The sequence below is a fragment of the Carassius auratus genome, chromosome 3 (genome assembly GCF_003368295.1).
Source record: "Carassius auratus strain Wakin chromosome 3, ASM336829v1, whole genome shotgun sequence".
Taxonomy (NCBI): Eukaryota; Metazoa; Chordata; class Actinopteri; order Cypriniformes; family Cyprinidae; genus Carassius; species Carassius auratus.
In genome coordinates, this window is record NC_039245.1 from 6,110,988 (window position 1) to 6,255,166 (window position 144,179).

Here is a 144,179-nt window from a genome sequence, read left to right on the forward strand (position 1 = left end):
GTCTTCGTCATCGGAGTCTCGACCTGACTGCAGTTCGTCGTCGTAACCGACTTGAGTGGGCAGATGCTCACATTCAATGGTGTCTGGCACTTTGGAGAGGTGTTCTCTTAACGGATGAATCCCGTTTTTTACTGTACAGGGCAGATGGCAGACAGTGTGTATGGCATTGTATGGGTAAGCGGTCTGCTGATGTCTTCATTGTGGATTGAGTGGCTCATGGTGGTGGTGGGCTTATGGTATGGGCAGGCTGCATTAGAATGCTTTCAACGGCTCAAGCCTCCATTACCAGCTTTAAAAAACTAATGTTTTGGAACCAGCAAAAGAGGCATTGGATGAGATACTGAAGAAATAATCTCACAATAGAGATTTAAATTCAAATCCCGGATGAATGCCTTTGAATATATAATCTGATCGATGTCTTGTGGTGTGGTAACCGTAGTATAAGCATAATAATTGACTCAGGTCCATTGAATAATTGGAAAAATAACGCACATCCGAGGTGGTGATGTGCAAACGACACAAAGCTATCAATTATTGCTTTCTTATTTTATACCACACCACCACAGTACTCTACTGTAACTGTCTGAAATTTCATTTAAACTGCCCATTTAAATTTCTTTTTTTTTTTTTTTTAAATCTACTTTTACCTACAGTTTAAAACCAATCCTAGAAGCAGAAGAGATTTGGTGAGTTATAGAACCTTCTTATATTTATTATTCTTAAATATGTTCTTTGGATTACACACAAAAGGGTGATGTATATTCACACAGATAATTCTAAAAACGCAATCATGGAGAAATTACAATTTCAGAAAAATCTGTTTTTTTTTTTTTACCCAGTAAAGAGAAACTAAAAGTTTTGTCATATTTACTTGACCTCATGTTTTCAAGTTTTTCCATGTCATTAAATTTGCACCGTTGCCTTGTACAAATATAATAAAGAAAGAAAATTGTTTTTAAAACTGAAAAAGAAGCAGTATCTTGTGTGTTTCATCTCTTTTGTTTATCCTTTGTCTTTATTTGTGTTGATATTATTCAATTCATTCCAACTTGATTGGTGCTCCAAGATTGCTGATATGAAGTCCATCAGCACTGAGGGGTTTCAGTTCTCTCTGCTTGTCCGTATGTTTGTGCTTTCTAGACAGATTGTGCAGTTTAGTGTTGCGGATTTTACAGAATAATAGCAATGCATTATGACTCTTCCAATAAGCAAATTTATGTGGTTTATCTACAGTATGTGCACAAGATAGATCAAAGCCTTAAAGGGATAGTTCACATAAAAATGTTGTCATCATGACTTTTTTTTTCTGAGGAGCACATAAGTTGCTTTATTTTTTGGAGCTGATTGATTTATATTGTATGGACAAAAATTACATCAAGACATATTTTAAAATATGTTATGTTTCATAGAAAAAAAAAGTCATACAGGTTTGAACAATATGAGTTTGATTAAATGCTGGCAGAATCAAAAATTTTGTGTGAACTCTCCCTTTGAGTAGGACGGTATTAATACTGGATGTCAATGTAATCTTCTGTCCTGCAGTGAGCGCTCAGCGCTGCAGGCGGCGCTATAGAGCAGTATTGATCTGTTAGTGAACAAAGAAGAAGAGCTGCACCATACACGAGTTTCTTCTGTTAGTTGAGCTGAAGTCCACTCACTAACTAAAGTAACTAACCGTTTACAAATGTATACTCTGTCTTAAATGCATGCATCTCGCTGCTTGACAAAAGTTGAAAACATATGTTGAAAAAATTGACTTAAAATGAGAAAATTAATCTTAGGAATTGGCGGGTGAGTAAACAAAACGCGTATACAGGAAAGTTGAAATATTGTCCCATGTTCAGTCCCTGCATATGTGAATTTTACATGAATTGACTTGGCAGGATGACAAATGGAGGAAAGACGACTCTGAGTAAAAGTCTCCAGGAGCTTCTGCAAGACAGCTGTGTTATTTCTCAAGACAACTTCTTCAAGGTGCCACGCCCACTTTATTTGTTATTAGTTCATTTGTTCATTCTCTGTGTAAGTAGATCAGTCAGTCATTTAACATGTAAATGACAAATTCTTGTTAATTTGTGTGTCTATTTCTCAGGATGACTCAGTGGTCCCTGTTGATGTCAATGGCTTTAAGCAATACGACAGTAAGAACAATCCTCTTATTTAATACTTAGCTTTGCTCTTCTGTTTAATGTCTCTCAGCATGTCAGTTGTCCTGGTTTGCAAAACACTGTATTTTATATAGAGTAGAGTGGGGGAAGAGTCAAGATACATTTGTTGTAATGATAGTCTACGTTGACCAGTGTGATGTAGAGGTTTTGACCATAAAGCTTACACTGGCGATGAACCCGAGAGACACATTTAACCCGTTTCATAGAAAAAAAATGACCTCAATGTCCTTAAACCTACATTATTTTTACAAACTTCTCTGCAGCTTTGGACGCCCTGCACATGGACAGGATGATGGCAGACACGGGCTTGTGGCAGGAGGATCCTCAGAGCTTCATGACATCTCGTGGTCTCGCAGTGAAATCCACAGCATCAGAGCCATCCAATGTGTTTATTCTTATAGTGGAAGGATTCCTCATTTTTAATCACAAGTAATTTTGTCCAACTATCTGTCTTTTAAAGATGAAAGATGAAGAGGAAGTCATACAGGTGAAGGTTTTTGGACAGTTGCTGTGGTTTGAAAGGCAAGATGAGACAGAACTCACATTCTCTCCTCAACAGATGCAAAAGATCTTTATGACAAATTCGTGACATTATAGTTCACCCAAAAATGTAAATTCTGTAGTCAGTTACTCACCCTCTTTTTGTTCCAAACTTGTACGACTGACTTTCATCCTGGAAACACAAATGAAGATACTGTATTAGATTTAATAACACGTGACAGATTTCACCTAAGGTGTGTGAAACCAAAACCAAAACTTTGATGCTTCTTAAAAAGTCATTGCAAACGTAATCCATATGAATGGAGCAATAAGTCTTCTGCAGAGACACAGTCACTTTATATGATGAGCAGATTTAATTTAGACTGTAATCGACTCTAATAAACATTGATCAGTGCACATACATGAAGCACTCTGTCAAGCAGAAGCTCAACCATATTTACTTGATGCACATTTTAATGTATTTATATAATGTATGTTCATATACCTTTACAACAATTAACTATGTTTACATGGTCATTAGCTGATAGAATTACAATCCTATTTTTCATGCAAATTTAAATAGACCATTTGAGAAGAAGAATAAATATGGGAGACATTTATTGAGCAGTTTTATTTTACCTTATGTTGGCTCTTTCAAGTTGCCAAATCAAGAGGGAGTGCTTTGTTTAGATCATCACTGACCAATCTTTCATTAAAACCTGGTATGTCAAGATTTTGAGGTATTCACTGATTTTTGCAAAAAATGTAACATTTCTGTTGCATTTTTCAGAAGTGTGAATGACCTCTGGAGCACTTAAACATGCTTGAGCATGGATTGCATCGTCATGGACAGTTGAATGTGTTTCAAATGATCCATGTTGTACTTCCAGGCCACTTAATAGCTTGTTCAACAAGAGGTACTTCCTGCAGATCCCTTATGAGACATGTAGAGAGAGAAGAAGGTAGGAACGAGACTCCTGTTTGTTGAGTTTGGTTTGATGAACCATTAATGTTTTGACTGATTCGCTCACCTTTTTCTGTCTTAATAGCTCAAGAGTCTATGTGCCTCCGGATCCACCAGGCTACTTTGATGGATATGTCTGGCCCATGTACTTAAAAAACAGAAAAGCGATGGAAGAAACTGTAAATGACATAGGTACTGTAATATTTTACCACTCAATGAGTACAGTGACTTAAATCACTTTTATTGTGGTGAATTGTGTGAGTGAGGTCTTTGCACTTTATACAGTGTTTCTGGATGGCACACAGAAGAGAGAGATGTTGCTCTCAACTGTGCTTGCAGACATTCAGGAGATGCTTATGGCTATACAGAGATGAGTTGTCAGGTGAGTAGTTCAGCCGCACACTTATATGATTTAGCCGTTTACTCTCATTCATTTCTTTCTCTGACTGAATTTAATTCCCAGATTTTGAGGACCAACGTTTCCAGCTGTCGGTTTCTGCAAGTATACTATCAGAATCAGAATTATGAGGAGCTTTAATTCCAAATATGTTTACTCACTCAAGGAATTTGACTTCGCGAACAAGAGATTCCAATGCAGAAGAAAGTACACACATAGTGCAAACATAGATGTTAGTGCAGATATACATAGAATCACACAGTAAAGACAAAAAACAGCACAAAAAACTGAAAATAAGTAATGCACTATATATAGAAATATAGAGAAAAACATATTTTTAAATGAATGTACAGAAATGTTATTAACAAGTGTACCGTGTATACAATATACAGTTTCCAAATACCATGTATAAAAGTGTTTGTTATGATGGGGAGCGTGTAGTTGTGAACTTTTTGAAATGTCTTTACTATTTAAAATAACTTTTTTCCTATTTGAATATTTTAAAATGTAATTTATTCCTGTGATCAAAGCTGCATTTTCAGCATCAATACTCCAGTCTTCAGTTTCACATGATCTGGAAATCACTTTAATATGCTGATTATCAATACTTAAAACAGTTGAGTACATTTTCTTTCAGGATTCTTTGAATAGAAATATCCAAAGATCACCATTTATCTAAAATAAAAAGCTTTTGTAACATTATACACTATTCCATTCAAAAGCTTTGAGTCACTGTTATTTCTTTCTTTTTTCCTTTTTTTTTTTTTGAAAGAGATTATAGAAATGAATGCTGTCATCTAGCAAGGATGCTTTAAAATGATCAAAAGGGAGAAGTAATTTATAATGATACGAAAGATTTCTATTTATCTATGTTGAGCAGCAAAACAATATTAGAATGATTTCTGAAGGATCATGTGACTGGAATAATGCTAAAAACATAGCTTTGAAATCACAGGAATAAATTACATTTTAAATTAAAACAGTTATTTTAAATAGTAGAAATATTTAAAAAATTTTACTGTTCTTGCTGGATTTTGGATCAAATACATGCAGGCTTGGTGAGCAGAAGATAATTTTTTAAAAACATAAAAAATCTTACAGTTCAAAACCTATTGACTGGTAGCCTATAGTTTGAAGTTAAAGATATTAAAATATATAGAGACTATTATTTGACAGTGATTTCACATTTCTTATTTGTATGAAGGATAAAAATGTTCATTCATATATGTATACATATAAATAATGCACACACACAAAATAACGTTGTACTAGGATGTAAAGTGATAAATAGTAGCTATAAAGGTTATTGTGCATATTTGAATTGTGAACCAAATATCAAAACAGGCACACCACAGCTCCAGAGATTGAGAAATGTTTAATTGTGTTCTCACCACAGGTGACGTTTGGAGCTGAAACGTTCTACATCAGATGTTCAAGCTTGAAACGTCACCTGTGGTGAGGACACAAATATTTCTCAATGTCTGGAGCTGTGGTGTGCCGGTTTTCATATTTGGTTCTAAGTCTTGTGTGGTTGAACACCCACACGGAGCTTTTTTGGCCTAACTGATGTGCACTCTAGCTGTTTTTTTTTTTAACTCTTAAATGTATTGCACAATGGGAGAACATTTAACCAACAAACTGCCGTTCAGAAGTTTGGGATCTGAATGATGTACAGTACTGTTCAAAATAATAGCAGTACAATGTGACTAACCAGAATAATCAAGGTTTTTAGTATATTTTTTATTGCTACGTGGCAAACAAGTTACCAGTAGGTTCAGTAGATTGTCAGAAAACAAACAAGACCCAGCATTCATGATATGCACGCTCTTAAGGCTGTGCAATTGGGCAATTAGTTGAAAGGGGTGTGTTCAAAAAAATAGCAGTGTCTACCTTTGACTGTAAAAACTCAAAACTATTTTGTACAAACATTTTTTTTTTCTGGGATTTAGCAATCCTGTGAATCACTAAACTAATATTTAGTTGTATGACCACAGTTTTTTAAAACTGCTTGACATCTGTGTGGCATGGAGTCAACCAACTTGTGGCACCTCTCAGCTGTTATTCCACTCCATGATTCTTTAACAACATTCCACAATTCATTCACATTTCTTGGTTTTGCTTCAGAAACAGCATTTTTGATATCACCCCACAAGTTCTCAATTGGATTAAGGTCTGGAGATTGGGCTGGCCACTCCATAACATTAATTTTGTTGGTTTGGAACCAAGACTTTGCCCGTTTACTAGTGTGTTTTGGGTCATTGTCTTGTTGAAACAACCATTTCAAGGGCATGTCCTCTTCAGCATAGGGCAACATGACCTCTTCAAGTATTTTAACATATGCAAACTGATCCATGATCCCTGGTATGCGATAAATAGGCCCAACACCATAGTAGGAGAAACATGCCCATATCATGATGCTTGCACCTCCATGCTTCACTGTCTTCACTGTGTACTGTCGCTTGAATTCAGAGTTTGGGGGTCGTCTCACAAACTGCCTGTGGCCCTTGGACCCAAAAAGAACAATTTTACTCTCATCAGTCCACAAAATGTTCCTCCATTTCTCTTTAGGCCAGTTGATGTGTTCTTTGGCAAATTGTAACCTCTTCTGCACATGCCTTTTTTTTAACAGAGGGACTTTGCGGGGGATTCTTGAAAATAGATTAGCTTCACACAGACGTCTTCTAACTGTCACAGTACTTACAGGTAACTCCAGACTGTCTTTGATCATCCTGGAGGTGATCATTGGCTGAGCCTTTGCCATTCTGGTTATTCTTCTATCCATTTTGATGGTTGTCTTCCGTTTTCTTCCACGTCTCTCTGGTTTTGCTCTCCATTTTAAGGCATTGGAGATCATTTTAGCTGAACAGCCTATCATTTTTTGCACCTCTTTATAGGTTTTCCCCTCTCTAATCAACTTTTTAATCAAAGTACGCTGTTCTTCTGAACAATGTCTTGAACGACCCATTTTCCTCAGCTTTCAAATGCATGTTCAACAAGTGTTGGCTTCATCCTTAAATAGGGGCCACCTGATTCACACCTGTTTCTTCACAAAATTGATGACCTCAGTGATTGAATGCCACACTGCTATTTTTTTGAACACACCCCTTTCAACTAATTCAACTAATTGCCCAATTGCACAGCCTTAAGAGCGTGCATATCATGAATGCTGGGTCTCATTTGTTTAATGAGAATCTACTGAACCTACTGGTAACTTGTTTGCCACGTAGCAATAAAAAAATATACGAAAAACCTTGATTATTCTGGTTAGTCACATTGTACTGCTATTATTTTGAACAATACTGTATGTTTTAATGCATCAAGCCTGCATTTATTTGATCAAAAATGCTGTTATATAACTATAAACTATATATTATAGTCTATTATATAGTTCTATATATTAATATACTTGAAAATATAATTTATTCATGTGAAGCAAAGCTGAATATTTACAGCATCATTACTCCTGTCTTTGATGTCACACGATCCTTCAGAAATCATTAAAATATGCAGATTTATAATCAATATTGGAAATCGTTATGTTGCTTAATATTGCTTGGGACCTGTGATATTTTTCCTGGATTCTTTGCTGGAGAAGTTAAAAACATTAAAAAGAACAGTATTTTTTCAAAAGGATTTTTTAAATGGATAAAAGGTGATATTGTTAGAAAAGATTATTATATTTTGAACTGTTCTTTTTAACTTTTTATTTTATTGAACACAAGATACAAAAACAGTTTCAACACTGATAATAAATCAGCGTAAGAATGATTTCTAAAGGATCACGTGACACTGATGACTGGAGTAATTATGCAGAAAATTCAGTGCTGTGTCACAAAATACATTATTTTTTAAAAGTATAATAAGATAGGAAACCAATTTTAGAAATTGCAATAATATTTCACTATATTGCAGTTTTTTTCTGTATTTTGATCAAATACAGAAAAGAGGATCAATTAAAAACATATTAGAAATCTAAAAGATGTCATTGTCATCTTCAAGAAGCCAGTCTGAGATGATTTGAGCTTTGTGACATGGTGCATTACCCAGCTGGAAGTAGTCATAAGAAGATGGGCATACTGTAGTCATGAAGGGATGGACATGATCAACAACAATACTCAGGTAGGCTGTGGTGTCATGGTCAATTGTTACGAAGGGGCCCAAAGTGTGCCAAGAAAACATCCCCACACCATTACACCACCACCACCAGCAGCCTGAACCATTGAGACAAGGCAGGATGGATCCATGCTTCCATGTTCTTTACACCAAATTCTGGCCCTACCATTTGAATGTCCCAGCAGAAATCAAGACTCATCAGACCAGGGAACATTTTTGCAATCTTTTGTGGTCAAATTTTGCCTGTGTGAATTGTAGCCTCCCTTCCTGTTCTTAGCTGACAGGAGCGGCTCCTGGTGTGGTCTTCTGCTGCTGTAGCCCACCTGCTTCAGGGTTCGACGTGTTGTGTGTTCAGAGATGGTATTCTGCATACCTTGGTTGTAACGAATGGTTATTTGAGTTACTGTTGCCTTTCTATCATCTCTATCCAGTCTGCCCATTCTCCTCTGACATCAACAAGGCATTTTCGTCCACACAACTGCCTTTTTTTTCAGACCATTCCCTGTAATCCCTAGAGATGGTTGTGCATGAAAATCCCAGTAGATCAGCAGTTTGTGAAATACTCAGACCAGCCCGTCTGACACCAACAAACATTTCACGTTCAAAGTCACTTAAATCCTTTTTCTTCCCCATTCTGATGCTCAGTTTGAAGTGAACTTCAGCAAGTCGTCTTCAGCACATCTAGATGCCTAAATGCATTGAGTTGCTGCCATGTGATTGGCTGATTAGCAATTTGTGTTACGAGCAATTTAACAGGTGTATCTAATAAAGTGGCCAGCGAGTGTGTGTGCGTGTGTGTGCGTGTGTGTGTGCGTGTGTGTGTGTGCGCGTGTGTGTGTGTGTGTGTGTGTGTGTGTGTGTGTGTGTGTGTGTGTGTGTGTGTATATATATATACATATAATAAGCCTGGGTGTTTTCCTAATTCTGTCCCTTATTATTCTATGAAAAACCACATTTGTTCCTTATTTTCTAAAAGTTGGCAATAGGGGGGAGTGCTGTAGCGTAATTTCAGCTTTGTTAGGGTGGGTACACAAAATGTTACTTTCACTTCGTAATCCTCATATGCCTTCTAACAGCTTCATGTGGTCAGAGGCATAGCAATAGGGCAGGCATCGCAAGCATACTTAACCAACATATTTCAGCAGGGTTTAGTTATGATTATTTCATTTATTCAGTATGCTATTTATTATGTTTAATTTCAGTTTTAGTTTGGCTCTAGTTTTGTATTTATTCCAGTTTATATGAAAAGGTTAAGGTAGCATGGATTAGAATTAATATAGAGAGTAAAGCCTTTTCACTGAACACGTTAAAAATAAGTTTGAAAAAGTTGTGGGAAGCATGGTGATGGTGACGCAGAAGTCGAGCGACCTATATAGTTGTGGTGCTGTAGTTCGTTTGTAGCCTAAGTTTAGCTTTTAAGTTCTGGCACTTTTATTTAGGCTTCACATTTAATAAAAGTTATATAACCTTGTGAAGATTATCTTGATGGACAAAACATGTACGTTTCATGAACTGGTTGAACACAGCTTATTTTTTGCAATCATCCAAAAGCCTATGGAAATATCCTATATGTTTTTTTGTTGTTGAGGGAACCAGTGTAATGCCAACAGCCGATCCATCTACAAAGTGACGTCGTACTTCCCCCACTCTTGAGGAGTGGGATGACTTTCTTTTATAAGGTGAATTATTATTTTACAATGTTTTTGTAATGTATTAATTAGCACAGACTATAATAATAATAATAATAATAAAAAACATGTAGGCATACTGATGCTAACATTTGGTTCAAAAATATTTTATTTGCCTATATTTTCATAAGCCCACATACTTTCTCTTGTCTTCATCTCCTTTCCATTTCTCCAACCCTGTTCTGCTCACAGGTCATCAGAGATGAGTGAATACTGAGTGCCTCCTGCTTTTTTGTAGGTTGCTGATTTGTGTAAAATAACATTTTCTTACTTATTTCAAATAAAAGAGTGGTTTCAGCTTAATAAGTTGCAGGCTCATTTATTGGTAATAAATAATAAATCATATTGATGATAATCAATAATCAAATAATATTGGGCTCGTTTTTTAAGCTGTGGTTGCTCATTTGTCTTGCGAGAGTCTGCAACTGCCTTCACTTTGATTGATAAATGAAATTAATGGAACAATTTTTTATTTTCTCCTTAAAAAAAGAGTGACTATTGGAGTTTTGAAAGGTTTGACTTGTGACATTAGACATTTGAGGTTTGCTGACTAAGTTCAGTGATGTCAGGTTTGGGCTGGAGCGCACATATATACAATTGTGCAGTGCAGACAGAATTAGTTTTGTTTCCTGTGTTAGATAGAGAACACTGACTAAGAGAATGATGGCAAGAACAATGAAGTCTCTGCAGATCACCTTCTTGCTGTTGGTTGTTCTTTGTCTCAGCAACTTTATTGCAAGTGCAGGTTAGTGCTTTATACATTTTGGTAATTTCTGTGTTACAAATTGTTGCAGCAGTATTTACATTAGTTTAGATTTGACCTACTTTCGATAACACAGCTGGGGTTATATGTGGAGTAAAAAATCCTTTTGACAGTGATATATTTATATTTGTAAAAATGCCTCATGTTTAAAAACTCACCCTTGTGTCATTCCAAACCTTCTGTGGAACATAAAAATTTTTAATATTTTGAGATATGTCTCACTGTTTATTTACTATTTAGTTTTTCTCCATATTGGACAACAGAAGTGAAAATATTCTTCAATTTATCATATTTTATGTTGCACAGAAGAGAATGGTTTCTCTTCTGGTTTGGAATGGTGTGAAAATAAATGATGACAGAATGTTTTTATATTTTTGGGTGAACTACCTCTAGAAGGCATAAAAACATGTAAACTGACAAAGTCAGATGTGGTGACAACATTGCACTTACCTGATATACAAAAATAAGCTCAATTACTCATGAAGCTAAGAAAATATGTGACTTAATGCAGGAAGATTCATCAGCACTGTCCAGGTGTTGGTTTTGGTGTCTGAACTAGTGCCAGAAACACCTGATTCTTTTATGTTCTGCCTCACAACCCTTTATATCAAACTAAACACTTTAACCTCTGTTTGTTTGGATGCTGTGATCTGATCCAAGCTTTTTCTTTAATCGTTTTAGATGAGATCAAATATAAAGGTGACAATTGCACCATTAAGTGTACTGAACATCAGAAAGAAGCTTTAGGTGTGGGTCTGTTCAGGAGACGTGAGACCACACAAGAAGTCCTCTACTACTTTTTTAAAACTGGAAAAATGAGTCCCCATCCAGACTACAAGGAACGTGTTAAAGTCGAATATGACAACAAGACTCTGACTATACACATCACTAACCTACAGCTGACAGACACTGGGGCCTACTGGTGCACCTGTAATACTCTTGATTTTGTAATAATGCCAAAATCTGAAGAATGTAAAATAGGAGAACAAGGTGTTTTTCTTCTGGTACATGGTGAGTGTACATTTCGGTTTTGTTTTTTGACATGTAATTTTCAGTATTTAATTATAGACAAATTAGAATTCATTATGCCTGTAGTGATAGAAGTATGATTTAAGACATACATTATCATTCAAAAGTTTTTGGGTTAGATAGCTATTTATTTAGTTATTTATTTGTTTGTTTGTTGCTTATTTATTTAGTTGACATTGTTACAATATGTATATATATATATATATATATATATATATATATATATATATATATTTTTTATATATATATAAAAAGTTCTTTTGGACTTTCAGTTTATGAAAGAATCCTGAAAAAAAGTATCATGGTTTTCACAAAAATGTGAAGAAGCTCAACCGTTTTCAAGACTCATAATGATGAGAAATGTTAGTTGAGCAGCAAATCATGATGATTTCTGAAGGATCAGGACTGGAGTAATGACTGTTGAAAATTCAGCTTTGACACGACAGGAATACATTTTTTTTATTTTTTTTTTTTTAAATATTCAAATTTAAAACCGTATTGGCAGAAAAAAAAATCCTAAACATTTTACTCTATTTTGGTCAGATAAAATAATCATTGGTGAGCATTAGAGACTATTGAAAAAAAAAAAACATTTTGGCATAGCTCTATTGCTATGAAGCTGCTGATACTGCTTTGGCTGTCCTTTAGTTATTTGGACTTCTCTTTACAGAGCGATCGATCGAACCAGCCCCTTCTTCAAGTGATAAGCTGGGTGGCATGAATGACCTAATGATACCAGTGACGGCTCTGACAGCTGGCAGTGTGCTCTTACTGTTACTCCTTGTGTTCGGAGTGTGGTTTGTGCCCAAGGTGATTGAGATTTATCTAAAACTGGTTACATATCTGAAACTTTGTGTCTCAAACAAATACTTTTGTATTATATATCAAGAGGCATTTTTTAGCAGATGTGTCTAGAGGTTAATAATCAAGTTGAATTGTCCCTCTCTTTTGTCCCAGATAAAGAAAATGATCAGAAAAAGAGAAGAAGAAAAAGTAGAAGATGAGAAAAGGTGTAACAATGGAGTGTACGAGGTCATGACTATTCAACGAAGGACAGAGTGTATATAAAACATTCACATATACCCCTTATATCACAAAATTATTTTTTTATAATGCCAAGTTATATATTTGTATATAAAAAAGAGTAACTTGTTTTTGTACTGTTGTGCTTAATGCTGTGACTCATTCAGCTCATTTAGTTCCATGCACCTACTTAAGATCAATCTGACTGAGGTTGGGTTTCTGTATAATATGGTAACATTTGTGGTTTGGATGAATGAGTCAATCTCTTTTCAAAGTCTATATTTATTTCAACTTTGCATAAATGTTCAAAACCTTTAGCATTAAATAAGTGATTATGTTTTGGCTGTAGATACTATGCTTTGATTCTCTTTTTATTACCTATGCATTTGTTTTTTTCAGTATTCAGTGAATGAGTTTGCTGGTATGTGGGTTCTACATATTGTGTAATAAAGTGTATCGAACTGAACTGAATAATATCATTCAGTGTGGATGTTGCCCTCAATAGACACCTGATGTAAATATTTTGGTAACGTCAGTGTATAGATTCAGTAATACACATTTAAGTGCTGTTTTACAAGAACAATGGCAAATGTTCACTCTCACCAATAACAACAAAAAAAAAACTGGATTTGAAAATGTTGTCGTTTCAGTCTGTGCTTTTATTTGGCTTGTGGTCTATAGGTCTATATGGGGGCTTGCACAATATGCTCCTCTGAGACAGCTGCAGACTTCCTCCCATGGTGGAGCAAGGTAGTGTCAAGACCCCTCTAGAGGAAATCTGCCTCTTCTTCTGAGAAACTCACCTCCATTCTCACGTTAGTCCACCAGCATGTACATCTTTGTCAAATGGCTTTATTCAGATCTGAGTGGCGTTTGAAACCTCAAAGTGATGAACATTGCATCTGGGGAAAAACTGTTGTGATCATTTGACCAGAAACAAGAGGATGTGTGAGAAAATGTGTGGGTTTAAAAAAAGCAAAAAGTCAGTCCCGTCTAACTACATTAGTAAAGTTTATTTTGTACCTGGGGAAATGTCACGCAGTGCCATCAAGTCTGTTTTCAAAAAGTATTTTCTGTAGGAAAAAAAAAGTCAAACATTTGCTGTAATGTGTGTTTACACTGACTGGAAACGTGTACCCAGTGCAAGGTTTTGGTTTTAAAAGTGTGTTAAAATGTATGCGACGAGTGGGAAATATGTATATATATATATATATATATATATATATATATATATATATATATATATACTTGTGTGAAATGTCGTTATGGTTCAAGAGCTAACAGAAAAACTGCAATACACAAACTTGTTTCCACTGCTGTTAAAACAAAAACATTGCACAGGTTACAGGTTTTTTTTTCTTTCTTTTTTAACTGAGGACGACATCAACCCCCCAGAACGCGATCACAGAGGGGGCCCAGAAACCACAGTGGCGCACCTGTATAATATTGTTACAATATTTTTTAAGTAGTTAACACATATAAAAAAATTTTTTTACAGTGTAACAGATAAGTTTGGGCGGTTCGTGTCCATGACAAAACCATGACAATGTTTTTTTTTTTTTTTTTACTATAGATTACAAATAACAACATTATTTTTACAATTAACAAAGAATTTATATATATATATATATATATATATATATATATATATATATATATATATATATATACACACACACACACACACACACACACACACACATATATATATATATATATATATATACACACACACACATATTTATTTTTTAATTTTAATTTTTGTATTTTTTTGGTAGTCTCTTGCCACTTGCGCAGTGAAAAGCGGCAGTTATCTAAGGTTATTATTATTATTATTATTATTATTTTGTAAATCTATAGTAGGCTAATATATTTTTTTGCCATGGTTTATCGATACACAAAAAAAACTGTAAGTGTAGGGTTTTGGTTTTAACACCATAGGAAACAAGTTTGTGTATTGCAGTTTTTCTGTTAACTCTTGAACCATAATGGCATTTCACACAAGTTCTGATACTTTTCAAAACCTTAAACACAAATTCTGCTTTCCCCTGTGGTCATGTTGAAATCCCCTAGCCCTATGTCATCTAGAAAAACCCACAGTGGCATTACAGTTGACTGGTTAACATCCAGTTCTCACCAGGTGAAAACTCTCGTGAGCCTCTCATGGGTTATAACTCAGTAAGATTGATTGAACATATGATATTGATACTAAAATATCAGTATTATCATGTTTCTAAATCTTAAAAATGTAAATAATTTAATAACATTTGAAATATGTATTTTGATAGTTGTATATTATCTTTTTCATAACTTGTTTGTCATAACTGTTCATTATTTGTATTATTTTTTTAACAGTATAAAATTTGTGTCCATGTTTATGATATTTATCATATTTAATGTCCATGTTATCTGTTAACTACTGCAGTTGCAGCGTCAGACCTTCAGGTGTGTGTATAGTCTTATCTCTATCCATAAGGCGGAGTTATCCACAGGTGTGTGTGTGGACAGGTAAAGCTGGAGGTGTATAGGAGTTTAGTTCCAACCGATTTAGTTGTTTTATAAGGACGATTTAAAATACATATATTTTGATCGTGGTACATGTGCTTTGCGGACAGTCAGAGAAAAATTCTACGCAACGATCGATCATTTTTCAGATGTTGCAATCGCAGATACGGACCTAATAGAGTAAAGTCGAGATTACCAGCATAAAAAGGACCCCATGAACATGAAGAAAACATACTCTGGTAAGTACTGGACCACTGATGGTTTAGTGTCAACAGCTGACGTGGCATTTACACTAAAAAATAGAAATAAACGTAGATCTTATGAAAAAGTGAAAGCAAACCTAATTATTTAATCCTTTCCTCTTTTTTTTTTTTTTTTTTGCGATGTGATATAGCCACTCTTTCCCTATCATAAACATTAAATTTAAAGTTATATAATATGTATGCAAATGTATTCAGATGAACTGTTAATGACTTCCCATAGTTTCAATTAACTAATATGAGAATCTGCTATGTCTAGTATGCTCTGCATTTTCCATCAGGGTGAGTCAGATACCTTTTTTGACTTGGTTTATTATTTTGAGTATCTTTTTGTGGATAAACATGTCCAGCTTTCTTACAATGCTTTAGATTCTTGCTTGCAATTATTTTCTTAAGAATGTCATGATGTCACAATTTTAGAAAATTATAACATGACTTTTAGGGTGGTCGACTATTGTAAAAGAACGTCCACTTTTTAAACGAAGTTTTAACGCCATATGTTATGCAACCAGCGTGAAATATAATACTACCATAATTTGCATTCCGCCCCCCCCCCCCTCCCTTGTGGTGTCGTTAGAATCGTCCTAATAGACATACCCCCCCCCCGGGCCTGTTTGTCACTTGTAACTGCACTGGCGTTAGCAAAGCATCATGCGTTCTAGTGTTCTAGTGTTAGTACATGCAGTCATCCACAGACTAACCATAAGCTCTCTTCTGCACAATAGTAATGACAGAAACTTCAACTAAGAAGAAGCTCTTCTTTATTTTTAACAGCTTAATCAGTTCCTCAATGCAAGCCTCAAAATTGCTTAAGTTTCCATAAAAAAAAAAAAAAAAAACATAAAAAAAAACATGATACAACATGATTCATTTCTTTTACAGTGTACTGTTCCCTAGCTTCTATTTGGTAACAAGTTAAAATATACACTAAACTAAATATGCAACTTGCAGTCTTCCCTAATGTTATAATTTACAGAAACATTTGAAAAATCCACTGAATGAAAAAATAAAGCATAAGAACCCCCTCCCCCCCCATTCCACCCCATATTGGGGGTTTTAATCTATTTTTATAATAAGCATTGTAATTAATACTTTTCCTGACCCTGAAGGCATGTAATTAGAATGACAGTGATTTTAGTATTCTACCTTTGAGAAATCACTTTTGGTTGAGACCCTAGTAGAAAGACAAACCTTACAACCCTAAAAGAAAACCTCAAGCCTGGCCTATACATTTACAGTGATTGCAGCAACTCTTTTGTGCAACCATTTTCACAGGACATCCTATGTTTTTAGACACTATGTAGTACAGAGAACATTTATTGCTTGTTCTCACAACTTTAACCACACTGCTTCCCTTTCGTTGTGCAACGGAGCCTGCGGCACTACATAGTCCCCTTCCATTTAAAACAGCCGCATGTTTCTTCCCTATAATCTCGATGCACAAGCCGAACTCTCTGTGTACACAATGATTTTGCAGGAATGTAGTGTTTCCTCAGGCCTACCAAAGTCATTGTCACAGCACAGCCAACTTCTAGCACACACATGTTGGATCATGTAATCAGTCCTTTTTCTCTTTCCTTCTCTGGCAGCACACAGCATATGTGATCTCATTCGGAGAATATCCCTCAAGTACAACCTTGGCCTTCACTGAAAGAACAATGGTGCTTAAAGGGATAGTTCACCCAAAAATGTAAATTCTGTCATAATTTTCTCACCCTTATATTGTTCCAAACCTGTATGACTTTATTTGTCAATCTGAATAATGTTTCAACTGCTTTTGTCCATAGAAGGAAACGTACAAAAGTGCTATTCTTCCAAATATCTTCTTTTGTGTTCTGCAGAAGAAGAAAGCCAAACAGATTCGCAATGAAGTACTGTTGAAAATCATAAGCATTTCAAGTTTGTTTCATTGTTTTATGTATTTCAGAGAATCCACAACACTTTGAAATGCATGTGCACGTGTGCTTTGTCGTTTAACACGCCCTGAGCACTTGAGGTCAATCAATAACTCACAATCACACATCAGCACAATAAGACTCCGCTAGACATGTTCACGCATAGACGGCGTAAATCATACAGATCATTTATTAATCGCAACAGCTCGTTCTGCAACAGTTTAATGCTTGGATGAACTTCTGATTCCTGAACAGCTGTGAGTCATGTTTTCCTTCATTCTGTTTGTTGGACATCATTAACTGTTTAGTTTACCACCTGAAAACCCCATTTCTGCATGTTGGATCGCATGCTGTAGTGTACTGTCCATGTAAAATTCTTTAAGAATTAATGCTAAAAAATGTCTCCCATGTCTCATATGTAAGTGAATAATTTCGAGCGGATGAATGAATCTATTTCTTAAACCTTTATTTTGGATTATTGCCCAACAGAGATTACTGGCGCAATAGAGACACTTTTTTTTTAGCAGTATAGTTCTTTTTCCTTCGCTGCCTCCATCCCCTTTTCTGTCCTGCCCTGTCATCACAGTCGAACTGACAGGTCAGTCAGCGGCAACACAAATCTCCTGTGAAATTAACCCATGCCGAGAGATCTTTGAAATTCCTCTTTCCTCCAAAGGCATGTCGACTTGAAGGGTTGATCACAGTCATTTTCAGTACCATGTCACACATTTTACGTGCTAAAACATCTCCTTTGACAGTACTTGACACTGAAATTGACAGATGGTTTGGTCTTTTGGTTTTTATCTTAGTCACTCAAGACTGTTAGTTTAGTGATTACTGAATGCGGACACTGGAATGTCATGGATTGATAAAGGGCACTTTGTCTCACAAAGGGTGTGTGTGGCTAAGAATCCGGCGAGGAGTTAAAGATTATCTACCGTCACTATCACGTCTTGCAAAGCTATGCATTTCTGTTAGCATCACCACGTAGAACTGCAAAATCATGACTGTATTCAAGCAAAGTTCCCAAACACTCCCCTGTCTCTCATTGGTCAGTCAAACACATAGCCCCGCCCCAAACTCACATCATTGGTTGAGGAGGTCTTGCAGTGTCAGGCTGTTCGGGATGTTTTGATATCGCCACAGATTTAGAGTGTTTACATTTTTCAGAGGAATCAACCTAGATTTTTTATATGTAAACATTTTACCAGAGATAAACTGACACATTTAAGCTTTAAAGCTCAGATTAACTAAGATAACTGAAGTGTCTCTCTGACAAAGATACTGTTTACTCTGTGCTAAGCTTCTCACAGTTTTTCCTGTGAGAATCTTGATGTATCAGTTTCAATTAGAGACCTATAGGCTATTGAAGAAACACAAGGCATGACTTTATTTGAGATTTTTCTTCTTTTCTTCCTCGGTGCTTGAGGAGGCAAACGATGATTGGATGGTGGCAGGACAGCAACTTAACTACATCATATAATTAAAAAAGACACCTGAAAAAGAAAAAAAAAATGATTTCATTACATTCACAACATTACATTCATTTTTAACATGCAATTATTTATATTTACGATTTATAGTACTTGTACAGGCTTTACTTATTTCAGTGTTGTAATTAGCAATTCATGTATTTGTTTAATTTGTTAGAAGATCAAGTTATCTGCATCTCCTTCTCTCCATTAAGCCACTCCCATAATAGCTGCCACCAATCAAATTAATGCACGACTGTACAGCATGTGTGGAAGACTTAAATACAATTATAAAGTTATAATTTTATCACGAATATATATTTCAATGAGTACAACTGGCTGTGTCTATAGTATTATAGATTACATACCATTATAATATTATTTTCATTTATTATTTTCATTAATTTTTTTTTTTTTTTTTTTTCGGATTATTAAGGCACTCTTGTAATAGAGTAGCAGTGGCTGGGACAGATTTTAAATATTAATTCCACTTAAAATTATACAATCTAATCTTGTTTACATGAAATAAGCCTGCTCCTGAGCAGGTTTAAGCTTACAAACCTGTTATGACAGCAAGTCCAGGATAAGCTTTGAAGAACCAAATAATTCAAGATCATGCTAACTGAGCGGTCAAATCCTGCTAACTGAGTTAGCAACGTACGAAGAACAGACCACAGAATAAGATTTTTGACATAAAATACATTTGCATATTATAATCCAAAGAAGAAAATAATCTTTTTTGTGTGTGTGTAATAGTTTTTCATGAGTTAACTGTTTGTCCTGAACAGTGAAACTGCCCATTGTTCTTCAGAAAAATCCTTCGGGGTCCCACAAATTATTTGGTTTTCCAGCATCTTTTGTGTATTTGATCCCTTTCCAACAATGACTGTATGATTTCGAGATCCATCTTTTCACATTGAGGGCAACTGAAGGACACATACAATACAACTATTTTTATGATAAAGAAAATTGATTTGAAACTAACAATAATTATTATAAAATGAAAAAATTTAAACATTTATTATAAAATAATAAAAAAATAAAAAAGTGATAGGCCAAAGTGCATGTGATGCAACCTACTGTACAGCGGGGTTAATGTTTGTTTGATCCCCTGCTGATTTTGTAAGTTTGCCCCCTTACAAAGAAATGAATCATCTGTACTTTTTTATGGTAGGTTTATTATTATATATAGATACAAAATAGAATACCAACCAAAAAAAATCCAGAACAAACACATCTTGTAAAGGTTAGAAATTGATTTGCACTTCAGTGAGTGAAATAAGAATTTGAACCCCGAGCAAAACATGACTTGGTACTTGGTGCAGAAACTTTGTTGTTTTTGTTGTTCTTGTAGTTGGTCACCAGGTTTGCACACACCTTAGGAGGGATTTTGATCCACTCCTCTTTACAGATTCTCTCTAAATCCTTAAGGTTTCTTGGCTGTCATTTGGCAACTCAAAGTTTCAGCACCCTCCACAGATTTTCTATAGGACTGAGGTCTGGAGACTAGCTAGGCCAGACCTTAACGTGCTTCTTCTTGAGCCACTCATTTATTGCCTTGGTGGTATGTTTTGGGTCATTGTTATGCTGGAAGACCCATCCATGACCCATCTTCAGTGTTCTGTATGAGGGAAGGAGGTTCTTGTTCAAGATTTTACAGTCCATTTGCCCCTCCAACACAGTGAAGTCGTCCTGTACCCTTAGCAGAAAAACAGCCCCAAAGCAAAATGTTTCCACCTCTGTCATTGACTGTAGGGATGGTGTTTTTGGGGTCATAGTCAGCATTTTCCTCCTTCCAAACATGGCAAGTCGAGTTGATGCCAAAGAGCTCAATTTTGGTCTCATCTGACCACAGCACTTTCTCCCAAGCCTTCTCTGAATCATTTAGATGTTCTTTGGCAAACTTTAACCGGGCCGGTACATGTACCTTCTTTGATCAGGGAGCTTGCACGCGTTGCAGGATTTCAGCCAATTGCGGTGTAATGGTGTTATACCGATGTTTTTTTTTTTTTTTGCTTACTGTGGTCCCCACTGCCTAAAGATATTAACAAGCTTCTCCCATGTAGTTCGGGGCTGATTTCTTACCTTTCTTATGATTATCATTACCCCATGAGGCAAGATCTTGCACAGAGCTCCAGACCAAGGCCAACTAATGGTTGTTTTGTATTTCTTCCATTTCTGAATAATCACACCAACACTTGTCTCTTTCTCACCAAGCTTCTTGGTCTTGTAGCACATTCAAGCCTTGTGCAGATCTACAATCTTGTCTCTGACATCCTTTGACAGCTCTTTGGTCTTTCCCATGGTAGTGGGAGAGGTTGGAATGGAAGATATAGATTGTGTGGACAGGACAGATGTCTTATACACCTAACGAGCTGACATTAGGAGTAACTTCTCAAAGTGACAGGACTAATCTGTGTTCCACTTAGGGACATAACTAATCTGTGTGAGCAAGAACTCTTGATGGTTGGTAGGGGATCAAATACTCATTTCACTCACTGAAATGCATTTTCTAACATTTATATAATGTTTTTTTCCCCTCCTTTTTTTTCCTGGATTACTCTCTCTGAGTCTCTATCTGTTAAAATAAACCTACCATAAAAATTACAGACCCTTAATTTCTTTGTAAGTGGCCAATCTTACAAAATCAGCAGGGGATCAAATATACATTCTCCCTACTATACATTTGAGAGTAGGTATTTAGCAATGCTGTCCTGTTCTGTCATGTCCAATGTGCAGGGATCCCTCATATTTACACCGCAAACAACTCAAATGATCTCACCCTTTCTTATCTCTGTGGTGTGTCAATAAAAAAAGAGGACACTTCATTCAACTTGTCAGTCACAGTCTTGTATGAACTCACCCTGAAGGCACTTTTTAATTTAATATATGCAGCGTTACATGATACATTTTTTCTATCACTCAGCCTTTTACCATCATTGTGTGAATATTTCTTGTAATTCGGACTGTGCATGTCAACACCATTATGCTTTTATCCTTAGACTTGCTGAATTGGGTCTCTCAGGGCTAGATGGGAAACACATTTACATTTACATTTACATTTAATCATTTAGCAGACGCTTTTATCCAAAGCGACTTACAAATGAGAACAATAGAAGCAGTCAGGTCAACAAGAGAACAACAACAGTATACAAGTGCCATGACAAGTCTCAGTTAATCTAGTACAGAACGCATAGCCAGGTATTTTTTTTATTATTATCATTATTATTAAATGAAAAAGACAAGAAAAAGAAAAGTGCTGGTGTTAGTAGGTTAAGTGCAGGTGAAAAAGATGAGTCTTTAGATGTTTCTTGAAAATGAGTAAAGACTCCGCTGTACGAATTGAGATTGGGAGGTGATTCCACCAGCTGGGCACAGTCCAGGAAAAGGTCTGTGAGAGTGATTTTGAATTTCTTTGGGATGGCACCACAAGGCGTTGTTCACTTGCAGAGCGCAAACTTCTAGAGGGCACATAGGATTTAATCAGTGAGTTTAGGTAAGTTGGTGCCGTGCCAGTGGTCGTCTTGTAGGCAAGCATCAGTACCTTGAATTTGATGCGAGCGGCTACTGGTAGCCAGTGTAACCTAATGAGGAGAGGAGTAACATGAGCTTTTTTTTTTTAACACAGTTATAATGATATTTTGGTTCATGAATATAAGAAAACAACAGATAACGAACTAAATCATCATAGTACCATAGTAACAGCCTGAGTTTATAATGCAAAATTAACTCAAAGAGCAGCTGTTGGCCTTCGCTGTGGTAAACCTAAGCATTTAATAATGCTCTGGGCTTGATTGATTTAGTCTGAACTGGCAAATTGTTCTTTAAAAAGTACAAGGGCACCATTCCTCTGAATCAGTCTTATTTTTATCTGTTAGATTCATCTCTACGTTTGTATGAATAATTTTATTATACTGGTGACACATGCCCCTATCAAGTGTCTGGCTGCATTAGTCTTTAACAGACATGCCTGTTGATGTTTTACTGGTGCCCAGACATTCAGGGATTCCTCTGCAGGAACAGTGAACTGACTCAGCATCTCACCACATTGTATCAGGGAAAGAGTATGGTGAATAAGCATGCACATCTGAATGGAAACAAATTAATGCTTTGTCACTTGTAAATCGCAGTAATTGTTGCTTGTAGGGGACTAGCGCAGAGTTGGTTCATTGTTTCCTTTGTTAGCGGCACACAGGAAATTCACACATTTAATATGTGTGGGGTTTTTCTTAGCTTCATGGCATCAGCCAAATCTCTGACCTGTGAGAATGTGCATTCACACAGACAAAGATAGCAGTATCGCCTGCTTAAAAAAGAACTGAAAACGTCCTGAACATTTTAATTTGCTTATTTATTGTTTTTGTATGTCTGTTTTAAGAATAATGGTTCATTGCAGTACCATGTTTTATTTTTGTTTCAGTATCAGAATGAGTAGGCTTGACATCTTATTTCTATCTGTAAATCAAAAAACAAAGAACAAAAAAAAAAACCTTCTGAATAAAATCAGTTAAGAGTGGTACCAAAAATACAATTACAGTGATGAGAAAAAGCTTTATGCATTACAGTTTTGAGAATTAATAGATCAAATGTTCTTGAAATATGAAAATAAAGTAAAAAAATAAATACAAATTTGTGAGTTGAGCCGACTTGGAATGCAGTTTGTTGATCTTTATTCTTTAAATGATCACATTTAGCATAGCACCACATGCACCATGACCTACATTGCTGTTCAAACCTGTGCAAACAGGGGACTTTAGTTTGGCCTTTATAGTTTGACCTTTAGAGTCATCTCTGTATTTCGGTCTGTCACCTTGCAAAACTCCAAACCGAATCTCTTTTCTTGTACATTGTCTGATACTTAAACACCCTCCTGGGGATCTTAAAGATTTTAAAGGTCGCGTTTTTCATGTGTTTTGAAGCTTTGATTGTGTTTACAGTGTGCAATATAAAATGTGTTCATGTTTCGTGTGTAAAAAACACAGTATTTTTCACACAATTCACCATCTGTATACCACTGTTTTCACTGTCATAAAAACGGGCTGATGACTTCCTTGTTCTATAAAGTCCCTCCTTCAGAAATACGTGACGAGTTCTGATTGGCCCAGCGGTTCCTGTGTTGTGATTCGACACCAGCTGAATGTGTGCTTCCCACCTGGAAATGTGATTGGGCTAGTTTTGAGAAGTAAGTGGGCAGGATTTGTTTTGAAAACCTGGCAACCCTGATCTGAACGCACGTGCTGGAGATGCACTTATAATCACAGGAGCGTTTTTACTGACGAGATGCGCATGAAAATCACATTAGTTTTTTTGCACAGCCCTACCATCTAGTTAACAAAGCTAAACAGCGTTGCCCTTTGTGTAATAAGGTACAGAAACTGTTAAACGTACCAACTTAAATAATAAAATACACTTACCTTTTGTGGTCCATAAACAATGCCTTTTCCAGACAAAGAGGGAACTGCTCCATCTTTCAGGAATAATCTTTGTGCGAATCCGCCATTAAACTGATTGAGATTGAGGAAGCTGTCCTCAGCAAAATGTGCTGCACATAGTTTTACATCTGGATTATAATTTTCGGGAACTGAGTTAAACATAAATTGTAACCATTAATCTCCAAGTACAGAGTCCCTGGGAAGCCCAAACAAAGATGATTGGACTCCGAGATTAAAATAATAGCGTTTCAAACACAAATGCAGATCTTCCTTCTTCTCCGTCGGAGCGCAACAAGACCATGCCCCCTTTTTGTGAATTCTGTTAAATCAAATATCTCGCTTGGCATTGAACTTTGAGCTTTAGAATTTTACAGATATTATTTATACTCTAACAACAACATTACACACTAACTAAAGTTTAAAACATGGAATAACGAAGAACGGGACCTTTAATGGAAGCACAGATTTCAGAGCGTCAGTGTTCAGCGTCAGCTCCGTCTCTGTGTTTGTGACCCATCTGACTTGATTTTACAAACACATGTGGCACATAAATGACTGGGGCAACCCTTACAGAATGAAAATATATTTTATTATAAATGAACGCTCAATATATTAAAGAATTTTCAGTATATTGGTAATAATATATAATAATACATTATGGTAATGACAATATACTGAATAATACATCAGGAATTATTGCTTTACATATATTGGGGAATATATGTAAACATATATGGTGCTCATATACTCACATATTTATGGGAATATATGTTAGCAATATATGAACACAATTAAAGGTAAATATTTATTTTAAAATATTTTCATATATATATATGAATGCAAAATATATGTATCCAAATATGAGCAAATTTATTGTGTCCGTGAAAGTGACGTGACGTGGCCAAGTATGATGATCTATACTCGGAAATTAGTGCTCTGCATTTATCCCATCCAAAGTGCACACACACACACACACACACACACACCGTGAAGTAAGACATGTTTCTGGATCAACATTTTTTGATGATCCTGGATTAATGTCCAAAAATATAGATTTATCCCAGTCCCTATCCCTAAACCTAACCCTACCCATAATTTATTCCTAAAATTAGTTGGAAATGATTTTAACAATTGATTGATTAACAAGAGTGTAGAAGCACCTAAACCTGATTGTAAGCCTAAAACTCAATCTCAATCCTGATTGGTTGAATATAATGTTTTTCAACAGGGATGTTGATCCAGAAATATATAGGCTACTTGGCAAAATCTCCATTGTCCACCGTGGACACAGCCAATGCTCAAGCTCAGCTCAAACCCACAACCTTTGGGTGACGAGTCTGACTCTCTAACCATTAGGCCACTACTTTCCCTGTGTGTGAATTTTGTGTGTGTGTAATTTATTTTCACATGTAGCTACTATATTAGGTGTGTGCCGTACAGTCCAAGATAATGTCAGTATACATTTTTACATTATAAAAAAAGTGTCATATCGCAATATCAATGATATAATGGTGAGAGAACAAGCAAAAAGAACAAACTAATTATACCGAACAATGATGTGACGCGATCAAACACTACTGCAGCACTAATGCAGCAAACACGACGGCAGTGTGGAGGCATTTATAACTGTTGAGAAAGATGCAAAAATCATTGTAAGCACCGACAGCGAGAGAGCGTTTAGTATACTGCAGCACATGTCTTCGATCAGAAGAGGAAGGGGTGGTCGTTGCTGGTTACTGTATGATGATTAAAATAATGAAATGGACTTAAATACACTGCAGATTATTTTTTCTAATTCACACACACATTGCATTCAAACAGCGCTGCCATTACTGGTACCCCGAGAAGTTCTTATGAGTAAAATATATCTGAAATATATTCCCCTTCATATTCACAATTTTGAGTACACCAGCGTGATTATGAACATGACTTTATCCAGCCATAGCTTCCTGTTTCACAGAAATATAAATAGGTGGGAAAACAAAACAAAGGCCAAATTCCAAATTAATCACCCATCACATAGAGAAAAACCAAATAGTATATTTCTGATGTGCAAATTGAGCTTCACAAATTAAAAAATGTGCTTTATAAAAAGAGTTAGAGCCATTAAAATTCCCATTTCCACCATCAGGAAAAATAATTAAGAAGTTCTGAACAACATAAAATGTTATGAATCTGCCTGGAAGAGGACGTGTGTCTATATCGTCCTAATGCACGGTGAGGAGGAGAGTTTGAGTGGCTAAAGAAGGATCACAGCTGGAGAACTGCAGAAAAGGGTTGAGTTTCAGGGTCACAAAACCTTTTAGAAATGCACCTACATCATCAAATGTTTGGGAGGGCTTCAAAGAAAAAAAAAAACAATTCAAGAAAAGAAAAGAAAATGCTTTCACCAAAAAACAAACTCCAACATATTCTGTTGTCAGACACGACTGGGACTTCAAATGAAATCTAACAGATCTTCCAAGCAAACAATAATCCAAACACAAAACTTAAAAACAACACAAAAATGGGTCACTGGGCACAAAACCAAGCTTCTGCTATGGCCATTCAGTCCTCTGACCTGAACCCTGTAGAAAATGAGAGGAGTGAAATGAAGAGAAGAAGCACCAACATGGATCTGGGAATATAAAGGTTCTGGAGTGAATCTGGATGAAGGAATGGTCTCTGATCTATTGTCAGTTGCTCTGTAACCTCATCAGGCATTATAGGAGAAAACTCCTAAACCTTTTTGGTTTTTAATAAAAGGGTAAAAAGTTTTTAATAAAAGGGTACCATTAATTGTGTCCAATGTGTATTAGAGAAAAATATTTGTTTCATAATGATATTTCCTCCCATATTGAATTATTCTTCTTCAATGAAAGGTAAGATTTTGGTGATTTTTGAAAGTGAAAGTGAAGTGACATTCAGCCAAGTATGGTGACCCATACTCAGAATTTGTGCTCTGCATTTAACCCATCCACAGTGCACACACACACAGAGCAGTGAACACACACACACTGTGAGCACACACCCGGAGCAGTGGGCAGCCATTTATGCTGCGGCGCCCGGGGAGCAGTTTGGGGGTTCGATGCCTTGCTCAAGGGCACCTAAGTCGTGGTATTGAGGGTGGAGAGAGAACTGTACATGCACTACCCCCACACACAATTCCTGCCGGCACGAGACTCAAACTCACAACCTTTCGATTGGGAGTCCAACTCTCTAACCATTAGGCCACGACTTCCCAAAAATAATACATCAAAAGTATTAACAATGCTGATTTCTTTCCACAGCCTTCTTTGATCATATTTACCCAGGGTACCAACAATTCTGTCCATGTGTGTATATTAACATTTATATGGGAACATGTATGTTAAATATATATGTAACCAAATCTGACAAATATATTTTGTAATAGATATCCATATATGTAGGTTTATATCTTATAATGTATGACTATAAATGTGTGTGTTGTATATTAATATGTTGTAAATATAATATTGTTAATATCTATTAATGTATGTGAAAATAGATTTGTACTATATATATATACAGAATATATAAATAACCTTGCTACATGTACTGTGTTAGGCTAACCTTGACTTCACAACACTTACATATTATTGCTCTTTTGTTGGTTTGATTGCCTTTGTCCTCATTTAAGTCGCTTTAGATAAAAGTATCTGCTGAATGATGAAGGGTACACATTAATTTGCTTGAATCCGTATAGAATTGCGGACTTTTGTAGGCAGATTTAATTCTGAATATAAAGCCATGTGTTAATAAAAAGTGTGTTTCAATAAAGCTATGCAGTAGGCTACTGTTTTGTTTCTGTCTTATTGCTAAATATTTATTTTATATTTATCAATATATGGCTATACATGCTTCATGCATATATATTGAAAAATATAAAAACTAGAGACCTATATCAATATATTATTTCATATATCACATTAAATCTTCCAATATATTCACGTATGTTTTTGTTTCATAAGGGGAGCTTCACTGCACTGATGTCTGTTCCCAACACATCTATTTTCCTCTGCTCTGTTTCTTCTGGACATCTTGCTCTATATATCCTTCCTCCTATAATCAGATCATTCTTAAAAGTGTTTCTATTATGTCTTCTGTGTTGACAGGCATTGCAAGGTCCACTAGTGGCAGGCTGAGGAGGCCAGAGAGAGGAGAGGCAACAAGTCCCACTGGTACTGGTTCTGGTAAGTCTTCACATTCACACGCAGATTTGCTGTTGTTCATTGCTGCGATACACAGATCAGGGGTTCTCCAAAAATGATTTGCAGGTTTTGCTTGATATGGTATTGGACAGAAGGGAACGACAATGTTAAATGCAAATAATGAAATGCATCGAAACATATAAGCATGCAAAATTAATACATTTAAAAGAAGGAGGAACCTCTGTTGTTATTGTTGTTGTTGATGATGTCAAAAGCTGTGTGTCCAATCTAACTGTACAGTATTTTGTTAGAAGCAACCAAATTAGGTAGAATTACATTTATTTATGTTATTTTTTTTACCTAATGTAGCATGTGTTCCCTGGGAATCGAACCCACAACCTTTGGTGCTGCTCTACCACTGAGCCACAGGAACTGTGTAGATGCCATCCTTGACAAGTTATGTGACAAGAAACCATGGGGCAATCCCATCCAAAAAAAAAAAAAAAAGATCCAGACTAGATATACAGCAAGGAAAACCATGGTTTATGCTGTACACAGTTAGCTTTCTGAATTATTGACAGATTAAAATTTGTTTAATGTAAAAAAAATTAAAAATAATTGTAAAAGACATGCTGTTCATGTTATAAACTAGTCATTTATAATAGTAAATATTTAAAGTATTATTAACATTCATACTACTAAAACTATTATTATAATCAATAACAACAACAACACAACCAATAATAATACAAATACAAATTATAATAATAATAGTTTGTATTTAGTTTTATTACTATTAGGGCACATGTACTGTATGTTTTCATAAATGCCTTTGTTGCATCAGACATTATGCTCTGAATTATGATTGACATTGCTTCTTAACACAGCTGTTTATAGAGTGCATGAAAATATATGTACAGTTAATAAATGCTTTTAGTTTCACATTCATAATCCTGTTTAACCCTGTGTGGTTTAAATAAATAAATAAATATTTTAAATTTTAGTTTAGTGGTGGACACACAAAAACATTCAGACAAAACAGATCTATATCTTAATTAATCTTTGTACATATTTTATCTTAAAGATTGATAAGTAAGTTACTCCTGAAAAGCTCTGGCATCGTGTATGACGGTTCAATGTAAAATCAACAAAAATCATATTAACAACATTTTTGTTGTTTTCATACAACAGTGTGATATACGATTTTGGTATGGTGTTGGATTGCCATTTGATGTCCAGTGAAATATGTACATATGTAACCAGCAGAGAACATGTCACACTGGTTCATGATAAATGGACACAAATGTGTGTGTTTTTGTCAAATGTTTTTAAATGTGTGTGTGTGCATGTCTGCGTCTTGGGGGACAGTGGTTACAGAAGCTGTAGATTTGAGTTGTTTTCTGTGTAAGGTCAAATGCATCTAGAGAAAAATCACAAAGAGCAGCTGAGTTGTTGTGCCTCTGTTGGTGTTCTTTTTGGAAGCGTTCTCTTGCAGTGGACAAAGCATGTGATGTTTACATTTGTGGAAGTGTGCTTTTGCACTTATGTGGTTGCATTGCAGTCGCGCTGTAATATCTCACCACTGAAGCATCCTCTCGCAGAAGCAAGCAAAGTCTGCTTTTGCACTGTCAGCACATCTGCATATGGGGGCTGTTGAAGATCCAGAGATCTGCTTGACAACTTCACAAACAAAACATGTATCTAAGCACATGTTCACAAATGACGCACACAGGGGAAACAATGCTAATTAAAGCAAATGTTTGTTTGTGTGCTGTCCAGGCAGTCCTCCACTTTAACCCAGTTTTACTCTTACATAAAAGATGAAACCGATTTCCTCAAACTGTGCGTGTGTGAGTCTGCGTGGTTCCATTTAGCCTACCTACATGCATGTGCTTGCGTGTTTTTGGTATGTTCATGTATCGTTTGTATTGATTCTTGGTGACTGCTGTAGCAAATGTCAATATGTTCTGTCTTTATGTTATGCCATAAACACACATGACATGTTGCTGATTTAGAAAATATGTCCTGGCGTCTGTCAGACGACACAAAATCCAATGACTGCTTCAAACGAGATATTCAGCTAATGTGTTTGTACAAGATGCCAGAAGTCCTTGGTGCTGTATTTTAAAAAAGTATTTTATTTTATAATAATGATTGTCATTATATTATACCATAGAGGATTTGTGATAATGTTAAGGGTTTTTCAGAATTGATTTTGTACAGGTGTTTTACCTGTGTTTTAAATTATGGATCTGACATCCAGAGTTGGAAGAAATGTCTGTAAATGTAGTGATAATTTTCTGCCAATAAATGATCCCTTTTCATTCTTCTAAGGATTCTTAACATCCCTGATTATTTTTTAGCTATTACTTTCAATTATTTTCTAATCATGCATAGTAATCAGGTTTGGTATTTAGCTCTTCTGAGTGTAACAGAGTGTTTTATGCTGCTAGCGAAGCCTTTTGCTACATTAAGACTGTGACACAACCTACCTTTGAGGTCTTTGAAATGTCCCGTGTTTGGGAATTTAAGGCCGTGTGTGAGTCTGGCAGTGGGTGTAGATCTATGAACTCTCTCATAGAGGCAGTATTGTTCCTGTGTTAAAAAACCTGAGGAGAGAATGCTTTACAAATCACTACTAGCACAAGCTCAATATATTTGCATTTGGTGATCAACTTTTGAATCTGCTTTGTTTTATATACACCAATATGAATATTATTGATATGTCATTTAATTAGAGTGCAATATCTATATTTGTGCTATGCATTTCTGAGTCTGAATTGCCTGATCAGGGCCGGTGTACTTCACAAGTATTTAGGCTTGTCTCCCAGCTGTCTGCTTGCCAGACAACCCTGCAACCCCCAAGAAAGAAAAGGTCAAAGGTCAGTCCCACTTCATGAACAAAGACCATCCTGAAAGGTCTGCATTTGCTCTCATTGAGCAACACAGAATAAAACGAAGGAATCTGCGTTGTGTGTCTTGGCCGTACTTGAAATTAGGAGCGGCAGGCAGCGTTTGAAAATGTTTGTCTACAGTCTGAGGCAGTGTTCAGATGTTTGTTTTCGATCACGGGGGTGTGGTGTCTGTCACGAAAAGTCTCCTCTGCCCTTACTCTCATGACTCACCAGAGCCCTGAAGAAAATCAGAGGGCAGTCCAGGATTCCTCAAGCTGCCGAGAGGAGATATTTTGGGAAGAAACGCTCATATCACATGGCCTTGAATTTCCTTCTCACACACAATGCTGCCTCAGTGTCAGAGAACGGAGAGAGAGAGAGACTTCGAAACTGACAGACACAAAAAAAAAGAGGACAATAAAAGCGCAAAAGAGCAAAGAACGCTCCATATGATCGGCACATGGGCTTACCGTAATCCTGCATCCGCTCATTATTACAGCACATGGAAGATATTACTTCAAGAGGATTAGGGTTGCGTTAAAGAGAGAGGAGGAGGAGAGAGAGAGAGAGAGAGAGAGAGAGGGAGGGAGGGAAAAGCCAAAGGAAAGCGAGGGAAAGCAAACAAGGAGGAGAAACTGCGCTGGGAGAGAAAGAGGAAGTCCAACAAAAAAAGGTTGGAGGAAAGACAAGGCTACATGTGGCAGAAGAGGGTGTGTGCTTAGCCATGGAGGGGGACAAAATAGCAGGTAAGAGACCGGTGCTCCACCAACGGGACGATTCTCAAAGAGATTATCCCATACTAGTTTTCTGCTCTTTTCATTTGCTCTGTAAGATTTCGATGGCAGTGTTTTTTGATTTAGCTGGGATCTGTGACTTATGGAGACTTGAACGTACCTTTTTACATGTTTTGTGGTTTAAATTGAAAATTGAAAAGCTTCTTTCATGGCCTTTCCACCAGACAAAGCATTTAGACTGTACTACTTTTGTCCCTGGTGGCGCTGGTGCTGCAGAGCAGCGTGCGTTTATAAGATTTTCCATTGACAGGGCTGGTTTTTCCATAGGCTTTGACTGGAAGAGGGAACCCGCTTTTCGGGCTGTGACAACAGCTAATAAATAGAGCTGTGTGTGTGGATGAAATGCTCTGTTTCAGTGCTGTGGTGTGTCAGCACACAGGCTTTATGTAAATGTGTCAGGGACTCTGAAAATAATGGTGATGTGCTTCAGCTGTACACCAAAAAAAGAAAAGAAAAAAGTTAGGTATATTATGAGCTTTTATACTTTATCAGAGTTGACACACCTGGTGCCCAAGTTCCCAGATCACTTCTGTGTAGTTAGCCACTATCAGTCCAGGTGGGTCTATAATGGATTTTGCAGGAACCGGAAAAGAGGAAAGCAACAAATCTGCATTATCTTCTTAGTAATCGTAGGTATTTCAACATTAAATGTGGTTCTAGTCTACATATATTGTATGACTGAAGAGACATCACTGTACATCAATGTACATTAAATGTACATAAAAAATTTATGAAATGCATCAAAATTAAACTTCATTTATGCATTTCAGCAGACACTTTTATAAACAGTGACTTACTGTACAATACAGGAGCTAGGCCACCACAGAGCCAACAATATTCATAGTGCATGATGCCAGGTTTATTAAAAAGCCAGCCAAGGAAAAACACTAGAACAGAAGTGAAACGCAAAGATGATAATTTTGTGTGTGTGTTTAAGTGCCTTCGTTTAAGGTTGTGGAGTGGATAAGTGCTTGTAGAAGAGGTGTGTCTTCAGCTGCTTTTTGAAAGTTGTTCGGCAGATCATCTGAGGAACAGAGAGGGTGAAGGTTTTGGAAAGGAACTGAGTGACTTGCTGACGAGACTAAACTATAAAGCACTCAAATGAATTGTTATAACTGAATCAGAAATGATTCATTTCAGATGATCTTGTCTGGCTTTTTATTTTTGTTTGTTTGACAGTATTCAGAAACCAGATGTAAATCTATATAATATTGTGATTAAAATGATTGTGAATATACATGTTTCTGTATATTATATATACACTAGGTATAGAAAAGAATCGCCACCCTTTAAAATAAGCAAATTTTGCTACATCTGATTGAGTTTGCAAGTTATTTTTAGGAGGGGGAGTGATCCTTTTCCAAATCAGTGATTCTGAGTTTTTTTTTTTTTTGGTGTTATATCTTGTACTTGGATGTTGTAAGTTGCACTGAGTAATACAGCTGCATAAAACAAACTGTGTCCGTCTTCATTTCAGTCTGCAAAACAACAAAAATGTATTATATTAAGGGAGGGGGGGATAATATCCAATGTATATATTTTTTTTATTGTCAGCTTTAGGAGTAGGACTAAAGCATATCTATAAAATAGTAAAATATAAAAGTACATTTATATATCAGGGATTTGTGGTGTTTTTACATTTCTAAAAACAGTATATATATATATATATATATATATATATATATATATATATATATATATATATATATATATATATATATATATATATATATATATGATGTCAATAAGTCCATATTGTACATTTTAGTCTATAAGATACAAAAAGTAAGTGTAAACATTATGCATTAATATCTGCTAATGAGTTCAGGCTGGACAAAGAATAGTCTTTACAAAAAGTGGCTGCACCATTGTACAGTGATGGCAATACTACTGCACTTTTTGTTTTGCTAATGAAGAGCAGAGCTGAATGAGCAAATTCATTTAGAATAAGTGCTGAGTAGATGGATGGGGGGGGGGGTAAGAAGTAGTGAACATGAGAAATAATGTAATAATGAACCTTAGTCTGGGAAGATGCTTTTTAATTTAACAAAGTTGTTAGGGATAAAAGTGCAGTGTGTTTAATAGGTTAAACTAGTCTTATGTTGCATGAAATTTTCACAACCCATGCCCATGCCCATGTATATTTTTAATTTGTGTTGAATAAAAAAAAAAAAAAAACACTTCTACACTGATTATATTCAGGACTATTTACAGCTAACCGAATTTGCATGATGCATTAGGTAACAGCAAATGATTCCTTGAATACATGAATACACTTGAGTCACTTCCTCAAAATGCAATAGCAGTCTTTTACAACATTTTGAGTTATTGTGCATCACTGAACAGAAAACAACAGTCTGCAGTCACAGTTGATCTTTGTGGCTTCCTTTCCTTTAAAAGACATGATAGAAATAGGAGTGAGAATAAACAAAAGCATTGAACACCATAAAGAATGACAGGGTTCACAGCCATTCATATGTCAAACAATGAAATATGACGATGGGATTGATCTATTCGAGGGATGGTGTCAGGTCTAGTCTTGTCTAGAAACTGTAACTCCTGCTGCATTTTGACTCCGTGAACATGTGCCTCTTAGTTGGTCAACACTGTTTTTTTTTCTTGTGAATTCTCTCTCCCCTTTTTCAAACATTTTTCAAGTTTTTGCAGGACTACTAAAGCACTGCTCCGTGATGACTTAAATGTATCAGTGAATTATATTTTTAAATCAATTAATCAGAAAGAACCACCCTAACAAAAATCCACCTGTGCACAATAAACAGTGTAAAATATATAAAATAACACTAAAAGAAACAAAATTACATCTTTGTTCTCAAAGAGACATGATTAAAGAGACATTTTTTAAAAGTGGCATTATTTCATAGTGTTTTAACACTGGCAGCAAAGCTTGCAAAGCCAGTTTTTCCTTTTCCTTTTTTATGTTTCAGTTCTATTTTGGACATGTAAGCAAATGCAAAAACATCTCTTATTTTCAAACTAACTCTGACTTTCATCAAATTAAAAGGACCATTAAAAGATCTAAATGTCACAGTGCACAAAGAAAAAATTAACCTTAAAAAAATAAATTTCCACTTAAAGCATTACGACATCATTTCCTGTTGACCAAATTAATTTGTTTGGTTTTTTAGGGTTACCACACCTTTGTGATAAACAACTCTCTCTCTCTCTCAGTACAGACAGGTGCTGGCCCTGCATTTGAATAACATGTATAGAATATGCTCATACTCTAAAGATATATTACTACATCGATACATAATATTATTTAATCCTATTATTTATTCTCTGATGAAATTATAAATATACCAAGGGTGACCAACAATCTTGCTTTTCTGTCAACAGCCAAGAGAGCAGACACTTTCAGCAGAGCCTCGCGTGTATATATAAAATGTACTATATAAAAATCCTTCACACAAGACCAAAACAGGAAGAGAAACACAAAACTTGTAAAATGAAGTAACGAGAACCTTTTACAGGATCCCTTGTGTGCATGACTGCCTTCCTGTTTACATGCAAACAGTGTCAATAGTGCCCAAGCATTTGGAAAGCTTTGATACTGTTAAATACTTGGCCACTTTGTAGCATACAAAGCATGTGCGTGTGTGAGAGAGCTAAATATATAAATAAAAAATTATGTAAATATTACATGTAAATAACAGTGGATTTTGAATGCAACTTTATAGATTTATTAAGTTGCATTCAAAATTCACTTTGCATCCCTAAAAATCTATCCTCTTGGCACGTCTGAATGATGCTTCAGGTCAGATTTATTATGTGCCTTTCGAGAACAAAGGTTGCAGGTCCTTTCACACATTCTACTGCTCTTTGACATTTCTCACCTCCGAGGCAAAGAAACAAAATGAAAGAGTAAATCTCAGTGGACTCCTTTGGTGTTAGGGACCTTCTCCAGATGTTCTGCTGCTGGAGAGTGTAATGGGGTTCAGGGAGACACCAGAACAGATAGCCTGACTGTTGATCTGAGGCAGTGTGCAAACATGCAGAGGCTCAGGGAGGAGGAGAAGGACACTATGCTTAGCTAATAAATTCACAGTTCTACAGAGACTATTTATACTCATCTGGAGAATAAGCAACACATATGTAACATAGATCACATGCCACTTACAGGTCCCACCTAAACGGAATCTAATACTCAAATATTTTCCATGATCAGGGATCCTTCTCTCTATCTCTGCGGTATGTCAGTGTGAGATGAGCCTCTCTCAGCCTGGTACAACTCTTCATAACATAGCATGTGAGATCTCACCTTCTGAAGAAGGAATTATGCCAGTGTTAATTATTCCATATCAGTTTTTACATGCAAGGGTTGGTGTGTTACAGCGACATCTACTGGTTATGCTGCTCTTTTAAATTTTCATGAATGATCAATTTCAGAGATTTTTTTGCTTTTGAATGTTGTCCAGAATTATGTATGTCACAGATGACAGTTAAATTACATAGCCAGCGTTTTGAAAAAGTAGTTAGCTATATGCTGCACAATCTATAATAAACAATAGCTGATCTACACTATTTAAAAAATTTAGTTTTGACAAGATTTAAAAAAAAATGTTTATAGCCTACTTATCAAGACTGCATTTATTTGATCAGAAATACAGTAAAAATATTGTAAATAAGAACAGAAAGTCAAAAAGAACAGCAGTTATTTGAAAAATAAATGGTTTATGAATGTCTTTACTGCCGCTTTTGATCAATTTAATGCATCTTTGCTGAATAAAAGTATTTATTTTAGGGCTGCACGATTAATCGAATGTGATTGTCATGCACATCTACTCAGTAAAGCCGGTTCTGTGATTAGTATTGAATCACATGCTTTCAGATGGAGGAACATCTATTACACAGAGCCATAGTTCACTGACAAGCTACGCAAAATCGCATTCATAATCACAGACGATTTAATCAAGATGATGTGATTTATAACACAGAATACATATTTCATAGTATTATAAGCAGTGAAAAAGGCTATAGCATTGCATTTTTATATACTTTATTAAAATAAGACAAACTCAGATAAGCCATATATTGTCGAAGTCCTTTGTTTATTACTCATGTTGAATTAGGGGTGGGCAATAGGAGCTAAAATTCAAATTCATTTGAGTTGGCCAGTGGGTCCCAGACTTTTTCTGCCGGGCCCCCCTTTTGTATAGAAAAATATTTTCAATGCCCCCTCACCTCCTCTTCCCCCCCCCCTTTTTTTGAAAAGTCTCTTATGCTCACCAAGTCTACATTTATTAAAATATGTGAAATATTGTGAATTTAAATGATCTATTTGAAGATCTATTGTCATGGATTTCTTGCGTCGCATCCACAGAAGAACAACTCTGGGTTTATTTAGTTTAGTCACGTTGCGTCACTCCCGTCTGGTGTAAACATGTTGTTTTGGGTTTTGTGAATCTTAAGTATATTCATAATCTGCTTTACGTTTACTTGGCACTGGAAGTCCTGTCACAAACTTGTAACGTTCATGCTTAGAGCAGAACCATGCATTGTTAATTTATATTTCTACATGCTCCCAGCAATATAAGTCTGATTCTTCAGTCGTGTCATCTAGTGGTCTGATATTGATACAACCACAACTGCTAAAACATAACTGAGCTCTCAAGCGGGTAATGCGAGTTATGTTGAGGTCATTAAAAATACGTTAAATACAAATTTTGCATTTAATTATTTGGTTATCAGGCAAGTGGCCACATAAAAAGCAGGATTGTGCAGTGTAGTCTTTATCACTCTGCAGAGGTCTCTTTTGCAAAATAATCTGCTGAGTGTACACCATGTCCCTGTCCCAAATCGCACCCTAAACCCTCGCGGTCTTCCTCTGAGTCTGCAGGCAATCTTTTACTGTCTATGAGGCAGTCGGGGGGACATGGAGCCATGAAGTCAAGGGAGAAGCCCATAAAGAGTCCATAATAGCAACGGGACAAATTTGTTCAACAACGCCTGCAAGATTCAGTGGGTGATTCAGATTTCTCTTGGCATCTTTTCAATTGTCAGAAAGGTTGCTCACGTGACATCTATGTCAATCAAGCTCAGTTTGAGTCTGCACAGTACGCTCGACCCCCAGGAAGTGCATGCTTCTAATTGACGTCACTTGTCTCCATTAAATCCAGTGGGGTCCCTGTGTCCATTTATTTTACTGTCTATGGTGCAGGCTCGGCAGAAGTGTGGATCAAGAGTGCATAGCAGAAAGGGGGTGACCCTTTTCAATGCTAAAATTACTAATGGGACACACTACGGTCTATTGGACTTAACGGACACGTGCACATGGCAGCCATTGTAAGTCTGCAAGACCGAAAGTGCACTTGAAGTGTTCCATTTGGGACAGGGTCTAACCCTCAGCCTTGGGAACCACTGGAGTTGGCGAATTGTGCTCTATTAATTTGGTCGGTTGAGATACTCTATGTGTTTGATTACTAATGCCTGTGTAGTACGTCATTGCACGCAGAGGACAAAAACGTTCGGGCTTCAACTCTTTATTGTCATTTGTGTTAAAAATCTTAATCACCCACCGAATCTTCCTGAGAAGGCGAGAGTGAACAGGAGCAAATTTTGGTAAGTATTCTGATGAATTATCTCCCTTGACTCTATGCCTCTCTCACTCAGGGGTGCTTAAAGGGGGGGTGAAATGCTATTTCATGCATACTGAGTTTTTTAAACTGTTAATGAGTTGGATTCCCATGCTAAACATGGACAAAGTTTCAAAAATTAAGTTGTACGTTTGAAGGAGTATTTTTGTTCCAAAAAAACCTCTTCCGGTTTGTCACAAGTTTCGGAAAGTTTTTTTCGAGTATGGCTCTGTGTGACGTTAGATGGAGTGGAATTTCCTTATATGGGTCCTAAGGCACTTCTGCCGGAAGAGCGTGCGCTCCCGTATAGCAGAGCAGAGAGAGGCTGAGCACAGACTCACTGATCAGAGCGAGAGCGTTGCGAAAAGTCACAAAAGAGGAGTGTTTTTGGTTGCCAGGGCAAGACAACCCTGCACAGATTACCAAAAGAGAAACAGCATTAAGGGACCAGTGGATGGAGTTTATTTTTACAGAGCATCAACGGAGTTGTGCAAGCGTTTTTGTTTGTTCCCTGCATTTCGAAGATGCTTGTTTTACAAACAAGACCCAGTTTGAAGCCGGATTTGCACATCGTTTATTTCTTAAGGATAATGCAGTCCCGACGAAAAAGGGTCATGATCGTGTGTTGGAACCGCAGGCGGTGAGTAAAACTGCTTCAAATATCTCTGTGTTGTTAACTTAGCTATCCGCGTGTAAGCACATCAAGTAAACAACATGCGATGTTGTCATCAAACTGCACTTTCCACATGTACAGCTTAAAAAAAAAAAAAAAAAACGACATAAAGTGGAACTTAGTCATTTTCCAAAACCGCTAAGCAAATATATACAGTTTCAGTACATACCACATAGGATTTCCTGGGTTTCTTCTTCGGGGCATATTTGGAGTTTCAGTGCGAGAGCGCCCTCTGCCCTTTGGATGGAGATTTACTACTGATCACAGAACCGTGCTTCGATATGCATGACAATCACAGCTCCTGCCTAATCATGATTTATTGCCTTTGCGATTTAATTTCAGTTAAGTGCAGCCCAACATTGAGTAAAAAAATCTTACTGTTATATGAAACTTTTAAGAAATAAGAAATTTGAATGAATGAATGAATTATGATCCCTTCTAAATAATCTTTCTGAATAATAAGCAAATTAGTCAGGACTTCTGGGTGTGCAATACTTCCTCAAATTAATATTCATGAGTCAGTCTGACAAGGTTAATCCTATGTCACCTCTGAAACTATTAAGATCATTCCTATTCCTTCCTAACAGCCTCTCTTCATCTCCTCCCTTCCCGGATTTGTGTGGTGTGTGTGTATGTGTGTTTCCAAGTCTGTATACAGAAGGCCTTGTGTTTGCATTAGACATGCCTGAAGAGCTGTGAAATCTGCTGTATGATTAGTCACATACAGCTTGACTTTCTTGTTTTTGTAGGCTCTGGCCCATGACTCTTCAGTCCTCAGTGCAACACGTAACCCTCGTAACAGCATTTCCCATCAGTCATAGTGTACAACAAACAGAGAGAGATTTCCGTCAAAAAACCCAACAAACCAGTCATGCAGCACCATATCTACAGTTAGCAGATCAAATCTGCAAACAAAACCAGCTCTTCAACTGTAGCCAGAGTTGATAATGTCTGAATGAAATGAAAACGTGTTTAGCAGACAGTGTGGGCAGAAACACAGCTCTGATGGAGTCCGAGCTGGAGATGAGGTCAGTGATTTATGACACCCCGTGGCCTCAGCCCGTCCTCCCCTCTGCAACGAGGAGTGCTGGTGGCCCCAGGCTCGAATACAGAAAACTACTGGGGAAGCCACAAGCGCAGACGTGCTTTCCTCGGGGATTGTGATGAAATATGTACCGCCGCTGTGCTGCCCTTCACTTATGGCACGCACTGAACTTGGTCACACAATCTGAATGAGCTTAATCTAGAAATAATCATGTAATCTCTTCTTCAATTGCAAAAGAGCCTTGTTTCAGCACGTCGAGGGGTGTGTTAGAAAGTCAAATTTAAGCATTGACTCAAATAACTCTCATTAGAAGCCAAGTGACTCGGTCAGAGTGAGAGAGGGAGGAGAGAGGGAAGGAGTGAGAGAGTAAAAGAGAGCGAGTGGGGGTGGGGGGTTGTCATCAGTTTCTCATTCTGAGGTCTGCTGCATTCAGAGAGCTGGAGGAAGTGGGAAAACTCAGTTGGTCCTTTAAGAAAGTTGTGGGCTTGGATCAGGGGACCGTTCCGACCGTATTCTCTTTTTTCCTCCCCCTGTTACCTCCTAATTTGGGATTTGTTTGGGAGTTGGAGAGCACAGAGTCTGTGAGAGTTTCGCCTTGCTGGGAAGGGTTGCTTTGATCCCGCAGAGTCAGCTTCAGAATGTCTGATTCCAATGTCAATGCGCATTTGGAGGGAATTATGAAGGACTTTGAAGGTTTGTTTTCATTTCTCTTTAAATGATTCTCTCAGATTTTTTCAAAGAAAAAGTTGCATTTTAATGTACAAAACATTAATCATAACTGGTTCTATAACTTAAATGCAAAAAGTCAACATGAAGCTGAGTTATTGTCAATATCTTTGTATTTGTATGTGTGTGTGTGTGTCTTCCCTGGAGTCTGTTTCTATAGCCGAGTGTGCTGTGGTTGTGTCACACAGGTCATGTGGCTGTCTAGTGATCTGTGTGTGTATTTATCGTACACAGTACGTGCTATTCACTCTATTCTGTAGGCTGTACACACAAACAGTCATGCATGACAGGAAATGTCCTCACTGTGCTAAAACAAAGGCAACTTTAACCATCAGCACACTGACCGCAGCTATGAGGATCACACCTGGCTGCCGTCCATTCCTCCTGCTCTTTCACTTCATCATCGGTGTGCTCCTGGCATTGATTTGCTCTGTCATCCCCCCCTTCCCCCTTTCCTCTCTGTTTTCCTCACTCAACACCTCTCATCCAGCTGTGAGAGACCCTGACAAACGCACACGCCTCTCATATACAAGAGCATACCCACTTGTCTGGCTTTTTAAGAGTCATCACTTCTCGGAATGCGCTTTGTGCCAAATATCATGATGTTAGAGGACAAGGAACGGCATGTGGGTCAGGGCAGGGTGGTCTTCATATGTAAGCTGGATCACCGAGACGAGAGGTTTAGCTGTGCACCTGGCTGCAACTTCATGGATAAACGCTTTGTCTCAGACAGAAAGAGACACCTGAATGGGTGAGAGAGGGACAGGCAGAAAAAGAGGCAGACAGTTTGCATTGGCTTGGAGCTAAAACTTACAGACAAATGAAGGAGGAAATTCCACACGAAGCGCAGAATCCGGCGGGTGCCAAAAATGGCAGGTTCGCCAGACGTGGAGTTTCATCTCAATTTAAAAATGTCTTTACAGACCTGAGTGGAGCATTTTTGCAGCATATTGTAGTTAAGGACTGTTTACTTAGGCGAAAATTCTGGGCAACACTAATAAGAGAATAATTCATATTATGGGCAATAACAATAAATGGCTGATGTTAAAATTCAATATTATTTATCTATATAAACTAAAATTAGAGCAGGTGAATTTAGGCATCATAACATTATAATGTAAAGTTTTAAAATATATATATTCATTTAGAGATTTGCTACAGACTACATTCAACAACAGTGTTAAATTATTATTGTTTTAAAAAATTAAGTTCAGTAAGTGCAAAGGTCATCTAAATGTAAAAAATAATGAATAGGAGCATAAACAATTAAATACAATTTAGAACAGTAAGAGAAATGAAAGTTTGATTTTAATATAATATAATATCTATATTATATCTTTATATAATATCTATTAATATAATATAATATCTGCTTGCAGACATTTAGTGCACTTGCTACTAAGTCAGTTAATCCGGCTGAAGCTTGCCAAAGCTATTTTTTTTTTTTTGTGAGTAGTATGCAACTTAGCAGTCACAGACTGAGACTAAACCAATACAGACACATTCAGAGTCATTCGTAAGTAAACACTGGAGTGAGAGTGCTTAGATGATCAAGACTGACAGAAGCACATACAGTATGTTTATGTATTTGTTTTCAGACTAATGGGTGAGCACTCTGCTGGTGCTCTGGTCTGGATGACCTAAATTTGCACCTTTTGGTCATTTCATGAACACATGACAACTATTTCAGACTGGGACTCATTGCATCGCTAACAAATCAGACATCAGGACAGGAAAAGCACCCTCATTATACTGCGACCAAATCACTTTCAAGTTGTTGCATGTAAAGCTAAATGTTGTCCATATTGCCATCATCAAGCATGGCTATTTGCAGAACTTAAAGGCTGGACTGACCACACTATAAAGAGAAGTATGCACTTTATAGTGTGGTTCTGTGCAATGTTACCTCAGGGTTGGAAAAGCATGTCACTGCTGTATGTTCACAAAGTCCATTAGCCTTTGTTAATGACTAAATAAACAAGCAAATTCTAGGGTAACTTTCACATGAAGATATGGTAATATTTTAATGGATTAAAAAAAAAAACAGTTCAGACCAGTTTGAATTTCCTAGCAGGTCTAAAGAACTAGCATTATTTCAAACATGTTCTTTTTGATAAAGCTACTGTAACTGACTAAAAAGTAGGAAATCAGTGCACAACATATGCTACGCTGGCAATGCTAGTTTTCTTATCAGGTTAGTGTCTCTCAAAGAAAACCAATGAGATGCTGGAACTGTCCTGCTAATGACACCACATCACTTACAGCATAATGCAGATTTTACATTTTGAGAGAAGGCTTGTGGTTTGCAACGGAGCAATAAATGATTTCCCTATCAATGCTGGCCTCTGCACAATTCATTACTACACTTTTGAGGTGCGAACATTCTACTAATATGTATTTCAGGGAAATGTGTGCTATGTGCATGTGTTATGGTGAGCAGTCACATGACTGTGAAGTCTATAGCCACGTTTCCACCTCTGGAACTACCCAGGAACTAGGGATTTTGGGCTGTTACTCATTGTGTGATCTAAATAAAGTTCCGGGTAAAAAAAAATGCCATCAGAAAGTCCCTGTTGGTGAGGTATGCTGTGTTCGAAATGCCATACTATCATACTACTCTTACTATTTCTGAAGTATTCAGTATGTATGCTATGCATTGTGTGCCAATTGTCTGTATGCATCAAATGCCCGGATGACCTACTATATTTACCAGAATCTGCTAAATTTGCTCAAGTACACTGAAATCAGTACAGAAGCTGTGTTCGGAATGGCATACTACTATACAACTCCTACTATATTGCAGTATGCTGCGTGTAAACCATGAATAGTAAGAGAATGTTCTGTATGCATGGAATGCTGGATTACCTGCTACATTTGCTGAAATTTGATGTATGCATCTGAAGACACTGCATATGATACTGTTTCCCAGAACGCAACGGAATTATTCATACATGTTACTGTAAACTACAAACTATCGAAGACTATCTAAAAACAATAAGTAGGACATAAATTGTTCTTTAATCTTTACAGCACGTTTCTGATCAAGTCAAATTACGTCACCTTTATTTCTATAGTGCTTTGTACAGTACAGATTATTTCAAAGATATTGAATAATAAAAATATTGAAGTTAACTCGTATGAATCCTTAACAAGCCTTTGTAAAATGAATGGTTAGTAGATTTATTTGTGAGGTAACAACCTCAGCAGCTGTGCTGAATTAATAACACTTTAGCACACTACTCTGAAACATTTCTGAACTAACGAGGATGCAAGTCCGAAATTTGCGTACTTTGTATTGAGAAACGCTGGCCGATCTACGTCACCAGACTATTTGCCTAATCTTCCCGGTAAATTGTTCCTGGCAATGGCGGTGGAAACACACATATGGCTGTAGTTTATATGTAAAAGAAAGGATATTAAAATTTCTCATTTACAAAACGTTATGAATGTCCTAAAACTTGCTAAACTGTATTGCATGTGACTGGGTGATTGTTATGAGCATTGGCTTAACCCACTTTATCATCAATATGTATTTCACAGAACTGGTTAAGACTAGTTATGATGCACTCACTGTCTCAAAAAATTGCACAATCATTTTGAGTAGATGTGTGGGTGTGCATGGGAGGGGTGACAGTCAGTCTGATAGGGGAGTTAAAATAGAGACAGAAAGAGTTCATAAAAATAGAGATAAGGGAGGTGATTGAGAAAGAGAGGTTACTGATGACAGTTGTGTCAAATGCATTTTCATACCATTTCCCCGTCTTGTGATTACTTTTGTCCTTCTTAGAAATGGTCTCGATAAGACATCTTTAATCACACTTACCAGCACCTACTATGTTAGGGTTAAATTAACTAGTCAATTTGTAGACTAGTTGATAATCCAGTCAGAAAGTCCAGTTTTAGTTGGTAGCTGGCTTTAGCTGGTCGAAACTCGCCATTAGCTGGTGCAGCCACCATTTTATAAAAAAGCTTTGCTGTCTTTCAGGAAAAAAATCACCCAAAAAATAACATTTTGTCATAATTTACTCCCTCCCCTGTTTGAAAAGAAAGAATATGCTAGTTATGTACAGTATGTTTTGAAGCTGGGATGCTGGTTTAAACTGGTTTAAGATGATCCTTTGCTGGATTATGCTTGTGCTTTGCTGGTTTAAACTGGTCCTTTGTTGGTTTATGCTGGTCCATTGCTGGTTTAAACTGGTCCTTTGCTGGTTTAAGCTGGTCCATTGCTGGTTTAAGCTGGTCCTTTTCTGGTTTAAGATGGTCCTTTTCTGGTTTAAGCTGGTCCTTTTCTGGTTTAAGATGGTCCTTTTCTGGTTTAAGATGGTCCTTTGCTGGTTTATGCTGGTCCATTGCTGAATTAAGATGGTCCTTTGCTGGTTTAAGCTGGTCCTTTGTTGGTTTATGCTGGTCCATTGCTGGCTTAAGATGGTCCTTTGCTGGTTTAAGCTGGTCCATTGCTGGCTTAAGCTGGTCCTTTGCTGGTTTAAGCTGGTCCATTGCTGGCTTAAGCTGGTCCTTTGCTGGTTTAAGATGGTCCTTTGCTGGTTTATGCTGGTCCATTGCTGGCTTAAGATGGTCCTTTGCTGGTTTAAACTGGTCCATTGCTGGTTTAAGCTGGTCCTTTGCTGGTTTATGCTGGTCCATTGCTGGCTTAAGCTGGTCCTTTGCTGGTTTAAGCTGGTCCTTTGCTGGTTTAAGCTGGTCCATTGCTGGCTTAAGCTGGTCCTTTGCTGGTTTAAGATGGTCCTTTGCTGGTTTATGCTGGTCCTAAACTGGTCTGATCAGCTTAAGACCAGCACATGACCAGCTAAGGACCATCTTAAACCAGCAATGGACCAGCTCAAACCAACATCCCAGCTTCAAAACATACCTAACCAGCATATGCTGTTTTTTTCAAAAGGGTCATTCCAAATCTGATTTACCTTTTTTTCTGTGAAACCTAAATAACATTTTGAGAAATGGTGATAACCAAACAGTTCTGATGACCATTTACTTCCATTGTATCGACAGTAAAACAAAAACATTTATCAAACTCCTTTCTGTGTTTCACAGAAGAAAGTAAGTCAAACAGGATTAGAACAACACAAGGGTGAGAAAATAATGTCAGGATTTTCCTATTCGGGTTAAGATGGTATGACCAGCTGGTAGTTAATTTGTTGCTGCTACGGATCATCTACTGATCATACATATTCCAATATACAACTGCAAGCCTGGGGTGTGATTCACTATGGTTGCACTATGCTATGGTCTGTTGTAATCAAGGGAGTTCAATGGAACTTGTGACCATAGTTAGCTAGCAATGCTTTTGGGAAACGAACCAAGTGTAGCTGTGTAACCACAGTTTTGCACTATTACTCATAACCTGACATTACACAAAAGTGAAAATAAAGTGTACCCAGAGCATTGCATTATAAGCAAATCCCCATGAATTTTCACAGAACGCCCATAAACTAATCAGCTGTTTCCCAGAGGCAGACAGAAACCATAAGCGAGTGGGACATGACTGATTTGTGCCATGATGAATCTAGACGAATCTGATCTTTCTGACCATTTCTCACCTGCATTGCCTCTGTTACCAAAGCCTTGGATGTGTAAACCTCTACCCGTAGTTTAGTTCTGGACAACTAATTGCTGCGAAGTCATGCATATGTACAACCAAACACATGCTCTTGCTTCCACAGATGTTCATATGTTGTGTGCATGACCACAGGTTTGTGTGAGAGCAGACACATCTGTGTGAGTTTGTATGTACGTGTTTACTCAAAGCTGCAGCTGTGTGTACTGTGGGAAAGAGAGAGAGAGAGCTCTTATGTGTTTTTGTGCGGCCCATTTCCTACCACAGCCTGAGGCTGCATCACACAGCTCCCAAATTCTCGCAGATCAGCAAGGCCAAACATATCATTACAGGAGAATCACACATCATCTGTTTGTATCCTGTTGTTTTTGTCGGTACATACCTCAAACACCTCTGATTCTTCTGGCTGGGCAGATGTGTCTGTGATAATTACGACAGATTGCTCTTGTCTGAGATTACATTCAAAAAGTTATGTTCATTTTTAGACCAATATATATAAATGATATACGCATTTGATGAACACTATCCTGTAAGGCCATAGGGGAGGATTTATAAATTGCAGTCTGACGCTGTAGGTCACATGACAATATTAAGATGGGGGATGTAGTAAATTCAAATTCATTCATACTTCCCATATTCATACTAGCCTGACTTCGTAATACTCTGGCACCCAGGCTATATTCATACTATATAGAATGAACTTTTTTAAAGGAGTGGTTGACTGATTTTTTTCTTAGATATAATGTGTATATGGGATGCAGTGTAACATGTCTTCAGGCTTCATTTAAAAAAAATGTTTGTTTTTTTTATAATATATAATATTCATATATTTTACTTTATTGTAAGTCACTGTCTCCATTGTCATTTGAATGGCCAGTTGACCTCCTGTTTCTTTGATAGCACTTCCTCAGAAATACGCAATAGGCTCAGATCGGTTAGCTGATGAATTCTGCACGTTGTCCGGAAACTTAATATTGCCGTATCAATTTGAGAACTTTTAGTGACAATTTATAACAAAATTTACATTTGACAAGAATAACAGTAATGCATATGTGTGTAAATAGTAGTCCCTACGAGCAGTTTTTGTAGGCATTAAACTGCCAGCATTTAAAAAGAAGACATCTCCGTTGAACTTTCAGCTTTGTAACTTTGCAGTTATTGTTTATGCTCAAACAGCAACATTACACACTAACTAATGTTAAAAAAGTTCTCAATTGCAATCAACCAACCCTTTAACGTTAAACATCACTTAGAACACGTTAAGTTGTCTCCCAAATAATGTACTATACATAGAATATGTATTGTACCATCAAGTGTATGATTTTAAGATTATTTTGCCATCCATCATCTCATAGCAACCTTCAAGATCCCCTTCAGTGTGTGAGTGTGTTTCTTTATTAATTTTTTTGATAAATGTATCATCTGGATATTTGAAGTGCAATTATTCTAGGAATTTTCAGGGTGAAAACTATTCATACTACAAAATAACACAGAATAGTGGATAAGTACACAAATTATGATGCACCTTTGGGTGTATTGCAACTGCATTGCAAATGCTACTTATATACTAAATGCTACTTTAAAAACACGGAAACTATATAGCAATATACTAAATATTACTTAAAACACATTAGCAACTGCAAAGCAATATGCTAAGTACAACTTAGAACACTTTGAAACCACCCACCTTTGCACCATCATGGCAACAAGTTTTGCATAAGACAAGCCCAGAAAGTGCATGTGAAAATCTTCAGAAAAATGTAAAAAAAAGTGTAGTTCACTTACATAGGAATGGCCTTTTCTTAAATTTATTTGATTTCAGTATTTTGTGATCTAGATCTTTTAGATCAGAGGTAGGCAAGCTCGTGGCCTAGAGAGCCACTGTCCTCTAGAGTTTGGCTCCGGCCCTGAAAAATACCCTTAGCTGCCTATAGCCTTAGTTATCCTAATATTGTAATTATGTGTCAAGCCAGCTTACCCTGTTAGAAATGTACATGCACCATACTGAGATCATGTGCTTGTTTTGGCCCTACTGCACTGAAAGGTTTTAATTCTGTACGTTATAGAGTCCAAAAATGCAGCGCAATAGACTACACAATAAAATCTGCCTGTAATCATTCACTTCCTGTCTGTGAATGAAAAGGTTGCTTGAGGAAAAATCCTGAGAGAGATTAATTCTGTTGTATATCAAACTAATATGAGTCATTTGTATGCCTCTATATAGTATACAGTGCCAAGTATATTATTGCCATGACTAAAAGGAACAAGACAGACAATGTCTCTTCCTGCTGAACACACATTCACAATCGTTTTCCGTTGAGCCATAACCCTGCCCAAGGGACTTTGTGTTTGTGTGCATGTGTGTGGACAGCTACTAAAGTTTTGTTGATTATTTGTCAGTTATAATTACAGAATGGATAATGCACAGTTATTCATGCAGGAAACAATTTTAATCCAGCCACACTTTGAAATGACAGGAAATGGCATCATCAGGGCGAAGCTTAAAAGAAAGCCCCCTCTGAAGATGAGTCATGAGAAAAATGGTCATTCTCTCCTCTGACTCATGAGAAAAAACACAAAGCAGTTCAAAACAACTGTATGTTCTGAGCCGGGATTTACAGTATCACACATCCAATCATAACACCAGTAGTGCAAGGAAAAAAACAAACATCGCTCAACCACTCAAAAATGAAACAAATGCTTGGCAGGCCTCTTTTCCTTATCCAAATGCAAGGGAGGTACTGTAAAACAGGACCATCGGCTTCCATCCTTTCCTGATGAACGGAGGTCAGTTTTCCTGTGTGTTGGAAGAAAATGGATCCATGTGTGCTGTTATGATAAGCAAGTCACTGAACAGCATGACGTAAAACTAAGAGATATATAATGGACACCTACATTTCTTTTTTTTTTTGTTTTGTTTTAGTTGCACTGCATTTGAATTAATATCTTCTTGTCTCTAACAATTATTTTGCTGTCTGTTGCAACCATCTTGATACAAGTTTTAAAGATATTCAGCGATATGTGTCAGGGATAGACTCTTAATTTTCATATTTTATCCCACAGCTGGCTTCATATCTGATCGCAGCTTTCGTTTATTTCTCATGAATAAGGCTGCCAACAGAACTACAAACACTGTTCCTCTCCCACACTGAACTAAGATCCAGCTGTGAATTGGATGCCTTGAAGTTTGTGTGACAAAAAAGCAAGTTAAAAAAAATCCCTTTGCATCCATCCAGCATTTTCTGGTTCAACAGAAATAAAATTAGCTAAAATATGATTTCAGAGTAGTTTCATAGAGATGCCAACAAAAGGTTATTTCAGTCATGAAATAGTCACCGAGCTTCAAAACTTTGTGCCAAAATAAGCCACTAAGAAAATACTTAATTTACACACATCCAATATTTTGCCAACACCAGCTTAAAAAAAAAAAAAAAAGTTGTGATGTTGTTAACAAATAGCAGTGCTAAGGTGTCATGCCTTTCTACAAAAGTGAGAGAGTGGTCTTGGTTGTACAGAACAACTCGATGAAATAGCAACCACCTGCTCGGAACATAAAGGCACAGCGCTGCTGTTGGCCAGTAATATGACTGCTGTGTCTGTGCATGACTCAAGTGTCTAGAAATTTTCTGAGGATTAGTACGGACAAATGTCCTGAGCGACCAAGCATACCATTAGATCACAGCATGCGCGTAATTTGCAGGGGGGTTACGGGGGTCATGACCCCCCCAAAAATCAGATCCAACTAATATAACCCCCTTAATATCATAACATAATTCAGATTAAAATAATATGAAATATTCAGAATGAATACTTTTGTTCGTTTTCTTTATTAATTTCATTTGCCAGAAAGAAAGATAGTATCATATTTTAAATAATCTGTAGTGTAAATTAGCATGTTACCTTTTACACAAGAAAATTATTCATATGCCGCGAGTGTAACCCCCCCAATGGTAGACCCAAAGTTACGCCCTTGGATCACAGTGATTTTTTTTTCTATATAACAATTTGTGCATTTATCTTGAATCTGACATTAAATAAAATGCTATTTATTTACAACAAATCTGTTTCTTATGTATGTTACGCTATCTACATTAGTAATATTTCTGTTATTATAATAAAAATTCCCTTAAAGTAACTTACTTCCATCAGTCAAATCGGATCGGATCGGATCGGATCGGTTCGGTTCGGTTCAGTCGAATCTCTGTCAGTTCGATTCAACATGACATGAGCCAGTAAATTAAAAAGTGAAGTGAAGTGACATTCAGCCAAGTATGGTGACCCATACTCAGAATTTGTGCTCTGCATTTAACCCATCCGAAATGCACACACACAGAGCAGTGAACACACACACACACACTGTGAGCACACACCCGGAGCAGTGGGCAGCCATTTATGCTGCGGCGCCCGGGGAGCAGTTGGGGGTTCGATGCCTTGCTCAAGGGCACCTAAGTCGTGGTATTGAAGGTGGAGAGAGAACTGTATATGCACTACCCCCACCCACAATTCCGTCCGGCCCGAGACTAGAACCCACAACCCTTCGATTGGGAGTCCAACCCTCTAACCATTAGGCCACGACTTAATTAATCCGCCATCACTGCGAGTCAGCCAGGGTCAAACAAGACAGTTCCGGTTGACCCTGTGAGGTTTTCGCTCCCGCTCGGACCATTGCTCGGACCGATTCACTAATGAAACAATTGTTTGTGAACCAATTCAGCCGATTCATTGAAAAGATCCGACTCAAAGGAAGGAACCGGACACAACGCTAAAACCAATTGCGCTGTAGTCAGGTGATGATGTTCATTTAGGCGCGTGGATTCTCAAGCTGCAAGCAATGTTTACGAAACATTTGAAGCGCGTGAGATCAGGTATTTAAAACATATAAAACCAAAATGTGCAATTATTTCGAACAGACAACTAGCCTACTCTTCATGTTTATTTCCCCACCAGCGCAAAATAAATTGTAGTTTTAGCGTGTTTACACGTTATGGGGCGACCATGTGAACGTTAGTAACAAACCGGTAGAAAAAGTTAATGTGCTCTCAGTGAAACAAATTCCGTTTATATTTTGTTTATTCTATCAGTCTGCCCTATTTTATTTGTATAAAGGCCTATACATTTGTTTAATTAATGGCATTTAACTCCTGTTCTTGTTTAGGTGGCCTACTGTACGTTTGGAATCATTTTCTGTTCTAAAATGTATTTTGTTTTAGATTTAGTTAGCACACATTCTAACTTAACTTAATATTTTTTTTTGTTTTAGTATAAATTATTTTATGTAGTTTTTAGAAGTTAGTCTGTTTAAAGCTTTGAAAGTTCCCTGATTTTTATGCTTGTGTTTTTATTTATATTTATTTACAGCCCTTAAGAGGTCATTTGAAGTGGAGGAGGATGCATCCACAAACCCATCCCCTATTTCCAGAAGAACAACCAATCCTCTGCGCTCCTCCACCTCTTCTACAAGCAGCCGTTTCCACGACATGAGATCGCTCAACTCCGAGTCCTCTTCCAGGCACACTTCAGATTCCTCCTCCAACCAGCGCTCTCCAAAATCCAGCCTGAGGCGCGTGGAGTTATTGGGGGGCCGTGTCCCAGAGACTGTGTCACGCAGGACAGAGATCTCCATCGACATCTCCTCCAAGCAGGTGGACAGCTCTCCCAGTCCAGGTATTGCCCGCTTTGGCTTAAAGAGACCTGAGGTCTCGCTCCAGAGTAAAGCCACCGATGGGCCTGTTCACAGAAGGGCTGAGGGTAACCACAGCAGACCCCAGGAACCTCCAACACCCCCTAGGAGAGCTGACCCACCAATATCCTCGTCCCGGATCCCTGAGGTGTCCCAGAGGCGAGCAGAGCCTCCCAGCCCTCTTGAGATCTCAGCTCCATCTAGACGGGCGGAGATGCACATTAACAGACAGCTAGACACACCGTCTCCTGCAAGAGAATCGGAGAACAGCTTCATCTCAGCAGCCAGCATCACTCCTACCTTCAATGAATACAAAACCCCTCCATCAGTACATGAACCCCCCGTAAGACCTCTAGAGAGTAAGTCACATGTGCTTTTTTCATTGCTACATTTCTGTCTTGCTACAGTATAGATGCCTACATGATTTGGATCTGATATTTGCACTGTGACATGTGCTTGCAGTTTAATATTTGTTGTTTAATATTCATAAGGGTTATAAATCTGACTTTTGCATTTTTTTTGTTAAATACAGATTTTTTTCAATTACAAATTATGTTATCGGCATACAATTTGAGTTAAAAAAATTCAGCATTACTTTCTATAGATCAACAACAAATGTGTTCACATTATTTTGCTCTTTAAATTAGTGCATAATTGTAGCAGTTTGTTAGTAATTTTTCATTATAATTTCCTCTTGACAGTTTTCAAAATCATAAAACCTTCTCTTTATTTCCATTTAGTGGTATTTTCTTGGGGGGGGGGGGGGGGGGTATTTATTGGTAATGATTCATTTAGACCGCATTTTGCCAAGTGTGTTTTTGTATTGCTATCTTTTTAGGCCTGGACAGTACACCCCTATTTCCAGGTTCAAGTTAGATTTTAAATTCCATATTTTCTATTGTTAATGAAGACCTCTGAACACCACTGTATATATACATGGTCATTTCTTTTAAAATTGGGGTTTGCTGAAGCTTTGTTTTGAGAAGCAGGGACCCATGAGAACATCATCTTCCTAAGCACCCTTCAGGTTGAATAGTGATCAGATCACTCAGAATGCAGCATGTGGTAATGAGAAAAACAGAACCTCCTCACAGACCAGAACGTTGGAGCTTTATCCTTGAGTGAGGTCAGCAGATCTGATGCATTGTTTTAGCACTGGATCAACACTGAGTTACCAGGATTGCTTTTAGGCAGTAATAAAAATATGAAAATTGTCCATATAACCCCATCTGCTCTCTGTCCACTCAGGGGTGTCAGGCTGTTTATGTGATAAAAATCTGGTGTTGCTTTTTTTTAAGGTTGAATGTAACCCAAGCAATGGCTATTCTTGCCTTGTACTGAAAAGGCCTGTTTTTGTGGGACAGTATTATTTCTTACACTGGCTCCGAAACCATATTCCAAAGTCATGACTAAAAACTGTGTATTGGGCCAATCTAGGAGAAGAACAGTGAAGCTTTAGAGCACCAAATAAAGAAGTGTTTATGGAAATGTTGGATACAGTTTCTCTCTCTCTCTCTCTCTCTCTCTCATTATCATTGCACATGCATTGAGCAGATAACCTCAAACCTTAGTTCGTGCATCAATCATGCATGATTGACCTTCTGTTTTTGAAGCATTAATGTTTTCAATGCATAAACTTTCAATGAAGGAACATAAATCTCCCAGGTTTAAATAAAAATATCAAATGAACGTTAAAAGTTTGAGACGACATGTGAGTAAATTATGACAAATTGCATTTTTGGGTGAACTGTACCTTAACCCAATTCAAAGATTTGCTATATCTGGTGCTTATGTTTATTATTTATCAAGCGCTTCCATTAATAAGCATCTGTTTCTTATTGGTGTTATTGGTCCAATGTGTCCCCCATCAGATTCAACATTTGCATATGAAAGATAAATAAGTCTCTCTGGCACAATTGTGATGAGTGAGATTGTGAGAACCCAGCCTTACAGCCTAGCTAAGGGGCTTGTTGGATTGCGACACATGCGTGCAGCTGGTGGGTGTGTCTGTCCAGATCTGGAGCTCATAAAATGTGCTGCATAAAAATAGACACCGTTTAAATTTCAGCTTTTACACTGTATACAAGAGAGGGTGTGATAAACCGTGTGGAGACCACGAATGGTTGATGTCATCTGACATGAAATTCTTAATTTAGTGCATTGAAAAGCAAGTGTATACCTCTGACACAACATTTTCCTCTGTTTAGTTTTTTTGTGAGTGTTGTTGTCCTTCTTTGGCCTTAAAAGATGTATCCTTTATAGTGTATGAAATAAGACAAACTCTAAAAGAGACTGAAAACCCTTTTCAGGATGTGATCCAGGAAGCTTGCAGCACATTTGGGTTTAATTAGTGTTCCTGCACAGCTCCAGTGTGGATGCTAACACAGCCCAGATAAGGAGAAGCAGAGAGAGATAAAGCACCAAGTGCTAGACAAGAGCAGAGTCTCTGTAAAGTGTCTTAAGTGTGGGAAAAAAAGTGAAAAATGAACTGACCTCTGAGTAGGGTTTTTACAGATAATAGAAAAAATACTCCAGTGCTAATTAATTAAAGAGGTATGATAACAATATGCAATATGTTGTGTGATATTAAATGTAAAACATGGATTAATGAATTAAAAAGATTTACAGAATTTGACATTTATAACTTGTGTAACATACCTGCAGATCAAGTTTAGATTTTCTTTTCTTTTTGTTTTCTTACTTGTTTTCAGCAAAGATGCACTAAAAAATGTGAAGGGGATATTAAAACTTTTTTTTTTTTCTATTTTAAATAAGTATTTTATTTTCATAAGTTGTCTATGGCTGTACAGTATGCTGCCTTGATTTAGTAACTATATACTGTGACCAGAGATCGGTGTCATATCTCTGATATTACAACTGTTAGTCTAAGTCATACTCTTCATGAATTTGGAAAGAAAGCTTTACTGTTTCTTCTGAAATGTGACCTTTAACAGGTTATGAAGTGTGCTTACTCACTAGTTTGTGGTTTAAGTCTGTGTTACTCATGAATAATTTGAGCATTTACTGCTTTAATGGTGACTGCTGGATGACTTGGTTGTGGCCTATAGGGATGAAGGGAGTTGAGCTTTCACAATGAACCGATCTGAATGACACATTTAACAGGTGACTGTTCGTCTGTTTCTTCCATCCTGCTGTATCTGTTTGTGGGAAAATTCCTTCAGATTCCGATCACCCTAAAAGAAGTTGTGAGGAAAGAGTTTTATCACAAAAGCTTTTTGTCATTGAAAGTTTCATTAACCATTTTGATTGTATTGTGCAATGCGTGTACAATGATTTATTTTCCAAAAAATGTTTCCATCTTAAAGTGGATCATCTTTCTTAAAGGGGTCATGACTTTTTTTTTGTTTGTTTTTTACATTCCCTGAGGTTAAGTTAAAAAAAATATTTTGGATGGAAAAACATTCAAAATGTAGTGATTTATGACCTTTTTTCACGGTTTCTCATCCTCTGACTGAAACAGTGGTTTTGGGAGGTGTTTTCCCTTTAAGAAGTCAGTGTACCCACCCACTTTTATGATTGGCTAACATCCACCCTCATTACTGCTTTAAAATATTTTTTACATGAAATATGTTACTTCCAGTTGTCTGAGGATTATTACATAAATGCTTTTTTTATTAATGATGAGGACATTTTAAGTTATGAAAATATCAGGATGCATTAAGTTTTTACAAATACCTTCTATGCCAAAAGATCAAGGGATCAATGGCAAATGTCTAATAGACATTGATTTGATTTGTTGTGACTATTCTGCTGTGGGAATGGTGGACTGTGAGGTCAGTTATTCTATAACTTAAAGTGAGGTTATTGGATGAATCTTTTTTTCTATTTTTGTATGGTATGTGTGTTTTTCAGAGAGATTTCATGTATTAGTCAGAGATAGCATGCCTTTTTGACTAGTCACAGAGAATTTGGTTGGAAGACCTTCAGTGACCTGAAGTCGTTGTGTGTGTGTATGTTCTCTTCTCCCTCATCCCTAAGGCTAATGGAAAGTTAAATCCCTGCAGGGACCGACTCTTTGTCATGCCAGTTTTCTCTTAAATGAGGTGTGACTTTGATTAGACCCTAGCCAGTCAGCCAGACCTCTTGAATTAGTTCTGCTGATACAGGACCATCAGCAAGAATTTTAAAATGGGATTTGCATATTGTGAGAGATGTTGTGGCATTAAGAATTATTGTTTATGGTCTAGATTTAGGCTGTCTGGAGCATGCACTTTTATTACCAGGAGAATCACTAAGCATTTTAATGCTATTATTTTCTTATGTGTGTTTCTGTAACTATATGAATCTTTTAACATTGACTTGAAACATTTTAAACACCTTTTTCACACTCTCAGTAGTCAGTTGAACTGATGTTTCGAAGTTTTTCTAAAATGTCATTAACTTTTCCACCAAATTACGTAATGGAACTGTGTATGTGGTGGAAATTGCATTTAAGAAAGCAAAAAAAAAAAAAAAAACCATTAAATTGTTAGCTAAATAGCCTAATAAAATAAATTCAACATTAAAAAAGGCACTTTTGGGATAATGTGACAATTACAACTATATTTAAAATGAAACAAATTCAAAAATATGTGAAAAACACTAATATTAACATTTGATTCTTGTTTGAAAAAAATAAAGTTTAAGATTATACATCTATAATAGTTTGTCTCAAACATTGTCTTCTTTGACAGTGTTGGCAAACAATAAATTATTTAGTTTTAACAAATATTTTGGACATTAATTGTGGCAGTAGTTGAAGAAACAACCATGTTTCCTGGAGGAAACATTACAGAAAAGCTCTTTTGCTTTGTTGGGTTTATCAGGAAGTGATCTAAAGTAGAGTTGATATTCTTACACAAACACACTCTCATGCACACATTCACACGAGCTTCCTTCCTTGAACTATCAGCTGTGACTGGTTGACCTTGCTCTATTTCCTTTGGATTCAGCATGGTTAACAGTGCAGAACTGCTCCTGGCATTTGCAGGAGCCATTTAAGTTTGCTCACAAACTATGACGATTGGTTCCAAGGAGCTGGGAACAGGAAGAGAGAAGGTGTCACGTTTAGTTCATCACTGTCGTGCTGCGCTTTGGTGCAGAGGCTGAGATTAATTGAAAAAGCAGTTAAACTGATGCTTTCTAAGAGTTACTTTAATGATTCAGACTAGCGGGGGGCGGTATGACCAAAAAATATTATCACAGTATATTTCAAAATTATACTGGTTTCACGGTATGATGGTATTTATTTATTTATTTTTTCATGCATGACCGGGTGTAAACCACATTTTCTACTGATTGAGAGAGGAAATAGGCTACTACAGTAGATTGACTTAGAATGGCCTATTTTACTGTCATGATGAATTAATAATGTAGAAATATTCCACTTTAAATAGTGACGAAACACAAACCATTAATACGTTAACCACGAGTCACGCTTGTGTGTGTGTGAGGCATGGGAGCTGATGGCAGCCGGTGGTGCATGTGTATCACGATCTACTAGTTCTACAGCTTCAGTTTCTGAACTTTCACGACTTTATACAGCTGTGTCCTCGCCAGCCACAGTGCAACAGTGAAAAGAGACCCCTCTCAAAAGTGTTCCGAACATTTTTAAAACGACACCTGTATTGCGGTGTTTAAAACAGTCATACCATAAGAAAAATAAACAACAGTATTTGGTATGTACCGGTATACTGCCCAGCACTAATTCAGACATTTTTCAGAAACATTTACCTTCTTTTTTGTTTAGTTCTTAAATACATAAGTGACCTCCACTCTGACTTCAGGAAGTAGTCTGGGCATATCCTTGTGTTTTATAAGACCAAAGACCTTTAAATGGCATGCTAATATTGTGAAGGATTTAAAAAACAAAACAACAACTAATAAAGGAAGATTAACTAATAAGTCATAGAGAATGTGTCCCAACTCCAAAAACGTACCAGTTTCCAGCTGAAATTAACACTACAGTTTAACAGTCAGCAAAACGTTGACAACTTTTATTTATGTTCTTCCTTTTCACACTTGATTTCATGAGCAGATTTTTAATTTAGACTTATTTTGCTTGGTTCATTGCTCGGTACTGCTGTAACTAGGGCTGGGCGATATGCGCATCTAGTCAGTAAATCTGGTTCCTGTGATTACCGCTAAATCGCCATCACCTGCTTTCAAATGGAGCGGCATTTAATAGATAGAGCCGTAGATCACTGACAAGCTACGCAATATGGCGTTCATTATCCCAGATGAATCGCCTTCGATAATGAATGTGATATTGCATAGCATTGTAATTATATGACCAGCACCTGTATGTATGTGTGTATATATATATCTCTGTGGTCTACACTGTATGCGACGCGGTACAACACGACAAATCCCTGACAGAAAACTGCTGATGCATTCTATTTTTGACATTGACACAAATTTTTAATGATTTTCAATGGTCACTTTGTCGTGTCCAGTGTAGACAGAATTTAGCCGTTGCAGCACGGCGTGTGTCTGATGTGTACAAGGTGTTACTCGCATATGAAGAAGAAACAAAGCAACATATCTGTAGACTGAACGCTCTCTCCTTTGCATCATGAGTAGACACGCTCCTTTCTGCTGATTGGCTGCAAGTTTGTATTGCTATTCGGTCCGATACAGTGTTCCAAATCGTTTTGGAAAAATCGGTTACCCTGCCTTTAAGTGCACATGACGACCATGCATCTTTTCTAGAGGGGTGAAGGACAAAGAGTTCCTGAGAGGAGTGGAATGTAAGGAGCACTCTTAATTTGACTGTGTTTGGCACATATATTCTCCTCAGAGAGCCCTGCAAATGTCAGCGGGTCAAATGGGATGATCTAGAAGTTTCCAGCCTTGTGTGTGTGTGTGTGTGTGAAGTTACTGAAGAAGCAAAAGAGAGCGTGAAAGGGTGATCTGGAGTTTAGCGCTGCTCATTGATGCAGTGGTTAATGTCATGGTTTGCCAAGCATTCACAGTATCTGAACACGTGTGATTTCAGGTCTCTGTGTGTCATATTTTCAGCTGCTTCTCTTCTGCTGTTTGGCCAGAGACAAGTATATATTGAAAATTAAATGTTACCTATTATATTTTCAGATTCTTGCAACATTCGTATTGATCTCATTTCGAGGTTTCACCAGATCAGCAATCTTTTCCACTAGTGACACACACTAGGCTATATTTTGTGTATCTCTGAAAAGGTGCTGGCAATATTTTCCAGCTACATCCACATCAAATTAATTTAGACCAACTGGAGCTAAGACTGGATCCAGATATTAAAGGATAAGTGAAGGAAAGAACAACTTGCCCGTCTGAGAAAGTCATAAATCCAGGATGTGGTTTTGATGTTTTTTTTTTAGTGTGGTTACATTTCTGCTCAGAATTCATTTCAGGTTGAACTCCTATTAGAGTTGAGCTGTTATCAAAGAACCTTTTTTTTGTCTTTGTCTCTGCAGCTACATTCAGGGCCAGTAGGAGTCACTGTTCTACATGAGTCTTACCTTTTTCCATCAGGTGAAGATATAAGGCTGCATTACAGTCATGCGAGTTCAACAAACCTGTTTTTGATATCAGAGCCCTGTAATGTATGATTAACTATGGTTTATGTCCACTGAACTACTTAAATGCAAGTAGCTTTTTCATTTTACTTCTATTGCAATGTTCATTTTTTTATGATGCTGTGCAATCATTCAGCCTCATTTTTCTTAATTTAAACATGTCTGCTTATGTTGGGCCAATCAGCTGTGAGCAAAGTGACACATATATGATGCAATAAACTAAGTGGGAGGGCACGGGACAGAATCTTGCAGGAGTGGGGAAAATCCGTCCCGTGCAGGTCTTTATTTTGATGCATGCTGGATCTCTGCGTACAATATGTGTGGATGCAGCTGTATATTAACTCTTTGATTTGAAGCTTTACTTTCTTTCTTTTTTTTTTTCCTCAGAAAGGGATGATCCTGAAGTCACTTAGTCAGTGGTTTTGGCCTTGGGTTAGATTAGTGTTATTAAACTGGTTTTGTTTCTGGACCTAGATTTTGTTTTTTAAACCATTTAATTTTTATTGTATTTTTATTTCTAATTTATTTTAGACTTTTTTTATTCTAATTTATTTTATTCATTTTATTTTATTTTCATAACCCTTACAGAACCAACCTGCCATTTTTGGTCACAACATACCACTGGCCTAGGACTGGGTAATATCTGTGTATTTTTTTTTGGCCGATTTGCGATATATGATGTATATCTTGGTAAGTTGTACTTGGATTTAAACAAATCTGCATCTAATATCGATTTATTTCACTTACCGCCCAATGTTGTCCAACAAAACAATACATATTAAAGGCTATGAAAATAAATAAAGTTAATGTAACCATGTTAGCCTTTATATTATGTGCAAAAGAGGGTTCAAATCATCTTTTATTAGAGTATGATGGGCTGAGCCGCTTAAACTTCTGCAAAGCGAAATTATAAACTGTCTTACCAGCTTTTAAAGGCCTCCATATGAATCTTGCCACATTTTAAGAACTGGATTGAGCACTTTCTCTGTAGCAGCTTCCTCCACTATATTTTCAGATGCGCTCGTATTACACTACTGTATATAGATATAAACAGTATGGCCTCATTGAATCACTTATAAAGAAAATATTGATATATCGTACAGACTCAGTATAGCGCCCAGCCCTACACTGGCCTAAAATAAGATCTCTTGTCCCAGGGAGACAGTTTGAAATGAAAAGCGGTCTAGATGGAGCAGTTTTCCGACTAAATCATCTTCCAGTCCTTGTTCACACATGTCCTCCTCAGGCTCTCAGTGCTGCAGAGAACAAAAGAGCTGTTGTGAGATGCGGAAGCGAGTGGTGGTTTCTCATCTGCATGAAATATGCTGCAGTGCTGAACACATGGTGACAAACAGGCCTTTGACTGCGTCTGACTCTGTTTTCTCTAACAGCCTCCTCACCATGACTCCATATTCCCAACAGCTTTGGAAAACAGGATGCAGCAGACCACTGAGGTTTGCTGCTTAATCAGTCTTTCCCATGTAAAAGGTAAAAATAAATAAAATAAACGATTGCTCTTTTGTGCACTTTTTGTGCAGTTAAGCTTGTTGGTATGTAAATTTCACATTATTTATGTAACATTTGGCCATACAAGGGATATAAAACCTGGAGTGTGTGTTTTTAAAGTTGCAGAAACAACTGTAAGTAAGCCATGCATAGGTTGATTGTCCTGAAAAAATGTGAAGCATGACTCTGGTCAGATTGTGGTGTATTTATGCTGGATTTTAACTCTATGAGTGCTTTACATTTAGTCAAAATTATATTATGGTAAATAATGGCATCGTGTGCAATCATTCTAATCATTTTGACAACCTCATCTATATGATTCATGAGCAGTGGCAGAAGGGTAGTGTTTGAAAACAAACTCATGAGCTCAGTATGAGTCTATAGTCTCTGTCGTCTCACTGTCAGGATCTCTGTTGGCTCTGACTCTGTGGGGCCGTGGTGTCAAGGGGGCCCTCCACAACTGTGAGTGTGTGATTTGTGCAGCTCTTATGCCTTTACAAACCCAAGGCTTTCTCTTTCTCAACTTGGCCCCTTGTGGTTTTGACTGAGGATGATCATGTACAGCTGGCTCCCCCGCACTTTTGTCCGGGTCAGAGTAAGACCCTCAGTGCCAGATGAACCCCCACCCCATCCTCTCCCAGTGCGAGACGGACACGCTGGCTTGTGACAACCACTTGTGGCCATATCATGTTTCTTGGCATCCAGCAGGAATGATGATATCTGTCTGTCTGCAAACCCAATTCCAACACTGTGAGCCAAGCTGTTGATCAGACAAATTAGTACTGGATCCAAGAATGGGGATAATTGTGCGGTCAGAGTGTTTAAAAGAAAGGAGGTTGAAAATTGATAGTGATGTTGTTTGTTGTGACGCATGTTGCGTGAACAGTTATCTGATAAAGCTTTTTCGCATATGTCATGATGATGTCCATTCTCTCGGTGGCCTGCTGTGATGTCAGACTGCAGATGAATCATTTTCTTCAGTTGGAGGAATCAAAAGTTACTTTCTTGGTATGCACCTATGCCAATTTGATAACGATAATTTGAATCTTAAAACTGATAGCTTTGATAAATGTCTGATACTGAAATTCTAGGCTGGTTGTCAAAATAAATGGAAATGAACAACCATAATAACTAAACATTTTAAATGCTATAATTGCTATAATAACACGCGGCGCACAAAACTCCACATTTGAACATTCAGTAGCAAATACTTAAACTAATAACAAAACGTACTTACAGTAGCTGATTCAGAAGCGTCAGATTGTCATAGCAAATTCAGAATTATCTTAAAGATTCCTAAATGCATCTCAGAAGGCCAGATAAAGTGCTTTTGTCTTGACCTAGATACACGCAGCATCTCCCTGATGATCTACATGATGGTTGTGTCAACACTAACTTTGGTTACTGAAACCACATCTTTGGGTGGCATTATGCAAATCTTCCCACATAGTGATGTAGACATGTGGGGGCGTGTTTTAATGAGCTGTTTCAGGCAGACGTGGCAGAGTCTTAACTTTGATAAAGGATATCTATGGATCTGAGACTTTAGTCTTTGCTACTTTACAGATCTTCTTCATGAACCAAAAGTCTGTAACACTCCAAAGAGAAAGGAAAAACTGAAATCGCATCATATTACCCCTTTGAAAATATCAATAACCATTTGGTTAATTATCAAAAAATAATTACATTAATAAATAATTTGGTAAAAATGCTGTGAATTTTTCCTCATCCTGTAGCAGCCCTTTAATTTGCCTGTAGTTATGCATATAACTGTTTTCTCAGCACAGCTTCCAGCAGAACCAGTTATCAAATGCAGAATGGTTTATGGTTATCTGAGACTGTTTGACTTTGTATAAAGCAATAGCACCCACTCTGTTTACTCTTGTGGTTTAAGCAGGAAGAATCTAAATTAACCAGGAGGACCCTGATGTGAGTGAGTAGTCCGTGCCAAAACATGATCTTATAATGATCTGGTTCCAAGCTCTTGTTTATTTCATATGGACTGGGGTTTTAAGTTTCCCACTGCAACAAAGATGTAAATAAATAACAATTATTTGAGCAGATTGATGTAGTTCATTTAAGCTGGTTAATAATGTTGACTTAATATTGAAAATTGCTTCCCTGTTCTCTGTAAGGTTTTTTGGTTATAACACAATCTCAGTTGGGCTCAGGTTCTTTTACAGCCATGTAAGTTGTGCACTTGTGAACACTGTAAAAGTGAAGCCTTAAGACAAATGTTTGCATTAGTGTAGGAGAAGAATACATCTGCCCTTCTTTCTCAGCACTGAGGAACAAAGATGATGCAGCTCCATTGTTTATCTGCTGTAAGACCTCCTAGCAAGGGAACAAATGTCTCCCCTCCAGCTTCTTTCTCTCCTTCTGACATCTGCATGCAGGGCTTTCCGAAAATGTAATAGGGGACGTAGTTGGATAAAGTCAGTGTGTGCTGTTTGTCTGACAGAAACACTGGAGATGTTGAGCTTGATCATTGTGTGGTGGCTGCATGTTCACAAGATATCCTGCTTTCTTGTGTTGGAGGAGATCTTGCTAGCATCTGGGAAAACTTTGGCATCTTTAACTTGAAATCAGAGTAGGTTTCTTTTTGTTGGGAAATGTTCAAACAATTAAGCAAATGCCTATGCTGTTCAAACCACAGGTTTGCAGTATGCAGTCTCCTTTTAAACGTGGAGTTTGCTGCTTTCACAAGCACTTCAGAAGAAAAGCAGAAAGGAGGCCTCCTAGAAAAAGTGCAGAGATGCAAAGAGTGAAGGGTTTGCCCTCCAGAGAATGGGAATGCTGGCTTTTGGAATTGTTGTGAACCCTGCCAAACATTTGAAAGGTTTATTTTCGATCCGTGTTAATAAAAACTGATGTTGAAACTCTAGCCCCCCTCTGGTAGGTGAAAAGGGAAGTGGCTTTTTGTCAAAAGCCGCGTCCTGCAATTTATGACGCCCTACATCAGGAGTTGCCATGAATGCTGCCTGTTCAGTTTCATGCTACACATTTGAAATGACCACAAGACTCGATGAAGTAAACAAGGTTATTTGTTTTTCTCATTTTTCCTTGAGTATACAACTTGCAGCAGAGACTAGGCATGAAATAGAAATGCACAGTCATTTTTCATACATGTTTCACTGAAAAGCAAATATATGGGCTCATTCATTGAGTGTAATCTAAGCCTGTAGTGACGATGGATTCTGTAAAGGTTAAGGTGCTGTTTTCCATCTAAACTCTCAGTGAGGAATGAAGTGAGATCTGCTTTTGATTTAGGGACACTGATCGAAAAGCATGTGTTTTCCACCTCCCTTTGATTTGTGGGGTTGGATCAAGACTAAACAAAAATAAAAAGATTCAGTGTGGTCTGTTAGTGAAAATTGTATTTATATATTTAACAGTATGATGTAAATTATATTTATTTAAAAAAAGATCAAGAGTGATGGGGTGTTATGCAGGAAATTGGAAGAAAGACATTTGATTAGTGGCCTCAAATAATGCAGAATATTAGGATCAGTTTAATTATGAATTGTTGGAAATACTAAGTTTATGAAGTTTTAGAATTGATTTAATTTCATTTAATAAGTAAATCGTGTGTAGGTGTGTGTATAAATGTTTATATATATATATTTATATACACAGGTGGGTGGGTGTGTATAAATATAATCTTCCTCAAAATCACACACAAAATAACTGAGATCCCACAAATTCTTCCAGTTGGAAGAACAAAAGCTCAGCTCTGTTAATTCAGAGGGGCTCATAAATCATTGGGCTGGACTGTCCGAACTTGCTCTGTCTTCTCTCAATTTAGGACTGGGAAGGGATAGGCAGCCAGCCGCTAAGCTTTGTGTGTGGGTGCGTGTGTGTGGGGGGGGGGGGGTGCATGTGTGTGTGTGTGTGTGTGTGTGTGCGCACGCTTTGTCAGGCAGATAGGCTTCCTGCTTTCTTTTTCTTTTTCCTCGGGCCATCTCTGGGGTCTCTGGAGTTGGAGAGGGGTGTGGTGAGTTAGTGTCACATGACACTGTGTAGGTGGAGTCACAGAGAAGCCCAGAGACTCCAGCTGAGGCTCACACTGGAGGTTTAAGGCTGAGCAGGGACGAGCAGAGGGTAGGTCAAATCACTTTCACTCTATCGTCCTCTCTTTTTCCTTTTCTTTCACTTGATATCTCCCATTCTGTTTGTGTATAGCTGCCTATTTTTCCTTTAGAAACATTGACTAACATTGTAGAAAATTATACTTAAAAGCAAGATGGCCTTCTGTGTGTGTATATGTTGGAGTATCTTTAAGTACATGTCTGTATAAGTATGATTTTTTCCGTGTTCACGTCTGAGACTCAGCCTGTTTTCCATGTTAGAGCTTCACGGATGTTTAAGCTGGAAAATTCTGAGCAGGGAAGATTTATTAGGTCTCTTTAAGCATCTGTGAGTTTGCAGAGGGGGCGTGTGTGCCTGTCCCATGCTGCTTTTTCCTGCTTTACTCCTTGTCTGCACCTTCTGTCTTGGCCTTGTAATTAAAAGTGTGTAGGTTACAGGGCTGAACGGGACCCAGACACTCTAGCCCTGTGTAATTTCACCTCCATAGAGCCTAACTCTCCCTATAGTTTTAGTTATGTAGGTAGAAATTTTGGTGGGTTTTTTTCTCCCCAGTATAAAAATGATATTTATTTTGCTTAAAGGAAGAGAAGCCTTTTTTTTTTTTTTGTGCAATTTTTATGATCTTTTTTTACATCGTGTTTATTATTGATTGTATTTGGGTCAGCATATTTTTATTTATGCTGATTTAAAAAAAAAATCTGTAATTAAAAATATTGTGTGTGTGTAAATTATATTATTTAATCTTTTTTTTTATTATTCCAGTTAAAAGCATGACGGTTATTAGAAATTTGGTAAAAAAAATTGTTTAATTGACACACAGAAATCTGTAATATATCTAAGCAAAAAACCTAACCCTAAAAATAGGCTTAATTTTCTTCCTTCAACCCATTTTTATTTGCTATCACTGACACTTTTTCTCAGACTTGCCACCATTCTTTGAGGTATATCCATATACCCATAAAAATATGGGAAGGGCAGTTTAGAGTAACAGCAATGTCAACGTTTTATTCTATTGATAGAAGGTTTAACATAGCAATTGCTTGAAAAGAAATTATTCAATGAAGTTAAAAATAAAGTTTAGGTCTATAATCAATAACAATCACTTGTATGTCTCATTGTAGGGGACCATTTGAAGCATTTCAAACACTATTAGATGTATTGAAAGCCAGGATGTTCACTGCACAAAGTGAAACCACCGTTTCCTACAGCACATTTCCTTCCTCCTGTGGGAGAATCTCCTCATTTTGATGAGTCATTTCAAACTCCTCGCTGCCCTTTCTCTATTTATACAGACAACATACTCGTACTCTCCCAAACCCAAAGCAGCAGACCTCTGAGGGTTTCAGCCCACTTCCACTGAAAACTCCACAGGACTTTTAGAAGGATGCTTGTGGGATGGAAATGTTTTCCATAATTGCTTTGTTGAGTATATTCATGTTTTCCTGTAAGTGTCTGCTAGCACTGAACCATTTTTAGCACTAAACCCTTTGGCAGTAATTGAGTGTGGTCATCATGTACCCCTGGACACTTGTCCCTTCTGTGATGAGGGCAGCCGTGGCTGTTAAGTGTTATAGACACCTGTCCGGCACATGAGGTTAACACATCAAGGCTATGCTTTCATATATACGAGGCACTGCTAGTTGTCTCTCATCACACCTGTATAACTAGTATTGATTTGCAATGCAAAGTATTGTGGAATGTATATGCTTCACTGTATATGCCCACATTTGGTCATGAGACCCATTTCAGGGATCAACAACTCAAGTCAAGATGGTTTCTGATAGGGCTCAGCGATAAATCAATTTTATTGATTCGATTAACTCGAATGTGTAGTTTACATCACATTAGAGCTGCAACTAACGACTATTTTTTCTGTCGACTAATCTAACGATTATTTTTATTACAATAAATAATTAATCTAATGTTTTTTTTTATTAGCTTATGAATCCTTTGGATAACTTTACCCAAACAAATATAAGTACAACTTCTAATATAATATTTCAACCTTTATTCATTTTCATTTTGTGGTTGAAGTTTTTACAGTATAAAATAAATAATTTTACAATGGTAAATATGAGTTTATGATAGCATTTATAATTAAACCACAGTAGCCATAAATTTACAGTTGTCTGAGACGTCATGAAATGTTCTTTAGCATCACAAACCATAAATTATAGTCAGGGTTCTGCTATGGTTTAGCATGGTTTCCAGAGATCTCGAGCTGATTCTGGGTAGCTCGGTGGTTTGTGACTGTTGTGTCGCGGCGCGCTGTCTTTTAAGGGGCCGTTTGCATTTCACGTCTATTGCGCGCTCAAGTTCGTTATTTCCAATGTAGGCGCTCGATAAGCGCGCTCATAATGGAAGCGACGCGCACGAGGTGCGAAGCGCTCGTTTTTTCCAGGCGCGTCCGCACTGCATAGAGTTATTAAAAACATCTCAACTTTTCAGAATGCCGCAAGCGCAAGAATATCAGACCTGAACCAGGAAGTTGGTCACCAGATCACACGGTAACCAGTTAAACCGTGACACCGGAGTGCGCCAAGATGTTTTCCTCTGAGGTGCTCGCGCATCGCAATTGTGCTGCCATGGTCCACCATATCGGTTTTACAAAGGGAACAAAGGGCCATTTTATTTGTCCTGTGTTTAAAGTATTCACATACTTTTGATAACAATGGTCTCTGTTTTTGTGATAGAATGCAACTTTCTCCATTCCCAGTATGCCATTACGCGAGATGTAAACAAACAGTGTGACGCGTCGACGCATTTCAAGCACGTCGACGTATTTTTGTAGTCGACGTAATCGATGACGTCGACACGTTGTTGCAGCACTACATCACATTTTTTTTATGAAAATCGGTTTTCTTTTTAACATCCGTCGACGTTTCACTCACGGCTTCCGCAGTTCCAATTGGGCTCAACCCTCTCCCTGTGCGTTTGCCATAGAGACATGCTGCTGAGTGAGAGAGATGTTTCGCCCTACGAAATGAAGAAGACTGTGGCAGCACAAGCACAGCCGCCAAAAAGCAACCTACAGCAGTGTTACTCGTTGCGCAGCTCGCCAAGCTTAACTTTTGTGGCTCGCATGTCAGTAAATAATGCAATGATATGATAATGCAGTCAATACAGATATTTCATAAAAACATTAAAAACAAGCAGGGCTATAGCATAACCCATTAAAAAACTCAAACCATGTCTACACTGGAAATATAGGTGGAAATATAATATAGAAAGATGGAAATATAGACTAGAAAATATGTACTCTTGCTCTGTCCTACGTCCACGACACTGACTCACTGTGGAGTTGCCAGTTTTAATCTTAACATCTCTTAACGCTGAGTGAGCACTTGGATGTTTAGATGCATGATGGACTAGTGTGTGTGTGTGTGTGTGTATAAGTAAAACTTAAGGTCTTTCCAGCATTAAGGTAATATTACTTTTTTTGTTTTGTTTTTTATCATCTTGTCTCTGTGAAAAAAATTACTGGTAAATCATAAAGAATGATATAAAAATACATGTTATTTGTGACTAGATGTAACTTTTGATACTTTGCAGTTAAAGTGGCTCTCTGATTGACTTTAACCTATCAGTGCGGCTCCCATGGGGGAAAAAAATAGTGACGATCTCTGACAAACATTAACAAACTGTATTCAGTATGATAAGAATGTTATGTTACATTGTAAGTTATGTAACGTTTTCATGAGCCTGCCATCTTGTCTTTTTGGCTTGTTGTTTCTGAACGCGCTTTAACCTCAAGGGGGAAATCCAGATAAAATCCCAGAAGGTAAAATCAGGTAGACATCTGGGATTCTTTTTTTTTCTTTAGGCCATATCGCCCAGTCCTAGTTTCTGAGCATATTTGGACAATCATATGACTGAACTATGTGAATGTGTTAGTTTATCAATACAGATAGATTGCAGGAATCTCCATTTGAGCCAGTTTCTGAAGAGCTAATATTGAATGTAAAAGGCCCTTTTGAAACCGGATGTTTGCCTGAGAACTAAAGCAGGCTGAAAAAAAAAAAAAGCGCCTAAAATTGTCATCTGATCTCTATCGGGATCTTCACTCATCTTCCACACTGTAGAAGTGATGTCACCGTGCTGTATCAGCTTTGCCTTGATTCCCAGATGTTGTGTTTCAAAAATCATTTCAAAGATACACTTTAACCTCTCAAGACTACTGTTGGATCATCTGTTAAGAATGTCAGGGACAGATTGCTCCAGCTATGCTGCACAGGTGGCTCATAGCTAGTGAGCCTGAGGAATGGATTGTGGATGACTTCATTTTGATAAAAAGCTTGCTGGCTGCACATTTCCTCTTTGTGCATTTAATGTTTTGGCAGTTAGGAACGTTAATACGCAGTGCGTCCTATAACAACAGTAGGAGTTGGTGAGCTTGTTAGCCAAGTCGAGCATTTATTTTCATTTCAGTTTCTTTAAACATAAATGTTGATGAGCATGTTTCCTGCTCATTATGGCTTTTCAGACCATCCTGATCACTCACACTTCTGCTGATCTTTGCCAGTTTGGGTGTACGATATCCCTCACTTACGTGTTTTTTTTTTTTTTTCCATTGTGCCATGACACCATCTGCTTTTAGAACCCTGAGCATCAGAGGTCACTCTCTCTGGCCCAGCGCAGAACGAACGGTCATCACTTCTACACAAACACTATGGGTCTAACAACTGTGTTTGTGTAGAGTTAACAACATTGAACTGCTCTCTCCAGTAGGCCACAGTTTGCTTATTCTTTCTACTTTTGTCTCTCTCTCTTTCTCTCTTTCTCTCTTTCTCTCTCTCTTTCTTTCTTTCTCTCTCTCTCGTTCTGTAAACTTTCTTACTGGCTGGATCTTGCCTCTGTGTGCATTCAATAGTTTTTCAGAGCTTAATCATTATCTTTTCTGTAATTGCAATCTTGTTGTATATTGCATATCCTTAGGCATATTCCAGGCAGTACTTAGTTTTTTTTTTCTGGAATCATTTACTTCTGAGAAGTAAAGGTTTTAGCCAAGTAATGGCTCCCCTGAGTAATGTTTTCCCCCAACGACCTTTAAAGTGGTCATGGTGCTGTTAGACAAAAATATAGTCTAGAAGACAAGATATATGAATCTTCCCTTTTTCTTTTCTTTTTTCTGAATCATGTTGGGAAATATGTAAGCAGAAGAAAAGACATATTGAAAGAGTTTGCGACCATTTTTCCAGAGCTCACAGGAAATGTCTTATCAAGTTATATGTTTTACATGCATGCATTTGTGATGGAGTTCACATCTGTCTGGTCATCTGGGCTTCTTCTCAGGGAATGGAGCGATAATGTTTAAGCGGCTGTTTGATTCTGACAAATCATACAGGCGCTTCCATCAAGGCTACAAATACTGGAAATGCACCACGTATTTGGATAAAATTGGTTATCAACATATTTTATATTTTTAATGAATCTGTATAGCTCAATATTGGAAATACAACACTGTTCAAAAGTTGTTGTTTTTTATATACGTTTCTTATGTTTACAAAGACTGCATTTACTTAAAATATAGTAAAATTGATATATATTTAAATTATTACAATTTAAAATAACTTTTTTTTAAAATATATATATAAAAAAATGTATTTTGTAACCGTCTTTTACTGTCACTTTTGATCTATTTAATGCATTCCTGAGAACAAAAGTATTTTATTTTTAAGTATAATAAATGGTCAAATTTTTTTATATTCGCTATTATAGTTTGCTTGCTTGTGTACTTCCATTATCCCAAATGTTTCGAAGAATGTTTAAATCCTGATAAATAAGAAATTTTAACTCTTGACATGGCCCGTGTCCATAGTGTCATTGTCGCCTGCCAATGACGTCATAACCCCCTCGAAAACATATGGAAACACAGAAGACGACGCTCTGAAAGGTTGTGCGTTTTAATAGACTGGTGACGACCGCAAAGAGTAGCAATATAACAGAACTTTCAAATGTATCTAGTATGATAAAAAAGTGCTTCTTTTCCCCCCACACAGGCACGACTGGAAGAAGCAGAAGCGGTTGACTCTGGCATAATAAAAGCTCCTGCTATCCAGCCGTGTGTCACGCTTGTTCAGTGGCCTCGTTTCATTTCAACGGCTTTCAGCCTTACCCTGCTTCATTCTACTAGATTAATAAATCATTAGCTCATCCATAAAAATGATTTCTGCCCGAGTTCTGTCGGATTGTCATCAAACCAGGCTACCTGGTCTTTGTTTATTTTGAATATGTGCCCTCTAGCAGTGAAAAATTACATATTGTGCCTTTTACATGAAAATAATGATCACTATTGAACAGAATTTGAATAATGGTGCATCCCTACTAACAGACTTACTGTCTAAAACCTCTTTGACTAAATATAAACCGTTAGTCTTGCTAGTTAGAAGGACACTTCTGCTTGTAAAGATTCCTTTCTTTACAGATGGCCCAAACAGGAAGTTTCATGAAATGTGCTCTCACAGCTTGATCTGAGCACCGTGGTCTGCACTTAGTCTGGGATGAGACGGTTTCTTCCTCCGTATGCTCTTGCAAGTCCTCTGGGGCCACTTTAGAAGTGTCCCACCACGGACACAGTCCGTGATTTGCAACCTTTACCTCAGGCTGGGAGGAATAAATCAGTCGTTCAGTCTGACTTCCTATCTTCCTACTCTTTTTACTGGCATCTATTTACAAAGCTATTGAATGCTTGGAGACTTTACCGCATTGAAAGAAAGATGTTTTTTTTTGCCTGTAATTGAAAACAGAGAGCAACTAATACTCTCCAGCGCTTGAGTTTCTGATGGAAAGTTTTGTTTTTGTCCATTGAGACTGTGTATATCTTGGGGTCTTGTTAGATTGTGTTTTAACAAATTAAAAGGCTAATTCGAAAAATAACATATAATGTAAACCCTAGTTGGATTTTCACTGTTGATGATAATAGCTGCTTGTGTTGTTTGTAATGGCAGGAACCATGATTTGGTTCTCATTATGTCAAAAATGTTACATTTTGTTGTTTCTATGGATCCCACATTGGTTAAAAACAAGTCTTGGGATTCCAACGTTCTCTAATCCAGGAAACAGCTAATCATCAGCCCTTAAGCTGCCTTTCTCTGCCAGAGAAAGTGTCAGTGTTCAGTCTAACTGTGCTCAGGGTTCAGTCTCCCCAGGCATGGAGTCTGTTAGCGGTGAGGCCCAGCAGTCCCAGCAGTTCACTCACAGGAAGGAGAGAGGATTGCATGCATTTGATCTCGCATTATTAAAATGCCTTTCTTCATTTTTAATGTCTTCATCTAAAAATGAGAAACATCATAATTTATTCACCTGCCAGTTTTTTTTCTTCTTTAAAATACAAAAGAAACTGTATGTTTATAAATGTGCCATTTCTTTTTTAACATTGATTTAAATATAAATAATATATCACTCAATTCCTCAGATTAAGCTTTATATGGCTTCAGATGACTTTTATATAATACACAAGTCTTTTATGATGCTTGAACGTTCACAGTCATTTATTTGAATTGCTTATGTCATATGCAGGTCAAATTGGTTTGGATTTACATGAACGCGAGTTAATGATGACAAAATGTATATTTTTGAGTAATACGTTTCTTTAACTGGAACTCTTTGTACAGAGCCTATAAATAAAAAATAAAAAAAACAATGATAAAACTCTTAATATAATAATTAAGAATTTAGAGGACAATTAGCAACAGTTAGCAGAGAGGACTTGAGGGATTTGTTGCAACTAAGTTAGTTTGTCAAAAAAAATTTGTACTGGGACATATTCTACACAATCAGGCTCTAATATTCCATCTTCGCCTTAATTAAGTGGGATTTTTGCTCTTTGCTAATGGAATTTTTAATATCTTCCAGCTGCTTTGCTAATTTGGCAAGTTTGTAACGCTCAGGCTAATGGTACTGGAGATTTATGGGCTCACTCTGATTGTGCGCAAGCACCTGTGTTCACAGCTCCTTTTACAGGCATGGATTTCCATTCTGTATGACAGGATGTGGGGCCAGTTTACTTTTCTGAGTTGCACAGAATCTCTAGAAAAACTTGCACATGGTCCCGGATAAAGGGAAATCATAGATTTGCAGGTCAGGTTTTTTCCTCTGTTGTGACTCTCCCTGTTGTCAGGAGTTTATACACTTTCAATACGTTTCACCGTGATGGCTGATGCATTTATTCCATTAGATGCTGAAGCTGATCCAAGAACAGACAGGCACAAACATGTCACAAGCAATCATTTATACAAAATAGTTCTGAAGAAATTATAGTACTTTGCCAAGAAGTCTTTAAAAAATGGCATAAGTTATTTCTGTAGAAAAGTAAAAAAAAAAATGACAAGGAAAAACGTAGGGAAAAAAGGTTTTAAATTGACTTAGGTGTGTTGTTCAGTGAGGCAAAACTCAGTGTTTGATCAGGCTTTGTGTTTGTAGATTCCTTCGTCAGGTGGGCTTTCTAGAGACCTCCAGCTGTTGTAAAGCACTCTCCTTGATTGAGGGTATTGAGATGCCAGACATTACTGGGAGCCAAATAGGATCTCCTCCAAATCACCCTTAGGGGTGGTGAGCGAATGCTCTTTCTACTTCATTCTAGAAGATCCCATCTGCACTCTGAACCAAAGAAAATATCTCAAAATTTTTAAACATGTAACATGTAATTTGATTCAGAATCTTTGTTTTGTTGTTTAGTTTTGCTTTGTTCAGCAATGATGCGTTAAATTGATAATTTTTTTTAATATTTATTTTTCAAATAAATACTGTTCTTTTACTTTACAATCACCAAAAAATCTAAGAAAATAGTGAAAAAATAGTGAGCAGCAGCAAATCAGCACATTGAATGATTCCTGAAGAATCATGTGACACTGATGAGTGAAGACTGGAGTAATGATGCTGGAAATGTGTCTTTGCCATTACAGAACTTACAGTTTAAAATCTATTCCAATAGAATGAGTATTTAATTATATTTTAAATTATTTATTCCTTTTATTATTTTTATCCTTTTCAATTTCACACTATTACTGTCTTTGGTAAATTTTTGGTAAATAGTTTTTGTTTTTATTATTATTATTTTATCCAGCCCAACCCTAACTTTTGAATGGTAGTGTAAAACAAAATGTATAGAAGTCTGCACGAATGTGAAATTTGTAAACACGCAAATGTTATATACCATGACAAATGTAAGGACAGGGTGTGTGTTTTTGATGTTTGTGGTTCTTGGTTTGAGGTTTTAGAAGCCTCTGTGGAGCCAATTTCTCTGGCTCTGAACTTTTCTGTGGTGTAAATATGTGAGAAAGTTTCAGACTGGGCTCCGACACCCTGCCTGCATCTGCCAGAAACAGCTTTGTGTGTGTGTGTGTGTGTGTGTGTGTGTGTGTGTGTGTGTATTAGATAAATTCCTTTGTGCCAGGAGTCCTAAATACTGCTCTGGTACTGTAACTGTTTGTCTTCTGTTCCCATCGAGGGAGTTTTTTTGTATTGGACATTTATGCTTACTGACAATATAGTGGCCTTGGCCAAATTCAGCATGGGCCAATTTGACACTGCTTTTCCTTCAGTTTATCCTCTGCTGACAATATTAAATAATAGGCTAGAGGTGACCTTTTCATTTTAAAGTCCACCATCAAAGTGCTCTTTCATTCTCTGCATTGCTGCATTATTTACCCAGGAGGAGGATGTTGGGGTGGATGCCAAAAAGTGGAATGTAAAGGTGATTCCTGCCTTGACCTAGCTGAATGGAGGAGGGGATGCAAATGTTTTTAAATGAACTGAGGAAGTGGTCCGTTGGTCAGTAGAGGAGGGACTTATGATTTCCCACGATACAGTCAAAAAAATTTAATTTATTGTATAATTAAATGCCAAGGAATTTGCCAAATGTTGGATAAATCAAAAGTAGGTCAGTAAATGCGATATGGCTATTGTCTGTGAATATTAAGCTACATAAATATGATTTAAATATGAATCTTGCCTGTTCTGCATGTGTCTTTGTGAATGAATCGTGCAAACATGTTTTCGTTTTCTACACATTACTGTGTTTTCAGCCACTGCTGCCTCAGTATGAGAACATGAATAAACATAACCCTTAAAACTGCATCAGCATTTTACCGGTTCATTCAAGGAAAAACTATTGTCATTATATACAAACAAAGGGTCTTCACAGCAACCCATCAAAATAAAAGTTTGTTTTAGCCTGAAGAAACTGCATAAATATATTACATAATCTAGTTATAGTGCTACTACTACTAATAATAATAATAATTATAAAATTATTATTAAAACATTATTTTAAAATGTAAATTTTACAGTAAAGTTAAACTTTTAATAAATAGTGAAAGTTTCAGTGATTTCAATTAATTAGACATGCTTTTTGATTAATACATTTTTATTTGTCTTCAAAAATTAAAAAGGGGTAAAAAATAGAATCCTGAAAAAATAAAACGGAAAAAATGGAATTTGGAAAAAAAATCATAAAACTGAATTCAGGAAAAAATAAAAGGGATTTCATAGGGCCCTAAAGGTGTGTGTCCTCACCGGCTGCGTTATAAACAGTGTGGTAGGGAAATATGACTCTCTATTCATACAGCCTTCTGCTTGCCATCTGTTGTCAGAATACTTGATCAGAGCAGAGAGAGCTAGATCAGCTGTCTGGACACAGGAGGAGTCACTCGAAGCCCACTTGTCACAGGGTAACACTTCTGCATAATGCTCATCTATGTTCTACCTTGGTCGGCCGTGAACACTGTAGCTTGTTCGTGTGCTTAACATCATGTCAAGAAGACTCTGTAAAAGTCCATTTGTGTTATTTTCACTTCCGAAAGATAAGGCTGCAAAGAAATAGTGGTTAAAATTCACAGTAGTACAACCCCAATGGTAGCCCCATTACCATTATTTGGACCAGCTGGCTCCACAGACTGTAAGTATGATAAATGATAATAAATATTTAATATTTTCTATTGAGCGTTCAAAATACAGAATTATGGCAATGGGCTTTTAGTTGTTTGGAATGCGCTGTACCCGGTAGACCAATCACAACAGACTGGGCCATCTGACCAATCAGAGCAGAGTAGGCTCACGGAAAGGAGGGGTTTAAAGAGAATGAATCTTAGACCTGCTTCAAATGAATTGTTTGAGAATCGTTGGAAACTTTTATATTTATTTTATTAGTTTTATTTAGAAATTTGTAGAAAAAAACAGTATAACAAAATTTTGTCATTTACCATACCAAACCTAATTTTAATGTTTGTGCATCATTATCATCGAATGACACGAATACTTTCAAATAACTTGAATAGTAGGTTGTCTGTTCTCTGTGTGATAAGAGATGGATGCCCTCCTCTCTCATCACCTCATCACAGTCAAGGGGAGACATGTCTTACTACTCAGTGGTTCAGTCTTGTCATCCTGTCAGTTGTGAACTCATATTCTAAAGGTATCAGTTACTTTTCAAAACAAGTTCCTGTGCTGACGGTTGCCCTGCTGTACCTGTAATGTAATGTAACATTGGAGAGTCTCTGGGGAAGAGCGGGTCTTTTGTGAAGCTAGGAATCCAGTGGCTGGGGGTTTGTTGGCTTGACGCCCTGTCAGGGTGGAGAGAAGCCCACAGGCTTTCTGAATAGCTGTAGCCAAGACCTCAGAGCTGCCAGTGGATCACGTTACAGACTTGAAGAATTTTTAACTGCTTTGTCTGCTGAAAGGACCCACTGATCTATGGGGCCTCAGGCTTTGAGATGGGGCCCACTGCACTCTGGGCTCCACTGAATTCTATTGAAGATGGCATCTTCTGCCTTAAAAGAAAGTTGAACAAACATCTTGAGTTGTTTAGCCTGAATTGTCCCTGTTACAACAGTGTTTTGATCACTACATGAGTGTCTCATCACTGAATATATATGTATGTTTCTCATAAAAAGGAAGTGGTCCCTCCACTTTTATTATGAAGGTTGGTGGAAGTTTCTGTTTTAGATGTCAGGTATTCTCTAGTTCAGTGCTTCCCAAACCTATCCTGCACATTTCGAATGTCTTCCTAATCAGACGCACCCAATTTAGTTCTTGCAGTCTCTACTAATGAGCTGATGAGTGGAATCAGGTGTGTTAGATGAGGGAAACATACAAAAGGTGCAGGGCAGAGGTGGGGGGCTCCAGGACAGGTTTGGGAAGCACTGCTCTAGTTGATGTGAAGTCACATGTAACACAATTTTGTTGTATGGAGAAAAAAAAAATACATTTTGAATTTAAAGTAAAAAAGTAAAATGCCTATGGCTTAAAATGTATATATTATTAGCAACTGTCATGATGGCTTTTAGAGCTGGGATTGATGTGTGTCTGCAGTATGATTGCATGGAAATCTGATTCTTCTTGTTGCACTTAGGGACTGTGTTAACTGACGCATTTCTGTAATTTAAGGTACTTTAAAAACATTGAATGAATGCATTCAATATACTCATTGCCATGTCTCACATTTGCTTTCATTTCTTTCGAACAGAAAAGAAAAGAAATGAGATTCCAAGCAATTTCTCACATTTCTCAGTCTGTCAGGGTGACATGATTCATTTATCAGAGCAACCTTGTTAAATATTACTTTCGTAGCTGAATGACAACACATATGCATTTGCACCCTTATTTAAATGTGGTCAAAATCTGTTCCAGATCACCTATAAATGTGGTTTCAGTGATCCGATCATATTCCAGACACAATGTGCCTTGGCTTTTGACATAATGTAATGTATTGTGATCCCAGTCTGATCACAGAGGGGTCATAAGATGGTTGTACACTAAATAATGTCAGTAGATGATTTGGAGCGGTCCCCATTTACATGATTTATGCATTCGAAGAGAGATGAGAAAATTTTTGGTCCAATAATATGCCTCAAATAAATGGATATTTCTTTAAATCGAGAAGTAAAAATGTTCGAACTAACTCCAGGGTGGAGAAGAGTCGCCTGTTTATTATGTCTATTTTCCAGCTGTGCAGAAGCACATTCTATACAAGAGTGTCTGTATCAGCTTATAAAATACCCTGTAGTGTAAATGCTGCTGACTGCTGCCGAGTGCATATGAGCTTTAAAACAAAATGTCCCTGATATATGGCTCCTCATTATGTCTTTTCTTCATGTCTGCAGGGTCAGAGGTCATTTCCAGCTACAGCAGCAGCAGCAGCAGCATCATGGCAGAGACAGTTATACCAGGGATGCACCCAGCTATGAGCCTGGAGAAGCCCAGCGTTGATTTCAACTATGTGGGCATCGATGCCATCCTGGAGCAGATGAGGAGAAAGGCCATGAAACAGGGCTTTGAGCTCAACATCATGGTAGTGGGTGAGTCAGCATTTCAAGCATTGGTCTATGTGAAATTAATCGGCTGCATTTATATTAAATGCTTGGACTGTTGTGGAAGGAAACAGCACTACTCATTTGAACTGCCCCACACAGACCTTGTATCCACTTGGCTCAAAGTTCAAACGGCAGTGTAGCGCAAGCATACCAGAGCAGATACATTTACTCGCTGATATGTCTTACTCATGCAACCACTAAACAGTAAAGAACACAAATGACTGTGATTTAAACTAGTTTAACAGCGGATGAAACTGTGTGCAACAATGCAGTCAGAAGGCTCTTCAATCTACAAACCACTGTCATTTGCTATGGATTTACTGTAGTAACACTAACCACACCATGGTATTGTGGCAGAAAGTATTATATTATTAATGTATACATGTATTTAATATATTAACGGAGTAATGTAATATAATTTAAGTACTTTTTTTTGTGATTAAGCTATAGCGTTTGTGCATTTATACTAAATGTATTTAGGCTACTGTTTTTCATACAAATACCTGGAAACCATATTGGAAAAATGTTACCATGGTTATTGAGGTGCTATACGTATGTTTTTAACTGTGGTTGTCATTAACTAAATGTATGCTAATATGGAAGAGCAATGGTTAATTTTAAAGGGGTCATGAACTGAGAAATCAAAATTCCCTTGATCATATAAGAGGTCATTGTACTATAAAAACATTCTGAAAGTTTCAAAACTTAAAGCACATTTGTTAGTCTAAAACAGCTTATATTGAAGCCAATCTTCCAAAACCACAGGTTATGGAATGTGCCACATTATGATGTAACAGTGTGGCTAAGCACCTCCTCTGCAGACTCGACTGCTTCTACATCACTGCTTGTTTAGCCCCGCCCACCGATTTGCGCATGTAGTGTAAATAACTAGGCTATCGTAGGTCTATGCTGAAACCAAACGATAAAGTACCACATTGTTACTTTCAGTAATAGCCTTGCTATAAAAATACCCTGTAATTTAGCCATTTGGCGAAACTGTTTTTTAGTGAAAGTGAAAAAAAAGTGAAAGTGCCATAAATTAGAATTGTAGAGAACAATATAATTACTTCAACCTTAATTAAAACAATCATAGGGTAAAGCTTCAATTTTCCATAAAACTACACACCTACACAAGGCAATTGCATGACACGTAGGCTTTCATAAGCAGTACTCAATTAAATGCCACCAGTCAGGCTGTTATTCCATGTGCATATTTATGTTCGTTCTTGCATGTTAGTGTATTTTTTAGCCTATGTATACTTGTTCTTGTTTTATCTTTAGGCTCTTGAGGTCTCTGCTATTGTAGCGGATCAGCATTTTTATTTTTAGTCTGTTAGTTTCACTGTATTAATGAGTTTAATTAGACTTACAACTTCAGAGGAAGAATAAAACATGCTGTGATTAAACTGACGTTCATAAACGGACATATTCAGAGATCACATAATCGTTCTAGTGTAGTAAATGTATTTTGGTGTTGGCTTAGTCAGCAATACTTGACAGTCACAGGCCACATACTTTAGGAGACTGAAATATTTTTTAGATGAAGGTTTGATGTGGTGCACTGATTAACAGGAATATGTCTCTGTTGCTGTCATCTTTTCAAGTGCAAATCTTGCCCGCAGCCAATTTCATTGATCTACTCACAGTCACCTGTCAAGAAAAGACTTCATGAAGTTCAGTGTGACGAACAGTAATGCTGTCAACCAGGATGTGCTACAGTATGTTAGGTTTAGAGTTTAGGTTAGGGTTTAATATTTGCTGTTGTTCTGGGTGATTGTTGTGAAGTATTTTAGCACAGTTAAAACTAGTGTCTATGGCTACATTCAGACTGCAGGCAATAGTTGTCCAAATTTTATTTGGCTCATATCTGATCTTTTTAGCATTATAAACAGCACAAACCACATGGAATCTTGTTCTTCTTTTTTTTTTTTTTTTTTTTTTTGTTCGGATTTAGTTCACTTGTGTCCAATGTTTTGCAATGCAACATCAGTCTGAACAGTCATTTTAGAATATGATTTTTTTGCGTCACTCTAGATTGGCGTTATTTTTACTTATTTTTCAGTGGGTATGCGTGCCAACTTTCTTATTGTTCTTGTACATATACAAGTCAGGAACGTGATCAGTTCACAACTTCATACTCTAATTTGATTTTAACCTCATTTAAAAAAAAATGTGAACGGGCAAACATCCACTTCAATTTAAATGAATTCTGTTGTTTTGTTTTTGATAACAGAGCAAACATTTAGTTGCTGAAGTCTTACAGTTTGCTTATGAAAATGGGTTAATAACTTGAGACAAGTGGAGTTTGGAATGAGGAAATAAGAGTGTAAATAGGGCAAAGTGTTTAGGGCATCCCCTGGTGGTATATTTCAGTTTGAGAATTAGCATCCCTGAGGATGCAGTTCCTGTATTAAGAGGAAATAATTACAAGCTCTGTTAACGCAGCAAAATGAATTTGTACTTGCGCAAGGCTGCAGCTGGTTTCTTTCTCGCATGTGGCTCTCTGGGTCAGTGCGGCCAAACCTGCTGTTGACTTAACCCAGTCAGACCTGAGAGAGCCAGCCCTCTGCATCAGCATTCCCATTCCCAGCTGCAGCTCGTTTGTCCTGAATCCTGTCTCTCACATTCCCTCACATTTTCCTGACGAAAGTGTCAAAAGTTGAAAAGTACTGCATTTGTAGGTACTAGGCAGCAGTATACAGGGGAAGGAAGGCAGCAAGGCACATCTGAATCCAATGTCAGTGGTAGGATTGGATAACAGGGTGTTTAGAGAGAGAGAATTAGCAGCCCAATTTCGTGCAGAAAGAAACAGGCCCCAATCACTACAATATGATGAGCCCAAGGCTGACGGGTGTGAGCTAGCGAGGTTAAAGAAAACCACAGCTAAACACAAGCTCCCGTTAGCAAGAGCCAAAGAAATGATGGCTTCAGTCAAACCACAGGACAGCTCGAGTGGAATCATCACTCATTATCTGTGAATGAATGAGGGAATATAAACAGTGTTCAGCATCCTTGGAAGTATGTGTTTTTTTTTTCTTTTCTTACATTTGATTTAGTCTTTTTGACTGATCAAATGTATGATGTGCTGCAACTATTTATTTAAAAATAAAAGAAAAATGTCCTCTCTTTCGTGCATTTTACCTTTGCTATAGCTTGTGTACCAACATAGATTCTTAATTAAACATGGCGTTGTATTCTAGTGGTTATTATTGGCTCATTTGTAAGTTTCTTTGGATAAAAGCATCTGCTAAATGAAAAAGAAAAATGGAATATAGACATAATATAGACATCCAACTATACATTTTCAACCGGACTGATATCTAGACTAATTTGACTCATTAATGTTGTGGTTTATAAGCCACCATTATGTACTTTATCTTTGTGTTGATGTGCAAGGATCTTCTTTCATCCCCACAGAAAGATTTTGCCACCACCGCACCTCACTGTGGGGACAGTGTGTTTGTGATGATTGACAGCGTTTGGCTGGCTCCAGATGGGGTGTTTAGTCTGACAGCCAAAAAATGGCTAAATTTTGGTCTCATGAAACCATAGCATCTTCTTCCAGCTGGCTGCAGAGTCTCCCAGATGTCTCCTGGCTCTCTGTAGCCGAGATGCCATGTGACATTCTTGAACAGTGGCTTTCTCTTTGCCACTCTCCCATAAAGCTGTAAAACTGTCTCAGCCACTAAAGAGGAACTCAGAGTTTCATTTAGTCTCAGTTTTTGGGAAAGGTTTACAGCTTACTCAAAGTGATATTCAGTTAGATTTGGCAACTGTTATTATTTTTGATTATTTTAGATAATCAAACTATAATCTGACGCACCAAAATCTGCAGACTTGCTCTGACTTTCAGCAATTAGCATGGCGTCATCTAAATTGCAAATCATGGCAAAAAATCTGGGCAAAATTACTGTAATGTATTCTGTTTATTTGATTGTTGTACATGTGTACAGGTCAGAGTGGTTTGGGGAAGTCCACGCTGATGAACACGCTCTTCAAGTCTAAGGTGAGCCGGAAGTCTTTCCCAAGCGAGGCTGAGGAAAAGATTCCCAAAACTATCGAGATCAAGTCCATCAGTCATGGTAAAGCTGCACCTGGATCTATTTTTTGTCATTTTTTATTAATGTGCCATTCATGCATGGCCATTCAGCCATAATTATCTTGAGTTCAAAGAGTTTTATCTGGCATAAGAATTCAATAAAATTTTAATTTAATCTAACTTCAGTGGGCACGCTTTGAGTGTGTTAGTTGTATTATTTCATATCGTCATCCGTCTTGTACACAGATATCGAGGAGAAAGGAGTTCGAATGAAGCTGACGGTCATAGACACACCTGGGTTTGGTGACCAGATCAACAATGAGAATTGGTAAAATAGCCTCCAGTTTTATCATGTTCTAAAATGCACAGCGTTCAGTCAGGTCCTCTTCTGTGAAATATAAATGATAGTCTAAAGCAGTTCTGTTAGCGTTGGCTGTATAGTTTTGTTTTGGGCATGCTCTGCACTCGTCTGTGAAGCCATGCTTGGAGAACATCACTCAAACTCCAAAATAAAACCACATGCCAAACATTCCCAACCGTCAAAGTGATGTTGATCAGCGCTTCATATTCTATGAATACCCAACTAGAAAATCCAGAGAGATCAATGTAGTGCCAATCGCTCTTAGTCTAGAGACATTTTGAGGGATAAGTGTCATTACATTTATTTCTCATTAACCCCTTTTCAACAGTTGGCAGCCCATAATGAAGTTCATCAATGACCAGTATGAGCAGTACTTACAGGAAGAGATCAATATTGACAGGAAGAAGAGGATCCCAGACTCACGAGTGCACTGCTGCATATACTTCATACCACCCACAGGACACTGGTTAGTAAACATACATCTGTGAACTTCAGAAGTGACTTGAAACAGATCCTCATTTACCCTAAAATCCATGTGAACATAGGGGCGCTTTGAATACCCAAACTGTGTACTGGGATCACTCTAAAGGCCTTGTGCTGCATATACAGTACCTCATGTCTAGTAACTAATATCAGCTCTGTTAGCATGAAGTGTTGTACATTGCCTGCCTAATGATTGATTATGTACAATTAAAGGGGACAACTAGGTGGAAAGGTTGTTTAGGAATGTTTGGGCCTCCAGAGGGCAGTACTGTTCCTTTTGCAGAATGAAGTGATGTTCAGTGCAGAGTAAATCTAATTTTTGCACATTCAATTTACACTTGAACACACTGTGACCAGATACAAATACCCGCTAATACTTGTATTTTCATGACCAGGAACTGCCAAGGCATCTTTCGGTTTAATAATTTTAGCTCTAAAACCTGACCTGCTTGTAAAATTGGAGTCACTACACTTATTTTGACAAGACCTTGTATAACACATTACTTCTCGAACTTTGGCTGGAAGGGCAGGCTTTTAACAATGTGACACTTACATAAACATTTAGCAATGCAAAGAGCATTTTTCCAGCTTCATTTCGGTATGTGGTTCTTCAGGATTAAAAAAATAATAATTTATAGATCGAAATATGCTTTGCCCTCCTAAGCAACTACTGTTTACGTCTGGGATTTGTATTCACGGTTTACCATTAGCACATTTCCTTGTTAATCTAATAATATCTTTTGTGCCAGATTAAGTGGGTGGTCTGTTCTGTTATTTCTCTCTGATGGATAATCATTGTGTATGCCTGTGTTTTTATAGCTGTTGTTGGCCAGCTTGAGTCTCCAGGCATTTTTCTTCATGTACTGCAGGATAGTTTTTAGTGGCCTTTAAAATATAATGTGTAGAGTATATGCACATGTACACATGCTCTGTTATCCTGACAGAGGCACGACCCATATATTAGCAGAGATGCTTTCTGTCTGTCTACCATGTAATAGCGTAGAGTAAATATTAAGAGAAGTATTTAAAAAAATGTATAACAACCTGACGAAGGCCTGCTTGGGCTAATACACATTGGTGTTTTTAAACAGGTAGCCTTGTCTTACAATAAAGGCTTTTTATATTTGGCCTGCTATGTGAGTACCTGGATGTGGATTATCTTTTTTGCAGTGGAATCCACTGTTAGTTATTGACATTTTTGAATATTAAGAGAATTCTGGACTAATAAGTGTAAAGCAGACCACCTGAATAGAGTTTATGCCATATTGAGTAATATACTCAGGCTTCATTTGTGTCAGCAGAAATTTTGAATTTTATACTACTGTGTATAACCTGTGCATTAGTTTTATATAAAATAGAATTTTTTTTTTATTTTATATATATATATATATATATATATATATATATATTCACTAGGGCTGTATTTATTTGATGAAAAATACAAGCATCAGTGATATTGTGCTTTTTTAATTTGAATGTATTTTTGAAAATGAAATGTATTCCTTATTGATGCAAAGCTGAATTTTCTGCATCATTGCTCCAGTCTTCAGTGTCACAAGATCCTGATACGCTGATTTGCTGCTCAAGAAATATTTATTTTAATTATGAATCTGAAAAAAAAAAAAACAGTTGTTTTACTTAATATTTGTTTGGAATGTTGACATGTTTTAGGATTGTTTTGATGAACTGGAATTAAACAATTTATTTAAAATAGAGATATTTAACATGATAACCATTACTGTGTCAGCCAATTATACACCCATGGATTCGCTGTCCTGATGGCACATGAGTGTGTGGGGCTGTCAGTGACTGACTGTTTCATGCCCATCCAGCACTTGATGTCACTGCTCAGCAGCTGCAATCTGGCTTTGAACAGCTCGGCTAATTAGAGCCAAACAGTCAGCCACAGAGACTACAGTGTGTGTGTCACATCTCAGAAGGTGTTTATTTTGGGTGGTTCTCGCCCTCTGGTGTTTAATGTGTAGTCCTTTTAGAAGTAACTTAGGTTTCGTTAATTAGGAATGTAACGATTAACTGCAAGCCGGTTGAAAATTGATTAAAATATGTGATGATTCAGATCGGTTGAGATGCTAAAGAAATCGTGATTCATTTATGGGTTTATATGAATGCATATCTGAGGAGAACTTACTGTCTTTAGAAAAGTTTAGATTTTTTTTAATCTTTTCATCCTGCCTCTGTATAATGCATATTAAAGTTCATAAGTGCCGCGCTGCTTTGTTTACAGCGGAAACCAAGGACACGTTTTAAGCGCCATCTGCTGGCAGAGAATGAATCTGCGTCTCATTCAGCTCGTCCGCTGTTTCATGCAGATATATTTATGTATAGTTTCACAAAACTGAGGTCAAAACATTATGGTTTTGCTTTGGATTTCGAAATTATTCAATTTAATTTAAGTTAAAAACTGCTCATGTTGCTCATGCAGCATCTTTCTTTAGCTCATGCCTCCAATTTTTAATTGAAAGATTACAGACAAAGCCTTATCTTCATATGAACAGATTTATTTTATATGTTACTAATTAATTTGATTTGATCAATGTAGTTTTATTTAAATTTACATTATATTAACATTTTGTCATTTAGCTTTCCTTTTTTTTTCCCCAAAGCGACTTACAATTGAGGACAATAGAAGCAATCAAAACCAACAAAAGAACAATAATATGTAGTTATATTAGTATATTATTATTGTGTTATATTTAAGTTTCACAAAAAAGTGCAGCATTTTGTCCAAACAATAATAAAAGGACACATTTAATTTATAATTTGTCATAAAACAAAAAATTGTGAATCAAATAAGCTGAGTGAATCATTGCATCCGTAATTATAGTGATTTTAAGAAGTGGAGTCCAGAACATCTATTTCTCCTTTGTCATTTCCCCAGTCTTAGGCCTTTGGATGTGGAGTTCATGAGACGTCTTAGTAAGGTGGTGAACATTGTTCCTGTCATCGCGAAGGCTGATACTCTGACTCTGGAGGAGAGGGACTTCTTCAAAAAGAAGGTGAGCTAAAGTTTGACTTACAAATGAATGGCTGTTATTGCTTTCTTCATGGAGTTCAGGATTTCTGCAGGGTCTTACATTTTTATTTTGATATCATAAACTATGATTTTATTAAATAAACACAAGCGCTGCAGTCCGGTGCTGCTGATTTGTTTACTGCAGTTACCGGGGAAACAATTACAGGTGCATCTCAATAAATTAGAATGTCGTGGAAAAGTTAATTTAAATTGTGAAACTCGTTTAACAAATCAATTAAAAACGCACAGACTGAAGTAGAATATGGTGACATGCCAATCAACACAGCTAATCAACTCAAAACACCTGCCAAGGTTTCCTGAGCCTTCAAAATGGTCTCTCATTGGACCACTAGGCTATATACAATAATGGGGAAGACTGCTGATCTGACAGTTGTCCAGAAGACAATCATTGACACCCTTCACTCGGAGGGTAATCCACAAACCTTCATTGCCAAAGAAGCTGGCTGTACACAGAGTGCTGTATCCAAGCATACAAAGTTCATGCCAGCTCTAAATACCTGAGCAGTTCAATGTATTTGTTATTAAATTAATTTGTTGTTGATAATAGTTGTTTACATTAATATAATAATTAATACTTTTGACTCATCCATATTATTCCAAATAGTTTAAAGGCTGAAATGTGAACTTTTTGTTTGTGTGAAAACTTGTATTTTAACTGTATATCATGATTTTAACAGACATTGCCTTGTCCTGTTCATATGGTGTTCATTTTATTTTTGTAGGTCTTAGAAAGGCCTTAAAGTCTTAATTTCGAGTTAAAAAATCCTGCAGAAACCCTGAGAGTTAGTGTGCTGCTATACTTATTTTTTATTTATATGAAATATTGTAGATACTGTAAAATATTCAGAAGAACAGCTTCACTGTGTATTAATATTTGAAAAACACCTCCATATCAAACTGAAGTGGTGTAAAGTATCTTTAAATAACAGATGACTTGACATTTTTGGGACTAGATAAGGCTTGTTCAGGTTTTACAATGTCATGTGGTGTGGCAGCAATACCAACTTAATATGATATTTCATGTTATGATATTTGTTTATTGAATAAAGGAAAATAATTTATATATATTTTATTAATACTTTGTTGAAAATAATGAGCCTGGGATGTATAAACACGTATTCAAGGAGTAAGGAAAATGTCATAGTACATTGCACATTAATTGTAATTAGTGATTAAACTAACATTTTCTTGAATATGGCATTAATGTTTTTCAAAATCCTATTTTGTGTGTGCATTTCTAAAAACTTGCTGCATATATTTTAAAAAAGATCATTTCTTTCTATTATTGTGGACATGTATTTTTATGCCGGGCATGTTGTATGAGATCGAATCAGACAAAATGCAATGTGGATCTTTGTGCGGCAAGCCCCAGTGGAATAATGTGAATACCACAAGACCGATGCATTCATGTGTGGAAGAACTAGTACATGCTGTCTTGTTGCTATTCTAGTCTTTTTCTTCCCTAAGAGATTTCCAAGACTGCAGATGGTGTCTCTACATCTTCTACAGAAACACTACTGCCCTGTCAAAATACCAATGCAGTTTTATTTATAATGTGATGGTGGATTAGTTAAGACAATATGCATGGAAAAAAACAAGGACTGTCTCGGAAGTCTTAAACTTTCTTTTGCTTTTGATTATTCTGAAACAAAGTTTATGCAGTTTTAGAGCACTGGAATGAGTCTGAGATGTCACATGGTATGATGAAGTGTAGGTAAGCAACATCTGTTCTGGGATTGTTAGTTGCGTTTCACAATGCAGTAAAGAAGTACTCGCCAACCTCAACGGTTTCTTGTGCTTGTGCTGGAAAGCCTCTTACAGGAGGAACACATAATGTTTTGGAGCACAGACACAGACCTTTCTGTTTTGGAAAAAGCTCCTGACCGATTCCAAAAGCATTTGTTCCCTAACCAGGAAGGGATGATAAGCCAAACTTAGTTTAACTTCAAGGAAAATTTAGAGTATCAAAGTATTCTCACCCTGTGATGTCACTTCCAGTATAGCACAGAATGGATGTTTTGAAAAGAAATTAGTTTCTTTTGATTTTCAGTATGTATTATCGAGGAATAGTTTGAATTAAGTGTTACTAAAGATGGCATGATTTTTTTTGTTTATCCATGTTATAAAGACAGTACTTTGTCATTTTGTATAGATTAGGGAAGAGCTTCGAGCCAATGGGATTGATGTCTATCCACAGAAAGAGTTTGATGAGGATGCGGAGGACAGAATGATCAATGAGAAAATAAGAGTGAGTTTGCAGTACATTAAGAAAATATCCATAGTTCATTTAAGATCGTGGTGATATTATCTGTTTCTTTCCTCTGTCATTTAGGAGATGATTCCTTTTGCAGTAGTAGGAAGTGACCAGGAGTATCAGGTCAATGGGAGAAGACTATTGGGAAGGAAGACTAAATGGGGAACCATTGAAGGTATTGTGGTCTCTAAACCTCTTTAGAGAAGAGAGAGAGAAAGTGATTAGCAGACTGTGCAGACAGCTACATTCCCAAAGCACATCAAGGGAGCTCATTAACCGCAGACACACAACTATGAGTCAAACATCACAGAGCCTTATCCTCTGTAAATGAGGACCCACTCAGAAGACCATTATGAGTGCGTCATTCTGCCTGTGAGTCAGCGCACTGCTGGACAGTTTAAATGCTTTTATCACCAAGCTCCAATGATGGGGACTTCACCATTTCCCCTATTTATTTAATTACGTATAATACTAGAACTTACTACTTCAGGATTCTTTGATGAATAGAAAGATGAAAAACAGAATTTATTTGGAAAATAAATATTTTGTTACTTTAATATTGAATTTCAGATTCTAGCAGATATTATAATAGTAAAATTCTGTATTATATGTGACCCTGGACCACAAAACCAGTCTTAAGTGTCAATTTTTCGATATTAAGATTTATTTATCCCATGAAAGCTGACAAAAAAACCTTTCCATTGATGTATGGTTTACAGTAGGAAATTTGCAAAATATCTTCATGGACCATGATTATTTTCTTATCCTAATGATTTTTGGCATAAAAGAAAAATCAATCATTTTGATATACCCCAATATATACCCCAACGATTTAAGACTGGTCTTGTGGTCCAGGGTCACATATTATATTATATTATTTATACAGGCTAAAGCATTATCATTATAGACTTATATAGTTTGTCTATTGTTAATAATAAAACTATTGTTTGAATAGTAACTATCTGGGTGGTTGATGTACTTAGTAAAAAAAACTCTTGAATTTTTGGTGAGATGTTTTGAGTCAAATAATAATCCTGTAATCTTTCTGAAGAGCTTGACTCCTCTTATTAAAGTCTCCTCTGAAAACCTTTAATTTCTTGCACTGGATGTTTATTCCACGTTTATTCTCATTCTGTTACATGGAGTTTGACATAATCTATAATTCATAAACAGTTCTTCACATCCAGGCAGCTGTGGATTTGTCACACTGAATTTGTCAGGCTCTCAGGGTTATCTTTCTGGAAGGCTTCAGTTGAAATTGAATTTCTAGAGATTGGGGTGATTCGGTCTCCTCTCGGAGTATACCTGCAACAGCTCCACCTAGTGAACACGTTCTTATTGCTTTATGTGTTGCTCCAAATGGTTGGAGAGAAATCTGTGCTCTCTGCCTTCTGTTTGTAACTCTTGTGTCTACTGTGTTTTGGTGTCTATAGTTGAGAATATTGCCCACTGTGAGTTTGCCTACCTGCGGGACCTCCTCATAAGGTCAGTGGATTAAGTCTATGTCTGTGGTTGACAAACAGTGTTACAAGTATACTCTTGTGGAAAAGAAGTGTGCTTAATTGTGTCAAATTGTGTCAAGTTTCTCAGAACACGAAGTACATATTACAAAAAATTTTAATATGTAAAATTTGTTGCACTATTAAAAGTAGATTTTAACTTGATCTATAAGTAGATTTACTTGATTTATAATTTTAACTTTAGTGTTATTTGACATTTTAAAGTTAATTTATTTTCGATGTACTAAACAGCATCATCTTTACAAATGTGTAATTACAAATGTATTTATATACGTGGACTACAGGTTTCAATAGAAATGACATTAAAGTATATTTTAGCTTACCATGAGTCGTTATCAGGATAATGGACCGTTCACTTTAACCACATTTCAGAGACAATAGAAGTAAATATAAGTTTGCATTTAATTGCAATTAACATGGTTTGAAGTGTCAGAAAACATTACATTCTGTTCACACTTAAGTATGTTTTTTTTTTTTTTTTTTTTTAAGTATATTCATTCTGTAACTACTCTTTTTAAAAGAATGCTAAAGTTTACTTCGTTTTCACAATTGTCCAGCTATGTCACTAAATTTTGGATGGTTGATCCAAAAATGTAATTCTGTCATCATTTGCTATTTGGATGTTACCCTGTTTTATCCATACGATGAAGTCAAAGTCAAAATCTTGTTTAAATAATTTGGAGTCATTAGACCAAAAAAAACTGAGGTGCTTTTTTTTTTTTTTTTTTTTTTTTAATCTTTTGTGTTTCACAGACTAAAGTACGTAAATAAATCTTTGGACCTTTTTAAGGGTCATTAAATTGTGTCAGAATTGATTGTCCTTTTTGGGTGAACTATCATTATTATTATTCATTATCCATCATGCTGGGTTGTTGTTGTTGTTGTTTTTTTGTCATCCTAATGTGTTATTGGCTCATGTCCTGCAGAACCCACATGCAGAACATTAAAGACATCACCAGCAGCATCCACTATGAGATGTACCGTGTCCGTCGGCTCAACGAGAATAACACCCAGGCCAACGGCCTCGGAGAGCACCATCCGGCCTGCCGTGAAATCTAATGACCCCTCCAGCACTACCCCCCATTCTCCACTCCTCTCCAAACCTCCAATCACTTTATGCTCTGTCCCGCCCCCTTCCATCAGCCATGGACTGAGGTGAAGAGGTCCATCTAGAGAAGCACATAATGACTTTACCTCCCAGAAACTCCAGCACAGTGCCCTTAAACCCTCACGGACACTGGAGGGGCGAAGAGGTCAAAGAAACAACTGTTAAAAAGCTTCTCCATACACTGCATGCGTTTGACTCTCTCTGCTGATGCTTCAGGTCTGTGTCTGTGTGCAGAGGTTGATTGAGGCAGGTTCTGATTGGTCAAGCTGTGGGAAAAGCTCTTCACATGCATCACTCCTCCTTTTGATATCGGGATGATTATTTTACAAAAGATTTCTCCGAATTCTCCTTTTTATGTGATTTGTTGAATGCTCTGTTAATATTTATGCTTGATTTTGAGCAAGACCTATAAGAGACGAGGCTAAGTCATCTTTTGAAACCAGATCTGATGTGGCAGCACCTTAAAATGTCCATTCCGCTTAATAAAACTACAGGTTAACTGAAGTCTCTCACTACAAAAAAATGAATACTAGTTGCGTACAGCATTGTGGAGAACCTGGTGTGCCACTGCTATTTGTCTTATCACATCTGTGCAAATAGTTACAGGAAAATGGACTCATTGGACCCGCACTACCATATTAAAACAGTAATGATTGGGATTACAGCTTTGGGATTTGTGTTGGCAAGGTTTTCCAAACTAAGTAGTATTTATGTTGGTTAGATGGGATCGTTACATGCTTTAAACAAACAAGCGGTCTTATTTATTGCAGAATGTCACCTGAACGCTGAGAATTGCAGTGTTCAATAGGCTTTTAATGAATTGTTTAATTGTTTTTTTTTTTATCAGGCAGTATTCAGTGCTATTGATCTTAAACCTTCCAGACTGCCTCATTCTCTTCCATGCCTTATATGTGGAAATCTTCACCATCTTTTGTCAGTTTAGGTGTCTCGTTTTGTCTTGCCCCAAGAGGAAAGAGCTGACAGGAGAGGAAACTCAAAAGTGCCAAGATGTCTGTGTGCCTTAAAGCTGCCTGCCTTGTCTGATGAGGAGCCACTTTTAAGAACGGTGAAGTTCCTCAGGCTTTGTTCTTGTCTGCAAACCCCTTTAAAAATGCTCCTCATTGGGAAAATATCTTTTTGTCCTGTGCTGTATATTCATAGTGATTTACATTTTTTGTATTGGTATTCAGAGTAACACAAATTTGATATCCTGTTATTTTAAGGAAATAAAGATTTAAATGGTAAATAATTATTTTGACTCTTTTTTTTATAAATGATTGACTTTTAAATGTGTCTAGATGTTGTTATTGCACACATTTTGTGGTACTGAGAAACAATTAATGATGACTCCTGTTTTCAACTCCATGACTCATGATTGTTTGTTTTTTTGTGCAAAATTTTCCATCGAGGTGCTTAACTAATTTGTAAATTAGATTAAATTAATTGAACTTTTATTAAAGCCATATCATTTTGATAATCATTTGACATTTGCTCTTCTAGAAGTATGTGAGAATTGCTTATTTTCAATGCATTTCCCTAGTACGTAATTTCATTGACAAGATTATTGTACATTATATTAGATATACCAATTTGTCTTTTAGATCATTTTATTTGAATATGTATCAGTAATGATTATATGGCTCTTTAAATACCATGGTGATGACATTTAAGATATTTCATATATTCTAGAATATTTTATTTAGTTTTTCCATCTGTTTTGGTGTAACATGCTGTAATTTCCTCGAGATCATTTTACTCCTTAGCGTAAAGATGAGCTTATATCTGACTCTTTTGACTTTCATTTTTGGGGGAGCTCACCTGAATGAAGTTTCTAACAGTAGATAACAAATCCACCTGGATAACCTGTTACTATCACAGTTACAAAGTTCTTTATTATCCTGAAATGTAATATGTGCATTTTGAGATGCATGGACAAGCACCCAGGATTTATTCGCATATATCTTGTAATCCCTCGCTATGCATCTCAAAATGGAGATGTATTCTCATCACTCTTAAAATGGTGCCCCATTTTCTCAAGAAACCGATGCTGCCCTGTTTTGCTTGCACCTGTCTCTTAGCTTACAAAACTCTCTTTCCCAGAGATTTCCTATCTCCTGAATCCCAGGGAATGAGACCGCGAGGCATTTGTTATCCACAATGGTGTGTTTGCTCTCCCTCCTTCCTGCTCCTATTATGTCTGTTGCTGTAATTAAATTAATTTTGCCATTTAAATAAGCATAGTTTGTCTCTGGATGCCCTCTTGATGAAGATGAGAGAGCCCTTGGATTGCACCGTTTACAGTAAGGAAGGCACTGAACTCAAAAGGTGGTACATTCATTTCACTGCTGATAACTAGTTGCTTTCTCTGCGGATTTGTACTTTTACCAGGATCTGTCACTTGCTAATTCATCTGTGGCTAATGATAGCATTATATTTATTTTTGTTCCATGTGTTAAATCATGTAAAAATAATAATAATTTAGCACATTGTTAAGCTTATTCAGGCCACTGTAATATTAAGTTTATATAAAAAATGTTGTACCTTCCCATTAAGTTTAATTAAGATTTTATGGCCGATAACCAGTAAAATGAATGTCTAAAATGGAAAATGGAATCATCTAAAATAGTTATTTATGCTACGAGTGAAATGGATAGTGTGTAAATTTTTTTATTTATTTTTTTTTTGATTAAGTGATGGCAAAGGTGATCTAGCTAACAAAACAAATAAACCTGAACAATTAATAAACCAATATAACAAATGTAATTGTGTGGTACTTGTATAATTGGGCATCCCTAATAGTAATACGTTAAATAAAATGTGTGTGTGATAGCCTACAGTATACTGAGTCACTGTGGGTCATGACCCCAAACCAGTTAAGAACCACTGGTAAATAGTAAGCCGTAACGATCATAGACACCCCCATAATAAAAAAAAAAAAAAAATGGCCAAATCATCCCCTTTAGTATTGAAATTCTTGCACTGCTTGCACTCTATTACGCAATGCAACGCTGATGAGAAAAAGGTTTTGCTGTAACATTCAACATTTAATTTTGAGACTGGCTTGCCTCAGTATGTCAAAGTAATTGAGATGGCCAATCAAATCAAAATAGGTGGGGTTTACGGCACACCGTAGCAGACTGTGAAATCCACCCAGTGATGCCAGATTGGGCGGGCTGCCTAATTGGGTTTTGGTTTTTAATTTGATTGTGCAGGCAAAATTTAGTTTGAGCAGGTGGAAAAAATGGTTGGTTTGGGGTCAGTTTGGCAGTTTTCAAAAACCCAAGTGTGCAGGTGTAACGGAGGCCAGCAAATAGTGCTGTTAGTGCGTCCGCCTCCCATTCTGGAGACCAGGGTTCGAAGCCCATTCGGAGTGAGTGCGTGGTGTGGCGATAAGGATCCGGGAGAGAAGGGTTATATTGGTGTCGTGACCCAGATGGGAGTGAGGTTTAGGGGGGGTGAGTGTAACAGAGGCCAGCGAGTAGTGCTGTGCAGATAAACCTCACTCCCCATTTTCAAGAGACGCACTAGAGACAGATGCTAGTGGCTGTGTCCGCCTTGCATGCCGGCAACCTGGGTTTGAGGCCCATTCGGAGCAAGTGCGGGGTGTGGTGATGAGGACACGGGAGAGAGGGGTTACATATGTACAGTCATGTACAGGCATAAATTTGGGGTTTTGCAAAGTTTGCTGCTTCAGTATTTGTAGATTATTTTCCCACAAGTTTCTGTGGTATACTGAAAAACAATGACATGCATATCATATGTTTTAAAGGCTTTTATTGGCCACAAATATGTGTCAGTATGTACAGTTTTGACCCTTGTTCTTCATAACCTCTGCAGTTTGCTCTGGTATACTGGATATTAGCTTCTGGGCCAAATCCTGACTGATGGCCAGCCATTCTTGCCTTAGTAATTCTCACAGTTGATCACAATTTGTGGGCTTCTGCTTGTCCACTTGCTTTTTGAGGACTGACCACAGGTTCTCTCTGGGATCAAGATCCGGGGAGTTGCCTGGCCACAGATCCAAAACTTCAATGTAATGATCTTCTAGTCACTTCTTTATCACTCTTGCTTTGTGACATGGTGCTCCATCATGCTGGAAAATGCATGGTTTTAGGACTCATGCTAGCATTCACCTTTTCTTCACAGAACAATCAATTTTCCAGATGTCCCAAACAGTCTGAAGGGAGCTTCATCAGAGTAACTTTGCACCAGTCGTCTGCTGTCCAATCCTTGTGCTTCCAGCAGAATTTCAGTCTTTCCTTTACATTTTTCTCAGAGAGAAGTGGCTTCTTTGCTGCCTATTGTGACAAAAGGCCGTTGTCCATAAGTCTGGGCCTCACTCTGCGTGCAGATGCTCTCACATCAACCTGCTTCCATTCCTGAAGAACCTGGGATGTCCTGAAGACTTCTCCACTGCAGTCGAACCTCTCTCCTTGAAGTTCTTGATGATTTGGTAAATGGTTCTTTCAGGTGCAATATTCTTTGTAGCAATATCCTTGCATGTGTGGCCATTTTGATGCAGAGTAATGAAGGCTGCACGTTTCTTTGGAGGTAAACATTGCTAACAAGAACACAATTATTGGAAGCACTTCTTCCCTCCTTTTATAGCAAGCAGTCTGCTCTTACAATCTATTTAGTATGATAACCCAGCCATAGTGATTCACCTGACTCGTACAAGTACACACTTTCACCAATTAATGTTAGCTGGTCATTTTGTGTCCGGAAAAAAAAACTGTGAAAGCAGAAAACTTAGCAAAATACGAAATTTGTCATTGCCAAAATTTTGGCCATAACTGTACTGCATCTAATCAGTAATCATGACGTTACTAAACGCCCACAGAGTCTGCTGGTGCTGATATTGACGTCGCAGCCGCACTTTTAGCCAATCACTAGCGATCAGCAGAAAGACGTGATTTATGTGTGACGGGTTTTACGCATGCTATGGATCTGATTTTGTACAAATAGCTGTATCCAAATGATCACAATGCCAATGGTTAAGAAGACCTAGTTGTGAGTAGCCAAAGATTGAATAGATAGAAGTGGTACAGTCAAGGGCCCTCTCTTCATTGGTCCGCATGAGACTGACTCTCAACCACTCTCAACTCGCGTTCAAAGTCATAGGCAGCGCAGCGTCTCTCTGTGCAGCGCAAAAGCCCGTGTTGACAGTTTGTTTAATATAAAGCGTGAGATTACCAGATACACTATTTTGCTCGTGTCCTTGCTGCCCTGGGCCCTTTAGAGGTCTTGGGCCCCTGGGCAATTGCCCAGTTGCCCGTATGGTTAATCCGGCCCTGACCTTGCCTCACATCTCTACATTGCTCTCCTTGTGCTTCATATGTCAGATGTTCTTGGTTCCTTTCTGTCTGCTGGCTCAGTGCCAGGCTCTCAGACACGCGAGGGAGGGGTGCATGCAGCCATATGCAAATCATACTAGCCTTGATTAGGAGGCAGCAGCATTTCAATTCAATTTGGTGTGATGGGTGGGAGAGGTGGTCTGTCAAGTCAAGTGCAATCTTTTTGACACTTACAATTTCAAAGAAACATTATTATTTTATTTTTTTTCAACTTTTCCAGAAATGCTTTTTAACATATTTTATTTGAATTATTTATTGTAACTTATTTATAATTTTGAGATTGATAATGAAAATAAGTAAAATTGTGTTCCTTTCCATTGCATGCGCAGTGTTATTTTATTATTTTTTATGTATTTTGTATTATTTTTAATATGTTTTTAAAATTGTATCTAGTACTGTTTATTCATCATATTTCTATTTTAAATAAGCAAAAATCTGTAATATCATTCAGTTTGAAATCAATGGTCGTGCATTCATTTTATAAATGTATTATTATTTATTAAATATTAATTACAATTTATTTTTTATTCTAAAAATAAATTCCACTACATGCACAATGTTATTTATTTTTTTATCACCATTATAAATTTTTATTTATTTATTTGTATTTTTAATTAATCCGATTTTTTATTTTATTTTAAATAAGCAAAACATTTTAATATTCTGTGCCAGAATTTGAAATCAATTAGGTGTGGTGCATTTCCATGCAAGTGCAAGGGTTTATTATAGGCGTGAAACAACAGAGAGAGAGAGAGAGAGAGGTACTGTAGAGCAAGAGAGGATCTTCCCTCATTTCCTTTTGATGTGACGGTTTTTCCTGAAGCTAATGAAGCTGTGAGTAATTACGCCAATCAGTTTCCAGTGTTCTTACTGTTGTAGCATTGAGTGAGACAGTTTTGTGGTGTCGTTAGTGTATACTATGCATACACTTACTATATACTATCAAATGTGTGCTTGAATTTGTGTGTATGAGTTGTCAGAAAAGTGGGCACAAAGAGGTGGCATTCAAGAAGAAGGTTTATGCAGTTATGAGAAAGAACCAATATGCTTGCAATAAACCAACCTGACATCATTTTTGTTTGTCTATCTTAGCTGTTGTTTGGACTTTGACATTTCATTCTTGCAGGACTGCCCGCGGGTCTGGTGTGCTGTATCATGACATTGTCTATTAGTAAAGATTGAAATGTCAACAGAAAGGAAAAGAGGCAATATAGGAGGCTAACTGCATGTGACACATTCAAAGGCTGTGAGTGTCTGATTCACTCTCTTTCTGGCAGTGTCTTTTACACTCTTGGCCAGATTACCAGATGTCTGTTGATGATTGGTGGTGAGGGCAGAGCCTAATGATAGGCATTACTCTTTAGTAAAGCACACATGGCCTTTGTTGCAAAAAATTAGCTGCGTATGGAGGCATCATAGTTGTTGCCTTTAATTGCTGCCTTAACATATCTAGTTATTACACAATTCTAAGGGAAAGTCACATTTGTCTTTCACAAAGAAGCCAATTCCAGAATGCACTGCGGTGAGCTCAGTAAAGATCTGTATGGCCTGTATGTAAATATAGAGCTTCTTATATTTCATTCAATACTATTCAGTATTTTAAAATTATAAAACAGTTCATGCAGTGTCGTCATTTTTAACTAAATGAAGTTGAAGTACTAAAATGACTAAAATTGAAATAAATATAAATGAAAGCTAAATGGTAAGCTAAAGCTAATTTCATTCAATTGCCAAATTTAGCCTCTCTGAACCTCTATTCAAAATTAATCAAAGTTCACAGTGCTTTTTCCCTCCCCATACCACCCAGTGCTACTTCATAAAAATGTTACCTAAAAAAGCAGCTTCAAAAACAAATCTGAAGTATGACTGTTAAATTTGTCATACAACAAGCGTGAAAGTCTTTTGACGCAATGTCAACCACACATCTAAATGTGCATTCTAAAAACCCAGATAAAATTCAGATATCCCTTTGCATTTGCCTAAAACCAAAGGTCATGATGCATTGTGAGATTTGGCTGTACTTTATAGCGACACCCAGTGTTCAGAATATGAATTTCATGTCATTTCTCAATATAGCAGCACCTCAGATTCTTTTCTATTTTTAAGTTATGTCACAGTTTCTCACAGTTCCCTCCTTATCAGGGGGCTTTTGCAGCTCACTGGATTCCGCGTTTCCGTATTCAGCTTTGTCCTCTAGATGGCTCTGCAGTCTCCATCTATGGACAAGACCCGTGAAGCTCAGGTGTAAATACCACACACCGCACAGCAGATTTATTTGCACTTCAGTAGTTGTAGATTCATAAAAAATAAATAAATAAATAAATATAAATAAATAAATGAATAAATTAATGCAAGTTTGATGTCAGACAGTTGTGCATGTGCTTTAATATTTTGCATTGTGGTAATAAAGGGGGCTTAATTTTATTTATTTATTTATTTTTTATAAATTGTTAATTGTGTTTTTCTAAATGTAATTATATCCCAATGATAAATGATTTGTATGTTTTCTGAGCTATCATCAGAGCTCTCTCAGACCCCAAACCAATTTCTTGATGATGCGATTCACTTTTGTCAGTGTTTTGTCAGAAAATCAATTAGGTGTCACGGGAGAATATTTCCATCTTGCATCGGTCGAGTTAGTGGCCCGTTTCCTTCTCGGGCAGGATGTTGTTGTGCTGTGCTGTGTGCGTGCCGGCTGTTGCTCTGCTGGAGTTAATTATCAGCATTAATGAAAGCAGCTCACTCATTTATCACCATCTCATTCAATCTCCAAGTGCCTGACTGTAGCTGCACTGACCTGATCAGTAGCCTGGGATTTGTGTGTGTGTGTGTGTGTGATGCCAATTGCGGTCCACTGAATGATTTTGTTGTGCATTGCACTCTTGCAGCTTTGATTTCCATATGATTCTACATTCAGTATTTCTTATACAGAATAAATTTAAATGTAAATATACATTCCGTCATGCACACTTTTATGTATTCAGTCTCCATGCCCCACAGGTTTTATTTATCATGAACATGTTATTTTCATCCGTCCAGGGCAGGATGAAGGCCTCTTTGTTGAATTACATTTCTCATAAATCATCTGCGGTCCATTCTGCCGGTGGCTATATAAATTTTACTTTAAGAGGAAACTGGCTAATCCTAGCTTCACAAGAGCTGCTCAACATCAGGACCCATAAAACCAGTGATTCGTCTTCTCGCTGGAGAATGAGTGTATATTCCATCTGGGCAGCAAGTGCACGTTTCGAGCGTTAACACAATCAGGACACCTCTTTAACCTCCACACACCGTCTCTGTGGCTCTTTATATCCCTTATCTTTCATCATTCTGCTCCTGTATAAAATATGGAGGGAGGGTTTGGAGAGATTGTTTGATGTATTCAATCAGATGCATTCGATGTGGTACAGATGATACATGACCGCAGGATACCTGGAGAATGAGTTTCGGATGAAAAAAAGAGTGGATGGCATTACTGAGGAGATAATGAGTGGTCTTACGTTTGTAATGAAGAGGTTGAAGGCGCTTCCACCCAGGCAAATTGCCCTTTACTAGCATATTGCAGAAGCACCAGTCTTTATTTCATTCGGTCGGGAGTCACTTCTACAGTGATTACAGTCTCCTTGTCGCTCTGTATGGTAAAAGTGCTGATATGGGACATTGGATGGACACGTCTGAGCTAAGGCTAATAGTATAATCAGGTACTAAGGAATTCATTTTCTCCTCGGCTGCACTCTGCATGAGGGGAGTCGAGAGAGATCTGTGGGTTAACCTGAGTCCCGTTAGCCCACAGTAACTCCCCCACTCAGCATTAAACTAGAACCACTAGAACTCCCACAGCCCTCAGCCAAAGGTCAAAGGTCAAGAGCAAAGCATTCATTTAATGCTCGTGCCACTCACAGAGATGAGGAAGCTTTCTTTACTGTAGATTATTTGATGTAACAGAAGATCCTTGAATGTTTTCCTGTTTATTACTTCAACGTTTATTTTTTTATGTATATGATGCACACAGATACTGAGTGTGTTGTGCATAATGTGGTTAAGTCAGTTGTTTTAATTCTGCAGAGTGTAACAGAAACTTTGGCTCACATTTGCATAAACAATATGATACATTATTTTAAACAAAGCCTGTTTATGGCTTAGTACATGCATTTTATATATATATATATATATATATATATATATATATATATATATATATATATAGTGACCCATACGGACACCCCAGACTTAGTACTGAAGGTGGGAGAGAGCGCTGTACATTCACTCCCCCCCCACCTACAATCCCGGCTGGCATGACACTCAAACCCGCAACTTTTGGGTGCACACACACACACACACACATTTTGGTGAATAATGACAGGTTTTGTGAGAGGTCTCATTGGTTAATGAATGGTATATTGCTTTTGGGTGTTGTGTGACCCCACAGACTAATCCTAAACCAGCTCATTCTGACAGTGTGGGACCCTTCACCTCCCAGAGTCACTTGTGTCTGTGCTGCCAGCTTTCTCCCTCCCCCTCCAGCCTTATCTTCCTCTCCTGTTTACCACTAGCTCACTAATGGAAAACATTTGCAGCAATATGCAAAAAAGCCGCTAAGGCAAATGCAGGTTGCCCAGGCAACAAGGAGGTTATATTCCTGGGCGCTGATGGATATCAGTGTAGCGCACCTAGCTCTCGCATCCTGCCGAAAATTAGATAGGAGAGGAAAGATACAAAGAAAGAGATGTGGAAGGAGTGAGAGTAGGAAGTGTCCCAGGGGCCAGTTCTACTTCAAGCCATCTTTAGTTTTCATCAGAGGCCCTGGCAGACGTGCTGGCTCTCAGTACTTTGTGTTTCTGTGGAAACAGACGAAGAAACAGCAACAAATATAACTTCACTGTGAGACATAAAGTGATGGTGGTATACTGCATATTTTAATCAAAGTGTAGGATTCACTTATATTTTGCTGTTTTAATATTAATTTTTGAAAATCAGCTAACAGTATGAGGTGAATTTGATTGCATTTGTGGGTTTAACCTGCTCCACTTTGAATGTAATAAAATAAAAAAAATCTAGTCTCCATATGTAATCTTGTTTCGTTAACTGGCAGGATATGGAATGTGCCATCAGGCATCTGCGGAAACACTGTGGACTATTTGTCATTGAAAAATCTAGACAAGTAAAGTCGTAGAAGGTAGTGAATGAGGAAGAGAGGTAAATTAAGATGAGACATTTCAAGAAGTCAGTTTCTTCAACATTAAGAGATAAGGATTTTGCCTCCAGATATTCTTGAAATTTCCTTTTATGTGTATTTTTAGCTACGCACTCCTGGAGCATCTCCAGAAAGGTTCATGTTGAACAAGCTTGATGATTTAAAAATCTAAAAAATGTTCTTCAGTCTAGTTTTAAATTCCATGAAATTGAAAATAAATAGGCCTACTATAAACTTAAGCTATTTAAAAGTCAGGTCCAGTGTAATATCTACATAATAATATCAATATCAATTAGTATCATCTATTAAGAGAAATGTGCAATTACATCCAAATAAAGACATCCATTAAAAAGCAGTTCAAGGCTGAAAACATAGGTATTGAAAGAAAATGAAATTCTAAGCAACACTTTTCTGTGTTCAAAATTTGCAAAATGTATATAATGAATGAGTATAAGTTAATCTACCTAGCCGCCTTTTTGTCTTATCCCAAATCAAAGTGATTATGTTTGGACTATTGTAACCTGTTCGGATCATCACCACTGCGGAGTAACACATTACTGTGTGAATCGCCATAAACATAAACTTGGAGAAGTAGCTCCAGTTAGAATGTTTTTCCACGGGATCCGTGCATTTTCTTTTTTTTAACTCCTAGATCCCAACATATAAAGAATTACAGTAATCCAGCCTGGAGGATATAAAGGTTGCCAGAATCGCAGGTATCTAAAATATAATTTAAAACTTTCAACAATATACTCTCAGTAGAGTGAGGTTTTTTAAATCCAGATTGAAATATTTATAAAATCATGTTGTCATCTAGAAATCCCTGCAATTGCGGAAAAACATCTTTCTCCAAAATCTTTGTGATAAATGACAAATTTGAGATCGAGCTAAAGTTGCCTTTTGGTTTTTTAAGCAAGGGGTGGACTGTTGCATGTTTTAATAAGGCAGGAACAATACTGGTTTCTAAGCAGCGATTTATCATAATCAATAGCTGTGGACCAACTACATCAAAAACCTGTTTAAGAAAGTATGGAGGAATTATACCAATAGAGGAGCCCGAAGACTTAAGTTGATCCACCATTTCTTGAAGACTTCATATTTAGTTATATATATTTACATTTTCATACAATCTGATACTGAAGTATTTAATTTTAGATATTCATTGGCCGTATTCATATGCTTTTGTGGCGTTAAAGTTAATAGCTTTAAGAGCAGTAGCTTTAAACAATATAACCCTTTTTCTTACATCTAAATCGAATCCTTAAATAAACTTTCTGATTGGCTCTGAACAGCTCGGCTCTTTTTCTCAGCTGGAGTTTTCCTGCGGGAAAGGGGAGATTGGTAAACCTCAGTCTGCTTGCCTCTTGATATTAAACAATAAAGGGAAACACCATTGCCTGTATAAGTGCAGTGTTTATTAAAGGGGAATGAAAGCATAGGGGCCTCTAAGTGTCTTTACTCCCCCCATTTTAGTTGTTTTACCTTCTTTGCCATTTATAGTGCACTGTTTTATGTTGGATTTCTGTTACCATGTTAAGGTAGTGACATTTTCTCTTGCTGAAACGACATGCTTTAATAAGCGACTGATGTGTGCTGAGCTGCAACTGAAATGCATTCATTAAGTGAATATTTATATCTCTACACTACAGGAAAGATACAAGCTGGCAGACACTAAATAAAGAAATTGGGGGAAGTGTATTGAGAGCAGAGAGGATTCTAAACAGGTGATCTTGGAAATTGTGGGAGGTTCATAACTATCACTCTTCCACAGCTTTGACATTTCTTCTAATTATGCATTTCGTATTCCTGCGCTGTTGTTCTTACTTCCACCCCTCTCCCACTCTTGACCTCTTTTTCTCTCTCAGTTTGTAATTTCCACAGTAATATTTTAGACGTTTGCAATTTACTGAATGAATTTGAATAGTCACAAATGGCAGTCTATAAAAATATTAGGATCTACAAAGATGATTCATAATTCTTACAAATTTTTTGATTATCTAACCATTCAATCTCTTCTATCTTCATTGTCCTCTTCCTGATCTTGTTGTTCCCTTTCTTCATCTCTTTCCTGCTTGTCTCATGATGACTGTATTGTGATCATGATAGCAGTGATAATGCTTGACCAAGCACATCAATCTAACACTGGGCTGTAATTGTGTTTGTTTTCCTTGAATGGTCTAATCTTTACGTTCTGATATGTATTTACATGTATTTAGAGCTCTTTGTAAGCTTTTTCCCAACATAAACTGTTCATCCTCATGTAAATGGGCATTAGAATAGATACATGATCCTTACGAAATCATTCTAATATGCTGATTTAAAATATTATTTATTATTATTAAAAACAATGTGCAACTCTTTACAGTCTTGTAAATCGTTATATTATTAGTTTACATCCTTGAGGAATAATAAAATTAATTTCTTAAAGAAATACTGAGCCAAAAATTTACCCAAAAATGTGTGTGTGTGTGTGTGTAGTGTTATTGTCGTGCTCTTGATAAAACTGGATTCCTCATATGTGCATTACTTTAAACATTTATCAGAAGCATTATTCATTATGTTTAAAGAAGCATTCCGTAGGTTCTGAAATTTCTAACCGTTACTGACACCATTGGCCATTAGAGGAACTGCTGCCAGTCTCATGCTCGTTCTCGGTGCGCAGAGGAGCACGCTCTTTTTTTTTTTTTTTTTTTTTACTTCGAGGAGTGTCCGTGGGTTTCTGAATTGTGCTGTTGGCTGGTAGCTTCCTTCCATCCGCAGAGTCCATTTGAAAACACTATTGCCGCTGCTTACTATAATGGCTGGCGTGCCGTACGGTTGTAAGCCCAAGTAGACGAGAACGCGCATGACATCACATTTTGTGAATTTTCGCGCCAATTCGGGCCCGACTACCCTCACACAATGGGATAGGTGCACAAGATGCATAGACAGTAAAAGAAATGGACACAGCGACCCCATTGGAACTCAATTGAGACAAGTGAAGCCCATTTTTAGCGTTTTTTAGCACTTTCGTTTCTGACGCGCAGACTCAAACGAAGCTTGGCGACGTCAGCAACCTTTCTGACAGATGTAAATCTTCTAGTATCTGTGCGTGCAAACTGCCATCGTTAATCTTGCAGAGACGGCGAGCTTGAGCGGGGAGTTCTTTGTCGTGAGTGAGCAGGAGTAAGTATTCTTAATAATTATTTTGTATAGTATTTTAAAATGTAACGCCAGTACGCCATATTAAGTTAATTGCCTGCGAGCTTCTCCTCCTGTCTGTACGGTAATGCGACAGAGAGTCGAGTGGTTATGACGCAATGGTTAGCCTATTTTTTACAAAAACTGTTTATACGGGGCCATAATGTAACATAGAAGGTAATGGAGCCCTTTATACATTGTCGTGTATCTTTAGAAATAAATAATGGACAAACGGAGTCTTTAAACGCCTCAAATGTAAAGTTATTCGCTGTCAAAGTGACGCCAAAATGGGAATGTTAACGCAAGTGAAGTTCTGCTAAAAGATGGCAGCCCCCACCCGACTTCAACTTCCGGTCGACTTCCTTGCCGCCTGACAAGATGGTGCCGGTGTCATGAGAAATCGAGTCCGCCCGAGAAATCGAGTCCGCTTAGGACCCCGAGTGATCCCATTGGCTCAACGAACATTTAATGGGTATTATTTTTTAGCGCCTGATTACAATTCCTACTAAATCGCGTTTTTATTTTTTGTCGTTTGAACTTTGCTATAATGACCATTTATGTACTTTAAATTACATCTTTCATAGGCTAGTATATAGCCGACGAGCTATATGTTGTGAAATCAAACATTTCTCGTTTTTTTTTTTTTTTGTTACTCGAGTATCAGTATAGCGTACAGCTTACTCGATGTGTGTGTGAATTTATATTGTTAATCTAAATGATATAATATCGCAATTGCTTGTGCAGAACCGTGTTATTGTTGTATTATATACAGATATATTATTATTTTATGTAAAACGAATGTCATATTAATTTTACATGAAGTACGTCAGTATGCCTATTATATTTATATAGTGATACAAGGTATTTTTCCAGTTTGCGGAAGCATTGGAATGCAAGCTTGTATGTCTTTTAAATTCTCTGTGTGTATTTTCCTCTTCATTCTTTCTTCTTTTCATATGGACCATGGGTCTGAAATAAAGAGTAATAATAATAATAATATACCATTTAGTATAGTAAGTGAATAATGGTTGTTTGTGCACTGAAAGTAACTAAAAATACAGCTAGATAGTTTATATAGATAGCAATAATTGCTATATAATTATAACTTGCAATTATAATATAATGATTCTACTGTTTTTGTTTTTTACATATAAATGTTCAAGCAATATGCACACTATCAATGTAAGACATTTAAATATTTTTCAAAATGCATAACATTTTTAAAGAATCTTTACAGAAAGACAAACTGTTGTGTCTATATGGTCAAAAACACCCTGACTGTTTTAATAGTTGGTGCTAAATGCATTAGTCGTCATACATACAGAAAGCAAGACAAAGGCAACAGTGGTTAATAAAGAAAAATCTGTAAGATGTCGATACTGGAGTAAAAAAACCTTTGGAGAAACCAAACTAACCAAAAACACTGGGGACCAGTTCTCCTCTGTATATTCAGTCTGAACATTTGGTACAATATCATTGGTAGTTAACAGTGTTACTGCATTGATTCAGCTGTAAGGGTAGAGGTTAATTGTGCCATGTACAGGCAGCAACATTGTTTTCTCTGTGGCCCAGGTGAGGCATGCAGTGGCAGTGAAGAGTGCTAAGGTGCAGTCATCCATTCATAAATTCTTGCTTTTTTGCTGAAACTGGAAACAGTTCATCCTATGTGAAGTCCATTGTGGAAGATTGGGGAATCATCAGTCTCAACGTAACTCGAGAGCGTCTCGGGACAGGGCTTCTGTGGTAAAGAAAAATTTAAAAATGTTTAGGAACTGTAGTATAATAACATTTTTTTTCCCTCTCTGCCTTTGTACTATAGTATGCTGGAAGAATTTCTTGACATCATACAGAACGGGTTCAGAATCCAACAGAAGCAGGAAACATCAAAAATCACTGTTAACCGTAGAGCATCGGTTAAAAATTCTTGCAAAAATCAAGTTATGATTTATGTGTATGTTGTTATAAAAACAATCAAACAGACGTAAATGTAATCTGTTAACTTCAGTCTATTTTGCATTCAAACATTGCTTTAAATAAAGAGGCAGGTGATTTATTTGAGCAGAGCTTGTTTTCTGCCCCCACTATTTGGAAAGGCTAATATATATATATATATATATATATATATATATATATATATATATATATATATATATATATATATATATATAAATATATATATATCCTATTTTCTATTAAACAAAAAACTGCTGCAATGAAAATCTCCTTTTGATTTATTGTGCCTTAATTTACTATTAATTTCATTCATAATTATTCACTTAATGAACGTTTTTATAAAAGTATATGTGTTTGTTTATGTTAAATAAAAGATAAACACGAGAAAAGAGTCGTATCTTCACTTAAAATGCATCTTGAACAATCGGGTCCCACCTAGCGAGGACCCCTAAGATGGCGGCCCTCGCGATGCCTGTGCGCAAGTCGCAACGGAGGCAGTTGTCACGAAGGACACAAGACAGGTAGTAATTCACACTAAAAATCTTCGTGTGATTTGTGGACGAGTATGACAGAGAGGAGTGCTTAAACCCGTCCTGCACACGCAGGCATTTGGGTGTGGAGGGCAGGGGCGATTAATGATTTTATTTTCTTATTAACAACTAATATTATCCACTGTCCTTGTACAGTAATACGACACTGACAATACACACACAAATAATAGTAGTAACGTTAGTAGTGATAATAATAATGAATCATCTTAGGGGTTTTCGCTAGGTGGGACCCGATTGTTCAAGCCTTTTTTCTTGCGATCTTTGTCGATGAGGTCTGTATTCATTGTTCAGGCGTTTTATCAACTCCATCTGCTATTTTTTCCACATATGAACGGATTTTGCAGGTAGTTAATACGTTAATAATATAGATTTTTAGTGAACATTAGTAACTTGTCTCGTGTCCTTCGTGCGGGACAAGTGCCTCCGTTGCGTCCTGCGCACAGGCATCGCGACGGCCGCCATCTTAGGGGTCCTCGCTAGGTGGGACCAAGGGGCAAGGAACTCGACCGGAAGTTGAAGTCGGGTGGGGGCTGCCATCTTTTAGCAGAACTTCACTTGGGTTAGCATTCCCATTGACTCCCATTCATTTTGGCGTCACTTTGACAGCGAATAACTTTACATCTGAGGCGTTTAAAGACTCTGTTTGTCCATTATTTATTTCTAAAGATACACGACAATGTATAAAGGGCTCCATTACCTTCTATGTTACATTATGGCCCCGTATAAACAGTTTTTGTAAAAAATAGGCTAACGATTGCGTCATAACCACTCGGCTCTCTGTCGCATTACCGTACACACAGGAGGAGAAGCTCGCAGGCAATTAACTTAATATGGCGTACTGGCGTTACATTTTAAAATACTATACAAAATAATTAATCAGAATACTTACTCCTGCTCACTCACGACAAAGAACTCCCCGCTCAAGCTCGCCGTCTCTGCAAGATTAACGATGACAATTTGCACGCACAGCCACTTAGAAGATTTACATCTGTCTGACAGGTTGCTGACGTCGTCAAGCTTCGTTTGAGTCTGCGCGTCAGAAACGGAAGTGCTAAAAAACGCTAAAACTGGGCTTCATTTGTCTCAATTGAGTTCCAATGGAGTCGCTGTGTCCATTTCTTTTACTGTCTATGGGTGGGACCAAGATGCATTTTAAGTGAAGATACGACTCTTTTCTCGTGTTTATCTTTTATTTAACATAAACAAACACATATACTTTTATAATAGCGTTCAGTAAGTGAATAATTATGAATGAAATTAATAGTAAATTGCAGCAGTTTTTTGTTTAATAGCAAATAGGATATATATATATATATATATATATATATATATTTTAGCCTTTCCAAATAGTGGGGGCAGAAAACAAACTCTGCTCAAATAAATCACCTGCCTCTTTATTTAAAGCAATGTTTGAATGCAAAATAGACTGAAGTTAACAGATTACATTTACGTCTGTTTGATTGTTTTTATAACAACATACACATAAATCATAACTTGATTTTTGCAAGAATTTTTAACCGATGCTCTACGGTTAACAGTGATTTTTGATGTTTCCTGCTTCTGTTGTATTCTGAACCCGTTCTGTATGATGTCAAGAAATTCTTCCAGCATACTGTATATTACAAAGGCAGAGAGGAAAAAAATTGTTACTATACTACAGTTCCTAAACATTTTTATATTTTTCTTTACCACAGAAGCCCTGTCCCGAGACGCTCTCGAGTTACGTTGAGACTGATGATTCCCCAATCTTCCACAATGGACTTCACATAGGATGAACTGTTTCCAGTTTCAGCAAAAAAGCAAGAATTTATGAATGGATGACTGCACCTTAGCACTCTTCACTGCCACTGCATGCCTCACCTGGGCCACAGAGAAAACAATGTTGCTGCCTGTACATGGCACAATTAACCTCTACCCTTACAGCTGAATCAATGCAGTAACACTGTTAACTACCAATGATATTGTACCAAATGTTCAGACTGAATATACAGAGGAGAACTGGTCCCCAGTGTTTTTGGTTAGTTTGATTTCTCCAAAGGTTTTTTTACTCCAGTATCGACATCTTACAGATTTTTCTTTATTAACCACGGTTGCCTTTGGCTTGCTTGCTGTATGTATGACGACTAATGCATTTAGCACCAACTATTAAAACAGTCAGGGTGTTTTTGACCATATAGACACAACAGTTTGTCTTTCTGTAAAGATTCTTTGAAAATGTTATGCATTTTGAAAAATGTATAAATGTCTTACATTGCTAGTGTTCATATTGCTTGAACATTTATATGTAAAAAGAAAATGTGTAAAATTACATTATAATTGCAACTTATAATTAACAATTATAAACTAGCTGTATTTTTAGTTACTTTCAGTGCACAAACAGCCATTATTCACTTACAATTACTGATTTGTAATAGTACACATAACTGTTGTACTATTTTATGTACTGTGTTATATGAGTTAAAGTCAATTACAATTGTAATTTCTGTCATCATAATGAATTTATGTAGTGTGATAATTGCTGTATGATTTTCTTTGAAAACAATAGTTTCTTAAATAATATACAATCAGCAATTGCAATACATGAACTGCTTGTAAGCAAAACCATATATAACAACATAAGTACTTATTACAATATTGAAAATAATGTAAAAAATTACATGAATTAGGTAGTAAGTCAAAATAAATAATCAAAGTGTGTGTGTGTGTGTGTGTGTGTGTGTGTATATATATATATATATATATATATATATATATATATATATATATATATATATATAATATTGTACGTAGGTTTGTTTCTACTATCCCACAATCTTTTGAATTTGTGGGCTAAACGTGTTTTATTCATCACAACTGAATTATTATTATTATTATTTTAGGACTGGAAAATATATTCAAAAGCTGTGCTGAGGCGTTCTAGTAGTAACCAAATATTAAAACTAATTACAATGCATTATTTATGAGATGTTACTAGTTTTATGACATTTAAAAAAACATTTTGATCGATTACATTCTGTATGTTGCTTTTATTAAATTATTTTAGCTTGAAACAACAAGCTACCGCAGCTCCGATTAGCCATACAAGTTATCGCGATAACAACTTTTGATCAGGCATTTAAAACAGCTACCGCCTTGGTCCTAAGCATAGACAGTAAAAGAAATGGACACAGCGACCCCATTGGAACTCAATTGAGACAAATGAAGCCCAGTTTTAGCGTTTTTTAGCACTTCCGTTTCTGACGCGCAGACTCAAACGAAGCTTGACGAAGTCAGCAACCTGTCTGCCATATGTAAATCTTCTAAGTGGCTGTGCGTGCAAACTGCCATCGTTAATCTTGCAGAGACGGCGAGCTTGAGCGGGGAGTTCTTTGTCGTGAGTGAGCAGGAGTAAGTATTCTGATTAATTATTTTGTATAGTATTTTAAAATGTAACGCCAGTACGCCATATTAAGTTAATTGCCTGCGAGCTTCTCCTCCTGTCTGTACGGTAATGCGACAGAGAGCCGAGTGGTTATGACGTAATCGTTAGCCTATTTTTTACAAAAACTGTTTATACGGGGCCATAATGTAACATAGAGGGTAATGGAGACCTTTATACATTGTCGTGTATCTTTAGAAATAAATAATGGACAAACAGAGTCTTTAAACGCCTCAGATGTAAAGTTATTCGCTGTCAAAGTGACGCCAAAATGAATGGGAGTCAATGGGAATGCTAACGCAAGTGAAGTTCTGCTAAAAGATGGCATCCCCCACCCGACTTCAACTTCCGGTCGAGTCCCTTGCCCCTTGGTCCTAAGCGGACTCGATTTCGCGGGGGGACTGGATTTCTCACCACACCGGTGAGCTTCAGCGACGCGAGTGTGTGCGTACTTATTTCCGGTCTTGCGACGCTCGCATTGACTGTAAGGGAAACTCACATACGAAACTTTGCTAGATGTATATAATTAATGATTTTCAAATTTAACAGCGGATAGTGGTATATCAAAAACATGGGAAAACACCCTCCCTAGATTTTGCGTACCTCTGTGTGGAAATTAATCAAGATACAACGCGGAGATTGCTTTATTCTTCTGTTGATTATGCGGATCAGCGTCAGGTCCACAGGGATTTCTTCTTTCAAACACAAACCACTCAAATATACAATACTTTTCATTTTCGAAGAGCTGGTTTTGTTCTGACTGTTATGTAAGATCAATGTTTCTGACTGTCAAACGAGATGCACAGCGATTTCTGATAAAGCATGTTTTATTAACTTTATTTGATAACATAATTCATAACTAACTGTACAATTAAGCGTATATAAATATATATAATATAATTATGGTAGGTTTGCACTAAATAAAAGATCGCTGTTTGCATTCAAGTGTGTTTTTATCTGTTTGTTTTGTGAAAGATCTGCAGCATAAATCATTATCTGTCTATGAACAGCCCTGTATATTGCTATTCTTTTGCATTAATTATCAGATTAAACAGATATTGAAATTAGTCATGTATTTTTTACTGTGTAAAATAATAAAATATGTTGTGAAAAAACTAGGAAACAGTCTGATATATGTGTACTATTGAGAATTGGATACTTCTGAAGATAAATCGCAGCCCACGTCTCACGAGGTAAATATTTAATATAAAAAAATAACAATAATGCTAACAATTTCGAGAAATAAGTAATTTTTTACATTTACATATTTGCTAAGATAAAAATACATCATGGTTGGCTCATACATATACAAATGAAAACTCTATCTCAAAGATTTTTTTAAGTAAAAACCTCCACATAGCTCCTTTAAAATGTTTAATTTAGAGGGAAATTAAGGCACCTTGAAACTCCTTAAACGAAGATATGGATCATTTAACTTTAGTCTCAGTTTAGGTCAATTTAACCTAACTGACACCGTGTCCCTTGATAATGTCTGTAAAAATCTTAAAATCACCCCAATGAAGGAGATCAAATCAACTCTAACCCCCTAACTGATGTCCTAAATGAGTTGTGAAGAGGACTCAGGAGATAGGGCCAGACATTTTAATCAGATTTTGACTTGGCTATACTGAGACCCGTACACATAGTGAATCATAGCGTCATATACGATTATTATCTTGTGGTATGATATGATCTCTGTCTGGAGCAGAAATGTAAATGAAGGAGGGATAAGTGTAAAATCTTTGCTCTGTCCTTTGACTGCTCTGCCAGCCAGTGTTCCTCTGTCTTGTGCCACAGCCACTCCATTAGAGGAAATGAAAGCCTTTAGCTGGACTGAGCCACAATTACAGGCACCATTACTTCCTCTACAATTCGCCCCAGATCCCTGTGCCTGATTATCAAATTAGAGCTATTAATAAGCTTCCCGCTGTGTGTGTGTGTTATAGAGATTGCTTTCTCTGCCATGAATACACATTAGCATACATCTTATCATCTATTTATCTAGCTAGCTCTCTATCAAAACTAGGGTGGCCATTCGTGCCATTTTCGCCGGACACGTCCTGGCCAGGAATTTTATATTGCCAAAAATATCCACGTTTTGGCTTTGTTTGCACTGCACAGACCAATGGCTTCTTGTGCTTTTGAATCGCTTTCACGTTACTTTGATGTCATACACCAATCAGTCTGCTCAGTGCTGCTTTCCAGTCCAACAATAAAATGTACACGTATTTGCATCGCTTTGACCATTCTCTGCAGATACCACCTTCTCACCACGCACCACAATTGGTCGATTTATGTACAATGTCTGCAGGTTATTGGTCAAGTGATCATTACCGTCATAAAGCATGTAAATTAGGCAATATAGAAATCCTGGCCAGGATGTGTCCTGCGAAAATGGCACGAATGGCCACCCTAATCAAAGCAAGAATGTATATCAGATGGTGTTGAAAGATTTAGTACATTTTATTGAACTGCATCGTCTCTAGTCTAATCTCCCCATCAGTGTTTTATTCACGAAAATTTGAAAATAAAACAGTTTGTGAATGTATGGTCATGTGACATTACATTTACCTCAGGAAAGTCATTGTCCATAATGCTAAAATGGTGAATATATTGTTCAATATATGCACAATATTATACATTCATTGTATTTTAATTGACCTGTTATTGTTTTATTTAATATAGCGTCCCAATTGAATAAATCTCCTAATTATGTTTTTTTTTTTAAACTGCTTGATGGAGCAGGTCGCAGTCTTTATTTCTCATTCTTATTGAATCACAATGTGTTGTAAACATACTAAATGTGTATCTCTTCAACTAAAACAGAAAGAGTGAGCCTAAATGAATTTACCTCAGAGAAAATTGGAATAAACTTGGCAGAGGAGATTGAATCCAAAACCGCAGAGTTAAATCTGATATTAGGCAATGTGCTGGCTCGATTCAGGCCTCAATGCAGAGCGAAAGATCATATCTCTAAATCATATTCTGTATATTGAAAGTGTGACCTAACTGAAAGTGATTTAGGGCTTGCATTGGCTGGCTGTGCATATATAAATTCACCCCTGACAGTCACTCAAAAGTCTCCCGTATCAACATTATGATGCATTTGCATGGCAGGGCCTTGGAGATTATGCACCATGCAAATGATGAAGCTCGCTGGATGAGGTGATTTCAGTTCTCCCCGCACCCATCCTCGCCCTCACACCCCAGGGGATAGGAGCTCCGCCTTTGTTCGTATATTCATTTTTCGTCCCTTGTTTCGCATGTCCCTGGTTTTATATGCTCGTCTACTTGAGCATCTAAAGGCATCAGTGCTCGCAGGCTCCTGGGATACAAAAAGCCATTTTTCATTTGAGACTCGTGGCAACCCAGTACTCAGCCCAACCCCCTTTGTACAATTTATTAATTGGTTATTAGGTGAAAGATTTTCAGATGACAAAAAAGTTTGGGAATGCCTGCATTACATGTGAAAAAAGAAATAACAAAGACAAAAGCCTTCCAAAGGCATTGTAATAAATAGTTAAATTGAGTACGGAGTTATAATTTAAATAACAATTAATGTGTTTATCAGTAGTTGATGTTGAAACACTTCTTAAACCTTCAATGATTTATGTTAACCCAAGTGTATTATTTGTATTGCATAGACCATTATTTTTTATAATGTTCTGTCAGCTTTTATGCTCTTATATGTTGGCTGTGTGCTCAGAGAGTGACCGATTTCTTTGCTGACTCCTGTGTGTTTGTCTACAAGTGGCAGAGCTTCATTCACTGTGCAGTAGTATTATCTATCTACTGCTGAAATGAGTGCATTAAAACTTATCATCCAGACAGGCAACAGCATCTGATGGATGACACCCTTCACTCGACCCTGACAAGGGTTTCCCTCATTGCAACAGAAAATAGAATCAGAAACTGCTCTTTCTTTACTGACATTTTTCTCTCTTTGTAACAGGATTTTCAGCCTACAGCTGAAGTCTACAGCTATTCTGGTGTACAACAGCAGAGGCAGGATGTTTGCGTATTTGTGTGCATTACTGATGTTGATTTTAAAATGTAATTTATTCCTGTGATGTCAAAGCTGAATTTTCTTCAGTCTTCAGTGTCACATGACCTTTCAGAAATCATTATAATATGCTGATTTGCTGCTCAAACATTTCTTATGACTATCAATAATTGAGCTACTTAATATTTTTGTGGAAACCTTAACACATTTTTTTTTTCAGGATTCTCGGATGAATAGAAAGTTGAATAGCTGTCGTTTGAAATATAAATTTTTAACATCATAAAGGTCTTTACTGTCACTTTTGATCAATTAAAATTATCCTTACTTAACAAAAGTATTAATTAAAATATATTTGAAGTGCACTGTGCATAATAAATAAACTATTAATATTTATTAATATTAAATAATTAACGAAATACTTAAAAAACCTGATATTCCCTTATAAACGTAATAATTCAGAAATAATAACACCAGTACTATCAGATCACATCATATTGAATCCGCTCTTACATTGAATTTCTTTGCTTGTTTTGACTAAAGGACTAGCTATAAGAAGCTATAGATGCTTGTTTTTCTGCTTCTCTATAAGCAAAGCTAATGGAGCTCAAAGTGTTCTTTAAGAGCAGCTTCGCTTACGCTTCGGGGTCATTACGACCCAGGCCTGCTGTGTGTTTGATTAAACGGCTTGAGTTCACACAGAAACAACAGGATGCTAATCACAGGAAAGAGATGGGAGATCGTCCTCCATTTCCCCACAGCACCAGGACTTTGATGATTGGGAGGAGGGAGCTACACATGATAGAGAGGCAATTGAATGTTGAAGGAAAAGAGATGAATAACAGAGCAAGAGAGATGGCCTCCTGAACCCATCAGGCTCCTCACATGGGTGAGTGCTTGTCCTGATCAGACGTGAATACCTCAGGGAGCTCAGACAGAGGAAGCTGGATGGAAAAGTATGAATATTAATGCTTGCCTAACACCCAGTTTACTCAAGAATGGGCCATGTGTTTGTTTGGTCCAAACAGCAGTGTTGACAAGACAGGAAATATGTACCCCGCTAATGCTAATCAAAATTATGCATGTTAAATGCATTGTGGCAACTTGATTATTTACAGTGAGGCAGTGAATTATTAGTTTTTTTCTTCTCAAATGCATCTGAATGCATGCAGCCCTTATCAAAATAACAATGTTATAGAGGGAGTGCAGTGATTTTTTTGTTTTTTCAAAGACAATTTTTTTTATCGATTAGTTATTGCCAAGGAAAAAAAATTAAGGTAATTAATTTAACACAAAATGGCACAACAAATACATGTGATATTATTATTATTATTGTTATTTTCAGACTCTGCAGTCTATTTCATCCACAGATATGCAGCCTCGGTGCTGTTCGTCAGAGATACACGTCACTGGACTGAGTCTGAGACAAATCAATGAAAGACTAATCAAATCTGTGAAAACAACAATACTTCATGTTTGCCCAGGATCCTCAGTTAAAGGATAACCTCATCAAACTCCATATTAGTGGAAGCCATAACTTTATTGTGGCCATAAATAATTCACATGGGCCATTTGTAAAAGTGACTGATTTGATTCCCGTGAGTCTGTGTGGTGTGGAGGGGCAATCCAAGAGCAGGTTCAGACACTCATCTAGTGGTGAATATTCACTGCCTAAAGGCTCCAGACGCAGAAAGCATTGCATGATCGCTATCAAAGAGCTGCTGTTGAGTATTTCATAATTAATATTCTCAATAGCACTTTTGAATGTCTTTAAGAAATCTTAGTGTGGTTCAAAATAAATAACAAACAATGTAAAAAAAAATATGTATACTGCTGTGTAAATGTTTGGGATTAGTAAGATTTTTTATGTTTTTTAAATAATTTTCTTATGCCTATCAAGGCGCCATTTATTTGATCATAAATGATTTATTCATTTGAAATACAGTAAAAACTGTAATATTGTGAAATATAACACTTTAAGATAACGGTTTTCTATTTTAATATACTTTTAAATATAATTTATTCCTGGGATGCAAAGCTGAATTTTCAGCAGTCATTACTGTATTTATTTTAGGTCATATTTAAAACGACCATTGCAATAACCGTTATGACTCCAGGAACAGTGAGATTCCCACCACAAACACTTGTTAGTCAGTCTATTTGGCTTTTGGATGCAATTCAGCCGCATTGTGCTCATGGTGAAAGACACTGCTTGAGATTTTATATCATCAGGCTGTGTTAGTCTGTCTTTGAGAGTGCGTGCAGTAACAGCAGGAGATGCTAAACCAGGTCTGTTTTTAGGGGCTCCAGGGAGCAGCAGATCTGCTATAACACCTGAAGCCTTGCGGCTCCAATTATTTGCCCCCCTTCTCTGCCCTAACTTGCACTTTTCCAGCACAAATGGCATGAGTGACAGGCCAATATAACCTGGCTTGGAACGAGCTCAGTCCCCTTTCAGCAGACTCGCAGCAGGTGCTCAGCCCAGATGAGACGCACTGATAAATAGACTGGCTGAGAGAGAATGAGTCTGGATTGGACGTTATAGGAGATTATTTATTTCTTCTTCTGTCTTTTGTTTAAATTGTATTTTATCAAGACACCAATAAAGAGAGAAGGGTAGACAAGCAAAGAAAACAAATGAAACCTCAGTTTTTGTCTGCTGGGGGAGATGTCAAATGGACAGCGACATGATTTTTTTTTCTTTCAGCATCAAAATTTTAGGTTAAAATGTATATATTGGTATATGGGGAAGGATGATTTAGATGCTGTAATTGCCAGCTATTTTTTACGTTTTCACCACGATTAATCAACTGTTTGATTTCACTAGCTTATTTCACAAAATATCGGCCATATAAAAATGTCAGTCATGAATGTGTGAGCACAATCAATAAAAAGAGTTTGTAAAATTAGATTTTAAGTATTTTTGGATGGTGTTTAGTAGTCTATGTGTTACACCACATGACATATTAAAACTAATTTAACATACATGTAATTTGCATCTGCACAAATCATTTTCCTTTTATTAATCATATTTTTAAGATAATAGATGCTTTATTTGGTTTTTACAAAAATATATTAATTTCTCTCAAACATTCATGACTAAATTGATGAAAGCTGATGATTGAAATTTTTTTTTTAAAACTAATATTTTATATATATATATATATATTTAGATTTTTGTCAGTAAAAACATGATATAAGAAATATCAGAACTCAGAAGTGGAACAGAACTGTTGAGTACATTTTTACTTGGTTTGATGCTTTAATTACTACATTTCTTAAAGGTTATCCTCATTTTGGAAATTGCTTACATGAAAAAAATACACATTTTTAAATGATAATACTATTAGATGTGATTTTCATTAGAAGACATGAATATATGTGAGATTACAGTGTGGTAGCACTCTATACACACACACACACACACACACAGTCATCAGCGCAGAACTCAGTGACTTAAATAGCAAAACCTCATTGGCATAATTAGTGATTAAAAAGCACAGCCTCCCACAAACTTTACTGTGTTCTGTTTAGAGCTGCGAGTTTTGCATGCGTTAACTTACTTAACTGTCCCTGAGTGAGCTGATTACAAGATGAGCAGAGAGGTCAAATTAGGCTGCTGAAAAGAAATATTAAAATATCAATAGTGGTTCAATTTGCAGCAACTCTTAAAGAGCTGCCTTTTTTCACCTAGCCTGAATTAGTGTAATGAAGCTAACATCTTAACCTCCAGCTGAAGATTGTGTTTATTATTTTGTCTGTATAGAGCAGGACTGGTCAATTAGAAAATAACTCTGCCCTGGAGCCTGTATGATGGAGACCTCTTGCCAGCAGAATTGGGCCATTAGGTATATAGACTATAAGGTTAGGAGAGCATAATTCTCTCCTAAATGAATACTATTTGCACATTTAAACCCACAGAATCCCTCTGCTGCTTCTGTAATGGAGCTGCTTGGTGCAATCAAATCCACACACACACACGCATTCTGTTAGCTTCATCACCACGTTCACCAGTGTAGCCGACTTGCATCTGTCCATCCAAGAATTTTATTTTTTAATCCGCTTCATTATTTACAAATATTTTTTTTTTATCCTTCACAGAAGAACATTAGACAGACAGACAGACCTGCTGCAATGCCATGGTGATGGTTTGCAGGATATTGTCTCTGCAGTAAGTTGAAACTGTATACCATTAGCATGATGACGGTCAGCTCAACAGGGAATACTGTCTCCTAGTTAAGTTGAATAAATGTTAACCTCTTACCAGTCATTTTATAACTTTAAAATAGATTAAAATGTTTGCGTTGTTTAAAAAAAAAAAAAAAAGTAATTAACCTTACAAAAACAACAACAAAAAAATAAATTTTGCCTTGGTGACAAAATGAAATAAAATCAGTTTAATTCCTGAAATGACTCAAACTGAACGGGAAATAATAATAAATTTAAGCAAAATGTATTCTTAATTTAATTATTTATTATTATTTTATTTAATTATTTATTTATTTATTATTAATTTGTTAGTAAAACCTACACTAAACACTAAAATAAAATAAAAAGATAATACAATTCAAAATAGTATAGCCTATGAATAATACTAAAACAACACAATATTTTTTTTATGCTTTTTAAAATGAACAAATCAAAATAGCAGCCATTATTTTTTGCATTTTAATTCATTCCTTTTTCAAACATATTGAGTTTGTGCACTATGGTTCATGTTTTTATTTAAGTATTCCACTGCAAATTAACCACACAGACTAGACGTAACACTAAATGTGCCTCTTAGCCAACAGTTGTTTAGTTCTAAAAATAATCTGCACCAGGCTTTTCTGAGCCCTTGCCAGTGACCCACTTATTATAAAGTGAGAAAGAGAGTGAGAGGGAAAGATAGGGAGCTAATTAAGAGGAATAAACATGAATAGTGGCACTGGGACTGAACACAAGTGAGATATACAGATGACTCGTCTGTTTCAGCAGCTGCTTTAACATCACAGTGAAAGGGCTATCTGGAACATACATATGTTTTTTGTATATTTCTTCGAGGAGGTCCTCTAAAAATATATGAGGAGATGGAAACACGCACACAGACACACAAAAACATCACAATAAACCAGAAGTAATTCACACAACTCAAGTCCACCAGTTTACGTCTTGTGAACAGCGGTGTGTTTGTAATAAACAAACCCAGATCAAGCACTCTCATCAGTACAGACTTTATTATGAGAGGACAACAGGGGATGGACTTTTTCACTGGAGGAAACATTTTTATGGATTAGGTACTATTTTGGCCAGAAGCAATGGTTTGTGGTTAAAAACTTCTTTAAAAAATATCTTAATTCTGGGTTAATAATTCTTGTTATTCTGGGCTAGCTATTCCTTTAACCAGCCAAACTTTGTTCCCTTGCATTTCTCCAGTCTCTAAAACATTGCATTTGGTGAATCATCTGCTGTTGGAGATGCTAGACTGATCAGGTTAGTGTTGAGGGCACTAATTGGGCAGCGTCTGTTGACAAGACTGTAAGCTCCATTTTTCATCTGTGCGCTCTGCCAAACCCCAGGAGCTACAGGACTGTGACACTCACCTACACATCCAACAGACTTCACTTTATTAAGTGACCCATCACTGTGCCTCAGTGGTCAGCAGCTCCCAAGCGTCTGCGGTGACTTTATTGTCCCCTGTGGAGGAGTGGATCAGACGCGGTGTGTCTGATGAAGTGGTGCCCTGCGGTGAGCCCGTGTGTCAGCCTGAGATCAGCACTGATGAGCAGCGTGCATGTGTGATAACAGCGGATCGTGCAGGAGCAGCTCCAGGACTTGTGTTAGGGTTTATGCTTGTCATTTACTGGAGAGAGAGAAACTGAGACACAGAAGAAGGAAATAACAATGACGCATGGGTTTGATTGCGTTGATTCAAGTCAAATCAATTGGCTACAAAGAATAAGAAACGCATTCAACAAAAGTTGCATTTTAAATGATTTATTTGTCTATTGTGACTTATATTTTTAAACTTACCATAAAGAATTAATCTTGCATTCACTGCCCCTTTCCTCATACAGTAGAGTCGTACAGCCTGTCAGGGGGGTTGTCTGGTGACTCTTTCTGCTTCGTTACGCCAGTAGGTGGTGACAAATTACTGTCTTTATAGCAGTGGTGGACGAAGTACACAAATCAAGTACTTGAGTAAAAGTACAGATACATATGGTAAAATATTACTCCAGTAAAAGTAAAAGTACTCCTTTTTCAATTTTACTCAAGTGAAAGTACAAAAGTACTCAATTTTTTATGTACTTAAGTAAAAAAGTACTGCAAGATAGATGTTTGCAATTGTATATAGGCTACTTAATTTTATTTTATATTAGCACATTTTTTATAATCCTACTGCTCAAAATACCTTGGATTTTTTCCTAAATAACCACTATATGGAGTCAAGATATATTTTTGTTGTTGATATGGACTACGCGGATGAGAGTAATGTTCACTGTGAAGCTTACACTGTGATGTACCTGAGAGAAAACAGAGATGACCATCTGATTTTCACAAGTAAGAAAAAAGTATTTTAAAGTTAGTTGTTTTACAGAACATCAAAGTTACAGTAAAGACCAAAAGTTTGGACACAACTTCTCATTCAAAGAGTTTTCTTTATTTTGATGACTATGAAAATTGTAGAGTCAGACTTTTGGTTTGTACTGTATATATGACATGATAATAAGGCCTGAAGTTAGGAAGAACATTTTAAGGAAAAAATAATAAAACAAATTTCATAATGATTTTTTCCTTCTCAAATCTTGTCTGTGGTTTAAAAACACCCCTAGCCAAACGGGGTGCATCTCTTCCCACTGATAATTACTGTAGTTACCATGTTCTGAACATCACATCCTTTCTTTTCTAACCAGATGTAATCTGTATATGTGGCTGAATAAAAATATTTGGACATTATAAAAATTACATCAACTTAGCACTAACAAGCTTGTTAGCTAGACAGTTAGCATCAGCTAACAATATTTACTTATTTTCAGTACGATGAACATTCATGTCTGTCTGCTCGTCTAGTTAATCCAAACAATATACATATGTATAACGTTACTGTCGATAAACAATATAAAAACAGACGTAACATAGGACATTTTAATAAAACTGTTAACATTACGGCAGCGGTGAATTTGAACGTGCATGAGTTATTGTATTTAATCTGTGTTATTTTATGGGGTTTTTTGTTGTTGTTGTTTTTTTTTTTACCTAAAATTGATGTGTCTGCATCGTCTGCACTCGAGCATTTCAGTGGGCTTATTAAATAGATCTTTAAAACACTCTTTACAACGGATTTAGTTCCCAAACAACTGACAGTTTTGACCTAAATATGATTTTCGGTTACAATAATTAATCCAAAATTTCGACATAACTTACTTTTAGCAACATCAGACGCACGCGCGCTCACAAGATCTCCCGGTTCTTACTTCTGGAGACTCGCACTAAACGGTTCATTTGAATCAGTGAGTGGTCGACTCCAGAACAGCTGCAATCGGATCATTCTAATTCGTAAACGAATCGTTTGGTGCGATTCGCGATCCGATTTAAAAGTTTCTTTTGAAAAGACTCAGTTCGTTCATGATGAATCAGACACCGCTTCTGCGTGTCGGAGCACGTGATATATTATAGGGAGTAACGATATGTTTTATGAAATGTAGTGAAGTAAAAAGTACGATTTTATGCTTTGGAATGTAGTGAAGTAAAAGTAAAAGTTGCTCAAAATAAAACTACTCCAGTAAAGTACAGATACTTGAAAAATGTACTTAAGTACAGTAACGAAGTAAAGCTTTCAGAAGGTACATGTCTGTCTGTCTGTCTGTCTCTCTATCTGTCTGTAATGCTATATGTTGATGATGTTGTTGTCAGCTTTGAGTCAAGTATATGTAAGATGCACAGTATTTGAGTTTGTCACAGTTAGCAGAGACTTGCCCCTGTGAATGATGTAGGTTGCCAAGGAAACAGCCTCATTTTTAGGTAAATTACTCTACTTGGCATTCGACAAAAGTGCAATTAGCTCACCAGTGGCCTGAGCCGAAGCACAATTAAAACCCAGAGGAGATTTGAAGGAGCAAAGAGGATCACGGGTATCTGACAGCTTGCTTGTTCCTAATCTGCTTGTTGTAGGGGGGTCCCTCTTTGTGTAGTTCCCTCTGAACACACGCGGCGAGGAGGAGATGGCTTTAATTATGCCGTTTTATCAAAAATATTCTGCAAAGAACCATTTGGGACTTACCTTTTTAAATAATGACTTTAAAAAGCAAAAATCACTTGCATTCCTTAGTCCTGACACTGTATTTTTGCTATTATCTTCTCATCCCCTCTTCCTTTCTCTTTAATGTGCCCTTTTCCATGTTAGGATTAGATGATGTAGAATCATAATGTAAATGATTTAGGATTAGAACTGCATAAAATTAAGTGACTTTACGTTTCTGTTGATAAAACGTACCTGTTTTTACTGTGCAAAAGTATGCATTTTGTCATGAAATACTCAATTTTTAATTCATTCCACAGATTTAGTCAGGTTACACCTGAGATACACTCACATGCTTTCAATTTTCTATTACTTGCAACTTTTTTTTTTTGCATTCATTGTTTTTCCCCTTTAAATTTTAACAGCGACATTGGCTATTGGATTGGATTTGATGATCATATAGTGTACAGGTGTGTGTTCACATGTTATTGCAGATTCATAGAGCATTTCTAGAGTGTTTCTAGCATGTATTAAAGAGAGAAAGAACAAAAAACCCAAGTGTGATGAAGAGTGATGCTGTAGTATTTAATCACACGGGTGTCAAAAGCGGCAGTAAACAGACAGAGTGATTCATCCTGCATGGAACTGCCATCTCAGCAAGATTGCACTGGTTTTGCAATGCTTTTGCTTTTTTTTATGTTTTTTTTTTTTTCTGAGAAGGAGGTGGAATGGTGAAGGCAAAAAGAAAACAAAGCCAGAAAAAAAGAGACCTGTAAGAAATCTCTGGAGTCCTAATTATAAAGAGCTCACAGACAATCCTGTTACTACTGAAGACATGTCTGCCAACTCACATATGCTACAAAACCGCCTCACAGGGACAGAAGCAGCCTGAGTTCTTCCCATAATACACCTCTAAACATTTATAATACAGAGCATTTGCCAGTATTCTGGTTCATTACCCAAACAGTGCTATGGGATATTGTTAACTAATGTTTTGTTAATTCAAATAGCTAAAAAAATATTAATATAAATATTAGATGAAAAACATAAACTTTATCTTGTCAACTGATTGAACTTAAGTACTAAAATGACTAAAACTAAAACTGATATAAAAAGCTAAATAGACCTAAATCAAAATGAAAAAGCAAAAACAAGATTAGATATCATAATTGTATATGAATCATTCTAAAATAACACCCAAATAACATTGAGCAGCCGATTTAAATGTACAGTATATATTGAGGTTGTAGTTTATGTTCACCCAATCCTGCTCCTTGAGATCTACTTTCCTGAGAGTAAGGAGTTTTCCTGTAAGTTTAAGCTTATGTGGTTAATTACCTGCTTCGTTTGATTATAATTGAATGAATTGAACTTGTTAGTTTATAGCTGAAGAAACAAGCATTTTTCATCCAGAAAACATTCTCAGTCAGCATGTTGCTCTGTATATTATTCTGTCTTCTGGAGAGAAGAAAATGTGTAAGAAAGTTAGATAAGCAGTGACTGCTTGGCTAGTGGCATGGATTCTGAAGTGAGTCTAGTCGCATTCATTCTGTAAGGGCTTATCTGTAGTTCAACATGGTTTTTTCCATTTGAAAAATCTTAATGTCTGTTTTATGACTCTCTTTCAGTGAGGTTTCAGTGAATAACAACTTCCATTTGTGTCAGGTCCTCACACAAATCTATCGTATGACTTCAGAAGACTTAGATTATAGTGCATGAGTTGTATAGAGCAGTTTCATAGTGAGCCTATAGTGTTTAAGATAGTATATAGCATATTCCTTTCCCTACCGTAGCTAAATATTGGTTCATTTAAACTGCAGTGCAGGCTCAAGAAAGTTCTTTCTGTGCTTAAGTTTTCCTTCGAATGTGTGTCTTTGCACCCTGCACAACTCGTTCACACTTGTGTGTATGTGAGAAAAAGCCTCCGCTTATTTGAAAGGCTGAAATAGGTTTGTGTGTCTGTGCTCTAGAGCAGCGAGATCTCATTAACGGAGAGAGTAAGGCAGACTGGTCGAGGAACTCATCCAAACAGTCTCAGAGCAATCATCCTCCCACGACTCCCTGCAGAAGCTCACAGCAAATTAAAACTCTAATGGATATCGATCAGATACCTTCTAATAAACCCACTGCTGTCATCCTATCGCAGCCTTCTTTTGCCTTTCTCACACATGCAAGTGTTTGTGTGGCTTCCAAACATACAGTGGTGCATTGCCCTAGATGTTTTGGAGAAAAAGAGCAGCAAAAGCAGAAATCTCTTCTGTCAGCTCAAATAACAGCTGTATCGGCTGCTTCCCTGTCCACAGGCTTGATGTCAGTTTAAATGACTGTTTTTTTATTGTCTTCCATTGTATCTACTATTAAATGCAGAGTTTTAACAACAGTCTTGAAAACAATATCGAAAAGAGAAAATCCAGGAAGAGAAATAGATATAAATGGATTTTTTTTTTTCTGAACAAATGTGGAGCGGTTATATAAAATGCTAAAAAGGTATAAAGGTCTCCATCTGGTCTTCGCAAAAGGAGCATCAGTTTGAATGGAGGATTCAGATTTCCTCATTTTTCCATTCAATCAGCTGAGCAGCCAATGATTTTTAGAAGTGAGATGGGTCATGCATTTTCTGTCTGTGTGCATTATTCCTCTGAGAGCTTTGAAGGGCACTTTGATCAGATAACAATCGGAGAGCCGTTAACTGGGTAAGAGGGCTGCGTCGGGTCAACTAGCTCAGCCAGACGCCTTGACCTTTGACCTCTGACTTATAGGAGTTCCCTGAGCAGTCTGGAGTACCAGCCCGAGCATATGTCCCACACATCAGTGTGTCTAGCCAGAGAGGTTAATAGGTCAGGATGCTTTGACCTGTTCTGTCCCATCAGGACACGCAGATAACATGCAGCTCTATTGAGCGAATGGTCATTATTGAGAGATTAGAAGAGATTTTATGATATATGACTGATGTTTAGCCACATCCAGGTGAAGGTCAGTGAGCTAAAGGGAAGTTGTGATGGAATCCCAAGGTCAGGGAAAAGAAGCAGACAGACAGGGAACTTCACAGTCCCCTGCAACAGAATGAGTAAGTATGTCCATTCACTGCCATCACTGTCTCAGATACATTAGAAACATGAATTAATATCAATATCATCATAGCATATTCATTTATATTGTATACTGTACAGTACTGTTGGAAAACATTGAAATATATAATAAAACATAGAGAAAGCTATCAGTTATAGCCTTCTCTAGGTATAAGGGTAACAAAGATTGGCATAATTATCATATCACGCCCCAGATATTGGTGTAATATAGTATTGCCAGGTCTCTGTTGATTTTCTACTACCTGGTGTATTCAAATCTTAGTGGCTCATGTATATGGTTAACACAAAGTGAAATTGTTCCTCAGCACAAGTCTGAGTTATAAAAACGAGAATAAAATTGTTTAGCAAGACCAATATGAACAATCAGATTTAGTGTTGCAATCAATCCAAACCTCATAAAAACTGCCATGTATTGAGATGGAGATTTCTAATCGGCTCTGCCCATATGTTATAAATGAAAGCTATGGGGATGATTACTGGGATACGTGTTCATTGATATTAAATAGAAACCCTAATGGGGTTATTTTTCAGCTGTATGGGGATCTAAATCTAATGAGATACTGGCACGTCTGCCTGTGCCGCTGCCTGCAGTCTCTTCAGCTTTAAAGAAGACTCCCTGCCAGGCAGGAATAAGGCTCTTTGATTGGCATCTCTGAAAATATAGCTTCGTCTGACTTGATTTGATGGCTGCAAGTTTGTTCATGCATCAATTGGCAATCAGGGCATTGATGCTTGATATGCTGCAACCAGAGGGTTGTGTTCCTCACCCTTACGGGTCACACTTGAGACGGATAGAGAGGGAAATTACAAGTGTTCTCCTTTGCCTCTCCCTCCTTTAGAAGCTCCTTTAAGCTATGTGTTGATGATGGATAGTCACTTCAGATGTGGATGACAGCCGATTCACAAATGTGTTATTGTTTAAGCTCCAGCTAATGAGCCCTGGCAAGTGTTCTTAGTTAAAGGGGTCCATGAAAGTGCAATTTAGATTGTCTTAAAATGAACAGTTAGTGGGCCATGAAAATGTTAGCCTGCTTGTAAATTGCTTTGCATTTTTCTGCATCTGCACCTAACATTTTTACATGTCTTGGCTCATTATTCAGATTTACATAGCTTTCAGAGGAATCATTTATCATCAATGTTTTGGGTAGTTTGTTGTGGTTCCCTAACCACTAAAATGCCACAGCACACAGATTCTAATGACACAGCTACATTTGTCTTGGCTTGTCTTTGTGTGGAATTTTTTTTGAAGGCTTTGATGGGGCAAAACAATTACAAAATAAGCTAAATAACTTTTCATAGGTAGCCCTGCCAGTTGTGAAATGTAACTGTTCCAAAATCCTACTTCATAAAAAAAAAAAAATAATAATCAAAAAAATGTTCGTTTTAGGATTAGAACTGCATAAAATGAAGTGACTTTACGTTTCTGTTGATAAAACGTACCCGTTTTTACTGTGCAAAAGTATGCATTTTGTCATGAAATACTCAATTTTTAATTCATTCCACAGATTTAGTCAGGTTACACTTGAGATACACTCCCAGCTTCTCAGTGGTCTTGCCTCTGTAGAAAACTGCTTTTGTTTCAGTGTATCTCCCGGAGGCCTGTCGCAGCATTGTGTTAATTGGATTATCTGAGACAGGAGCACTGTACCAGGGCACACATAGACCAGCGAATAAAATCATGTGCAGGAATTAGGCATATCATTTTCAAGGGAAGATTAAAAGATATTATGTCTTAATGAAGCAAGCGCTGCCCCATGAGCGCTAATCAAGTTATGTCTTCTCTATCAGTTATGTCAGCTGCTCCACTCTTCAGCCAAGACTTATCTACCCAACCCCAATGTTTTCCATGCCAAATACTGAACTATATGATTTGCTAAAAGAATGATGCCACTTAACTAAATTTTCAGTTGTTTAAAATTTGTTTCCCAGAAACTGTTGCTCTTTGAAAAAAAAATCATAATGATGCTGTTCATTATTTTTTACTTAAACCACCATTCAAATGTTCGGGGTCAGTAAGATTTTTAATGTGCTGGTTTGCTGCTCAAGAAACTTTTATTTTTATTTTTATTAATATTATATTGAAAGCAGCTTTGTATAATTTTATATAAATATTTTCAATATTTTCTTTGATGAATAGAAGCTTCAGAAGAGTAGCATCTCTCTGAAATAAATATGTATTTTTTTAACATTATAAAACTTTTACTGTCACTTTTGATCAGTTATCTTCATTCTTTGCCGAATTAAAGGTATTCAGTTTTTTCCTCTTTCTGACCCCAATACTTTCAATGTAGTTCACATAAATAATATTTTTACTTATGAATAATTTATTTCCTAATGTATTTCTTCATTTGTAATAGTTTCACCCTAACTTATATTTATTTTGCAACTTTTGTGCCAGAAAACATGGCTCTCGTAAAATTACATCGGTGGATAGTTATATATTTATAACAAAACCATTGCCCCTTTGTCTTTTATGTAGTTAGCATCTTTTAAATTGGGAGCATGTAACTACTTTTTCAAATTTAAGTAGCTTGTAGTTAAAAAAAATTTAACAGGAGGCACAATTTGCACCTAAGTGGTGATATTTTACAACTGAGAATACAAATAAACTGATAATTATGGATTGTGAAATTTTAATTGTCAGATTAACACATCTCAATACTCCAATGCATGGTTAATGCTGTACTTACTGTAATGCTGTAACTGTTACTCAACAAAAAATCCTAAACATCCTGATTTTTTTATGCTGGCAGATGCCTTGGCAGTAATTCTGTGGCCAACTGTGTGTATTAGGGGTATGAAACATTAGCTGTGTATAGCATTTTTTTATGCCAGGAGGTCATTATGCATAATAGCAGTCAGCAGTAGGCCATCAGTTGCAGAAATGCCTCGCTGCAGATACATTATATCACCCCCACTGTTCTGTGTGCGGTGTGACAGAGCTTTAATTACACACTCACACTGCCTGAGGGGCTGGGTATCACTACTGTTAAACACACATTTGGCTGATGCCGGGAGAGGCAGGTGACATAAGCAAGGCAAGGCAAGTTTATTCATATAGCACATTTCGCACACAATGGTAATTCAAAGTGCTTTACATAAAAGAAAGCAAAAATAGCATAGAAACACAACTGAAACCTTTTCCACACCTATACACAATCACATAAGCTAGGGTTTTGTTCTGGTTTACGTTCTGCACCGCACTGGTGAACGATTCTTCCACACATCCTTCTCCATTCTCCTTGACCTTTTCTTTTTGACTTTGGCAAAGCTACAGTCGTACTGGGCGGCACGGCTGCGGGCGGCACACTCTCGCTATCATTCCATGATTTATTCACCAGCCTGCCTCTGTCTGCACCCCCCTCCCACCCCCCACCCCCCACTGCACATACTCTGTAGAGCATGCGGTCCCCAAGGGCCTCACGTACACACAGACGCAAATGGACAAACACCGCACAACATCTCTGCCCTCCTCCTCTTTTAGCAGCAGAGCATAGATCACGTCACTGCTCTCGGCTTGGGTTGTTTGCATTTCATTAGCTCTGCGCATAGCAAGCACCACATACACACATACACACACACACACACACACACACACACACACACACACACACACACACACACACACACACACACACACACAGGTTAAATCTATGCAATCCTCCAAGAGTAAACACATATAGTACATATGTGAGGACACACAATTTAACTGATTCGAGTTACTGTTTTGTAGCTTTAAAGGGATATTGTTGTCAATTCTAATACAGATTTTATTACTGAGTTTATTACAGATTTTGATTAACGATATTGATATATGAATGATTTTGCCTCTCAATTGGTTTCTGAGTTTTTCAAATATCTAAATATAAATACAACATTTTGTAAACAAAATTAAATAATAAATGATTATGCTATTATTAGGGTTGGGTATCGAAGAACCAGGTATTTCATAAGAAGCATGCATTTAGATTCTGCTTAACGACTCCTGCATTCACATTTTAACTTGCGCCCTGTTTGAGTGCAGGGCACATGAAGCACAAACGTGTACACAGAGAACAGTGGTCAGCGGTCATGTGGGTTCCCGGTTTGTGTCCATTCTCGGACTGTTCCGTGTATTTCCAGTATGCAGAAAACTTACGGTATGTCAGTATATCATCATAAACACAAGCGCTTTTTGTCTTAAGTGAACATAAATGGATGAGAAAGAAGACGCATGTAAAGTATTTTTAGTGCTGTGTGCATTCGGTGTTAGAGGGGTCATATGATGTTGCTAAAAAGAGTATTTTGTGTATTTGGTGTTATGAAAAGTGTTTATGTGGTGTAAGGTAAAAAAACACATTATTTTCCAGGTAATGTACATAATTTGTTCTCCTCTATGCCCTGCTTTTTGAAATGCATCAATTTTTACAAAGCTCATCGCTCTGAAAAGCGAGGTGTGCTCTGATTGGCCAGCTATCCAGTGCGTTGTGATTGGCCAAATGTTTCAAGCGTCTGACGGAAATGTTACTCCCCTCTACATATACTGTTATGGCGTGTCCCAGGACAAAAACAATAAAACCCATTTCAAATGAGGCAGTTGTTGCATCCAGTGGGAACATAATTTCTTATTATAATGACTTATGCTGTCCTTTTATGCATTTCATTGCATAACACACCATGTACACAGAAAACCAGGTCCGAATTTGTGATCGGAGAAATGACAAAATAAAGTGCTACTCTACCGAATCCTTTTATCCCTAAATAACACATTAAGTGTAAATAATTAAATACATTTTATTTTTACATTTTACTTTGGGGGGGGGGGGAGGGTGTACAATGGTGTTTCGTGTATTCAGACTTGTTAAAAGTGTTAAAGAGATGGATTCTCATGCTAAACAAGTTTTTTTTAAATAATTTTTAAGAATGACTGAGAATTTCTGTGCCGAAGATCTTACTCCCGGGTTGGTACAAGTTTGAAGCTTATTAGGTATTCCCATTTTTTTTTCTTGTATTAAAGTTTATTTGATGTAGGTAAGCATGTGGTGCATGCACTATCATGCACTGAACGCATGTACCATACATGCAGTAATAATTATTCCACGAACTTGAAATTATACAAATATAACAGAAGATAAATAAATTGGAGACGTTCACTCATCAACTAGCCCAGCATTATCACCATGACCTTCACTACAAATGTACTGTATTTTGAAGGTTGTAGCTTTTTAGAGAATTTCACAAGCTTGTTGCGATGGACACATAAGCGTTCATTGTTCTGTGGTATCAGTTGCTACTAACTACAACTTGAAGTTGACCAAGGACTCTTTTGGGTTGGGGCATTTGCATCTTTTTTTTTAAGTTAGGGGAAACAGATGAGAGGAATCTTCTGTTGTTATAAAGCTATAAAATCAGCCACAGATCGTTGCCTGTAGAGTCAGAGAAGTCTAATCGTCTGGTTTTGGTGATGATTGGTAAGGTTTCCAGACAGCCATTGATGTGGGGATGTGCAGTGAAGCCCTCAGCTCCATATCCCCTCTTGGGCAATTAAAGTGTGTTTGTGAGTGTGTGTGGCTTTTGGTGCTGCTCTATATTTGTGTAATGTCTCCTTTGAGATCATATCCAGGCAGTAAACATTGTGCAGCCTCCTTCAGAGTCCCAAACAAATCCCTAGATGGTTTGAAGGAGAGGGCCGGGTATATTGTACATCCTCTCTCCTCTCAAGTCTCCCGAGAGGTTAAAGCCTGTATCTCATTGTCTGCAGTGATCTACGGACTGCACTGGTTGATGATCAGTATCTGGATTAATGGAGGCAGGTGTATCTGTCTGTCTCTTCTTGGCTTCAGCTTTATCGCCAAAACACCAATCCAGTCAGAAGCTGCATCAGAGAGGACTGAATACATACTGATGTCTTGCTGTGACACAAGGCAGATATTCCTTCGCTCTGTCTGTCATTGCTCAGTGTTATATTCACTCATTTGCTCTTGTCTACTGCCAGGAAACGAACAGAGCCTACTTCAATGCGTCTCTGCTCACAGCCACTACACTTTATCTACATGTCTGTGTTAATTGACATTCGCTGTTTGCCAGGTTCTGTAGCACCTACCTGCTGTTGCCATGGTAGCAGTCGTAGGGCCTCAGCTCCATAGGCTGTCCATCTCAGCACTCATTTCTCCAAACCTGACAGTCACCTCAGCAGGCTATTTAACATGGCAAATAGTAATCTCACTTGTATTAAAGAAACATTCTTAATTATTAAAAATTAACAAACATTAAAAAATTGCTAAATTCCCTAAAATGATTAATATAATTATTAAATAATATAAAATGTTTTACTATTTTTATTATTATTTCATTTTCGTCATGCCCTAAAATTATTAAATAATAATTTATTTTAAATAGTATTTATTTAAATTGAAGTATTTTATTTTATTTTATTTTATTTTTGGGCATCCTCCAAAATGAATGATTTTATTTTGGTATTTTGGGCCTAATAAAAAAAAAATAATAATGATAATTATATTTAATCTAACTTGACGCATTTTAGGCATTACCGAAACTTTATATATTTTTAGTGTATAAAAGTTTATTTAATACAAAATAAAGTCTTTAATTTGATTGATTTATTTTTGTTTTGAAAAGAGGGATGCCAGGTTGCTCTCTTCGACAGGGGAATAACACAGTACTGGTTGCTATCACAATACCTGGCCATGTTTTCCTTTTGTTAAGCTTGTACTTCTCTTTCTCAATCAGAGACTAATGTGCTCTCAGCTTCCCAGCTGACGCTTTCAGAGTGCAATCGCACAAGGTGAAAGCCATTAATGCCATATTGAGGTAACAGTTGTTTTTCTGAAAATGTGATATGTGAATGTCAAATTATTTTTCATTTATGACACAAAGTTGCAAACTTAGGATGAGAATGTGAAAGGATTTTAACATTTTCTCAAGCTCTGAGGTTTGTATCGTGCTTTTAAAAAAGATTGTTTTAACTTTATGCCGCTGTTATTTTTCTACATTTTGAATTAAAGAAAATCATTGGATTTGAAAATACTATTAACATACAGTTTAACATACAAAGGTTGCCCCAACTCTAACAACACATATATATATATATATATATATATATATATATATATATATATATATATATATATATATATATATATATATATATATATATATATATTATTTTTTTATTTTTTATTTTTTTGGTGAGTGTGTACTTAGCTTTTTTTCTTTCTCAAAACTGACTGTTTGCTATGGATGTGTCTAAAGAAATATTTGTAATATAAAAAAAATAGTTACACTAAATAATTATGAATTAAAAAAAATTATAATTACTATTTGGAAACCATAATTGTGCTGGTTTCAAAAATGGGCTTGATGTATTTGTTAATATTATTGTTAGACTATTTATGAATATTTTTAATTAGATTTTATTTTCAGTTCTAAGTTTTAGCAATTTTGTTAATTGCTAAAAAATGTGTGTGTGTGTTTATATATATATATATATATATATATATATATATATATATATATATATATATATATATATATATATATATATAGCGAGATTTCACAATTTCTAAAGTTTTGTGCTCTTATACATGTTTTTTTTTTTCACCTTTATTTAAATGACTGGAAATGATTATTAATAGTTTTAGTTTTAGAAAAACTGTGGCCCACATCAACTATCTGAATACAGAAATAGATAAATTTGTCATTGCAAATACAGGTCTTTTACTACGGATATATATAAACAGTGCTACTGCTGTTATAATTAACTAATAATGTAAAAAAAAACAAAAAACATTTCAAACCACTGTTGGTGTATTGAGGTTTGAATTATTCATGTATTCAGGCTTTACCACATAGTGTCCTTGCCGATAAAGTGTCCTTGTGGTCACTCTCGCTGTTCCCCATCTTTGGCATACTACTTTGGTTATACAGTAATTGGTTAACATAGCGATTAACAATTGAGGCATGAAGGGAAAAGAAAAGAGAGAGAGAGAGAAGTAGACAAGCAAATTGCTTTACAGCGGACTAGTGGCGAAAGAGACTCCTCATTAGCCCAGCGTTTCTCTGAGTTTGAGCTGTCCTTTCTTTCTCTGTGTCTAAAACACTCAGAGGGAGTCATAGAAGGCCGACGCCGTCCCTCGTCCTCCTCTGTGTTGATGTGCAATTACGAGCTGGAGCGCTCATCAGACACAAAGCACAGACATGCTCATGCACTCTGCCTGTCTGCTGCCCATTTTAATAGGACACTTTTCTTTATGCAGCACTCCCCATTCAAATGGAGACATCAAAGATGGAAGCGTGAACAAATAGAGAAATATGCAGAGTTTTTCTGTGTGTGTAAGGAGGACACTCTTTGCTTTTAGAGGATGAAATTGGCAGACATTTTCACATCTGCCAAGTTTGAATTCTTTGAATTCTTTGGCCAGAGCGGTCTAGCTTTAGGAAGAGGGTTCCTGTGAGCACTTAAAGAGAGTTCACCCAAAAATACTTTACTTTTATTATATATGTAACAGACAGACTGATGGCAGAGGGTTAGTGGTATGCAGGACTTTATTGAAACCAGTAAGAATTGACAGAGAGTAGCAGGTGGATGGAGGATGAGAGAACTTGCAACCTCTGGCTGGAGGGGGTGACCAGAGTTGAGGGTTGGGAGCACACACCTCGGTGATGGTGAGTAATGGAGGACGGGGTATGGTAGTACAGAAGAATAGCTGGAGCCACAGGAAGGAGATTGCTTGGAGAAAAGATAAGCACAAGAGGTAAGTTTTAGCAGGAGTCAATACTAGTAACCTTACAGAGGAATGATCTGCTTAGTAGTCACGAAATCTGACCATGAGAGTGACTGAGGTGTGTGTATTTATGTGGAGGTGAGTTGATGGATTGGTGGTGAACAGGTGCTGGGGTTTAGATGATAGGAATGTGTACAGGTGCAGAAGATGAGTGCTTCAGTGAGGGAGTGTACTGGGAAGATGATTGGCTCATGTTGTGTTCTCAAATGCACATTATGAGTGTCCCAAACTCTGAGCAGAAGCATAGATGAGTTTGTGTGGAGCAGCAATTACTGTGAATGTGCTCTGAGACACTCTAAACATCACAGAAGGAGCTGCTCGCATATAAATTAACACAGTACCATGCCTTCTTCAAAAAACAAAAACAACAAAAAAATTGCCACATTTATTTAATTAAATTACGGTCATACTGTGGCTGTGGTTTATTCAGATTACTCACGCATCCCTATAAGAATTCTATATCATAGTTTATTTTGGCTTTCCCTTGTCATAGTGATTTTTGCATATTTCCCCCATATTTAAAAGAGCACCACAGCGCTAACAATCAGAGAATGCACACCTCTGGACCTCCGCCCCTGTAAATTGCCATGCTAATTAGACGCACATTAAATCAAAGCAGCATGCCACTGAAGTTAATTGATTTTTATCCTGTGCCTCTGTAATTACATTGTTGTTTTTAAGTGGATAAACCTCCCTTGTGTCACTGAGCAGTGAACGGACCCCAGTATCATAAACCCAGACCAGCATCCTATTGTACTTCAAGAGAGTTATTAACTGAAGGGGGGTTGGGGGGAGATTGTGTCGCCACGGCACTGTAATCAGGCACATAGATGCCTTCATTAAAGTATAATTGCTTTGTCAAAAGGCTGCTATTCATCTTGTGCTTTTCATTACAAACCCCATGAAATTAAAATTCACGTTTTGTGACTTTAACTCATGTCTATACAATATGAAAGCATCTGTATTATTGTGGTGAGTATGCCAGGCTTAAACCTTTTCCCTTTCCACATAACCACTACAAACCTGACAACTGCAATGAAATAAAGTGAAAAAAATTACGCTATTGGCAAATAACATTGCAATTACTTTTTCAGCATTAAGTAAAATTCGATGTGAGTGTATAAGGAACAGTGTATGTTTTAGGTGCTTTGGCTGGTCACCATAAATTAAGTGTTTCACTGTTTTTAATTAGCTTTTAGCTTTTATCAGTTCACTTAAATAGCAGTGTGACAGATAATAAATAGTTGAAAGTACAAATAAGTCATGTAGACATTAATATGAAGTCAAAAAAGTGCTTGTATAATAACTTTATTATAGAATTCATGGGAAAATTTGAAATTTGATTTTCTCAACTAACTACTACTATAACTACAGTACGTACAAACACTTATTAAACTTGGTGCAGCAAAATGTAAAAACATGTATACACAGAAAGTAAAAGCTAAAAGTGAAAATGAAGTACAAAAAAAATAGGGATAAAATTAAACAATATAATTAACAAAACTGAATTCATTGCCCATTTTATGCTCACAGTTTCTGCCTTCAGTGTTTTGTATTAAATTTTTATTTTAGTCTTTTAGGTTTAAAGAGCAAATGTATTATTGACTAAATAAAAATTATATAGCAGTAGTTCAAGATATAAACATTGAATGTCTGATAGGACATAACAAGTTTGACTCATCCCGTGAAGTGAGTTTGAGGTGACATTACCTGATTGTTTAACTAGCAGACAGAGAATGTGTTTTGAAACTTCATCATATCATAAACTATTATGAAATAATGTGATTCATTGTTTAGATTCGATTGTATATATTTTTTTATAATAAAAATATTTTTTTGTGCTAGGAAATTGCACACCACCTCTGGGCATAAAATATGTCTGTTATAACTGTAGGTTAATATATGACATTGAGTGGTACTTTAACAAACCTGTGTGTTCTCGCTGGATGTGGAGAGGTGGATATGCAGGAGGAGAGGGCGCAGTTTCTCTGGTGATAGTGTTTCATATCTACAGGCACTGTGAAGGAAGAGGACAAGAGCAATGGCCAACACTCCAGCTCAGTAATTGTGAGGAGTGTGCACTTTTTTCCTCCCACACTACCAAAACACACACACTTTTCTTCTTACATTTGCTCATACATTGACTTTCTTTTTTTTCTCTCATAGTAAATGGAATACATACAAACATAAACTAATTTAGGTAAACCTGATCATAAATCATGTTTCTATAGTAAAATACAGGGATTGGTTAACTGACATTGTAAATTTGATTTGAATTTAATGTTAGAAAGAGAAAGGGAGAGGAAATGAATTAAGTGAGGGAAGACATTAAAATGAATAACTATCAGACAGTAGTTTAAATACAGGAAAACATTAAAGTGAGACGGGGGATATAAAGGAAGGGGAAGTAAAGTCTGATAACATGACTAATCCTTCCACTTGCAATGTATTATTAGCTCAGATAAAGGCCAATAGGGAGCTCAGAGATTAATATTCATCAGCCACTGATCTCTGAACTATGTCACTTCACCGTTTCAGTCTCCTTCTTCCCTACCTTCACCTCCTTCACCTAGTTGCTAGACAACCAGACACTCCTCAGTTCCTTACTCAGAGTCTCAGCAGCTTCAGTAAAAGCAGGAGCAGCTGTTATTACTGAAACTGGCTTTCTTTAAACCTTACAAACACACATACATACCATACATTTAGTATTGTTTATTACATGAAACAAAATCTTTGTACTTTGTTTTTTTAATTATTAGATACAGTGGGGTCTAAAACTCTGAGGACTAAATAATTTTTTTTTTAATTCATTTTTATGCAAAATATTATGTATGATGTCATATTTTTATTCTTATTTTTTTAATATATATATTTTTAAGGGAAAAAATAGGATTGAGTCGTAGTATATCAGTAATTCAGTTATATGATTAGTTACCTAGAATTACTTTTTTATTTACAATTTTTATTTACTTGTATTTATTTATTTATTTATGCTTGGTTTTAGTATATTATAATCTGTAATTAATTTATGAGCTATAATAAATCAGTCCATTTATTCTGTAATGTCATTCCTGACTTGGGGGGGGGGGCGACAGCCTCATAACTGCAAGTCCAAAAGCCGTCAGACATTAACGTTCAATCCTGCTCCTGCAATGCTATTTAAATTATGCAGTCATTGAATATTCATTAGAGAAAATGCACAGCCCCACGCTTGACATTTTCAGCTGAACTGCATTAAAAAAATATAGAGAGAAATTAATATAAGAGATGTAATCGCGTTTGCTAATTGTAAGACTTAAAGTGTCCCCTTTTAATGTCTGAACAGCCACAAAGAGTCGTGACCTGGCATTTTGTCACATAATTCCAATCTCACCAAAGAAGAAAGCAAGAAGAAAGCAAGTTTAAGTCTATTGGAGACGTTTGGACTCAGTGGAACATAACAAATGTGTGGTTTATTACATCAAGACATTACTGACATGTAACAGTTCAGCCGCAGGGAATGAAGCGGAAAGCACCGGACTCACAAAGGGTGTATTTTATTCCGCAAAGACAACAAAGGACAGGACAATGCTGCAGAATTTACCGAGAATTCACATTTTACCTCAGACTGCTTAGTCAGATATTGGCTCTGTTGCTAATTCATGTTTAGTCAGATGTTGGCTCTGTTGCTAATTTGGTTGCTAACATACTTGGACGGATGAAATTGAGATGTACTATATGATAATGATAATGTTTTTACTGTCATGTAAACTAAAATATTTTTATGATGAACTAAATTTTATTATAACATTTGTTTATTAACATAAGTTTTGAGAAAAAAATAGGATTGAGTCATAGTATGTCATTAATTCAGTTATATGATTAGTGACCTAAAATTACTTTATTATTACATTTATTTATTTCATTTATTTTTGTTTGGTTTTAGTATATTGTACATTGACTTTCTTCTTGTGAGGAAACACATTTTAAAGAACTGTTTGTGTGCAATGAGTCACACAAAAATAGACCCCATTGACATTTATTGTACGGATAACAACAACAACAACAACAACAATTTAGAAACGTAGAAGTTTGAAACTTACTTCATGACTATTAAACTTTTTTTTTTATGTGTATATGAAATTTGGATGTACTATATCCGCTATGTTTTTATTGTAATATTACCTACCTGCGTCACTTCACTGCCATTTATAAATCCCCTCCTATGGCTTTATGGGATAATAAAGAGTGTGCACTTCAGAAGGTAATTTTTGGTATCACCTGCTATAGAAGTAGGGCTGACCGTACAATATTGAAGAAAAATGCAATATGCGATATCTTATTAAAAATAATGCGATATTCGATATGGGATGCATTACAAACAGTTTAAAGTGTATAAAATTCATTAAAATTATATTTTTAAATATTTAAAAATTACAATTATATAACTAACATATGTTTCACATTCTTTCAGCATGTAAACCACACTGCGAGCTTGAGTGAGGAATGGCCAGCAGGCTTGCGACAACCACATATGACGACCCTGTGTGCTTCGCCCTGTCCGGCGATCAACAGCGCGAAACTGATGTATTTTCTCAACGAACAGCATGGATAAGCTCTAGCCATGACGAAGCGGATATCATCCTCGTTTGGAAGACCAAACAAAGTAGTTTCACTTTCACAATCAAACAAACACAATCAAAACAAATCTTTTTTGGTGTTAATGTTTGAGCGGTGTTATGCAAATATTCCCACACAGTGATGTAGACATGTGGGGGGGTGTTTACATGAGGCGTTTAAGGAGGGCGTGGACAAGTCTTAACTTTTATAAAGAATATCTCTTTGGATTTGAGACTTTAGTCTTTGCAACTTTACAGATCTTCTCTATGCAAAGAAGCTCGTAACACTCCAAAGAGAAAGGAAAACTTGGATTTCTTTCTCAGCTGTTTACATTCATTTAGAACATAACTGACTGGGTTTATGAGAACGATTGTCGAGACGGGTACTATTGACATAATTCTGTGTCTATGGGTCTGTTCAAACAAAAAGAGATGTGAAAGACGAATCAACTTTCAAAAACACATCATATTGCGATATTTCGATAATCTCGATATACCGTGCAGCCCAGTATGGAAGTACCGTAAGTATATTCAGATGCAATGTGAGACATTCTAAATATCTTCTTTTGTATACAGTCATTCAGGTTTGGAAATTATGTCACAGGGTAAGTAAATGATGACAGATATTTAATCTTTGGATGACTATCTTTATTAACCAGAACTGATATAGATTCACTGGAAGTCCATGTTCTGATGCCAGAACCACACATTATCATGAATCACCTCATGTTGTCACCACAGCTGGAAGTCATTTGTTTTTGTTCTATTGAGAACATCTACTCAATTGCAGACTACAATTGCAGTCCACAAACTCCATGAAACAATTGTTAATTAGTAGGAAGGAAATGACGCGGGCTGGTGTGAGAATGAGTCTGTAGCAGTAATGGTTAGCAGAAGAGTTACTGCAATGGTGTTTCTGCATGTGTATGTGCGTCTGGAGGCTGGCAGTCAATTTTTTGAGGAAGACTGCAGCCGTGAGCTGTTTTGCCTCATGTTTTGACTAACTCTGTGTAACAGCTCATTGGGAGGAGGCTGAAAAACAGAGTCTTTGTCAGAGGCGTGCAGTGATGTTTTGGCAGAACTCTGCAGGTCAACACAGTTAGCCAGACAGACACATGAAGTACAAATGCACACGCAAAGACACAGGAAATTGACTGATTAAGTCTTTCTCTCATGAAATTCATAGAAAATCTCTTTTCAAGATTTGGTTGCTGGCAGCTAGCAACCTTTGTCATTAGTGGTGTTTGTTAAGGTGCTAATGATAATGCCAAGCAGCCACTGACAATGCTAAATGGCTCATTACGCCATAATTGATACATCAAATCATAGGGTTTCTGAAGAAGAGGTGTGCTATTACTTTAGTTAACTATCAGACTTTAGATTTTTTTGTTCTTGTTCTTGTTTCCTGGCAGACAAAAAAAAGTGAAAATCCCATAAATTTGTATTTTAAAAAAATACGAGTCATTTATACCAGATAGGACTTTTTATTTGGCCAGCAAGCTAACCCAGCTAGCGAGCACAGACCAATGCCTTGGAAACTACCCAGAAAACCCTAGCATAATTTCTTCACAGAATGTGAGAAAAAAAAAAAACTTTTATTTTTCAACTATTGTAGTGTGACTTGTGAGTATGGCAGAAGTAGATGAGACTAGATGAGGCAACTAGGGATTGTTTTGGAGGACGAACACAGTTTGAGTGAACACACTTTAATGATCAAATTGTGTCACAAGATACAAGTAAAAAAAAAAAAAAAAAGAAAAAAAAAGAAAGTGACGTGACATTCAGCCAAGTATGGTGACCCACACTGCATTTAACCCATCCGAAGTGCACACACACACACACACACTGTGAACACACACCCGGAGCAGTGGGCAGCCATTTATGCTGCGGCGCCCGGGGAGCAGTTGGGGGTTCGATGCCTTGCTCAAGGGCACCTAAGTCGTGGTATTGAAGGTGGAGAGAAAACTGTACATGCACTCCCCCCCACCCACAATTCCTGCTGGCCCGGGACTCACAACCTTTCGATTGGGAGTCCAACTCTCTAACCATTAAGCCATGACTTCCCAGTTTATAAATAGACATTTAATATGTTGCTTAGTTTACATAATTACAGTTTAGAAGTCTGAGACCACACTGGAAATCTGAGATTCAAGACTTTTGAGAAGAAGCAAAAACTAAAATAGATGTTATAAGGTGAACTAAGAAATATTTGATATGGTAAGGTTTAGGTGAATTTGAGATCATGTGACTCTTTGTACAGACAGTTAGATATTCTTATTTCCACTGAAGCACAAGGTGCACTGCATTGTATTTGTTTTAATTTGTCTGTTGGTCATCTTTTTATATACAATTTATTTTCTCCATATTCAATCATCCTTATTTTTTTGTTATCTCTCTTTATTTATGCAGCCTCAGGACCATCTGAATGTTGGTTCTCTCTCACTCTGCATTTGCACTTGGATCATGAGAAAGCATGGGGCTTATCTGGAAAAGGGGAGAAGGGAAAGAATGGGTGAGAGCTAGTGAAAAATAAAGACTAGAAATACAGTTTTTCCACTTGTCTGCCCTGGTATAGCTCTGCAATATGAACATTTAAATTAAGTAACTTTCACACTTGTCATTGCAAACATGTATACTTTATATCCAATTAGTGTCACCATTATAGATACAACTTTCTCACAAAACTCACAGCAAAGTGCTTTTTGAACTTTCCTTCATCTCTTATGGATATAAACCTAACTGCAAACAGTTCCATCTGCTGTTCATGAATGTAGCTCCTTTTCCTCCAGTCTGCAGTCCCATGCTCACCTTCTTATTACTGTCTACATTTTAAATGCAGACAGCTTAATATTGCCTGAAGACATAATTGATGACATGATTAACCCTAGTTGAACTAAGCGAATGATGTTGCTCATGTTAGTCTGAATCTTTTCTAAATGTTAATCTGAAATCTGAATCAGTGTCCATCAAAAATTCAATCCTTTGCCTCTGAACGCAACTAACCAAAGATATGTGGTTATTATTTTGACACGATTATGAGGTAGCTGGTTGTATTACAGGAAATTCACTGAGAATAAATTGCATTTGCTGATAGCATTGTGGAGCAGCAGACTACCACAATCTGGCAGACTTTACTGGGTCTGTATAGCATCAGACTTTAAAAGAACAGCATGTACTTAAAATAGAAATCTTTTCTAACATGTTTGCTGCCACTTCAATCAATTTAATGTTTCCTTGCCAAATAAAATTATTATTGTTATTATTATTTTATCTTACTGACTTAAAAAAATAATTGGTGTAAATACAACATTATTTCAGAACATTTAGTGCCTGTTATTCTGAATTTTGGGCTAAATAATTAATACTTTGAAATACTACATACTAAAGTGCCGCAACTGTTTGAAATCTCTTCTTTATGTTTTTATAAAGTCAGTGCACTCAGTAATAATAGGCTCCCACAATTGTTCTTTAATTACTTTCCATATCAGACAGCTAATTATGGAACTGATAATGAACAGGATGCAACATCGGCCAGCAGCATAGGAAAAGGATACAGCAGGACAAAGATAACTGACTTTGATTGAGCTGCTACCGATAGGATTGTTGTTCGTGACAATCACGTATCGTCAGGTGTATGAGAAGCATCTACAGAGTAATATTCAATCCTCCAGAGCAGATTAATGTAAACTGCAATGTAATAGCTAACACTGCTGAGAATGAATATGATTTCTTTTGAGCACATTTGTGGGAGTACAGGACCAGAGTAGCATCAACCATGGTTTCCTCCCTGGCACATTTTCTTCCCAAAATGGTCAGTCTTGATATTGAGCTCCTGTTGTCAACGGATTAATATACGCTCCTGTTCCCCTGCCAGCCTTACCCTTTCTCCTCCCATCCCTCCCTCCTCCTCCACTTCCGTAAGTCAAGGTCAGACAATTTTACCTTTGGTTTTATAAATGAAAAAACAGATTCATACCACCCTTCCCCCGATTCCATTTCCCCCATTGGCACTGAAGTGTGTGTGTGCGTGTGTTGGTGTGTGTGTGTGTCCTCCTGCGTGCCCAGTGGACAAGTTTAATAAATGTGGTTTCACTCTGCAGTGTGGCATGTGAGATTGCTTGGCCTGCAGTCTGAGACACATGGAAACGCCTTTAAATGGCAGACCTCTGTAATGAGGCTGCAGAGGGTCTGAGAACAATACAGTATGGCATATGGAAACTGATAATGGCATGGCCTGAAAAGC

General features: G+C 36.9%; 3 protein-coding genes and 1 long non-coding RNA gene across 9 annotated transcripts; 3 read left to right on the top strand and 1 right to left on the bottom strand.

Moving 5' to 3' along the window:
• Positions 1-1,580: 1,580 nt before the first annotated feature.
• LOC113045019 (nicotinamide riboside kinase 1) lies at positions 1,581-4,438 on the top strand. 2 transcript variants are annotated; one of them, XM_026205124.1, is made up of 9 exons: positions 1,581-1,791; positions 1,884-1,974; positions 2,093-2,141; positions 2,432-2,553; positions 2,629-2,690; positions 3,539-3,610; positions 3,698-3,804; positions 3,898-3,994; positions 4,076-4,438. In XM_026205124.1, exons 1-8 carry the CDS (start codon positions 1,763-1,765, stop codon positions 3,984-3,986), a joined length of 621 nt encoding a protein of 206 aa, XP_026060909.1. In that variant the 5' UTR covers positions 1,581-1,762; the 3' UTR covers positions 3,987-3,994; positions 4,076-4,438. The 2 variants fall into 2 exon arrangements, with proteins under 2 accessions (XP_026060909.1, XP_026060918.1); XM_026205133.1 differs by lacking the exon at positions 2,629-2,690 and having other exon boundaries at positions 1,582-1,791; positions 2,432-2,597.
• Positions 4,439-10,290: 5,852 nt separating this feature from the next.
• On the top strand, positions 10,291-13,261 carry LOC113045031 (uncharacterized). Its single transcript, XM_026205146.1, has 4 exons — positions 10,291-10,555; positions 11,255-11,584; positions 12,273-12,412; positions 12,560-13,261. Exons 1-4 carry the CDS (start codon positions 10,471-10,473, stop codon positions 12,668-12,670), a joined length of 666 nt encoding a protein of 221 aa, XP_026060931.1. The 5' UTR covers positions 10,291-10,470; the 3' UTR covers positions 12,671-13,261.
• A 1,892-nt stretch (positions 13,262-15,153) lies between these two features.
• On the top strand, positions 15,154-92,850 carry LOC113045038 (septin-9-like). 5 transcript variants are annotated; one of them, XM_026205158.1, is made up of 12 exons: positions 15,154-15,369; positions 28,305-28,382; positions 51,999-52,679; positions 78,569-78,763; positions 82,732-82,860; positions 83,064-83,145; positions 83,507-83,644; positions 86,561-86,678; positions 88,869-88,964; positions 89,049-89,145; positions 90,404-90,455; positions 91,417-92,850. In XM_026205158.1, exons 1-12 carry the CDS (start codon positions 15,345-15,347, stop codon positions 91,547-91,549), a joined length of 1,824 nt encoding a protein of 607 aa, XP_026060943.1. In that variant the 5' UTR covers positions 15,154-15,344; the 3' UTR covers positions 91,550-92,850. The 5 variants fall into 5 exon arrangements, with proteins under 5 accessions (XP_026060943.1, XP_026060966.1, XP_026060950.1 ...); XM_026205181.1 differs by lacking the exons at positions 15,154-15,369; positions 28,305-28,382 and adding an exon at positions 31,829-31,980; XM_026205165.1 differs by lacking the exons at positions 15,154-15,369; positions 28,305-28,382 and adding an exon at positions 40,696-41,032.
• A 27,127-nt stretch (positions 92,851-119,977) lies between these two features.
• Positions 119,978-122,695, bottom strand: LOC113041550 (uncharacterized). The gene is made up of 3 exons (XR_003275415.1): positions 122,653-122,695; positions 121,261-121,385; positions 119,978-121,105 (listed from the first exon to the last, which is right to left on the bottom strand). It is a non-coding gene; the product is annotated as an uncharacterized LOC113041550 (long non-coding RNA).
• Positions 122,696-144,179: the final 21,484 nt, after the last annotated feature.

What these genes read in the sequence shown, in the direction of transcription:
- LOC113045019 (XM_026205124.1), top strand. Translation starts at nt 1,763, where the DNA reads ATGAGAAAATTAATCTTAGGAATTGGCGG. An exon ending in CTCAAGACAACTTCTTCAAG is followed by an intron (nt 1,975 to 2,092) that starts GTGCCACGCCCA and finishes TCTATTTCTCAG; the next exon opens with GATGACTCAGTGGTCCCTGT. An exon ending in ACATGTAGAGAGAGAAGAAG is followed by an intron (nt 3,611 to 3,697) that starts GTAGGAACGAGA and finishes CTGTCTTAATAG; the next exon opens with CTCAAGAGTCTATGTGCCTC.
- LOC113045031 (XM_026205146.1), top strand. Translation starts at nt 10,471, where the DNA reads ATGATGGCAAGAACAATGAAGTCTCTGCAGATCACCTTCTTGCTGTTG. An exon ending in CAACTTTATTGCAAGTGCAG is followed by an intron (nt 10,556 to 11,254) that starts GTTAGTGCTTTA and finishes TAATCGTTTTAG; the next exon opens with ATGAGATCAAATATAAAGGT. An exon ending in TGTTTTTCTTCTGGTACATG is followed by an intron (nt 11,585 to 12,272) that starts GTGAGTGTACAT and finishes TTCTCTTTACAG; the next exon opens with AGCGATCGATCGAACCAGCC.
- LOC113045038 (XM_026205158.1), top strand. Translation starts at nt 15,345, where the DNA reads ATGAACATGAAGAAAACATACTCTG. An exon ending in GATCAAGTCCATCAGTCATG is followed by an intron (nt 82,861 to 83,063) that starts GTAAAGCTGCAC and finishes TCTTGTACACAG; the next exon opens with ATATCGAGGAGAAAGGAGTT. An exon ending in TAAATGGGGAACCATTGAAG is followed by an intron (nt 89,146 to 90,403) that starts GTATTGTGGTCT and finishes TGGTGTCTATAG; the next exon opens with TTGAGAATATTGCCCACTGT.